At 43.7% G+C, this 140384-nt stretch overlaps 1 protein-coding gene across 1 annotated transcript; it reads left to right on the plus strand.

Annotated features, from left to right (window-relative positions):
- The first annotated feature begins 25178 nt into the window (after positions 1-25178).
- Positions 25179-118490, plus strand: LOC126262619 (ubiquitin-conjugating enzyme E2 R2). Its single transcript, XM_049959375.1, has 5 exons — positions 25179-25748; positions 105326-105412; positions 106136-106233; positions 106624-106758; positions 117205-118490. The coding sequence occupies exons 1-5, from the start codon at positions 25572-25574 to the stop codon at positions 117446-117448; spliced, it is 741 nt and encodes a 246-aa protein (XP_049815332.1). The 5' UTR covers positions 25179-25571; the 3' UTR covers positions 117449-118490.
- The last annotated feature ends 21894 nt before the right edge of the window (positions 118491-140384 follow it).

Genomic DNA, 140384 nt, shown 5'->3' on the forward strand with positions numbered 1-140384 from the left:
AACCAATATTGCACACCAGGTTTTTTTTAAAAAAAACCTTAGTTTTTCCCAACCATGAAGTTTTGACAAGAGAAATAACTGTAGATTTGATATACGACAAAACTGGAAATACAAAAAATATACCTCACTGTCTAATTATAGACTTGGATCGGTTGGTCATATGAATACTTACGATATTCGACATCAATTGCCATAGCAAACTCCAAATGTGAAAATCTGAATTTGGTTCGCTCTGGCACAAGACCCTCCAACTACAACTAAAAAAAAAAAATAAGTAAATAAATAAAAAAATAAAAAAAAAGTCTGCAACCATGAAACTTGCTGACGATGTTAATGGTCTTTGGCTACATGTTCATCCTTCAATGCAACACATTATTCCCAACGATGGCTGGCTTCATGGAGACATTGATTGTAGAAGTCTGGATTTTAGCTGTTCAGCAAATGCTTGACCTCGAAAATCATGTTGTCGTTATTATGGAAATACCTGCTGCACAACTGTTTCTTTATTCGAGAATTCACTGGATGCCACATCAGCATAAAATCTGAATAAGGCAAAATTTGATAGCCCAAACAACCAGCGTGTGTCACCATTCCCTGGACTGGGGCACTGTGGAGCAGAAACTTCTGAGACAGCTTTCTGCAGTGCTTCGTTTTAACAGCCTCCCATAACCGGTCTCAGTGGCACACTTATGCTTGGTTTGCCCTTAAAGGCACAATATCTTAGCACCACACCATCGCAGTCCCAAAAAACGTTCAGCTTCACGACTGTCAGATTGTCGCCTTTTTAGGTGGTCATGCATTCACATGTTTTCACTGCTTGCTTTGCACTTATGTGTTCTGCTCAATATGATAAACTCAGCACTCGTTCAAGTTGATTAGATGGCTAAAGAAGTCTACTGGATAGCATTGATGCAGCTGTAACATTTCTGCAGCTATCTAAGGTGAGTGGGCGTTTTGAAGGATTGTGAGACAGAGTAAGAACATTTCTGCCAGACTTCAACTGTGAAGTGTTAATGCCCACAGTCGAAAACAGTAGCCATCTGCAGAGCTGTGACAGCACTGTGGTAATGCCATAGAAACGTTTCCAAAATTGTGCTGCATTATTAGTTGAGATAGGCTCATGAAGCTGCCACACTCAGCCACTGCAACTGTCAGGAATCAGCTTATGCCAACTCAACTAGCAAAACCATAGGGCGGAGGTCTTTGCCATATTCGTGCTAGATATTGACATCTGCCGCAACTTTGATTTTCACTTTTTCCACAACTGCCTCAATTTGAGTACTCCGGTTTTCGAGCACCAGTGTCTGCATTTCTCTTGAAACACCGAGTTCTTCACTGAGAGATGCTCTGCCACTTCGCTCTTCGTCATGACAACTTCTCTGAGCACGCTAGCACTGTCTGAGCCATGTAACCATTGTGTCATGTGACGGATGGTGCATTGTTGCTGCATTGTTGCAGCGCTGTCCCCCATCAAACACAGAAAACGAATTACTGCGCAGCGACTCCAGATTGGTTGTATTTGGCAATTTGGGGAAAAAATATGTTTTGGGGGAGCTTTTGGGGAAATGGAAACCTTGGGAAATTTTTGAGGAAGAAAATTTCGGTACTGGAGAAATTGGGCAAGTATTTTATCTGCCTAGGCTTAATACTAGTGATATCTCTGTTATTTTAGTCCAAAGAACACGCACTTTGTTTTCCAGATATTCACTACACGTCACTCTCCCTTCAAAGCAAGCTTCTTTTGTGGGAGACGATAGCCTCACCACAGTAATACCTCTCGATGACATCACTATGACGTATACATGCCGAGTCTTGATCATTTGGGATTTCTATCGAGTTTCGTGGTCGTATCAAGTTCTGAGGCGAAGCCACTTTGGATTTCATTGTTTTAGTTAAAACTTGTATTTTAGGGGTTTCATATTATAACACATGTCCTATGACTATATGCTTTTTCAGATGTAGACGAGCTCTCGGATACGCGTCGGTATTGGTATAATTTGTTACAATTAAATGTAAGATAATGATAGATCGGCGGTTAAGAGCCTATAGGAGGTGTAAGCAAAATCACGTGTCGACTGGCGAAGTGAGATATAAGGTGGTGCATTAAAGATAAATCAATAGAACAATGAAAAAACATGAAGAAAGCAATTATGGAACCCACAGAGAGGCTTTTTTTATTTTTCTGATGAGGCTATTGCTTTTGCTTACACATTAAAAATCTTAAGTTGTGTACTATAATTTTGCGATATGTACGATAATTTTATGGAACTGAACACATAATTCCACCTCTTCAAGCTTCAGATACTGAAAATACATAACATAACTGTTAAAGGAGTAGGTAGATTTATGATATTTGGGGAAAAGTTGCCGAAATTGGGTAATTTTTTTGTCTATGGGGGGGATTTCGAAAACTAAATCTGGAAACACTGTTACTGCGCTATATTCCACTTTATCATTTTGATCTGCGTTCACTAGCGGGTTGTTATGATACTGCAACTTTGGAACTTCGATGTATATCATAAGTGCATGCGAGTGTCCGATGTAATTTTATTTATCTAGGTGATAATTAAAAATTTATGACGAACCCATGTACATACAAAAATAAACAGGCAATATCTGTTATGATTAGATGCCTGACAACAACTGAGCACAAAAAGGAAGAAAGAATACTAATCATGATCACAATAAAGCAATGTTATTATTCCTCTTTCTGGCCTCCTTTGCAACACTCAGTGGCATAATACTACACTGATACGCAAAATCTAAGGACAGAAGTAACTTCCACATGATGTGATACTGCAAAGTAAAGTAGCTCGATGAATTGGATCATGTATAGGAACAACCGTTACGTTATAGTACAGAAGGCTATTGAAATAAATACGCAGTGGGACAAACAGAAATGACACTTTTGTTCAAAGACAATAATTATATTGAGGTCACCACGATTTGAATGGTCCCATGGACATTACAAAAGGTGGGACATGTTTCTTAATAAGCTGTGCGATCATCACGGTGAGCGTTTCATGCTCTGCGATATGCTCTCTTGCTGGCCACAAGACGTTCCATTTCTCCACCATTGCGGTTGACAACTGCTGGATGGTCGCTGAAATACGTCTTTCCAACGCATATCACATGTGATCGATAAGTCGTGTAATTGGCAGGCCAGTCCATTGACCAAATACCTTCTCGATCCAAGAGCTTCTCCACGTGGGCTGTTCGATTTGGTCTTTCATTGCCATGCATAAAAATGAAGTCAGGGCCAAATGCACCCCTGAAACATGGGAAAAGAGTACAGTCTCACAAAAACATTGTCCTGTCAGTGTACAATATTCAAAGATTCTGAAGTCAGTATGTCCTTCCAGCACTATGCCTCTTCACACAATACATCCAGCATTGTCGGACATGATCAGTTTAGTGGGGCAGGTGTTACAATGTGGAGAGGTATAATGCTGCATGGGCATACTGACCTCCATATCTCTAAACATGGCACACTAATTAGTCTAATGGTCAATGTTACTGTGAACTATACTCCTTCCCCGTGTGCATTTTATCGCGAGTGCACTCGGTCATGACTTCATTTTTTTGGGCAAGAAAATTCGACTGCACATCCAGCAGCGCAGGTATGGAGCTCTTGGAAGGAAAGGATATTGGGCGAATTGATTGATCTGTCGTTCCCCTACTTAAATCCCAACGAACATAGGGGATGCGATGAGGAGATGTATTGCAACACGTACACTCCAATAACGGCCTCCCAAGACTTGTCAACCGCGCCGTAGTTAGTTCAGATTACTCGATAGTCGACATCTGCCGCTAACCGATACAGTGTTGCCACATTGGCTGCCGGCTACAACTCGGTTATAGGTGACACACGAACACGAAGCGTAACTTCACAGATGCTGTTGATATGTATCGCAGAGCAGTGTCGAAAGCGGCCGCCACGAGGAATGTCGGAAATGGGAGATGCTCCGTCAAAAGCTGATTTTAAGTGACAAATGACTGAAGTGTGGCAGGCGGCTCGTTTTGTAGCCCTGAATTTAAACTCATGTCCTAACCTAACCACAACTTCGTGATGTGCAATGTATCCAACATAACGGCGATCTGCAATCTGCGGTAGAACTAAAATCGCAATGGCTTTGTTCACAGCGATTAAAACTTACGTTGTTGTTGTTGTGGTCTTCAGTCCTGAGACTGGTTTGATGCAGCTCTCCATGCTACTCTATCCTGTGCAAGCTTCTTCATCTCCCAGTACCTACTGCAACCTACATCCTTCTGAATCTGCTTAGTGTATGCATCTCTTGGTCTCCCCCTACGATTTTTACCCTCCACGGTGCCCTCCAATACTAAATTGGTGATCCCTTGATGCCTCAGAACATGTCCTACCAACCGATCCCTTCTTCTGGTCAAGTTGTGCCACAAACTCCTCTTCTCCCCAATCCTATTCAGTACCTCCTCATTAGTTATGTGATCTACCCATCTAATCTTCAGCATTCTTCTGTAGCACCACATTTCGAAAGCTTCTATTCTCTTCTTGTCGAAACTATTTATCGTCCATGTTTCACTTCCATACATGGCTACACTCCATACAAATACTTTCAGAAAAGACTTCCTGACACTTAAATCTATACTCGATGTTAACAAATTTCTCTTCTTCAGAAACGCTTTCCTTGCCATTGCCAGTCTACATTTTATATCCTCTCTACTTAGACCATCATCAGTTATTTTGCTCCCCAAATGGCAAAACTCCTTTACTACTTTAAGTGTCTCATTTCCTAATCTAATACCCTCAACATCACCCGACTTAATTCGACTACATTCCATTATCCTCGTTTTGCTTTTGTTGATGTTCATCTTATATCCTCCCTTCAAGACACCATCCATTCCGTTCAACTGCTCTTCCAAGTCCTTTGATGTCTCTGACAGAATTACGATGTCATCGGCGAACCTCAAAGTTTTTATTTCTTCTCCATGGATTTTAATACCTACTCCGAATTTTTCTTTTGTTTCCTTTACTGCTTGCTCAATATAAAGATTGAATAACATCGGGGAGAGGCTACAACCCTGTCTTACTCCCTTCCCAACCACTGCTTCCCTTTCATGTCCCTCGACTCTTATAACTGCCATCTGGTTTCTGTACAAATTGTAAATAGCCTTTCGCTCCCTGTATTTTACCCCTGCCACCTTTAGAATTTGAAAGAGAGTATTCCAGTCAACATTGTCAAAAGCTTTCTCTAAGTCTACAAATGCTAGAAACGTAGGTTTGCCTTTCCTTAATCTTTCTTCTAAGATAAGTCGTAAGGTCAGTATTGCCTCACGTGTTCCAGTATTTCTACGGAATCCAAACTGATCTTCCCCGAGGTCGGCTTCTACTAGTTTTTCCATTCGTCTGTAAAGAATTCGTGTTAGTATTTTGCAGCTGTGGCTTATTAAACTGATTGTTCGGTAATTCTCACATCTGTCAACACCTGCTTTCTTTGGGATTGGAATTATTATATTCTTCTTGAAGTCTGAGGGTATTTCGCCTGTTTCATACATCTTGCTCACCAGATGGTAGAGTTTTGTCAGGCCTGGCTCTCCCAAGGCCGTCAGTAGTTCCAATGGAATGTTGTCTACTACGGGGGCCTTGTTTCGACTCAGGTCTTTCAGTGCTCTGTCAAACTCTTCACGCAGTACCGTATCTCCCATTTCATCTTCATCTACATCCTCTTCCATTTCCATAATATTGTCCTCAAGTACATCGCCCTTGTATAGACCCTCTATATATTCCTTCCACCTTTCTGCTTTCCGTTTTTTATTTAGAACTGGGTTTCCATCTGAGCTCTTGATGTTCATACAAGTGGTTCTCTTATCTCCAAAGGTCTCTTTAATTTTCCTGTAGGCAGTATCTATCTTACCCCTAGTGAGATAAGCCTCTACATCCTTACATTTGTCCTCTAGCCATCCCTGCTTAGCCATTTTGCACTTCCTGTCGATCTCATTTTTGAGACGTTTGTATTCCTTTTTGCCTGCTTCATTTACTGCATTTTTATATTTTCTCCTTTCATCAATTAAATTCAATATTTCTTCTGTTACCCAAGGATTTCTACTAGCCCTCGTCTTTTTACCTACTTGATCCTCTGCTGCCTTTACTACTTCATCCCTCAAAGCTACCCATTGTTCTTCTACTGTATTTCTTTCCCTCATTCCTGTCAATTGTTCCCTTATGCTCTCCCTGAAACTCTGTACAACCTCTGGTTCTTTCAGTTTATCCAGGTCCCATCTCCTTAAATTCCCACCTTTTTGCAGTTTCTTCAGTTTTAATCTACATGTCATAACCAACAGATTGTGGTCAGAGTCCACATCTGCCCCTGGAAATGTCTTACAATTTAAAACCTGGTTCCTAAATCTCTGTCTTACCATTATATAATCTATCTGATACCTTTTAGTATCTCCAGGGTTCTTCCATGTATACAACCTTCTATCATGATTCTTAAACCAAGTGTTAGCTATGATTAAGTTGTGCTCTGTGCAAAATTCTACCAGGCGGCTTCCTCTTTCATTTCTTAGCCCCAATCCATATTCACCTACTACGTTTCCTTTCTCCCTTTTCCTACACTCGAATTCCAGTCACCCATGACTATTAAATTTTCGTCTCCCTTCACTATCTGAATAATTTCTTTTATTTCATCATACATTTCTTCGATTTCTTCGTCAGCTGCAGAGCTAGTTGGCATGTAAACTTGTACTACTGTAGTAGGTGTGGGCTTCGTATCTATCTTGGCCACAATAATGCGTTCACTAAGCTGTTTGTAGTAGCTTACCCGCGTTCCTATTTTCCTATTCATTATTAAACCTACTCCTGCATTACCCCTATTTGACTTTGTGTTTATAACCCTGTAGTCACCTGACCAGAAGTCTTGTTCCTCCTGCCACCGAACTTCACTAATTCCCACTATATCTAACTTTAACCTATCCATTTCCCTTTTCAAATTTTCTAACCTACCTGCCCGATTAAGGGACCTGACATTCCACGCTCCGATCCGTAGAACGCCAGTTTTCTTTCTCCTGATAACGACAGCCTCTTGAGTAGTCCCCGCCCGGAGATCCGAATGGGGGACTATTTTACCTCCGGAATATTTTACCCAAGAGGACGCCATCATCATTTAATCATACAGTAAAGCTGCATGCCCTCGGGAAAAATTACGGCCGTAGTTTCCCCTTGCTTTCAGCCGTTCGCAGTACCAGCACAGCAAGGCCGTTTTGGTTATTGTTACAAGGCCAGATCAGTCAATCATCCAGACTGTTGCCCTTGCAACTACTGAAAAGGCTGCTGCCCCTCTTCAGGAACCACACGTTTGTCTGGCCTCTCAACAGATACCCCTCCGTTGTGGTTGTACGGCTATCTGTATCGCTGAGGCACGCAAGCCTCCACACCAACGGCAAGGTCCATGGTTCATGGGGGGGGGGGGGGGGGGAACGGGCAAAATCGATACAGAGAAAACTCAGTTTCAGCTCTAAAAGCAAACATTAATTTCTCGCCATCATTGGTTTCCTGAAAGTATTCCCACATTGGCTACACGAGTTGCCGCGTTGCCAACTAATGAGCAGTCTTCGTTGGCACTTGGTTGCAGATTATAAACGACACAGGCAGTTTCCAAAGGAAAAAAAGAACGCTAGATAGAAAAATAAGAGCAAATAAAAAGTCAATATGATTATGAAAATGACTTGGCAAAGAAGCAGAAAAAAATACGTTTAAACCCATTAATTGAATAAAGACAATAAACTCATTTGATTAAATATAGAGATAAAAAAATTTCACTACATTTGGTGACCCTACAACCTTCTACACATCAGGTATACACGCCAACCGTTGCGCTACCCTGCATGACTGTGTTTAATCGTCATATTTGTGACTGTGGTGACTCATTTGCAACGATGAATTGCAACCTTCAAAAATCCGGCTTCAAGCAATGTCGTGCGAAGCTTATCTGGTGTAAGCCGATCTCTGTGATTATGATAACTCTGTATGAGACGCTGAATCGTGTCTAGCGCGGCGGTATCCAGTAGTGTTTGGTTAGTGCTGCATATGAAACGTGTGTATTTCATCAGAATTTTTGCGTGTATGTGTGTGTTTTGTTTTTGATATCGTTACCATCAACAAAAGCAAACGAGGATAATGGAATGTAGTCGAATTAAGTCGGGTGATGCCGAGGAAATTAAATTAGGAAATGAGACACTTAAAGTAGTAAAGGAGTTTTGCTATTTAGGGAGCAAAATAACTGATGATGGTCGAAGTAGAGAGGATATAAAATGTAGACTGGCAATGGCAAGGAAAGCGTTTCTGAAGAAGAGAAATTTGTTAACATCGAGTATAGATTTAAGTGTCAGGAAGTCGTTTCTGAAAGTATTTGTATGGAGTGTAGCCATGTATGGAAGTGAAACATGGACGATAAATAGTTTCGACAAGAAGAGAATAGAAGCTTTCGAAATGTGGTGCTACAGAAGAATGCTGAAGATTAGATGGGTAGATCACATAACTAATGAGGAGGTATTCAATAGAACTGGGGAGAAGAGGAGTTTGTGGCACAACTTGACAAGAAGAAGGGACCGGTTGGTAGGACATGTTCTGATGCATCAAGGGATCGCAAATTTAGCATTGGAGGTCAGCGTGGAGGGTAAAAATCGTAGAGGGAGACCAAGAGATGAATACACTAAGCAGATTCAGAAGGACCTATGTTGCAAAAAGTACTGGGAGATGAAGAAGCTTGCACAGGATAGAGTAGCATGGAGAGCTGCATCAAACCAGTCTCAGGATTGAAGACCACAACAACAACAACACGTGTGACGAAATACGGAATAAAACTGCTAGACCCATGATTCAAGAGCCAAACACATCAAGAAAGAATGACACACGCGGAATTGGAAGTGAACTGACGAACTTCGTGGCAGTTTGGCAAAGGCAAACGGTTCAGGCGTGACGTTGGGCGCTCTTACTGGAGAAAACCAGCTCTTACGCGTGAAATGTCGACTGTCAAGTAATTTTAATCGGTCTATATTTGTGGACTGGAGTTCCTAATCGCAGTTCCATACAAATCTTGTGGCCAGCATGAGCGCATTTGGCAGGGCCGTCCGTGGTGATCACAAATCCTATTAAGAAGCATTTGTAGAGTCCAGGGTGACCATCATTAATCGTGGTGACTTCATTGTAATTGTTGCCTTTGAATAAAAATGACGTTCCTGTTCGTCTCAGGGCGTGTTTCTTTCAGCTACCTTCTGTTCTATACCATAGCAGTTCTTCCTTTGTATAGTCTAAGTTTCATCGAACTAAGTGACTTGGCAGCGACACAACACACGAAAGTTACTTTCATCCGTAAGTTTAGCACACCATTGTAATATCTTTCAAAAACGAACCGTTGTCTGACGGCAGACTGTGGTTCGCAGTTTCGCCGTAAGTCCTAGATATCTTCAGCTCTTGTCTCCAGCGAGTGTGTTCAAATGAAAACATGAAATTTGTTCGCGATAAAAGAAATAGATCTAAAATCATCTAGGGCTTATAAATCTTTTTATCGGTATTGGACATCAATCCTTGTATCTGCTTTCTGCTAATCTCGCAATTCTACCTCCTTTTAGGCAGAGCACCTTTTCTTTTTAAATGGAAGAAGACTCTTCTCCTTTAAATCCATTATAATTAGAGTTCTTTCACCTCTAGTAACGATATCTCAGCGTTAAAAATTCCAGTCCGCAACAGGGTTCGGAATCTACGTTAACTGGTGGCTTCTCTATAACGGACTGTTTAGTAAGCCACGACTTGACCACAGCAGGCAGGTTCAAATGGATGCAGTAGATGCTCAGAGATGATGGGGCTTACACAAAAGATAAACTAGCGCGGAGAACTGCATCAAACCAGTCTTCGGACTGAAGACCACAACACAGTCAGTTCAAAGGTAGTTAGGAGACAAGGGCATATCACTTCCGATAGGACCATGTCCAGTTCTATGGGGTGGTTCTTTGATGATGTTACGAATTTTGAGGGAAGATGGAGAAGAGTAAATGTATCTGTCTGAGGTAAGGGACCCTGGTCGGGAAACGAGCGAGTCGAAAATTATAAGCGAAAGTCGTTCTGATACTTCTGACAGTGGAATATTTCAACCGGTACTGTTGTTGCTAAGACTGGCTCTGAGCATTATGGGACTTAACTTCTGATGTTATCAGTCCCCTAGAACTTAGAACTATTTAAACCTAACAACCTAAGGACATGACACACATCCATGCCCGAGGCAGGATTCGAACCTGCGACCACAGCGGTCGCGCGGTTCCAGACTGTAGCGCCTAGAACCACGCGGCCACGCCGGCCGGCCAGGTGATTAACATTGCAGATAAAGCGCGAGATAAGCCACTCCGCGGGCCGCTGTGGCCGAGCGGTTCTAGGCACTTCAGTCTGGAACCGCGCTGCTGCTACGGTAACAGCTTTGAATCCTGCCTTGGGCATGGATGTGTGTGATTTCCTTAGGTCAGTTAAGTTTAAGTAGTTCTAAGTCTAGGGGACTGACGACCTCAGACGTTAAGTCCCATAGTGCTTAGAGCCACAAGCCACTGCAAATGTGAAATGCTGGTACGTTATAACCGGTGTAACCGCCAGAATTTTGAATGAAAGTATGCAAACGTGCATGCATTGTGTTGTACATGTGCCGGATGTCAATTTGTGGGATGGAGTTCCATGCCAGTCGCTCTTGGTCGGTTAATGCTGTTTGTGATGACACTGGAGTTCTCCGATGATATCCCATAAACAGATTGGATACAGATCTGGTGATCAATATATGCCGGACTGGATACAGATCTGGTGATGGAGCAGGTCAAGGCAAGATATCGACGCACTTTCGAGCAAGTTGTGTTACAACAGCGATATGTGGGCGACCGTTATTCTGTTGGAAAACACCCATTGGAATGTTGTTCATGAATAGCAGTACAATAGGTCGAATCACCATACTGACGTATAAGTATAAATTGACGGTCAGTGTGCGTGGGATAACCATAAGACGGCTTCTGCTGTCATACGAAATCGCACTCCAGACCATAACTCCAGGTGTAGGTACAGTGTTCTCACACGCAGAGAGCTTGGTCGCAGGCTCTCAACTGGCCTCCTTCTAATCAACAAACAGCCATCACTGCCACGGAGTGAGAACGAGCTTTCATCAGAAAACACAACAGACCCAGCTCTCCAACGATCTCGCACTTGACACCACTGAGGTCGCACGTGGCTGTTGTTTGTGGTTGGTGGAACGCACGCTTTGGGGCGCTTGGATCGTAGCTATCCTTGTACACTACTGGCCATTAAAATTTAGAGACCAAGAAGAAATGCAGATGATAAACGGGTATTCATTGGACAAATATATTACACTAGAACTGACATGAGATTATTTCACGCAATTTGAGTGCATAGATCCTGAGAAATCAGTACCCAGAACAACCACCTCTGGCCGTAATGGCGACCTTGATACGCCTGGGCATTAAGTCAAACAGAGCTTGGATGGCGTGCACAGTTACAGCTGCCCATGCAGCTTCAACACTATACCACAGTTCATCAAGAGTAGTAACTGGCGTATTGTGACGAGCCAGCTGCTCCGTCACCATTGACCAGACCTTTTCAGTTGGTGAGAGATCTGGAGAATGTGCTGGCCAGGTCAGCAGTCGAACATTTTCTGTATCCAAAAAGGCCTGTACAGGACCTGCAACATGTGGTCGCGCATTATCCTGCTGAAATGTAGGGTTTCGCAGGAATCGAATGAAGGGCAGAGCCACAGGTCGTAACACATCTGAAATGTAACGTCCGCTGTTCAAAGTGCCGTCAATGCGAACAAGAGGTGACCGAGACGTGTAACCAATAGCACCCCATTCCATCACCCCAGGCGATACGCCAGTATGGCGATGACGGATACACGCTTCCAATGTGCGTTCACCGCGATGTCGCCAAACACGGATGCGACCATCGTGATGCTGTAAACAGAACCTGGACTCATCCGAAAAAATGGCGTTTTGCCATTCGTGCACCAAGGTTCGTCGTTGAGTACACCATCGCAGGCGCTCCTGTCTGTGATGCAGCGTCAAGGGTAACCGCAGCCACGGTCCCCGAGCTGATAGTCCATGCTGTTGCAAACGTCGTCGAACTGTACGTGCAGATGGTTGTTGTCTTGGAAACGTCCCCATCTGTTGACTCAGGGATCGAGACGTGGCTGCACGATCCGTTACAGCCATGTGGATAAGGTGCCTGTCATCTCGACTGCTAGTGATACGAGGCCGTTGGGATCCAGTACGGCGTTCCGTATTACCCTCCTGAAACCACCGATTCCATATTCAGTCATTGGATCTCGACCAATGCGAGCAGCAATGTCGCGATACCATAAACCGCAATCGCGATACGCTACAATCCGACCTTTATCAAAGTCGGAAACGTGATGGTACGCATTTCGTCTCCTTACACGTGCCAACACAACAACGTTTCACCAGGTAACACCGGTCAACTGCTGTTTGTGTATGAGAAATCGGTTGGAAACTTTCCTCGTGCCAGCACGTTGTAGGTGTCGCCATCGGCGCCGACTTTGTGTGAGTGCTCTGAAAAGCTAATCATTAGCATATCACAGCATCCTCTTCCTGTCGGTTAAATTTCGCGTTTGTAGCACGTCATCTTCGTGGTGTAGCAATTTTAATGGCCAGTAGTGTAGTAACCGATTTGTAGCAATTCTTTGTGTCACTGTGATGCCAACTGCTGCTCCAGACTGTTGCTACAGACGCAGTACGATGCACCAGAGCCATACGCCGAATACGGCCGTCTTCCCTCTCGGTAGTGCCACGTGGGCGTCCGGAGCCCAGACTTCTTGCGACCGTACGTTCTCGTGAGCACCACTGACAGCAATCGTGAACAGTGGCTACATTCCTGCCAAGTCTTTTTGCAACATTGCAGATGGAACATCCAGCTTCTCGTAACCCTGTTTCATGACCTCGTTCAGACTCAGTGAGGTGTTGATAACGGCATTTTTATCGCCTCAAAGGCATTCTTGACTCCCAATGACTAACATCAACTCACCATGTTCAGTCTCAAAGATAACTAACAGTCACGACAGTTTATTTAAAGCAAACCTGCTTTGCATCATCAGAGCGTCGCTACTACAGCAACTCTTACGCGACTGGCAAAAAATTTTAATAGTCTTAAGTGATGCACTTTAGAGTAAAAGTAGCAAAAAAGGTGAGCAACTGACAGGAGTAACTATGACTCACATAACTATGACTCTCTTAAGGTGGCCAAGTGGCGGCGGTGCGGCTGCGTCCGAACTCGGCTTTTCGAAGCGCGGTTCTGCCGCAGTCGTGCTGCTGCTGCGAGGTGCCTTCCTTGGGTTGTAGCTACAGGGAGAGTGATGCGCAATACATGGGCCTAGCCCTCTTAGCCTCTCCTCTCCTGCGGTCTTCTCCCCTTCACGTGGGCCCGCTGATTTCGTAGAGTGGAAGACCGCACCAGGGGCTTGGGGGGGTTACCAGCCCCCTCTCGCATTATCCCTTTTAAGTTGGGGGCAGCATCAAAGAGAATACAAGAGGTGGCCCTTCTGCTGAAGGTGCCACCCCAGCTTCCCCAGCACCTAGCCGGCCAACCGGCCGTGCCGTAGATCCTGTAACATGTGCAGCTGTTTATGCCTGCAGTGAGTGCCACCGCAGCTTTACCACCAAAAACGGTCTCGGGTTCCACCGCCGCCGCCAACACCCAGCGGCCGCCAACGCGGAGATCGTCACGGAGAAGCATCGCGCGAGGTGGACGGAAGAAGAGGTCCTGTCGCTCGCCAAAGCAGAGGCCGAACTGTTTCTTGAGAGGGACGCTCGGTTCTTCTTCGTCAATCAAGAACTGACTAGGATGTTCCCCGACCGAATGCTTGAAGCAATCAAGTGCCAACGGCGGAAGGCTGCCCACAAGTAGCTTGTCCGCGATTTCATGCAGGCACTTGAGATCGGTCGGGGGGAAGAGCCGGCGTCCCGCCGGGGAGCAGGGAGGCCACTGCCTGGCGCGGGCGATGACGCTGCGCCACCCGACGACGCAGCCGAGGACTTCGCGGCCGACACCACCGGGCCGCCGCCGGAGGGGCCGACCGACGCCGCCATCTGGGAGCATCTTGCGGGGCTTCCCGCTTCCGCTCAGCGTTTCTCTGCCCTAGACCGGGTCATCGGTCTGGGGCCGGGTACGCCGCCCGAAGTCATCCTGGGCATGCTCCCGGATGCCCTTGCGTCGGTCGGGTCCAGAGGAGAGAGGACGAGCACCAGGACGCAGAGGCCGCGCCAACCATCGAAGCGGCCGCCTGCCGCTCCGCCGCAGCAGAAGCGCAAGCCGCTGGGAGTACGCGAGGATGCAGGATGCCTTCCGAAGGTCGCGTGCGCGGCCTCTTGGATGACACCCTGTTGCAGCCGCCACCCGACATCCCCGGTCTGCTGGACTTCTGGGCGGACCTCTTCACCAAGAAGCCCATCTCCACCGCGGGCTTCATCCGTGACCGCCTCCTCCCGCAATCGGAGCCTGTCGCTCTCGAGTTCCTATGGGGGCCGGTCACACATGAGGAGGTCGCTGCAGCCTTGCCGCCCAGGGGATCAGCAGCCGGGCCGGACGGCCTTACTCCAGCGGAGCTGCGGCGCCTGCCGCACGAAGTCCTGGTGAAATTAATGAATCTCTTCCTTCTGGCCCGTGCCCTTCCCGAGCGTCTGCTTCGCGCGCGCACGTACCTTCTCCCCAAAACGGCTGCACCAACATCCCCCGCTGACTTTCGGCCCATTACGGTCTGCTCGGTGCTGGCGCGGACCTTTCACAAGGTTCTCGCGTCGCGCCTGATGCGTATATGTGCTGTGGACGAACGTCAGCGGGCATTCATCCCCCGGGATGGGATGTTGGAGAACACCTTCATCCTGGACACTGCTCTCACCGACGCAGTCCGCTCCTGTCACTCTGTTTTTGTGGCGTCGATCGACGTTTCTAAAGCATTCGATTCGGTAGATCATGCTGCCCATGGCCCAGTGCTGAGGGCTCATGGCCTGCCGGATTGCTTTACTGAATACGTCGAGCGGTGCTACGAGGGTAGCACGACGGTGATAGCGGGCGGTGCCGGCGTGGGCGTGTCTGTGCAGCCGTCACGGGGCGTTCGACAGGGCGATCCCCTCTCCCCCCTCCTTTTCAACTTTGCGGTGGACTATGTTTTAGGCCAGCTGCCCTCCCACATCGGAGCTCGGATACTTGGTCGCAGAATCAACGCTGCGGCCTTTGCAGATGACGTCTTGCTGTTTGCGTCGACCCCGAGGGGCTTGCAGTCCCTCACTGATGCAGCCATCGCAGCCCTCGTACACCTGGGGCTGCAGATCAACGCCCGGAAATGTTTCACCCTCGCCTTGGTCGCGTCTGGACGCGAGAAGAAGGTGAAGGTGGACGGCGACGTCACCTTCAAGGCAGGCAACACCACCATGCCTGGCCTGCGTGTGGGTGAAACCTTCCGGTACCTGGGGCTGCAATTTTCCACCGCGGGTCGCTGCGTCTTCAACCCCCGACGCCACCTGGGGGTGCAACTCGACGTCATCTCCCGAGCTCCGCTGAAGCCGCAACAGCGCCTCCACGCTCTCACCAACGTGATTCTCCCTGGCCTGTACCATGGGCTGGCCCTCAGCCGCACCCGGGTGGGTGCCCTGAAAGCAGCGGACATCACCATCAGAGCCGCCGTCAGGAGATGGTTCCGCCTTCCGGCGGACACCCCCCTGGGCTACTTCCACGCTCCTGTTGCCCAGGGGGGCCTCGGCATTCCATCGTGCCGTTGGATGGGGCCAACCCTTCGCCGGTCCCGTCTCCTGGCGTTAAAGAAGATAGGGCCAGCCTTCGACGGTGCAGGCCTGGACGAGGTGCAGCGTGAGATCGAGGTGCTGGAGCGGCACCTGACGTGGGAGGGCCACCTCCTCAAGTCGTCAACGCAGGTTGGAGAAATGTGGGCAGCGCGCCTACACATTGCCATTGACGGTGCGGCTCTGTCATCTTCCGCCGCCGTCAAGGGCCTGCATCAATGGGTCGCCGACACCAGTCGCCTGCTATCTGGGCGGGACTACATCGACGCCCTCCGCGCCCGCATCAACGCCTTCCCGACGAAGGCACGGCGCAGTCGCGGGCGGGAGGCGGACACCAGATGTCGCGCGGGCTGCCAGGCCGTGGAGACCGCCAACCACGTACTACAGGTTTGCTTCAGGACGCACGGGTCCCGAGTCAAACGACATGACGCGATCGTGCGCTATGTCGCTCGTGCAGAGGGGCTTCAATGTTTCAGTGGAGCCCCACCTCCGTACACCTGAGGGCATCCGCAAGCCTGATGTGGTGGCGGTTAAAGACGGCATCGCCCGCGTGATCGACGCCCAGGTAGTCGGAGACCATCTCCGACTCGACTGGTGTCACTCCCAGAAGGCGGCCTATTATGACACGCCGTCCATCCGGCGTGCCATCTCCAACCTGCACCGTGACGTCGAGGAAGTGACTGTGTCCACCGCGACATTGAATTGGAGGGGCACATGGTCTCCAGCGTCGGCGAGGGACCTCGCCCAATTAGGCTTCCGACCCCGAGAACTGGCGGTACTCAGCACCCGAGTACTGCAGAGCTGCTGCACGAGTTACAGGATCTACGAGCGAATGACGGCGCCAAGGCTGATGCCACGAGCTGGCGTCGGCTAGGCTGCTGGATATCCTTCTGCCTTGACTCCTGGGGCCTGTCAACAGGAGGAATCACCGTCTTTGTTCCTTCTTCTCTGTCTTTTCATTTGTGTTTTCTTCCTTATACATAAGTTTATGGTGTTCGCCCTGTAAGTCCCCACTTCGGTGGTGGACACTGGCGAGGTACACACCGCCTCATGTACCATGTATCTCTATATACTTATGTATTTATATGTGTTATTCCGTTGGAATAAAGACGACTGTTAATAGCCAAATGCCTCGTCACCCGACCAAAAATTTCAGCAACGCGAGGAGCAACTGGAGGGACTAACTAAGACTGTAGCCATAAAGTTGCGTATCGCTTATGGCGAGCTGGCAACAGTAAGAATGAGAATGTGAAGGTCGCAAAAAAATATATATAAAAATATATAAAAAAAATGGAGCGACTGGCAGGAGTAACTATGACTTGTCACCCGACCAAAAATTTAAGCAAACGCGAGGAGGAATTGGAGGGAGTAACTAACACTCTAGGCATATAGTTGCATATCGCTTCTGGCGGACTGACAACAGTAAGAATGAGAACGTAAAGGTGGCCAAAAAGGGGCAGCAAATGCCAGTACGGGTACCGGGCCTTCCGCTGAAGGTCCCGGCCCAACAGTCCCGACTGCTACCCTACCAACCGTCCCTGAAGTAGAGGAGACCGTGGAGCCATGGTTCCACTGCAGCATCTGCAGCCGTGCTTTCCGCAGCAAGATCGGGCTCGGACAACACCGCCGCCGCGCCCATCCGGAAGCGGCGAATGCGGAAATTACAACCGATAGGAAGAGAGCTCGGTGGGCGGAAGAAGAGATGCGGGAGCTCGCCCTGGCGGAGGCTAGGCTTCTCTGTGCCAGTGACTCCAAATTCCTTTTCGCAAACCAGGAGCTTCTACCGCTGTTTCCGCACCGCACCCTGGATGCCGTCAAGTGTAGGAGGAGGACGGCGGCGCACAGGGCGATGGTGCGTGAGTACGTGGAGGAGCTGAAGCGGGAACATCAGGTGCAGCAGGTTCTGCGCCATCCACCCGTCACGGAGTCGCTGCCAGAGAGGCCACCCTCTCTGCCGGAGCTAGAGCGCCCGCCACCAACATCTGCTGTCGACGAAGCAATATGGAGGCACCTCGCCGGCCTGCCGCGGTCGGCCGCGCGTTTCTCGGCCCTGGACGACCTTGCGTGTCTGGGACCAGGTACGCCGTCGGCAGTGGTTGCGGCTGGGCTGCCCGAGGCCCTCCGAGCTGTCGGCTCGGAAGAAGCAGGAGTACGGACGAAGAAGAAGCCGCGCCCGCCATCCCAGCAGCAGCCTGATGGTGGCCCTCCGCTCTCCAAGCGGAAGCGCCGCCGGTGGGAGTATGCTAGAGTTCAGGACGCTTTCAGGAAGAACCGCGCACGCTGTGTGCGAGGCCTCCTGGATGGCACCCTGCTACAGCCGCCGTCGAACATCCCTGGGCTGGTGGACTTCTGGCGCAGCCTCTTTACGACGGAGCCACCCTCCACCGCTGGCTCCATCCACGACCGGCTTCTCCCGCGCTCGGAGTCTGTTGACTTTGAGCGCCTGTGGAGGCCGATCACTACTGAAGAGGTTGCGGCTGCCCTGCCGCCCAGAGGCTCCGTTGCCGGCCCTGACGGCCTCTCGCCGGTGCAGCTGCGCCGCCTTCCGGCGGAGGTCACCACTAAACTCTTGAACCTTTTCCTGCTGACCCGTAAGCTCCCTCCTTCCCTCCTCCGAGCCAGGACCTCCCTGCTCCCTAAGACAGCCGCCCCAGCATCCCCCGCTGACTTTCGGCCCATCACCGTCTGCTCGGTGTTAGCCAGAACCTTCCATAAGGTTCTGGCGACTCGCCTAATGCGGATGTGTGCTGTGGACGAACGTCAGCGGGCTTTCATCCCAAGGGATGGGATGCTGGAGAATACTTTCCTCCTCGACCGGGTGCTCGTCGGCGCCGTCCGCCGCTGTCGTTCTGTGTTCATGGCGTCTCTCGACGTGTCTAAGGCGTTCGATTCGTTGGACCATGCGGCCCTCCGCCCTGTGCTTAAAGCCCATGGTCTGCCGGACGAATTCATTGACTACGTCGAGGGCTGCTATGCGGACAGCACGACGGTAATTGCGGGGGGTGGCGACGAGTCTCCGGCCGTGCGGCCAGCAAGGGGTGTTCGGCAAGGAGATCCTCTGTCCCCTCTCCTCTTTAATTTCGCTGTTGACTATGTTCTAGAACAGCTGCCCTCTCACATTGGTGTCAAGGTGTTGGGCCGCCAGATCAACGCGGCGGCCTTCGCGGACGACATCCTGCTCTTCGCCTCCACGAGGGGGGGCCTGCAGTCCCTCATCAACGCAGCAGTGGCAGCCCTCGACCAACTTGGGCTGCGGGTTAACCCGCGGAAGTGTCTCACCCTCGCACTCGTGGCGTCCGGCCGCGAGAAGAAAGTGAAGGTGGATGCCAACGTCACCTTCACTGCCGGCGACACCACCGTGCCGGCGTTGGGAGTGGGTGAGACCTTCCGCTACCTGGGACTGCAGTTCTCCTCCTCAGGCCGGTGTCTCTTCCATCCGAGGCAACACATAGAGGAGCAGCTGTCGATCATCACGCGGGCGCCGCTGAAGCCGCAGCAGCGGCTTTTTGCACTTCGTGAGGTTCTTCTCCCGGGCCTGTACCATGGCCTAGCCCTGAGTCGCACCCGCATCGGCGCGCTCAAGGCCATGGACAACTGCGTTCGGGCCGCGGTGAGGAGGTGGTTCCGCCTCCCAGCTGATACCCCCTTGGGCTACTTTCACGCTCCGGTAGCCCATGGTGGCCTAGGGATTCCATCGGCCCGCTGGACGGGGCCAACCCTGAGGCGGGGCAGACTCCTCACCCTGTTGCAGCTCGAGACCTCTACCACCGACGCAGACCTGGGGGAGGCACGACACGAAGTGGCGGCGCTAGAGAGACACCTCACGTGGGAGGGCCATTTGCTGCAATCAGCTGCAAAAGTCGGCGAGATGTGGGCGGCGCGCCTGCATATCAGCTTCGACGGGGCAGCCCTTTTGTCGTCAGCCAGGACATCAGGCCAACACAGCTGGGTCGAGGACACCAGCCGCTTCCTGTCCGGCCGTGACTACGTGGCGTGCATCCGCACGCGCATTAACGCATTACCATCTAAAGCGCGCAGGAGTCGCGGCCGAGACAGGGAGAAGATGTGTCGCGCTAGGTGCAACGCCGTCGAGACCGCGAACCACGTCGTCCAGGGCTGCGGACTTACCAGCCGAGCCCGGGTGCGGCGTCACGACGCGGTAGTGAAATACGTCGCGCGCGGGCTGGCTCAACGAGGGTTCGACGTGTCTGTCGAGCCACACCTCCGAACGCCAGAGGGAGTCCGCAAGCCCGACGTCGTAGCGTCGAAGGACGGCGTGGCGCATATCATCGATGCGCAAATTGTCGGCGACCACCTCGACACTGACTGGTGTCATCGGCAGAAGGCGGCGAAATACGACGTCCCGTCTGTGCGGCGTGCCGTCGGCGCTCTCCGACCCGCGGCCAGCAGCATCCAGTTTGCAACAGTGACCCTAAATTGGAGAGGGACTTGGGCACCTACATCAGCCCGCCAGCTCCTACAACTTGGCTTCCGCAGGCGGGAGTTATGCACCATCAGCACGCGGGTGCTCTGTGGATCATCGTGGATCTTCGGCCTGTTCGAAAATATGACGCTGCACAGGCCGAAGTACAAGGAGGGCGTAGGATAGTTAGTTGGTTATGCTTAGGTTAGTTTGCCCCGACTCCCGGGGCTTCAATATCGGGAGCAATTCCGTCTTTATATTCTTGTAATTAATCCTTTGTACTTGTGAATAATATAGTGTTTTAGCGGTTACACCAACAACGGTAACCGGCGCCCTTGTGAGCTCCTCTCGGGGAGTATGGCGCACTAGCTTCTAAGAGTGTTTATTTACCTGTGTTATTCACATGTATTTTTGTGTGAATAAAGACGGCTGTAATAGCCAAATGCCTCGTTATCCGACCAAAAATTTCAGCTAATGCGAGGAGCAACTGGAGGGAGTAACTAAGACTGTAGACATAAAGTCGCCTATCGCTTCTGGTGGACAGGCAACAGTAAGAATACGAATGTAAAGGTGGCCAAAAGGGGGAGCAATTGGCAGGAGTAACTATGACTCTCATAAGGTTGCCAAATGCCATGTCATGCGACCAAAAATTTTAGTAAACGCGAGGAGCAACTAGAGGGAGTAACTTAGACACTAGGCATATAGTTGCGTCACTCGACCAAAAATTTCAGCAAACATGAGGAAGAAGTGGAGGAAGTAACTAAGACTGTAGGCACACAGTTGCGTATCGCTTATGGCGAACTAGCAACAGTAAGAATGAGAATGTAAAGGTAGGGAAAAAAAGGGAGCGACTGGCAGGAGTAACTATGACTCTCTTAAGATAGCCAAATGCCTCTTCACACGACCAAAAATTTCAGCAAACGCGAGTAGCAACTGTAGGAAGTAACTAAGGCTCTAGGCATATAGATGCGTATCGCTTCTGGCGGATTGGCAACCGTAAGAATGAGAATGTAAAGGCGGCCAAAAAGGGGTAGCAACTGGCAGGAAAACTATGACTCTCTTAAGGTAGATAAATGCCTTCTCACCCGACCAAAAATTTTAGCAAACTCGAAGAGCAACTGGAGGGACTAACTAAGACTTTAGGCATATAGTTGCGTGTCGCTTATGGCGGACTGGCAACAGTAAGAATGAGACTGTAAAGGTGGCCAAAAAGGGGGAGCAACTGCCAGGAGTAACTATGACTCTCTTAAGGTAGCCAAATGCATCGTAACCAGATATAAACTCAGGAAACACGAACATAGACTGGCGGGAGTCACTGTGATACTAGGCATATACACTCCTGGAAATTGAAATAAGAACACCGTGAATTCATTGTCTCAGGAAGGGGAAACTTTATTGACACATTCCTGGGGTCAGATACATCACATGATCACACTGACAGAACCACAGGCACATAGGCACAGGCAACAGAGCATGCACAATGTCGGCACTAGTACAGTGTATATCCACCTTTCGCAGCAATACAGGCTGCTATTCTCCCATGCAGACGATCGTAGAGATGCTGGATGTAGTCCTGTGGAACGGCTTGCCATGCCATTTCCACCTGGCGCCTCAGTTGGACCAGCGTTCGTGCTGGACGTGCAGACCGCGTGAGACGACGCTTCATCCAGTCCCAAACATGCTCAATGGGGGACAGATCCGGAGATCTTGCTGGCCAGGGTAGTTGACTTACACCTTCTAGAGCACGTTGGGTGGCACGGGATACATGCGGACGTGCATTGTCCTGTTGGAACAGCAAGTTCCCTTGCCGGTCTAGGAATGGTAGAACGATGGGTTCGATGACGGTTTGGATGTACCGTGCACTATTCAGTGTCCCCTCGACGATCACCAGTGGTGTACGGCCAGTGTAGGAGATCGCTCCCCACACCATGATGCCGGGTGTTGGCCCTGTGTGCCTCGGTCGTATGCAGTCCTGATTGTGGCGCTCACCTGCACGGCGCCAAACACGCATACGACCATCATTGGCACCAAGGCAGAAGCGACTCTCATCGCTGAAGACGACACGTCTCCATTCGTCCCTCCATTCACGCCTGTCGCGACACCACTGGAGGCGGGCTGCACGATGTTGGGGCGTGAGCGGAAGACGGCCTAACGGTGTGCGGGACCGTAGCCCAGCTTCATGGAGACGGTTGCGAATGGTCCTCGCCGATACCCCAGGAGCAACAGTGTCCCTAATTTGCTGGGAAGTGGCGGTGCGGTCCCCTACGGCACTGCGTAGGATCCTACGGTCTTGGCGTGCATCCGTGCGTCGCTGCGGTCCGGTTCCAGGTCGACGGGCATGTGCACCTTCCGCCGACCACTGGCGACAACATCGATGTACTGTGGAGACCTCACGCCCCACGTGTTGAACAATTCGGCGGTACGTCCACCCGGCCTCCCGCATGCCCACTATACGCCCTCGCTCAAAGTCCGTCAACTGCACATACGGTTCACTTCCACGCTGTCGCGGCATGCTACCAGTGTTAAAGACTGCGATGGAGCTCCGTATGCCACGGCAAACTGGCTGACACTGACGGCGGCGGTGCACAAATGCTGCGCAGCTAGCGCCATTCGACGGCCAACACCGCGGTTCCTGGTGTGTCCGCTGTGCCGTGCGTGTGATCATTGCTTGTACAGCCCTCTCGCAGTGTCCGGAGCAAGTATGGTGGGTCTGACACACCGGTGTCAATGTGTTCTTTTTTCCATTTCCAGGAGTGTAGTTGCGTATAGCTTCTGGGGGACTGGCAACAGTAAGAATGAGAATGTAAAAGTAGCATGTTTACTTGACATTTTTTCTTGGTTTGGTCCATACCACCAGCTCTGAAACACGCCTAACCTACAATCTTAGCAAGAACAGTACCAGTACTTGTGTTCCATTGTCAGAGGTAAGACGACGGTTAATATACGGGTCCTGCCATCTAGATTTAGGTTTTTTCCGTGATTTCTCTAAATCGTTTACCCCAAATGCCGAGTTGGTTCGTTTGAGTAGGTCACGGTCGGTTTCCTTCCCTGATCTCTAATGACCATTCAGTCGACGAACGTTAAACCCAAAAATTCATTTCCTTATGGGTGACATTAAATATAGTTATTGACAACTTACTGTCTTCCTTTCAGCATATATGTTATATGCCATTAGAGCGTTACTATGGTTAATTTTCAGTCTCACATGATCATGGGTATTTTCCATTCGTTGCTCTTATTGTTCTTCAGCAATCAGAGGAATTAAAACAGCCCATTCATGACCAAAAATGATTCAGGTACGGTCCGTTATTTGTGTTCCTTCTACATCCTACTGTAGTGGTTGGCAAAGGTCTTCGAAATTTGTAGAAGCGTTATTGAAATAGATGACTGATTTTTATGCTCGTGCCAAATAAAAACAAGAGGGTTGACTCTGTTAGATATGAAAAACGAAAACAGAAACTTGTAGGAAGCTAAGCGTTGTTGCATACTTAAGAAAATTTCTAGTGCACCCATAACCGAAAGTTTGTGACGAGAGTAAACTGCCAATAAAGTCTTTGGTAGTGAGGTATGGACCATACGAAAACCATAAAAATTGGGAAGAAGCGTGCTGAGAATAAGAAGAGGGGACAAGGAGACAGACAGATAACAGAAGGGAGGGGAACTGTAATTGTCTTGGTGACTTATAAAACTCTGTTGGGAATGGTCATACCAGTTACAGAGCTACCGCTCGCGACTGAGATTTTCGCGATTAAAAAAAAAAAAAAATATTCCGCTGCAGAGCTATCAAAACTAGTTTCACTTGTAATTTTCGACTCGGCCGTCTCTGGACCAGTGTCCCATATCTCAGTAGAGAATTACCGAATGAGGCAGTCTAGCTGGTAGGACACTGACCTCATATCCAGGAGGATGGAGCTGCTCTGTCCGGCCATCCTGATCCGGGTTTTCCTGAACCGCTAAGGCAAATGATGGGATGGTTCCTTACTCTAGGCCACTGCCAAACGCCTTTCCTATCCCCATAGGCTACCTGTTCAATCCTCTTAAAGAACGTTGTGTATGCTGCATGTTATATTTTGGCCTATTGATTGGCTTTGACAAATCTTATATCATTGTGAGATGCTCCTGGGGGATGAATAAAGAAAAATAAAATAAAATATTCATTTACTTAATACGGCCTGGATAAGGCTGGAGATAATACGATATTAGCTACTGCCCCGATTGAGCATTAAATGTGTATCTTGAAGATACGCGGGAAACCCTTCTTGCACATACCGTGGGTCGTAAAAATGTCGGATTTAAATCGGTAAATTTTTGAGAAATACAGAAGAAATTAGTGAAAAGCATAGGTTATTACATACTCAATTTGTTTAAATAATGTGGCTGAACTACTACACCAGTTACACTTATTGACACTGAAACGATATTAATTTTAAAAAAAGCTTTAAGAGCAGCTAATAATATTTTAGAGGAACCAATTGTCATTAGAATTTTGTTTGGCTTAACACCCAACAAACTTGTTTCAGAGCATTTGCCCACTTGCAAAATGATAGAGAATAAGCGACTAGTTCGCTGTTAGTTTCGTATTCCATAATTTATATCGTCTTCCGAAACGTATCCTTGCGTATCATGGCTTTTACGCTCCTTTTAGTACAGCGGCCTTCGCACGTTGTTTTCCTGCGAGCACGAAAGGTAATCTGCCGCGCCGTTAGCAATTCCCATATTAAAACTGGGCGATGAATGGAAAATGTGTGATTTTCATCTATAGTAATGGAAAAAAAGCATTGATTCCGCTGCTTGTGACGTTATCACAATCAACTCGAACGCAATGACAACTGTCGCGCTTTGTTTAGAGCTACAGCTGTTCGCAGAATGCCGCTTGTGTATCAATGCGCGTTGTGATCTTGACTGAAGCGGTATTTCTGTCAGGCGGCAGCACTATCGCTTAGCAGTGCCGCAGTAGCCGTTGTGGCTGGCGTTGGCAGGTTAGGGATTTTCTCTGAGCTCTTGCTCAGCTGCTATTGTTCGTGTGCGACAAAGTTATCTTTTCGGAGTTATTTTACGTGACGCGTTCGTGTGCTGACGCGTCGCGCCGAAAAGTAATTGGCGCAAGACGAGCTCCAAGTACTGAGGAGAGTTTGAGAAAGTTTCTGTGACTACGTAACAGAAAGCACGAGAGAACAAAAGCTGGCAGCCATTGCTGTGGGGATCTGCTCAGTCGCAGTGTAGAAACTGGAGTTTTGGGGACTGGCGAAATATCCCCCCTTTAAAATTTTGTGGTGAACATAATTCGTGACAAAATTGGACTGTGTTAAACAAATTTAAAATGGCGCAGCAACCCACAAGCAGTGCAGTTAGAGCCCTTGCGCTTGAATACAAGAGCTTACAGGAAGAACCAGTCGAAGGCTTCAGGGTGAAACTTGTTAGAGAAGAAAATATGTTCGAATGGGAAGTTGCGATATTTGGACCCCCAGAGACTCTTTATCAGGGTGGATACTTCAAGGTGAGTAGTGCTGCGATCATAACATTGAACTACAGTGTGTTTTTCAGATATTAGTCTGCAGTCAGCTTGTACATTTGTTTAGACATTTATTACTACGTGGTACAGAGAATAATATGGTTAAGGAAACCTGAATACGGAAGTTGTTCACAGTGGCTTCTAACAGCACCATTAATCGTATAAAATAGTGTTCTTATAATTTCGAAGGAAAAGAGTAAAGGATTCAATTATTTGTTGCTGAAAGGCTTACATTTTACCGAACGTTCTGTTGACTTAGGGGCGGTCACATGGTTTCTGACGTACATTGAAGTTTCATTATTATTTCAGAACAATGCACATCGGTTTTCTTTTGCATCGTATGCACTTCAGGGTAAGAAGAGAGTGCGTTTCTTATGTTACGCTGATGTGACTCGTTGCCAATAGATATTTGGTGTATCAAGTTAATATTTTGTTGAAACTCTACTTTTGAGACGCAGTGGAAATTCGTAACACGCGGTCATCGTAATTTAGGCTTTGCGTGCTTCCTGTAATTGACTGTAGTCGATTGCAGAATTCACTGCTGCAGAGGTCATGACCGATTATATTCTCACCCTTGTCCAATACGAGTTTGTCCCATCTGTAATGACTTCGGTGGACGTTTAATAATAACTATTTTTCCTTGGAAAAAGAACACGGCCGATTTCCTTCCTCGATCTGAACTTATGCTCCGTCGCTAATGACCACGACGTCGACCAAACGTTAAACCACAATCTTGTTTATTTAATGCCGTGTTATCAAGAACTAGTCAGTAAGATTTGATTAGGTTCGTGACCTTAATTTTCTTTAAAAAATTTTAATAGTTTAGGAACTATCACTTCTAATAAGCAAAGTATTGTTATGACAACCCAGCGGTCAATTGCACGGAGAACGCAGTGATACGTATATAATACGTCCACTTTCCCATAATGAACTGACGAATGTACAAGAAATACAAACAAGAGCAGAGGTAGAATATTTTGATAATTTCCCCTTTGTGTACATTTTCCAGTTCGCTAAATATATTTCTGCCCATTACATATTTATATTCCAAGGTACCTTACCAGAATCAGGAGCTCTTCGCTGATGAATTCTCACAGTGTAGTGCTTTAATCGACTGCTGACACTAATGAACTGTAGAATGTAGATCTCTCATTATGTTATATAAATTACGCTGTAAGGGAAGACGAGGGATTTGATACATCATAAACACCACTGAATGGTTCACCTGCAGCTTAAAATTACCGTTACAGTAGCATTTCATTTGGTGATCATCCGAGACAATAAAATAGTTTGAAGCATTCTGACAATCCTGCAGACTGCCATAAATAACTAATTTTACAGTACGAGGAAAAAAAAGTAAAGAGCGTTAAAAACCTCATAGGTATACAAAGGTAAAATAAATTGGCTTGGACTTGTATTTGCAATTCAGTGTGTAGTAACTTACAGAGGCTTGTGGACAACAACGAAGGATTTTTCAGTATGTGAAATATACAGTCAACTGATTGCATTGCAAGGGTATCTTTATTCGAAAGAAAGACGCGTAAATAACCTAACGTTAAAATTGTAAACACAAGTGATGAGCTAAAGAGCTCAAATCAAAAAGTAGAAAATATGGAATAAAGTCCTCCTTGGAAACAGTTCATCCATTTGTTGACTCACTTTAACTGATTCCTTCTGTGAAACCACTACTGGTCCCACCAAAAGTCCTGGATCCTTGGTAATGGTTTCTTTCTTAGGGTTGACTCACAGGAACAGTGAGTTAACAACAGTCATTGGACTAAAGTGGTATGTTAAGGCCAGCAGTGGCTAAACCAAATTGTTAGATTTAATTAATAGGCTGTGATGGGATCTCATTTAAACATGTCTAATGTCTGCCTTTATAACAACCCGTACCTGTTTAACAATATTATTGTTGGCAGGGAGGACTTTATTCTATATTGAATACTTTGACTTGAGCTCCCGAGCTCATTATGTATGTTTACAATTTTAGCATCAAGTAATTTATGTGACTTTCTTTCTTGAGAAGATACTCTTTATGGTACTGAAAATTTGTCAATGTTTTTACAGCAAACTTGTGCAACCAGTTGGCTGTGTATTTCATATATTGAAAACTGTTGCTGTTTGCCATTCTTGAAATTGTGTTTGTTGATATTTGTCATAAGTTGTTATTGTTTGAAGTTTGGGAATTAAACACTTGTTTAGATGTGACAGCCACCATGAAAGTAAACATCCACTGAGTGTGGCACACAGAAGAGAAATTGGAACAATCAAAATGACTTAACAGATACTGTTTTTTACACTACAACATTAAAACATACATATGATTCTGCAATGGTAGTACCAGTTTGTTGTGTATGCCACAGTATCATTGTTTATAAAAATGTGTTGTCATACCCTTATTTGTGTGTTTACAGAAACATGTTCATGCTCTTTATTTTTTACTTTGCATTGTAATTTATGAACAAATCCTACATGAAATTAGTTTTTTCATTTCATCCCTGTAAATTTTTCCTGCCTTTCTCAGAAATTGGTGACATTAAGAAATAACACACAGAATAGTGATAAGAGCACCAACCATTTCTGCACATCATCTTTACAGTTCCCCTGTGTAGTACTTTGCAAATTGTTTCCTGCCACATTCATTTTTGTTCTTGGATATTGTTTCAAAATGACATGTCTTGAATTGATACCTATATCTCTTCAGAAAGAAATCTGACACTAGTTGTTTGCGAGGAAGTTCATAATTCTCAGATTGTCGGGTTTTGTTTCAACGATAGTGACAGTGTAACTAAAATTTGTACACCTAAGAAAAAATTTAGTGTTGAAAAATGGGTTTACATGTTGTAACAATAAAATTACTGAGAACTGCACAATTAAAATTGAGATGTATGCTTCCTTTAAAAAGAACTTCAACTGAGTTGTTACTTCTTGCTTCTTAAATATTTTAGAGAAGTGAGTTTTCAGCTTGAAAGTAGCAAATATAGGAGTTAATTCCTTCCTAGCAACATTTGGTAAAGTCTGCTTACCACCATTCAACCCTGTTTCACCTGCCACAAATTGTGGAAAATTGTGTCCTTTGGAAATAGAGGTCCATTGGTCCAGTAAATAGAGGAAGCGTCACTCTAGAGGTTAAAATAAAGTAATTTAAAAAAATCTACGATAAGGATGGCAGTTCAGACTAGGTATTGCCACCTGTCTCTCCTTCTCACCCCTTACCATTTTCTGGAATTATTTGCCAAAAAACTAGTCTTCTTCACAATTTATTTCAATCAAACTTTTCTGCAGTAGCCTCCAGATGAGTTTCAGCTGTTTTGTAGAAAAGGTGAGGCTGCATGGTCTCTCTGTGATATGCTTAGAAGCTTCCTTCACCCCCCCCCTTTTTTGGTATATTATGTGATTCTCACTTTTGTTTTTAAGTAAACAACAACAACAACATTCTGCTTCACATTGTTATTTTATGATACGTTTAGTGGATTTCAACAGCTTTTTTTCAATGTTTAACTTTCAAGATAGAGAATGTTCGACAATTGTCGAGGGAGGTAGACAAGCTGCAGGAGTTGCAAAAAATAATGAATTTAGTAGGTGAGCTGTAAAGATTTTGGTATAATAGGCAGCATCATGCACGGACACACACAATTTGCGACTGGTATAGATCATTTCCACACACAAACTGCACTATGTACTGTGTTCACTGTTTATGTTGATAGTACTAGGATTAAATGAAGTGACTCAGTGATAATTGGCATTGGAGTCTTATTTTGGAGACGTGAGATGAATAATTTTTACTTTGGGTTGTTTTTTATTTGGATTTGATGTTTTCCTATGGCACTGAAGCAAATATTTTAAGAGTTTCATAAAGGAATCACACCTCTTCTCTTTTTGCAAATTTGCTGATGTACGGCCCCTAATGCCATTAGAGTAATACGTGAATGACTGTTACCATGTCTGTGTTTTTCCCGTGACTGTATTTTCACATCATAATGCCCTTCAGATATGCATGCATGTCTGAAGGAACAGACATTGTTCTGACGATTACAGCTGCCTCAGTAGGCTAAAATAACAATGAAATATTGGTTCTCTGTGTGTGAGAATGAAAAAATGTTCAAAAGTAAGTGTTGTGAACTTTGTGAAATGTGGAAGTTTCGTTAGGTCCTGGAGATGTTAAGTCGACTGCTCGCGATAAGCAGGAAATCCGCGTTTAGTCACAAGCCGCTGACTTCAATCCAAATTTGTAAAATTCTAATCCATTTAACATCAGTGTAAGCTATTACGCTCTTCCTTTTTAGAACTTGCTTATGTACGGATGCAAAAGATCTATTTGCAACATAAACTGAACACAAGGTAAGCTGCCATTATATAGATTAGCTGTTAGGCTTCCCAGTAAGATTCTATAATCTAAGAAAAAAAGGAAGGAAGGACTGTTTCTGTTCGTTTCATTCAGTTGATTGCGCCATTTAAAATCTATTACTTAGTGCAAGAAATGGACAATGCTAATGTAGTTTCTTTTTCGTTCACTTTGAAAGATTATTAATAGGCACTTTCTCGCCCACACAGTTGATCCCAGTTGATGGCCGTTGTGTGGGAAGGTATGGAACAACATATTTTTCAGAACCTGGATAACTGTTAGCCGCCCGCATCTCGTGGTCGTGCGGTAGCGTTCTCGCTTCCCACGCCCGGGTTCCCGGGTTCGATTCCCGGCGGGGTCAGGGATTTTCTCTGCCTCGTGATAGCTGGGTGTTGTGTGATGTCCTTAGGTTAGTTAGGTTTAAGTAGTTCTAAGTTCTAGGGGACTGATGACCATAGATGTTAAGTCCCATAGTGCTCAGAGCCATTTTAACTGTTAGCCTAACGTATGTAACATGAATGAAAAACAGATAATCGCTGAATTCGGAGGGTACAGTATCTTATATAGTTAAGATGATGCGTGAAGATAGAAAATCAACAGCCACTTGCTCACTCTTGAGATGAGTAAAAACATACACGAAAATAAATTTGCCGTGCGTATTTTTGGTTGCTGGGTGAAGCGACAAGTAAGTTACAGCCTTAAAGAGTACCTTGCGAATGCGGTAGTTGGTACGCGTATGTTATCGGCCTTGTCGAGACTGGCTCGGTGCTGTCTTGTGCCATCCGTGCAGCGGGCCGTCCCGTTAATACTAGTACATTGGCCGCGTGCCAGGTGACGGCGGTACGACCCGCCTGCGTGACTGATACAGAATAATATGATTCTTCGTTATAAATTTCCACATCGAAATTGGAGTAAGTCAAGCCTTCAGCTTACATACGAGCAACGCCCATTCTGTTATTTTTTCGACATTTACTTCCCTTTACGGTTTTTGAGACATATTTTCTTATTTCGTCGCCGGCCGAAGTGGCCGTGCGGTTAAAGGCGCTGCAGCCTGGAACTGCAGGACCGCTACGGTCGCAGGTTCGAATCCTGCCTCGGGCATGGATGTTTGTGATGTCATTAGGTTTGTTAGGTTTAACTAGTTCTAAGTTCTAGGGGACTAATGACCTCAGCAGTTGACTCCCATAGTGCTCAGAGCCATTTGAACCATTTCTTATTTCGTCAGTAATGCGCTACCTACTGCGTTTCCGTTTTTGTACAAGCCTAGTGCTCGCTTAATTAATTTTTTGCAATTTTTGTCAGTATTACTGTAGCAATTTTTTAAAAATCTTTTATAAACACTTTTGAAATAACATTACTTTTATTTAGAATCATATTTTATAATAATACGCGTCATGCAAATCAATTCTTTTTAGAAAATGCGGTAATCGTTGACCGCTTTACCGTAGGCCATAGTTACAGAAACACAAAAAAGAAAATTTTAAAGTCATAAAAGACAGAAAACTGCTACTAACCAACATAAAAACGCACATTCTTCATGACATCGAACTGTACAAAACGTTATGGAGCTATGCCATACCACAGAAGCTAAATATTCAAAATGAATTTTTTTTAAAGTAACGTAACAGTAACACATGAGTAGTTTCTATTGAAACAATATTTCTTAATGTGTCTTATTTTGGTCTTCCATTCTACCCTCTCAGGACTGATGTTTCCACAGGCGCATGGGAAAAAACACACGTTTTGTAGGTGTCATGTCTAATCAGTGGTAAGTTTACAACTGTACCTTAAGAAGTGCAGGTCCAGCAATAAGGTACTAAAAATGCTCTTGCCGTCACAGCCAAAACTTGCGATGTATATACTGATGGCAACCCAAGAAAATCGACGATTCTTCTACCTTTCTAGTATTCATTCTCAGCGACCTTTATAAAAATTCAGCAGGCTGGTCCAAGAAAATGGCCTCTTATGTTAAGAGGACGGCGAAGTTACCTGTCTTAAAATCCAATTTTGACTTTTCATTGGTTTTAATGAGTTCAGGTGGATACAAGGATAGATTTTTTGCAAGGTCGCTTGCCTATTTGAGTACGCGTTCAAAATGGAGTAAAATCTTTTATTCTCAGTGTTGCTTTCTCCATTCACAGCCTTCGAGAACCTAACATTCTAATCATCTATACTGCGTCTGACGCGATAATTGAGTCATACGCATAGTGGTAGGGAAATAGGTTTAGTTTAGCAGTGTGTATGGAATATGAAATGGCCTTCGTCTTATCCTTCTTGGAACTTTTGCATTAGCGTACACTGAAGTACTATCATTCGTTAGCCTTGCACTGAAAAGATGTTCACTTGGGAGGGTAGTGAGAATACATCGATTGAATTATGCTGCCGTATGACACCTATTCTCTCTTCATGCTGCTTGCCATAATGACTTTTACTATAGCAAACTGATAACCATGAAATCTCAATTTGCACATATTGCTGTTCGGTGTATTAGTTGTTACATAACTGACAAACTGCACAAATTGGCGTGAAGGGCAAAGGTCCCGAGTTCGAGTCTCGGTCCGGCAGGGGAAGTTTTATATCAGAGCACACTCCGCTGCAGAGTGAAAATCTCATTCTGAGAACTCTTTTCGGTTTCCCTGTTTTAGATGGTGCCTTCAGTGATATCAGACAGTTTTTTCAACGTTGGATTTTCATTTCTAGTGAACTTGACAATGATGAAACCTTACTCTCAAAGCTTCCTGAGTGATATCTTTTATTTGAGTGGCTGAGTACAGCATGTTTCAACATACACCTTCGATGACGATCAGAATTCCAGATTGTGAAAGGACTCCGTGATCTTCGAACACCTGGTTCTTGATTGCAACTCTGCTTTAATAACGTGATGATAAAACCGCCGTTCATTGCCTGTTACATTTCTCATCCACAGAGACGCGCCAATTTTGAAGTTTCAGGGCATTCTGTGGCAGACTTTACTAGAGGGGCGTTGTGCATCACGGAGAAGTTACCACCGAAATGTCGAGAGAGCATTTTCTGGGAAGAGCCGGACAACATATTACTTCCATATACATCTCTAGAAATAATCATAATGAGAAATTAGAGCGAATACAGATGTTTACCGACAGTCCTTTTCCCCACGCACCATTCACGAGTGAAGCAGGTAATGGAGGATCAGTTAGTGATACCAAAATTACCCGCCGCCACTCACCATTAGGTGGCTTACGGAGTATGATGTAGTTACTCAACACTAAGAAATCCTTGCCGCTCTCAAGGAATTTGGTATCCCAAAATGAGTACAACTTACTGACATTAATGTAGTCGTACGCCATAGTATTAATAGCTGGTTCTTACTACCTTGAGGATTTCCTATCTTTTGTGATATACTCCAGCCTCTCTCACATAATCAACGATTATCATCGAAACTGAATTTGCCACTCTGAAGCTCTCTGAAACTTGTAGACAAGGTAAAGTGAAGAGTACAGTCTTGATGCAGAGGAGATTTCCTCGAAAGTCGTCCACCTCCCACAAAAAAATCTTTCTTTTTCTTTCAGTGGTGAGAAATGTTTTCCTCTTCGCTGACCAGACTTCTAAAGTAAATGTAATAGGAACAACAAAACCCTTATTTGCAGTAAATGTTTGAATAGGATCACATCTTTTAAACGAACTTGGTAATTGTAAAGTGTTTATAGCCTTTCGTATGCGATAGAGGCCTATCTAGTTACCTCCATTTGGGACCATATAAAACTTAGGCCCTCACTTCTTAGGCAATACTGAGACTCTGTATGTTATCACCTCTCATTATACATGCTTAGACTTGCTGTCTTGCCGGTCAGAGTGGCCGGGCGGTTCTAGGCGCTTCACTCTTAGGTTTAAGTAGTTCTAAGTTCTAGGGGACTGATGACCTCAGATGTTAAGTCCAACAATGCTCGGAGCCATTTGAACCATTTTGAACTTGCTAGTCTTCTTGTAAACATTAATTCCTTACCCAAATGATACACTGACTTCCTTGTTGAATCATCTTGTAATTCTGCATAATATTCATAGATGAGGCGTCAGAATTTTTATCGATTTCCAATATACAAGAAGCGTCCTTTTCGCCTACAGTTGACAAATTTACAATCGAAGTTTCACTGACGTCTTTCGGGTTCCTGGAAGGACTTTCCTTTGACTCGTTTCCTGACCTGTGTGCTGTCTAATACATAGTTGTTGAAGCCATTGTACAATATGTTTTCGATGAGTATAAAAACTTCGTTCTGGCATAAACGTTGTACAGTTGTATAAAACCAAACCACTTTCCCATCTCAAATTGTTTGAACAAATCATCGCTACTCCTTTAGTCATTGTTCATGGTTCGCAGTCCTTACTTCCATCCGTCTCGATATAATGTTTATGAAGTCTGACAGGAACTCTGCACCGGGTCGACGTTCTCGGACAACTTAGCAATATGCTGTGCAAGCCACATCCGCGGAAGGGTTTCGTTTTTCTCATCGTGCCTTACCAAACACATTCTTGCTCTTCGTCGTTTCTTACATGTAGGTTAGTGCGGCCGTTCCACTTCGTGAAGAATAGCAACGCGTGTCAGCGTTTGAATGGCTGGCATAGCTTTTGTTTAGAGTTGCGTGCTACACGCGAATGAGACGACGGAAGATTAGGGCGTGTATTGTATTGTTCTGATGGTTCCTGAATATCATGTGCCACTAACTAGTTAGGTGATGAATTACGTACTAGGCACGACAAAGAGCTCTATGGTTTGTGCCTAGAGCCCTTTGAGAATGAAAACGTCAGTCTGTAGTGGAGTTAACGTAACGTTACGCTGGGTAACGGCTTTCGGTAATCAGAACTGTTCATGTGCACTGTGACATGTTGCTAAATTGCTCGCGTAAAATATACCCTTGGAAATAAGACATTTCATGACCCGTTTCGTGATGGACCGTCACTCTGTATAGTCCTGTTTTGTTGCCAATTTATGAATTCCTGGAATACAAGGCAGGGAGTAAACCAGAAGCAACACAAACTCTAGTCAAGTCTGCATAATAGTTGTAGACGCCGCGAAAAACAAAACTATTGCGGAAACAGTAGGATTAGAGTAAGTTAGGCCAGCCTGCACTGATTTCCACGATGTCCCTAAACGTTTCAGGCGAAAAAGGTCGTGATTTTTTTCGAAAAACGTAAGGCACTCCTTTCCTGGTCCACTTTCCTCGTTGAAAATAGGTGTTAATTTTGTTTGGTTAGTTGCTTTTTAACTTGAATTGAATAAGTCTTTTTCTTTCTTTGCTCAGTTCGTTGCGTGCCTTAAGCAATAGATGCACGCTATTCGCTCCACATAGCTGAAGGTATTGCATCAGACATACACTACGGAACATGTCGGGGACCACATCGTATGTGATATTAAAGGGAGTGAGTGATCTTTTCGAACTCCCGTAGCACCCCACTTCATTTTTCTTGGCTATTTGTTTTTTGGAGACCTACACTACAGCACAGAGCATAGAATGATCCTTTGCGAATCAGAAAGTTCGACCAACCCAAGAGTGGTTCCGCGCTGGAATAATGACAGTTGGTTTGTTTGGTAGACGGTTTAGCCTGTTTGTATTTTGTTTTCCAGCACATTTCTTTGTCGCTCAAGCAATATCTAAGGGTTTTTACCGTTTCTCCGTTAAGATTTAAAGTCTTAGAGAGCAAGGACAGAGATGCACTAGCTCAGTTGGAGACAGGAGAAAACAAAATGCGAAAAGGGAAATGAGAATACACGAATCACAAAAATCAAGATTTTACTTCCCACTCATTCAGCTTACATAATTATTCCCGTTCGGCATTTCAGAACATACATATATACGTACACAATATGTTTAATATTCTAATTTCACACTTGGTATCACGTCACGCAAGTCTTTCAGACCACTTCTAAAAGCGTGGAGCGAACAGTTATCCACAATATATCTTATTGTCTGTTGTTCAGCATCACGCAAACGGGTGGCACGTCACAACCTCCCTACTTTTTCAAGATGTGGCTATATTTCCCTCGTCCCGTTCGGATGCTGTTGTCTTGACTATTCGTAATGGGGAAGATCAAACTCTGTGCAGGCTTCGTAGTTTTGTTTTGAATTAGGTGAGTGTTCTGTGTGAATGTCCATTCTAGCGTTTTTTCCACTTCAGTGACATTGAAAACGTTTCTGATCTGAAGATCGATCCATGGTGGCATGCGTGACTTCTGAGATGCGGAGGAACAGTATTACTTCAAAGACCCCAGGTTAGACTCAATTATGTTCATTTTGACGAAGATGCTTTTAAACTTGTTTGAACTAATGCGGACCTTAATGTAGGCTGGGAAGTACTTCGTGAAAGCGCAGTTTACTCCGATCAAGAAACTACAAAGTAGTCCAGCCTCGATAAGTGATGTTTCTGATACATATCGACAAAATATGTCGATAGTTGCGGACTATTTATTTATATACGAATAAAATAACAATTAGCGCGTTATCTGGGCGTGAAACAGCTATCAGATTCTGCTGCTGGATTTTCGTCCACTTGCATTAGTGTGAGCGCTGTGTTAAATTTAGCTGTGTCTGCTGTTGGGATGTGAGAGCGAAGAAGAAATCAATAACAATTCTGTTTCTAGGCGTGCATTCCAGCTTTATTTGTGACTCTGCATAAATGTAATGACACCGTAAGAGTGCAGTGCCCCAAGCCATTGCAAGAAAGACGTGAAGATTATACAGGGTGAAAAGTATTTAAACCGACAAACTCTGGGAGGTTATAGGGGACATCAAAACAAATATTTTTCCCTAATGTCATTTTTTCCTCCGAGGATTATTTAAACCGTTGGAAGCCGTATTACGCTCTTCAGTTGTAGGCAACTGCTGTCCACCAGTGTAGTAGTGCATTGTCTCTGTTTACTAATGGAGCGATACACTTGGCGTGAGTACACTGATATGGTTGGTGAGTACTACAAAGCGCACCACAACGGACGAGCTGCACAGTGGGTTTATCAACAACAATATCCTAATCGCCGTATCCCGCATCATACGACCTTTGATGCTGTGTACCAACGCCTGCGTGAGACCAGGTCATTTAACAGATTACCTGGACAGGTATGCCGTCGCACGGTAAGAACGCTGCCGGCCGAAGTGGCCGTGCGGTTAAAGGCGCTGCAGTCTGGAACCGCAAGACCGCTACGGTCGCAGGTTCGAATCCTGCCTCGGGCATGGATGTTTGTGATGTCCTTAGGTTAGTTAGGTTTAACTAGTTCTAAGTTCTAGAGGACTAATGACCTCAGCAGTTGAATCCCATAGTGCTCAGAGCCATTTGAACCATTTGGTAAGAACGCTGCAATTTGAGGAAGCTGTCTTGCAGCATGTGGAGTCGGATTCTTCAACCAGCACTCTTGCAATTGCACGTAATATGGGGACGAATCAAACGAATGTAAGAACAGTCCTTCGAGAGCAATTGTTAGGTCCATTTCACTTACAGCGTGTTCACAGCTTGGAACCAGCTGATTATCCACCCAAAGCACAGTTTTCGCAGTTGTATCTGGAACAGTGTGAAATGCATCCTACATTTCCATCCTCTGTGTTTACCGATGAAGCAACGTTCGGGCGTGATGGGAGTCTTCAACATGCACAATTCATATGTGTGGAGTGAGGATAACCCACATGCCACAATTACTAGCGCTCATCAAGTGCGGTTCTTCGTTAATGTGTGGGTCGGTGTTGTTGGAGACTGTTTAATTGGTCCATATCTGCTATCTAGTTGTTGTCTCTTGGTCATAAAAAAATGGAAAAGTGTTAGTTGGTTTAATTAATCTGCCGCCAGAGAAATCTTCCTCTACCGGTTTAAATACTCCTCGTGGGAAAAAATGACATTCGGGAAAAATATTTGTTTTGATGTCCCCTACAACCTCCCAGAGTTGTCGGTTTAAATACTTTTCACCCTGTAATATAGGTTGCAGTTCGTATGCAGAGATGGTTTGAAGAGGCTTGTACAGGAAAGAATAACGTAGAGAGCTGCATGAAAGCAGTCTTCGGACTGAAGACCACCACCACCACCACCACCATAACAATAAATAGTATATGTAATAACACTGGGTCCCAAGACGAATGGGCAATATTGAGGGATATGAGAGAAACAATCATTAGAAGCGAAAATGTCCAGTAAACATGGGCTCCAAAATTTATACCTTAAGAACTATGAGCATTTGATCATCTTGGCTTCTGTGAAACATCTCTTCTTCTGAGCAAATGCTCATACCTCTTATGGAATACATTGTAGAGCCGGTTTTTACTTGACTTTTCTGTTTTGAATGGTCGTTTCTGTCATATCCCTGAATATTGACCATTTCCCATGGGACTCCATTTATAACTCGTTGAACATAATCGTTAAATATTGTCAATTTGCGGGATCCAATCGCTTAAACGCCTTCAGGTGTCAGTAGAGATTGTAAACGACTATGTCCCATGACCACCTACACTTCTGCAAACCACTTCGACCAGCAGTTGCAGATTTTAAACGGTGCAGTTGTTAACAGAGGGCATGTGGAGCTGAGTTGAAATCCCATCATAATTTAGGTTTGCTCAGAATGCAACAAACCATGTCTGTTTTATTGCAGTGCCAAAGCGGCTCTTTGGTCTGACAAGACCATTGCTCCAGAGTTTAACAGCCGATTGTTAAGTTTTGCCGAGGGCAGACTCGGCGGTAACGGTAGGCGTATGCCTATAAACCGTGTCGATCGCGATAATCGTTTCTTTCCCTCTTTCTGTATCTCATTTATGAAACAGCCTTTCAGCGTGTGGCAATGCATTTAAACTGAAAATTCCTCATATTTTTCCTCCTTTTCCTATGCAGCTGTTCCCAGGAGCAGCATTAGATTCATCTCACTGAATCGTCATTATGTTTCTTTACCGTGTAAAGCACAAAAGCTCGGGAGGCGACTGGAATACAAACCTTAATAAGAAGGCTGCCCGTCATATTAATCATACCGCTTGGTTGCTTGTAGGCGGATTCTTGGTGGCCTACGCAGACGCCTTACACACACATCTGCGTGCCTTATATAAAAAGGAACTATTTTTCTTGAAAAGAAAATAGTACACCCCTAGGTGTACATTTTAGAATAACACGAATTCTAGAATAATTGAGAGCGACGGCCTCATAAAAATGGTTGCTGTCGGTGTTCTGACTTTACTGCATTATGAAAGTGCAACTAAATTTGCAGCGGCGGCAGTGACAATTGATCTATGTCTTTTGAATAACTCCAGCCGTTAACTTCGGTTGACCGTTATGTTCCAAAGAACGTTGTCTATTCACATAGCAGCTGCTTTCTATATTTAAGGTACAGATGTCACAGCGTTCCAGTCCTATTCAAACTTGTCTGTCGTCCACGTCCCCGGCATTACAACGAAAACGGCAAATAGCAAATTTAGTTAAGTGACGTTGCCTCTGACACAAAGCGCTTTTTGTACAGCATCTATAATTTTACTGGTTTTCTGCATTAGTCGAGAAGTTAGGAATAAGTGATGTAGCAGGACCTGACGTAAGGGCAGTTATGAAAACTAAGATACGTACAGTGCGTGCCCCCCCCTCCCTCCCTCCCCCCCTCCCGGTCGTCGTCTTCGTTGTTGTGTTTTGGGTCTCGGACTAGTGCCAGATAGGGCAGAGTCCGTAAACTGTGATAGCCACAGCAGCTGACACACTCAAGAGCAATGAAATCTAGACAACCGTTGTTGTTCGTCAGGCCGATCCTTCGTCCTGTACACATCGTATCAAAGTAAGCATGTAGTATGTCCACATCACGTAAACTTAAAACGCTGGCACCATTTGTCCACTTGACTACATTGCCCTCGAATAGCCATTTTGTTAATCTAAAAGGACTACGAATTTCCCATCACCGACCTGATTTATGTTGACGGTGTTTGTAGAGCACAAGCAGGGCTTGAACATATGCAACTCTCAGCCGTTTTCGACAAAATGATGTTCGAAAATGTGGGGCGTGCGTATATACCAATGTCTCAAAAGTCATGGGATACCTCCTAATATGATGCCGGACCTCCTGTTGCCCGGAGTAGTGCAGCAACGCGACGTGGCGTGGACTTACGTCGTTAGAAGTCCCCAGCAGAAATATCTAGCTATGATGCCTCTATAGTCATCTGTAACTTCGAAAAAGTTGCCGTTTCAGGATTTTATCCACGAATTGACCTTTTAGTTATGTCCGATAAATGTTCGATTGGATTCATGTCTGGCGATCTGGTTGACCAAATCTTTCGCCCGAATTGCCCAGAATGTTCTTCAAACCAATCACGAACAATTGTTAAGTGACATGACGCATTGTCCTCCATAAAAATGAAGTCCATTAATGGCTGGAAATGGTCTCAAAGTAGCCGATTTATTTATTTAGCGTATATGGTTTTCTAGTACAAACGGTTTCATGTTTAAATACATACAGACATAAACATAAAATCAACATACATTATAACACATAATGTCTCGTCTTATGGACATTCAATGAAGTATAAAGTAGGCATACACAGGTTGTTACAATAAGGTATCTTGTCATAGATCAGATAAAATTATCATAGCCGATCATAAACAATGATCGATTCAGTTGGGCCAGAGGACCCAATCCGCAGCATTATGGAGTTACACCAGGTTGCACAGTGCCCTGTTGCAACCTGGAACCATGGCTTCGTGGGGTCTGCATCACACTCGAATACCACTATCAACTCTTACTAAATGAAATCGGGACTTGTCTGGCCAGGCCACGGTTTTCCAGTCTCTTAGGGTCCAATCAATATGGTCGCGAGCCCAGGAGAGGCGCTGTCATAGCCCATTAACATCATATTTCGCCGCACTGTCCTGACGGATATGTTTGTCGTACGTCCCACATTGAGTTCTGCGTTTATTTCACTCATTGTAGCATGTCTGCTATTACTAACAACTCTACGCAAACGCCGCTGCTCTCGATCGTTAAGTGAAGGCCGTCGGCCAGCACTTTGTTCATGGTGTGAGTTAATGCCTGAAATTTTGTAATATCGGCACACTTTTGACTCTATCTATCCTGGAATATTTAATTCCCAAACGATTTCCGAAGTGGAATGTCCCATGCATCTAACTCCAACTACCATTAGCCGGCCGGTGTGGCCGTGCGGTTCTAGGCGCTTCAGCCTGGAACCGCGTGACCGCTACGGTCGCAGGTTCGAATCCTGCCTCGGGCATGGATGTGTGTGATGTCCTTAGGTTAGTTAGGTTTAAGTAGTTCTAAATTCTAGGGGACTGATGACCACAGATGTTAAGTCCCATAGTGCTCAGAGCCATTTGAGCCATCCAACTACCATTCCGTGTTCAGAGTCTGTTAATTCTCGTCGTGCGGGAAATTTTTTCACATGAATCACCTGAATACAAATGACAACTCTGCCAGTGCACTGCCCTTTCATGCCTTACGTACGCGATTTTACAGCCGTCTGTATATGTGCTTATATCTATCCCACGACTTCGGTCACCTCAGTGTGTAATTCATGTGAGCGCTTGCTTTTGAGGAGTCCGCCGCCGAGCGAGTAAGCGCGTGGTTTCATAAGCTTTCTGGTTCGAAACACGCTGTCAGTATTTGCTTTGTTTCCATTCCCAGCCAAAAATGCAGAGAGAAATTTTTGTAAGTCGATTGGAAATAAGGCAAAGCGCAAGAACTTTCGATCAAATAAGTACAGTCATTTTATTTGTATTATTGTATCTACATTTGTAACAACTATAATGTGTAACCTACGGAGCACAGCACAAATCTGGATGTTACTGTTCGTTGAAAGACGAAAAATAATTCTTCGTGCGACATGTGTGAAATGTAATGATCGCCGAAGTTTTGCGTGGTTCTTTCATTGTGTGTATTGTTTAACACATATGATTTGCATTCATAAACGGTTCTCGATCATAACACAATTTCGTGGTGTGTTGTTAGAATTACGTGAAAATAAAAAGTACCGGCGGCGAGATTCGATCCAGACAACTCGCACTTCTGAAACAAAACGCTTACTTGCTCGGCTGTGGACTCCTTGAATATTACAGACCATACGAAACATACGCTTACAAGCACACCTACAACTTTCAAGAGTATGTTTTCCCGCAAACTATTGAGAGTTGGCGTATTCCTGTTTACGTATGATGAAGTGCTAGTCGTGCCCTACACACGCTGTCAGTATGAATTAAATCGGTGAGGGTTCAAATGGCTCGGAGCACTATGGGACTTAACATCTGAGGCCACCAGTCCCCTATAACTTAGAACTACTTAAACCTAACTAACCTACGGACATCACACTCATTCATGCCCGAGGCAGGATTCGAACCTCCGACCGTAGCGGTCGCGCGGTTCCAGACTGAAGCGCCTGGAACCGCTCGGTCACACGGCCGGCCTAAATCGGTGAGGGGGAAGTTCGTATGGTCCCATTGCGAGCGTGGTAAAATGGCCGCCGACAATTGAATGCTTATTAATGGATAGCTTACTTTACATCCAAGTAGCTGATGTTCAAAAGGAAAATGATCAGCAGTAATAATATTGGCGATAAAAGAAAGCTTCCAGTTAAATTGGAAGGGGTTTTGGTATTTAGCTTTTGAATATTTGTACGCATCAGGTGTTTTCTTTTGTGTATAACAAAGAAACAGTAATAAACATATTTTCCTCTGATGTGACTCTCACCATATTTTAGCTGTGCTCAGGGTTGTTTCTGCATTTATTTAACTTTCTTTTGAATTTAGCTGTCACTTTGGTCTTCACGACCACCAACACTTCATTATTAGTAGTATTCAGAAACTTATATATGGTAGTCAGTTGTAATTTTTGAAGTTCCCTGTACCCTGTAACTCTCAAGTCAGGATATTGGATTTTGGTACCCTTCCACAATTTTCAAAACTGTGGCACCAGCAGATGAGTATGTGTAAGGCGAGGGTAGACAGGATAAGTTAAATGCGCATGCGACTAGGAAAATGTGCATGCGAATAGATTGATGTCCAGTTGTTGATCGCATTTATTGGCGATAGTTTCGAACTCCTTAGTTCTAAAGCGTGATAGCCGAGCTGTATCATCATATCCCGATGAGAACGAGAACGCTGTTACTATTTTCAATTTAATCGGATAACTCTGCATAATAACGTCTTCCACGTTATTGCCAGAGCTGAAGGTATGTACAGTTTCCTGCGCAGAACTCAATTCTGCCTCTGTAGAAGAACCATCTAATTAATACTTCTGTTAAATTTGACTACATCGCACTTCTAGTTACGCAAAATAGATACCGACGCCCTGGTAGCTGTGTTCTTTGACTGAGTAAGGCACTCGGTACAGTTCCGCACGCCACTTATTGAACAAAGTACGAGCGTACGGAACATCAGACACTGTATGTTTGGATTGGAGAGTTTCTAACAAACAGAACGCAAGAAGTCATTCTCAGGGGAGAATCTTTAGATGTATGAGTGATAAGGCGTATCCGAAGGGAGTGTTAATGGTCCATTACTTACCGCGATATGTATAAATGATACAGTAGACAAAATGTCAGAAGTTAACCCCTTTCTGTAGTGGATTTTTAAGCATTCCTTCTGCTTTTAGTTTCTCCAATTTTATGACTTTGTTCCCATTGCTGCTGGTTTTCAATTTCGGTTTTTTTCTGTTTCCTAAGTCACGGGCTGGGCGCTAATGACCATAGAAGTTTTGCGCCCTAAAACCAAAAAAAAAGTCAGAAGTTCCATGAGGCTTTTCGCGGGTGATGGTGTTACATACAGAGAAGTCGCAAAATTTTTTTTAACAAAATGCAGGAAGACCTGCAGAGGATCGACACTTCGTGCAGGGAATGGTAATTGACCCTCAACATAAACAAATGTAATGTATTGCGAATACATAGCCATTTATTGTATGCTCACACAATTGCAGAAGTCACTGGAAGCAGTTACTTTCATAAAATAGAAGCACGCGAAATGGGTGATTTAAAGTGGAGCAAACATATAAAACGAATCGCAGGAAAGGGAAATGGCAGATGGAGATTCATTGGACGAATCCTCAGGAAATGTATTCCGTCCAGAACGGAGGTAAATAACAAAACCCTCGTTCGACGAATTCTTAAATAATGCTCGTCAGTGTGGAATCCGTGCCAGATATGATTGTTGGAGGAAATAGAAAGGATCCAAAGAAGAGCAGTGCATTCTGTTACAGATAACATTTAGTAAGCGCGAAAGCGTCATGGAGACGAGCAACCAACTCCAGTGGCAGACGCTGCAAGAGAGGTGTTCTGGATCACGGTGAGGTTTACTTTAAAAGTTCTAGAGCGTCCGTTCTCAGAAGAGACAACAATACATTGCTTACTCCTACGTATACCTCGCGAAAGACTATGAAGATAAAATCAGCAAGATTCGAGCCCACGCGGAGCCTTACCGTCAATTGCTCTTCCCGCGAAACATTCGCGACTGTAACAGGAAAGGAGAGAATTATAGTGGTATACACAGTGCCTCCCGCCACACATCGCAAAGAGGCTTGCGTAGAACAGATGTAGTAATCTTATTTCCAATAACCAGTACTTGCCCTTGTGCAGTTCTCGAATGATTGACAGTTATCAGAACAGGAGTCGTGTTTCAAATCTGTTGACGAAATCGCCAAAAAAAATTGATCAACAACCATAAAGTTGTCCTAGTGCCCATATGGGCATAGGGGCGCGGTTCGTATCCCGCGTTATGAAAGAACCAGTTATGGCATCTATTGGTGAAGAACATGTAGCTTGTGAGCCTCCTGCCAGAGGGGTCGGTGTGTATGTTAGAATAAAAGGGACGCATGCAAATACAGCTGCTGTTTCAGCTTTACTCATTGCCCATACGAGACACAGTGGGTTAATCAGAGGAAGTAATCGGGTCAGCTACCAGAAGACGAACATGCACGAAACAATGGGCTTTGTATGTGCGTCGCAGACTGCTTCCCGTTACGGAGCAAACGGTGGAACGGTACAGCGGCCGCCTTCTCGCCTCCCACACCACCCGCTACTGGCAGAGGACGCGTGCCCCGCTGCACTGCTGTGTTAGTCACTCTGGCCCCAGCCACGTGATCAATACGACGGCGCTCCACGGCCAGCAGCCCACCCTCGCTTTCATCAACCTCATCCATCTCGCGCATTACTCCCTGGTTTGCTCTGCGTCGGGGACTCAAAAGCTGCCCGAAGCGGGTGCAGCAAAATTAACTCTACCGAGTAGAGATCTTCCCGATGTCGTTACACGTACTTCGCAGGAATTAACGAAGACCGTGTATGAAGTATCTAGAAGGAAAGTTTCAGCCTGCGACGAAATGATGCCTGGCATTTAACTAATGTTTACATATACGTGTGTCCCTGTACATTGCGTTATAGTAGCTCCGGAATCTGCCCGCCGTGGTACTGGTACGTGGAGTGGTATGGGAACAATTGGTAGAGGAGGAGAACATCGGAAAACTCAACCGCTGCATGGCAAAGGAAAAAAAACCTTTTTGCTAGCTTGCTTTCTGTTAGTATTGGATACAGGAGATAAATAACTTTTGGTAATACTATTAGATATTTGATCGATCTCACTCCTTTGCGATTGCGGAATATACGATTGGTTCGGGAGGTGGTGTGCTAGTAACTAAGTGAAAATAATTTAAGAAAACTTTGTCAGCAGACATTGTACTTCACGCGAACAAAGGAACAGATAAGATAGTGGTGGGAGTCTTACACTGACAGCTTTGAGATTTGTCGTATTTTCCCGTTGCGTTACACTTTTGAATGCCAATACCTTTCACATACGTTATCGCTGCTCCATACTTCCCTAACTGACCGAGTCGGAACAGTGCGCTAGTCTCCGTTTGCCCTTCGATCTGAAGTGGGAAAAAATAGTAATTTTATTGATGTCACCCTTTTCCAGGTCGAGTGGCGACACGGGATAACTGAAGTGACAGATTTCGTGTTTTCATAGGTGGAAGAGTTCCCGTGATTCCGTTTCATCTGTTTTGGAGACGCCGTTGTGAAACCAGTTAGTTTCTTCGTCCGATTTAATGGAATATTAAGGTATGAGCTATGAGCTATCCGCTATACGTGCCCTTGACATATTCATGACTTTTATTGTCTGCCGAACTTGGTAGCATGTCATAGGCAGCTGTGATACAAAAACGCGTGAAAAACGAATACTATCGAACTACGCATAGTTATTCGTCAGAATAAACATAGATCATACTTTTGAATACATTATGGGCACAGCAGTGATCAATGTCTTATAAATAATTACTATTAAAAACAGTCTTGATCACGATTTATTTAACAAGGTGACCGGTTTCAACCACTACTGTGGTCATCTTCAGACCATTGAGTAGGAACCTCTTTCTGTTGAAGAACAGAAAGAACAGAAAGAGGTTCCTACTCAATGGTCTGAAGATGACCACAGTAGTGGTTGAAACCGGTCACCTTGTTAAATAAATCGTGATCAAGACTGTTTTTAATAGTAATTATTAATAGATCATACTGGTTAGCAATGTCTGTTGTAGTCTTCAGTTCGAAGACTGGTTTGGTGCAGTTCTCACGCTTGTCTAGTCTATACAGGTGGCTTCATCTCCGAATAACTACTGTAACCTATAGTCATTTGAACATGCTTACTGTACCCATCTTTCGGTCTCCTTTTAAAATTCCCGCCCCCCCCCCCCTCACCCTCATCTCACTGTTCCCACAAATACTAAATTGATAGTTGGTTGACGCCTAGAATTTCCTATTGACAGTCCTTCTTTTAGTCAAGTTACGCCGCAGATTTCTTTTCTCTCCAATTTTGTTCAGCAACTCATTCCCATCTAATCCTTAGCATTTCTCTATAGCACCACATTTCAGAAGCTGCTATCATTTCGTATATGAACTGCTTGTCGTCGGTGTTTCACTTTTGTGCAGGGCTACACTCTAGCAAAATACCTTAAGAAATGACTTCTTAACTCTTACATTTCTCTTCTTTTCTTGCCATTGCCAGTCTACCTTTTATATCCTCCCTACCTTGGCAGTCATCAGTTATTTTACAGCTCAAATAGCAAAACTCATCTACTTTCAGTGTCTCGTTTCCTAATCTTAAGTCCCTGGGCATTGCCTCATTTAATCCAACTAAATTTCATTATCACTATTGGCTTTTGTTAATGCTTTATCATATGTCCTCCTTCCAAGAACTGCACATTCCATTCAGTTACTCTTGCAAGACATTTTCTGTCTCTAAGAGAATCACTATATCATCAACTAACTCCAAATTTATTATTTCTTTGTCTTAAACTTTAAGTCGTAGTCCAGATTCATATTTGGTTTCCTTTACTTGTTGCTCAGTGTACAGATTATTCAAGATGTGGATAGGCTACAACTTTCTCCCGATCCCTTCTCAATAACTGCTTTCCTCTCATTTCCTTCGACTCTTACAAAAGCGGTTCGGTTTCTGTACAGGCAATATGTATGCTGAGAAAAAACTGCAGCCCAATTTGCGTAGACGTATTAATCTTCATTAAATGTGAGTAAAGCCAAGACTATTGGCAAAATATTTACTGTAGTCTAATATCGGAGACATGTGGGCAGTTCTGGTACGCAGATTTGTTCATAAGGAGATAAAAGATTTTGCTTGTAACCATTGAAGTCGGACCTTATCACAACCGAGCTGAGATGTACCAGTGACGCACAGACTTCTCGAAAATAATCTCGGTAGTAGACTGACTGTCGTCCGGTTACACATCTTGCCAACTTGCCTTTCACCAACATTCAACCGAGCGAGGTGGCGCAGTGGTTAGACACTGGACTCGCATTCGGAAGGACGACGGTTCAATCCCGCGTCCGGCCATCCTGATTTAGGTTTTCCGTGATTTCCCTAAATCAGTCCAGGCAAATGCCGGGATGGTTCCTCTCAAAGGGCACGGCCGACTTCCTTCCCCATCCTTCCCTAATCCGATGAGACCGATGACCAAGCTGTCTGGTCTTCCCCAAACCAACCAACCAACCAACATTCAGTGCCAAAATTTGTCTCTTGCCAACAGCTTTGTGTTAGCTCGGAACTAAAGTAGCTGGGATAAACCTTGCTTTTTCTCAGAATTTTTGTTTCCATTGGTATTGAGTATGACACACAGTTTGGAAATACTTCGTCCATGCGGAAATCCCGAAGCAAAGTCACATCACGGTGCGAATTTTGTATCAAACTGCAAACGACACGCAAGCGGGTGGCGATCTGTAAACAAATAAAAGTAGTTTGAAAAGTTATCATTTGTATTTTGATGAGAGAGTGGGGGAGGAGGGAGAAGATTGAGTCGGTTGATTGTGGCTGAAACTGTGTGACCTTGTAAATGAGAAAGCTCTGTTTTTAAGCATAGGTTCAAATTGCTTGGAAGCTTATAGCCTTTTGTCAGCGAACTCGTGTAGCTTATTTTAGTGTAAACGAATTTGAAGGTTCCTCATTTTTACAATACGCTCTTTCTCCATCCGACGTAGGCTGCCCAATGCAAGTGAAGAAAAAAAAAATTGAACAAATCGCGCGTAGCCCATCGATGTACAAGCTTTCAAATACTAAAAAAATTTTTTTTAGCAGCAAAACACATTTGCATCGCGACCTTATCGTCAACGGGGATGAGTCGTCTGCGTCTTAAATCATCTTTAAGTGGACCAAAAAAAAATGCAAATCAGGAGTGTATCCTGGGTACCTCCACATAGAAGTGCATATTTTGAAGAGTTTAATTAAAGATGCGGACGGCGATATGTGGACGCGAATTATCGTGCAAGGAAAGAGCGCCGTTTGGTGTTGCCTTTGTTTCACATTCGTTGCAAGCATATCACTGTAACATTGACAGTTTACTGTTGGCACCTTCTGCATTTAATGCCACAAATTAGCCATGTCCCCCCCCCTCCCCGCGGCCCAAAAAAAAAGAGCTATTTGAACTGGAGATGCTGGGTGTTGCTGTTTGCTTTCCATATTTCTGGTCTGTGCGCTCCGATCAAATTGATGAACCCGTGTTCCATTTCCAGTGGTGATTCGTGTCAGAAACATTTCACCCCCATTAGCATGACTGTCCAGTAGCTGTTACATATCCTGACACGATTAAACTTATCCTCATTAATTTGTTTTGGGACCCATCCTGCACAGATTTCACGAAAGGGAAAAGTATTTTAATGATGATGATGCCGTAAACCATGACTTACGTGCATTTGGTTTGCCACTTCATCAACATTTACTCGTCCATCGTTCAAAATAAGGACGAAGACTTTCCAAGGTTTGCATCAATATTGCATGTGACAGGGCATCTTGTTTTTTTCTCATCCTTCACGCTTGTTCGGTTGCTTTTGTATTGTTAAAAACACTTCGGAGTCGTAAAACATAGCCTTGTATTGTGCCGTAAGGCTTTTGTGGGTTTCATGTCCTGGTACTCGTTTGGACCACAAAAACAGGTTACAGAACGCTGTTCTTCCATTTGTACAAACGGAGAGTGGCGTAGCCTTGTTTACTTCGCAACAGTGCAAAGCGAACTGATGCGACAACGCTGAAACTTGCCACAAACGCAGAAATGGTGCCATCTAACAGCTGGCGAGCGCGCTATGCTGTGCAAACAACCCAAAGACAATTAGAGCGAATACACACACACACACACACACACACACACACACACACACACACACACACACACACACACACTTTAACTTACATCTAGTTTCAAACAACGTAGGAGTTTAGCTTCAACTGACAGCGTCTGCCCTTCTAGCACCAACGTCGATAATCAGCATTTTTAAAAACAAATTTGATGTACACATGAAATTTATCATGATTTTTAGAAAGTCCGTTGCGCCAATGCGTAGTCATTGTGACACACTTCTTTATTCCTTGAACAGCAGAAGTCTTGTGACTGACACGTTTTCCATTTCTCTGTTCAACTAACTTCACTATTTCCACATCTTGACCGTTCGAGGAATATCCTTATTTGCCTCTGTTGCAGTTGAGATGAACTTGTCAAAAAATCCCCGTTGGAATGACATCTCTATTATTCATTATTTTCGTTTGACGTTTGGAAGGTGTTTACTTGGTTAACAGTCGGATTGTATTCCACTTCTTTTCCGAGTTTCAGGTAGACGGAATAATTTTTCATGCGATACTGATTGCCTGATTACTTAATCGCAGATCTTTTATTAGATCAAAAAAGGAATACATTCTACGGTGTGGAATGACATTAATTTTGTACACTACGGTGCTAAATGTTCTTCCCCAGCCTCCACCTAGATGACTCAACTCCAGGGAGTTTCCTTCGCGTCTTTAGTGATGAATAAACTCTCAACCAGAGCGTTTGAGATCTGTAGTGGAATGTGACGTTTCACAGACTAATTCCTGTGGCTCTCTGCCTTCAAGACATTGTTTGGAACGGGAAATCTGAAGGGTAATTGATCACTTGAAAAGAGTTGGTGCTAAGTCACAAGTTAACCTCAAGAAATGATCATACACTCATGTTCAGAAAAAGTAAACACCTTGAACGACTAGAGATAGGGCTTTCATATTAACAGGACATGTACGTTAGTATGTTCTGCTGAAATGTTTAGCTTTCGAACCATGTCGGCCGGCGGTTTCAAGATCAACGCGTATATCGCGGCGCATCGCCGCCTACCGTATAACGTACTTGTGGCTCTGCTTGTCGCTGTAAACCGAAGGTAATGGATCAGTGGTACTTGAGCAGATGTGCAGCATGCCTCACAGACGTAAGCGCGAACCGTATCGTCAAATCAGTTTGAAAGAGTGCGCACTATTGGCTTGAAAGAAAGCCATGCATCCATCAGGGAAATTGCTGCTCGTGTGGGACGAACTGTTCGGCAGTGCAACTACTCTGTGCAGAATGGTTTACGGAAGACCGTAGCACCCAGACCCCCCCCCCCCCCCCCCCCCGGAGAAGATCGACACCTAATCCCAATGGCATTGCAGCAACAAGCAAGAGGGCAATGGTGTATAGAATGTCACTGGGAATGGGAATATCAGATAGTGTTTTCGGACGAATCGAAGTTCTGTTCGTTTGAAAGTGATGGCCGCATTTTGGTTCGCCGCAGACATCACAGTGACTGCATTCGCACAAGACATGTAGCGCCATCTCGAGGTCTTATGGTGTGGGGGCGCCGTTGGGTACAACCACAAATCACAGTTGGTGCGTGTCCAGGTCACTGTGACCATTGTGATCTGCGTGAGTGATGTCTTGTGACCTGTAACCATGCCTTTTCTGTACAATGCCCAAGAAACCATTTTTCAGCAAGACAATGCACCACCACGTTTTGTTGCACAAATACGTGCCTTCTTGGTGTCCCATTAAGTTAGCCTTTTGCCCCGGGCGGCCAGATCACCAGATCTTCGCCAATCGAAAATGTGTGGGATATCGTGAAACGATTGTTGCAGCGCTGTGACCCAATGCCAACCACCACAGATGAACTTTGGAACCAGGTGAATGCAGCATGGATGGCTGTACCACAGGACAACATTCTCATCCTATACGTGTCGATGCCATCACGCATATAACAAGTAATCAGAGCTTATGGCTGATCCTGTGCCTACTAGGCAAGAGGACACATGCTAATCATTTCTGCAGGGCATACTGATGTATATGTCCTGTGAATACGAACGTCCTATCTCCAGTCGTTGAACGTGCTTTGTTTTTTTTCTGAACAAGTGTATCTGAAAGATCAGTCAATTGAGTATGATTCATGTTTCTATTGGTGGGACGTCCACAACTGTTGTAGATATTATCCATGATTGATAACATCCGCTACAGTTTATTTTTCAAAAATGTAAAGCACAAGCAAGTTTCAGGACAACAGTCCCATCTTCAGGTGCAGGGAATGTCCATACGAGTCAGCTTACAGACGTTAATATAATGATTCTTTGGTACATGGCGTGTATGCAGAAAATACGTCTCACATATTCTTCGGCCGGACAGAAAATCTCTAGAAGTGCCGGGAAATGGTCCAAGTTCAAGGGTGTCACTAACTTGCTACGACTTCAGTGTATACACGCCCAGTTAGTGCAGTACCAACCACACCACAATGTGTGATTATTGAGAACTGATTGTTGAGAACTACTTAATACTTAAGTCAGCAACAGCTTTGCAATATTTGCACACATTTAAATACATGGAGTTACTGAAAACTGAATTGGTGTTGATCATTCATGAAGAGTCACTGTGAGATACAGCGTGACAGTTATTGAACTATATGAAATAAAATCGACGTAACTTCTGCACGGTTTGCGTTAGAACGTTCAAACTGCACGGTTGGCCGCGGGGCATGATAGGAATTAGTATTCACTGCATGGTTTGGTTTCGCGACGAAGCCCCCTTTCATTTGGATTGGTTTGTGAATAAGAAAATTGGCGCTTTTGTGGGACTGAGAACCCGCGTTTCGGCGTGCAACGACTTGTGCAGAATGGTGACTGCGTGGTGTGCAATGTACAGTCACGGAATAATCGGTGCGATACTCCTTGATGGCGCGGTGACTACCGAACGGTACGTGAATGTTTTGGAAGATGATTTCATCCCCATTATCCAATGTGACCCTGATTTCGACAAGATATGGTTCATGCAAGACGGAGCTCGACCCCATCGAAGAAGGAGATTGATGTCCCGGAGGAGCACTTTGGGGACCGCATTTTGGCTCTGGGGTACCCAGAGCCACTGGCATGGGCCTCGATTGGCAGCCATATTCTCCGGATCTGAACACATGTGACTCCTTTGTGTGGGGCTATGTTAAAGACAAGGCGTACAGCAATAACCCCAAAACCATTGCTGAGCTGAAAACAGCCATTCAGGAGCTCATCGACAGCATTGATGTTCACACACTTCAGCGGATCATGCAGACTTTCGCCATTCGTCCGCGCCACATCATCGCCAATGTCAGGCACATCGAACAGGTCATAACCTAAATCCGATTCTCTGTAGCAATGTTCACATGCTGAATAAGGTGTGTACATGCCCTAGTTTGTAACTAATTTATGTTCTTACCCTACAAAGTTCAATAATTGTCACCCTGTATGGTAAAGACATAAGATTTATATTATCTTCCTTGTTATGTATATTTTGTAGTTTGTTCGTTCTAGTGTACAAAGTTTAATAATAATAATAATAATAATAATAATAATAATAATAATAATAATAATAATAATAATAATAACAATAATCATACCAATTATACTATCAACTACAGGAGTCATACCACACAATATCCACCAGTACATCAATGCAATACAGCTACATCCAACCATATATATACAACTACAGAAATCCGTAATTATTGATACATGTTAAATTACCCGAAAGTTCCTAAATGCAATATAACACATACCGTACAGTTAATAGGAAGTGACGCTTGATCAAGGTCCGCGTCACTTTCCATTCTTAACCAGACTTAACGTCTGAGAAAGAAAGAATAATAATAATAATAATAATAATAATAATAATAATAATCAGACATAACGTCTGAGACAGGGAAGAGAAATAATAATAATAATAAACCGTGGAAGCCCGGGAAAAGAATAGGCCTCCGGTATGTTCTGGCAGTCGTAAAAGGCGGCGAAAAGAACAAACCACTAATAGGGCTAGCCCCCTTTTAGTGTGATTAGTTGGTTCAGGACAGAACTAATGAAGCCTCGGACAAGCGCTGTCATGGTCGGGGGGGACGCTTGAACTCTATGCCCGTCCACAATGGTAACGACACTGCTAGCCACACAGCAAATGATTTAAATCCAAATAGAGGTGTTTTGCAGGATATGCTTCCTGCAACCACTCTAGAAGGAAAACAAAGGCAGAGGATGAGATGGTCAGATGAAGTTAACCGACACCTCATGTTCTGTTATTACCAAGCAACAAACTTAGGAACCAACACAACTGGATACAGATCACAAGTATACACAACATTTATTACCAGATACCCAGGATTAAAATTTTTAACAGAACAAAAACTAGCTGATCAGATCCGTGTAATAATCAAAAATAACAGGATACCCCAGTCAGAAAACATCAAACAACAAGTACACCAAATACTGGAACAAAATAATGTGCAATCAGAAGAAGAAGAAGAAGAAGAAAATACAGTAATGGACTGAAACATCCCAGAGCAAACAAACAAAGAACAACACGCATCAATTAAACAATAAGAGGAAAACGAAATCCTAAGACAGCCACCAGAACAAGCACAAATAGAACACGAAGTGACACACATGCTAGATATAGAAGAAAAATTTCAGGTGACATATGTAGAATACAAAGACACAAATACAGACATTAGACCATTCTTGCATAGACCGCCAAATAACAACAATAAAAACTATCAACACTATCATACACAACAAAATAAATAAAATTACAACTATGGAAGAGTTACAACTACTGGTTTATATAGGAGCACTCACTACATTAAATATGCACACTAGGCAGAGATCAGAACAAACCAACACACAGAAGAACCCCACAAAACCAGCATGGCAACACAGGCTACAGACCAGAATAGAAAAACTGAGAAAAGACATCGGACAGCTAACACAATTTATAAGAAATGAAATGTCAGACAAAAAACGTAAAAGGTTAGGTAAAATCTCACAACAAGAAGCGATAGAGCAATTAGATGAAAAGAAGCAGAAATTACAAGCATTGGCCAAACGACATAACAGGCATGCACGGTGGATACAAGCAGAAACAGATGCATACAAGATGATACCACAAATGCCTGAAGTGATAATTTTGCAACATGAAATACCAAGCAATTAATTCTGTTCACAATTGGAAAGCCCCTGGAAAAGATAAAATAGTAAATTTCTGGCTAAAGAAGTTCACCTCAACACATTCACATTTAACTAAATTATTTAACAGTTACGTTGCAGACCCATACACATTTCCTGATACACTTACACATGGAATAACTTATCTGAAACCTAAAGATCAAGCAGACACAGCAAACCCAGCTAAATATCGCCCCATAACATGCCTACCAACAATATACAAAATATTAACTCCAGTCATTACACGGAAATTGACACATACAACACGGAACAAAATTACAAATGAAGAACAAAAAGGCTGTTGCAAAGGAGCACGAGGATGTAAAGAGCAACTGATAATAGATGCAGAGGTGACACATCAAGCTAAAACTAAACAAAGGTCGCTACACTACCCCCCTGCGGGTTCGGGGGTTAGAATAGGCCCGCGGTATTCCTGCCTGTCGTAAGAGGCGATTAAAAGGAGTCTCAAATGTTTCGGTCTTAAGTGATGGTCCCCTCTCGGGTTTGACCTCCATCTTTCTAAATTATTCCGGAGAGCGAGTCAATTGGGGAAGGGTGCCTTACATGGTGCACTGTATCCGTCGTGCATTGAGACCTTTAGCAGGCTTTTTGGTCGTTGCAATGGTGTCCCGCTCGTTTTCCATCTCTTGGGTGAGGATACGTCCCTGGGTGCGATTACCACGCTGCACTCAGCAGTGTTCCTTTTACCTTGGACATTTTTGCACCTAAGATCCAGCACGGTAGCCAGTCCGTTGTGGTGGGGCCGCCATGTACCCTCTTGGTTGTAGCCCCCTGACAACACAGGGATCGCTCTACCGATGCCTGCGCCGTAAACTCCCCACGTATGCCAAGGAGTAGATGCCCATCTACCTGGGGCTTTAGGACTCCCGGCAATGGCCATCCTGCCAGGTGGCTATTGCTGCGGCTGGGTGGCGCCCGTGGGGAGGGCCCTTGGTCGGAGTAGGTGGCATCAGGGCGGATGACCCGCAATGAAGCGTGGTACATCATCTCTCGCTGGCGGCCAGCCACCAGCAGTCTCCAAGCGTTCGAGGGCTCATTTTAAAGCTAACGTTTATGACCCCAAATCGTTCCCATCCCTGGCCACTCCATGGGAGGAACGAAAGGCAATGAATGACAGTGACGTGTATTCGCCCAGGTATTTAGTCTGTACCAGAGCTGATGGTGACTCGTTTCTATCCGTGAAGCCTCAGTTCTTTGTAGAGCATTTAGAGGACAAGTTTGGGGAGGTGGAGGGCTTGTCCAAAATGCGCTCTGGGTCAGTTTTGATAAAAACGGCATCCTCTGCCCAGTCACGCAGGTTACTTGCTTGTGACAAGTTGTGGGATGTTCACGTTACCATCACCCCACATAAGAGTTTAAATATGGTCCAGGGTGTTATTTTCCATAGGGCCCTCCCTTTGCAGTCTGATGACGAGCTGCGCGCCTATTTAGAGCGCCGAGGTGTACATTTCGTCCGGCGTGTTCATCGGGGTCCGAGGGACAATCAGGTAGCTACCGGTGCCTTCATCTTGGCCTTCGAAGGTGATACCTTACCAGATAAGGACAAGGTGATGGTCTACCGGTGTGACGTCAAACCCTATATCCCTCCCCCTATGCGGTGCTTTAAGTGCTGGAAGTTCGGTCACATGTCTTCTCGCTGTACTTCTAGCCTCACATGGCGAGATTGTGGACGCCCATCTCATCCCGATACTCCATGTGCTCCGCCTCCCGTCTGTGTCAACTGTGGAGAGCCTCATTCCCCTTGCTCGCCGGCCTGCAGTATCTTACAGAAAGAACGCAAAATCATGGAATATAAGACCCTGGACCGACTGACTTACACTGAGGCCAAGCGGAAATTTGAACGGCTACATCCCGTGCGCATGATGTCATCTTATGCCTCCACTGTCACTCCTGCTCCAGCTCCTTCAGCTGCAAGATATACAGTCAGAGGACCTCACCTGCCCCCTTGACGATGGGGGCCCCTTCTCTCGCTGTTGCTCCCACACCATCTACCTCGGGAGCAGCACCCACTAAACCACCGGGGACACCAGTCCCCACTTCTAAGCCGGAGAAGCGTAAGTCTTCTTCGGCTTCTCTCGCTCGGAAGGGATCCCTTGGGTCACTCCCTTCCCAGGTTCCTACCAGCGGCACAGCAGACACCAACCAGTGGCTGAAGAAGCCACAGGTCGCTGGTCGACGGGCTTCGCGATCCTCTTCGGTCCCAGAGACTGACTCCAATAAGCCCTCTCAACAACGGCAACCAAAGGAACAGCGAGAGAAAACGGCTTTGAAGACCCGTAAGTCCAAGACACCTGCGGTGGCACCTACTCCACCGCTACCTAAAAGCTCTGCGTCTGAGGAGATCCTTGGGTCCGCTGAGGACCTCGATCTCGCCGATCCCTCAGACGCAATGGATAGCACTTGCACGGGTGCTCCATCGGAGGCAGCAGGTGACCCAGCGGCGTAATCTGCCTTCCCAGTCCCGTCACGCCTTTCTCCGCAATGGACAATACCATCCTCCAGTGGAACTGCAGCGGTTTCTTCCACCATGTAGCTGAGCTCCGCCAACTTATCAGCCTTCACCCTTTCTTCTGCATTGCTCTTCAGGAAACTTGGTTTCCAGCAATGCGAACCCCCGCCCTCCGTGGCTATCGGGGTTATTATAAGAACCGGGCAGCATATGAAAGGGTGTCTGGTGGCGTCTGCCTCTATGCCCTTCACACTCTGCACAGCAAGTCTGTCCCTCTCCATACACCTTTAGAGGCTGTCGCTGTTCGGGTGTGGACGCCACAGGCTGTTACCGTCTGCAGTCTTTACCTTCCACCGGATGGTGATGTTTCGCAGCATGTCCTGGCTGCGCTGATAGCCCAATTGCCGCCACCTTTCTTGCTATTGGGCGACTTCAACGCCCATAACCCTCTGTGGGGTGGGTCAGTGGCAACAGGTCGAGGCGCCACCGTTGAGCATTTATTGTCGCAGCTCGATCTCTCGATTTTAAATGATGGTGCCTTCACACACTTCAGTGTGGCGCATGGCACATACGCCGCCATTGACCTTTCAATCTGTAGCCCTAGCCTCTTACCGTCTGTCCAATGGAGTGTGCATGACGACCTGTGTGGTAGTGGCCACTTTCCGATCTTTCTGTCACTACCACGGCGTCACTCTTTTGGGCGCCCTAGTAGATGGGCTATGAATAAGGCTGACTGGGACTTGTTCTCCTCCACTGCCGCTATTGAGCCTCTCTCTAATGATGACATTGATGCGGTGGTTCAATCGGTCACCACCGGCATCGTTACTGCCGCCGAATCTGCCATTCCCCGTTCCTCTGGGTCCCCTCGGCGGCGGACTGTGCCTTGGTGGTCGCCTGAGATCGCTGCAGCGATTAAAGATCGCCGGCGGGCGCTACAGCGTCACAAGCGACATATCTGCATTGAACACCTCATCACCTTCAAACGGCTGCGTGCGCGGGCCCGCCGCCTTATCCGCCAAAGCAAGCAGGAGTGCTGGGAGCGGTATGTGTTCACCATTGGCTTCCATGTCTCTCCATCGCAGGGCTGGGGCAAGATCCGACGCCTCTATGGCTATCGGACCCCTGTCAGCGTCCCTGCGCTCTCACTGAATGGAGCAGTTTGTACAGACTCCGGCGAAATTGCCAACAGCTTGGCAGAGCATTTTGCTCTTAGTTCCGCTTCTTCCAATTACCCACTTGCCTTCCGCTCCATTAAAGAGCGGATGGAACGTCGGAGCCTTTCGTTTCGCACCCACCACCCTGAATCTTACAATGCTCCATTCAGTGAGTGGGAATTTCGCAGTGCCCTAGCCGCTTGCCCTGCTACCGCTCCTGGGCCAGATGGCATCCACTGTCAGATGCTGAAACACCTTTCAGTGGACTGCCAGCGGCGCCTCCTCGATCTTTACAACCGTCTTTGGGTCGAGGGGGAGTTTCCGTCGCAATGGCGGGAAAGCATTGTCATCCCCGTTTTGAAACCTGGAAAGAACCCTCTGGAGGTGGACAGCTACCGTCCCATTAGCCTCACCAACGTTCTTTGCAAGTTGCTTGAACGGATGGTGAGCCGGTGCTTGAATTGCGCACTGGAGTCTCGGGGCCTTCTGGCTCCGTCTCAGGGTGGGTTCCGTAAAGGCCGCTCCGCCACCGACAATCTGGTGAGCCTGGAGTCGGCCATCCGTACTGCCTTTGCCCGCCGTCAGCACCTGGTCGCTGTCTTTTTCGACATGCGGAAGGCGTACGATACGACATGGCGTCATCACATCCTTTCTACGCTTCATGGATGGGGTCTTCGGGGTCCTCTGCCGATTTTTATCCGCAATTTTCTGTCGTATCGTACCTTCCGCGTGCAAGTCGCGGCCTCGTATAGTTCCTCCCACGTCCAGGAGAACGGTGTGCCACAGGGTTCTGTTTTAAGTGTCTGCCTGTTTTTAATAGCCATTAACGGGCTCGCTGCGGCCGTGGGAAATTCTGTCTCCGCTTCCCTGTATGCTGACGACTTCTGCCTTTACTACAGCACTACTGGCATTGCAGCTGTTGAACGTCAGCTACAGGGCGCTATCCGCAAGGCGCAGTCTTGGGCTGTAGCTCATGGGTTCCAGTTTTCGGCAGCCATGACCTGCGTTATGCATTTCTGCCGGCGACGTACTGTCCACCCGGAGCCGCAGCTTTCTCTTAACGGCGAACTTCTTTCAGTGGTGGAATCACACAGGTTTTTGGGGGTGGCTTTCGATGCCCGGTTGACTTGGCTGCCTCATATCCGGCAGCTCAAACAGGCGTGTTGGCGGCATCTCAATGCTCTGCGATGTTTGAGCCACACCCGCTGGGGCGCCGACCGATCTACCCTGTTCCGGCTCTACCAGGCGTTAATCCAGTCTCGTCTGGATTGTGGGAGCCTGGCTTATGGCTCAGCTTCCCCATCTGCGTTGCGGGTGCTGGACCCAATCCTCCATAGCGGGATACGCCTTGCCACTGGTGCTTTCCGCACCAGCCCTGTGGACAGCATACTAGTGGAGGCAGGTGTCCCTCCACTGCGGTTACGACGCCAACAATACTGGCTGCTTATGCTGCCCATGTTTTTAGCTTGCACGGGCATCCAAATTACCGTCTCCTGTTCCCGCAGTCAGTCGTCCATCTGCCAGACCGTCGACCCCGGTCGGGTTGTCCGATCGCCGTACGCGTCAAGGAGCTTCTCTCCGGGCTTGGTTTTTTCCCTGTTCCACCTCCTTTCCGGGCACCTCTGCGTACACCCCCGTGGTGTGTTCCTCGCCCTTGCCTTCGGTTCGACTTGGCACAGGGCTCGAAGGACTCAGTCCCTCCAGAGGCCTTCCGCCGCCGCTTTTATTCCATCCTGGCCACGTATCAGGGCTCTGGAATTGCTTACACTGACGGTTCGATGGTTGCTGGTCGTGTCAGGTACGCGCTAACTCTAGGGGACCATTCCGAACAACGTTCCTTGCCGGATGGCTGCAGCGTTTACACTGCTGAGCTGGTCGCCATCTTTCGTGCCCTAGAGTATATTCGCTCCTGCTCAGATGAGTCATTCGTTATCTGTAGCGATTCCCTGAGCGGTTTACGAGCTCTCGACCAGTGTTTTCCTCGTTCTCGTCTGGTGATGGCTATCCATGAGTCCCTGCATACTCTTGCGCGTTGCGGCCGCTCTGTGGTCTTTGTGTGGACCCCCGGTCACGTCGGTATCCCGGGCAATGAATGTGTTGACCGCCTGGCCAAACAGGCCACCAGTGAACCCACCCTGGACATTGGCCTCCGGAGACTGATTTGCGGGCAGTCTTCCGCCGCGAAGTTCTCTCGCTTTGGGACACTGAATGGCGCAATCTGCCCACGCCAAACAAACTCCGTTCTCTCAAGGCGACGACGCGTGTGTGGCAGTCATCCATGCGAGCCACTCGCAGAGATTCAGTTGTTCTTTGTCGGCTCCGCATTGGCCACACCCGACTGTCTCACAGTTATTTATTGCGTCGTGAGGACCCGCCTCTCTGTCGCTGTGGGGCGGTTTTGACGGTGGTGCACATTTTATTAACTTGTCCGCTTTTAACTGTGCTCAGGCAGACATTTGCGCTGCCTGATACGCTCCCTGCCCTTTTACTTGATGACTCTGCCATGATGTACTTAGTTTTGCGTTTTATTCGGGCAGGGGGTTTTTATAGTTTAATCTGAGTGTTTGTTTTTTAGTGTTGATTCTGGGTTTTAGCCTCTGATTTTAAACTGAGTTTTTAATGTGTTCTTGGTGGTTGGCTTTTCCTTTTTTTTTTTCTCTCTCTATGGTCGGCCAACCACCGTCACACTCTGTGTGTTTTAATTTGTTTTGTCTGATCTCTGTCGGAGTCTTTCTCGTCCTGTGTCGTCTGACGTCTTTCCTTTCTCTTTGGGCGGTTTTAATTTTTTTGGAAAAAGGGACCGATGACCAACGCAGTCTGGTCCCTTTAATCCCACAAACGAACCAACGCTACACTACGCATACATAGATTAACAAAAAGCTTTTGATAGTGTACCCCACTCATGGTTACTACAAATATTGGAAATATACAAAGTAGATCCTAAATTGATACAGTTCCTAAACATAGTAATGAAAAATTGGAAAACCACACTTAATATCCAAACAAATTCAAATAATATCACATCACAGCCAACACAGATTAAGCGTGGAATATACCAAGGAGACTCATTAAGTCCTTTCTGGTTCTGCCTTGCTCTGAACCCACTATCCTACATGCTAAATAATACAAATTATGGATACAATATTACTGGAACATACCCACACAAAATCACACATTTGCTATAGATGGATGATCTAAAACAACTGGCAGCAACAAATCAACAACTCGACCAATTACTAAAGATAACAGAAGTATTCAGCAATGATATAAATACGGCTTTTGGAACAGACAAATGTAAGAAAAATAGCATAGTCAAGGGAAAACACACTAAACAAGAAGATTACATATTGGATAACAACAGCGACTGTATAGAAGCGATGGAAAAAACAGATGCCTATAAATATCTAGGATACAGACAAAAAATGGGAATAGATAATACAAATAGTAAAGAAGAACTAAAATACTTACGCTATACCAATATTGACCTACACATTTGGAATAGTGAAATGGAGTAACACAGACCTAGAAGCACTCAATACACTTACACGATCACAATAAAAAAATGGCTCAGATGGCTCTGAGCACTATGGGACTTAACATCTGTGGTCATCAGTCCCCTAGAACTTAGAACTACTTAAACCTAACTAACCTAAGGACATCACACACATCCATGCCCGAGGCAGGATTCGAACCTGCGACCGTAGCAGTCCCGCGGTTCCGGACTGCGCGCCTAGAATCACTAGACCAACCACGGCCGGCACACGTTCACAATACCACATATATAGAATACATCACTTACATTCAGCAACAGAAAGATTCACATTAAGCAGAAAGGAAGGGGGAAGAGGATTTATCGACATAAAAACCTACATTATGGACAGGTAGAAAATTTAAGAAAATTCTTTCTAGAACGAGCAGAAACTAGCAAAATACACAAAGCAATCACCCATATAAATACATCGGCTACACCACTGCAATTTCATAACCACTTCTACAACCCTTTTGATCACATAACATCAACAGATACGAAGAAAGTAAATTGGAAAAAGAAAACACTACATGGCAAGCACCCGTATCATCTAACACAGCCACACATCGATCAAGACGCATCCAACACATGGCTAAGAAAAGGCAATATATACAGTGAGACGGAAGGATTCATGATTGCAATACAGGATCAAACAATAAACACCAGATATTACAGCAAGCATATTATTAAAGATCCCAATACCACAACAGATAAATGCAGACTTTGCAAACAACAAATAGAAACAGTAGATCACATCACAAGCGGATGTACAATACTAGCAAATACAGAATACCCCAGAAGACATGACTATGTAGCAAAAATAATACATCAACAGCTTGCCTTACAACATAAACTTATAAAACATGTTCCCACATACAAGTATGCACCACAAAATGTACTGGAGAACGATGAATACAAATTATACTGGAACAGAACCATTATAACAGATAAAACACCACCACATAACAAACCTGACATCATACTCACCAATAAAAAGAATAAATTAACGCAACTAATCGAAATATCCATACCCAATACAACAAATATACAAAAGAAAACAGGAGAAAAAATTGAAAAATACATCCAACTGGCTGAGGAAGTCAAGGACATGTGGCATCAGGATAAAGTTGACATTATACCAATTATACTATCAACTACAGGAGTCATACCACACAATATCCACCAGTACATCAATGCAATACAGCTACATCCAAACTTATATATACAACTACAGAAATCCGTAATTATTGATACATGTTCAATTACCCGAAAGTTCCTAAATACAATGTAACATATACCGTACAGTTAAAGGGAAGTCACGCTTGATCAAGGTCCGCTTCAATTTCCATTTTTGACCAGACATAACGTCTGAGAAAAGAAAGTAATAATAATAATAATAATAATAATAATAATAATAATAATAATAATATCTCCCAATTACCTCTAAGACTGCGTGATGTCTCGGCAGATCTCACTGAAGTAGTGGCTTTTTGTAGTTGGCAGATGGTTATTTTATCAATGCGAGTCGTTTTCAGACGGCGATTGACGTCTCTTGGCATTGCCCTCAATGTGCTTAGAACAACTGGGACCACTTTCAGTGGTTTACATTAAAGTATCTACACTTATTTTTCTGCGATATATTGTCATTTCTAGAGTATTATGTTCTAGCATTTGATCTGTTGGAAGCCCCACGGCAGTGTGGCATGTTAGTTTTCAACTAATTATTCTCATGTCGTCTCATCAGTTCTTTGCATCTGGCAGATGGTAATTTTGGTGTGAGTCTCAGTGGCTAATTTGTGCCACAGCATTGTTCCTCTGCTTTTAATGAGACTGATCGATCTTTTTGCCATCTAAAGATGTGCTCAGTTGTTTTCTCAACTGCACTTTGGCTCTTCTGCTGATTTCTGGTTTATGTTCTTGGTGGCATCATTAGAACTGTTGGTTTTTTCCCATGTAGAAAATATCAGTGCTTTAGTTTCCTTCGTTTTCGATCTTTTCCAAAAGCTGTCCATGGAATGCTTCATTGCGGAGCTAAGCCTGGCATTGCAGTCCAGCTTTCCGTTATTGGTTCTTGGTTCGTTGTACTTAAGAAGCCTTATATTGTTGACTTCAAACACAGCCGATTTTTGGCTATTTTTCGTGTAGTCTGCCAATGCATGCATCACTTCGTCCACTACCTATCTTTCTTGCAAGCGTCCTCTAGCACCTGTTTGGCTGACTTGACCGTAGACGTCAGTGTGTGGATGAAGTGCGTATTACTTTTTTCAGTATCTTCAGGTGTTATCTACACTTGTTTATGCTGCTCAAGTCTTGTCAGTCCTTTGTATACTCTGCAATTTTGTTGTAGTTTCCGTTTTCCAGAGATGTTTCCAAAACTAGAGTGTTGTTTCTCTGGTTTGTCTTTCTTTGTACTTGGTCATAGATTCAGACTAGTAAAACTGCCTCTGATTGGACTGGAAAATTGGATTTTTACCTGTAGAGGATAATCCTGACTTTGTCTTTAGAATTTGCCAATTGTAGTTATTTGTTGCTTCGCAATTTCAAAAGTTTCAGCCACTACTGAACCCAATACTCTTAGGTCTTCTGGTTGTTCATTTTGTGCTCTTTCGTGTTCTTAAAGCTGCTTATATCAGATCAGCTTTTGATTTCCAGTTCCAGTCGAAATTTCCACTTCGGTTTCCTAGTCGATTTTCTAGCAGCCTCTAACTGCACTTACCCCAGTTCTTCAGTTCCTGCTGTTTAACGGCTATCAGCTTCATTTCTCGGTTGTTATTACTTGGATTGCTGTCATTTCTTGGTTGTTGTTACTTGGATTGCTGTAATGGCAGCATTAGCAGCCTCCATTAGTGGAGCCATTTGTGTTTTGAGGTTAGTTTTCAAAGCTGGGAGCCGCTTCCTTTCCGCCTTAGATGACACACGGGGCCACAGTTTTGTGTAATCTCTTGATGGCTTTGTCAGTGTGTCAGGCATTCTGTCATTGACCTACTTTCATCCTCAACCCTTTTTATTTCTCGTAGTTCACTGACTCCAGATATTGTAAATTCTGTTGGTTATTATTACGGGCGCTCCACTACTCAGATTTGAGGAAATTTGAAATAATGGTGCTGTTGGAACAGAAGTTTTTCAGCTGAAGCCCCTTCAAATTTACGTTCTGTTAACAGTATGCGTGAGTCTAATGTCCCCCCTTGTTTCATCGTGGTGAAAAAAGAGTAAACGGAACTCATTTGTTCTATTTCGGAAATAAATAAAATTTTATACTAGCTCATTGATTTTTGTGTGCAACGAAGTTCATGTCAGTCACTTAGCATAACGTCTGTTAGACACTGTATATTTCTTCACGGCTTTGCTGTACGGTTAATGTGCCTCTCGGAATATTGCTTTCAGTGATAAATCTCAAAACGAGGACGTAAAGCGTTGCTTTGGAAAAGGTTGTGTTAGCTTAGTTTCATCTCACAATCCAATGTGCTGGTACTGCACTCAAACCAAGACATCGGTTACCGCTGAAGATGAGTTATCGATGCTAGTTCACCGGCTCACGTAGCAGTACGCAACCGGAGCAGGTGACTTGGCCCAACGCCTAATGACAATACAAGCGGCGCTCAGTCTCACGGCTTTGCCGGAAGAAGTTGCGTAAGTGTGCACATTGTTGTCGCGTTAGCAGAGTGAAAACCAATTCTGCCCCATTTTCACTTCACTGTCGAAGGCTGCACAAGCGGGTCCAGTGGCCGAAGGTCAAGAACGCTACGTTGATCTGCATTTTCTTTTCCTGTTGTTTGTTCAGTTTGGCGGGCTTCTACGCTTACAACATTTTGCATTGAGGCGCTGATATGCATATTCCTTCTTGGTGCGCGGAAGATCGACAATTTAAATTCCCGTGCAGTCATCCAGATTGAAGTTTTTCTGTGAGTTCCCGAAAACCGCTTAGTGCGAATGTCGGGTGGCTGCTTCATTTCCTTCCCCATGCCTCAGTCGGAGTATGTGCTCGGTCACTAATGACCTCGTCGTCGACGGGACGTAAAACCCTAATCTATCTTCCTTTAAAAGTGTGCACATACTGAAAGCGACGAGTACAAACGCCTTTCTAAAATTGCTGGCCTCTTTGTCTGATCAGAAATCATTCGTGCCATCAGAAAACACAGTCTAAAGCAGGCGAAGATCCCACTCCTGCGACTAACTCTCACTCGCAGTCCTTAGAGTTAACAGAAAAGTACCAGAATTGGCGCTACAGCTTCTTTTTCTTTTGTACGTAACGCTATTAGTTATTTAATTTCAGTGGCAGTTCAGTAATCCTACTAATAGTGTTGCCGTCGCATAGCATAACAGTGGCTACATAATCTTCAGTTTTTGCAGTTGATAGCAATGGTCCTTTGCCTTAATTTTAGAAGCAACGTCAGAGTCCATATTGAAAGGGTGCCATTGAAGGTGGTACCGGTGCGCTCTTCGCTTTCACCAACCAGTAAACCACCTCACGTACTTTTCTTCCAAGTAAATGTCAACTCAAAAGTGCTATGCGACTTGAGGTTTCTGAGTACTCGAGTTGTAAAACTTTAAAACATCGATAATTTCTAGGAAAATCTTAAGATAGCTCGGGAATGAACCGCTGGCTTTCGGATTTGTTGCTGGATACGTGGAGCCATCCGAGCACACTTCTTCTAAGAAGGAGTAGAACTGTATCGGAGAGTATCGGTATGGACGGTGATTGGGGGCCAGCAACCGCAGTACTTTTCGGTCTCTTATTACATTTCTCAGTGATTGCTAGCATTAAGGCTACGAACTACTTATCAGAAACTGGTATATGGTGCCAGTGTAAACGTTACTCTGATCTACGGAGATGATGGAATTCGGGCTTCGTATGCGGTTATGAAATGTACAGACTATGCAGTTCATGGGCATGAATTTGACTTTTGTATATTGTCGCTTAGTTTTAATGCCGGAATGATCCAAGATAATTTCAGGTATCTGAATGAATGTGGTAACGGTAGTCACATTGATTGACACGCAGCAAGCACTTGGCACTTTGTTCTTTTCCTCTTTCCCCACGAGACTTACTCACTAGAAGCTGCTGTACCGTGATCATCTGCAAGCCCCTGGTTCTTGCGATGATACGTTTAACGTCTGAGTTTACAGTATGGAGATATTCACTTCCTTACCATTATTTTCACTCTTAACTGAAATAATGTATTTTGTGCCACCGACACTGCTAGCTAAAGCATCTGAAGATTAAGCTTTTTATTGTATACAACAACCGGAAACTCAAAACTCCCAATAGATTGGCCTCTAGTACAAGAATGATGAGTAAATAAAGAACTAGTCAGTTGTGGATACGGGGTGGAAAGTAAAATCTATTGTGGGAATAGCCTTTCTCTGTGAGACACTCGTTTTATTAACTACTCTAAACTGTTTCATTCAGAAAGAAGTACTAGAATTACGTAACAAAGCTTTGTGAGAATATCGAACCAGAGAGGGGGTGAGCACGCTCATTTGGCCCAGACCTTCAGATACAGTTGATGGACGAACTCTTGGCTCCCGACTCCATATTTTGTAACCGCCGTTGGCCCTCAGAAACCGCATTGTGTACCAGAAATAAGATTTGTGACGTGTGCCGGGTTCATCTTACGCAGTTGTCCTTGAGATGCGGTTGAGAAAATCCTTTCCACAAACTCAATACCGAAATACGAAGACCTTAGTGGGAACCTCTGGCTTGACAGCTAAGTTTACTTTGCTCGGAAAGCGCGGTAACTGCTAAAGATAGGAATGCGAAAAGCGACTACGTACATTACGGCTTGACCTCACGGAATTGCAATCACTTGGATCTACATCATATAGAGGCCACATCAGCATTGAAGGAAACCGCACTCAGCTAGTCTCCCATGCCCTTGTGTCTTAATTTTACGTAGACCCCAGCTATATCTTACAGCTTGCCTGTAGAGATCCATTTTGTGTGCTGGGAACAACACATGGAGTAATGATAGCACTGAGTGATTACGTGATAATTTATAAAACTTTGCTTCTGATGACAATATTTGCGCGTTTTGTTTCGTGATCCACGAACGCAGTAGTCGGTTTGGCTTGCGGCCAAAGGCTACGCCATCGCTTGGTTGATCTCGTTCGCCGAAGGCCGTTCTGGAACGGAACACGTGTAGAAGCAACAGTCGCCTCACGCAGCAAGCACGTGTTAGAATCACATTTATTTATGCTTTGTGTTTTTGGGTGGCCTAAGGACTAAATCATTTGAACTCATAGTTGAATTTTGACTTAATATAAAAGACAGGATGGTGAACTTAATATCTCGAAGCCTTTGTCTTGGAAGCTGTCACGCGCGAGTGGAGAAAGAAATTGAGCGATGGCTAATAATCAATTCAGACTTGGTCCTAAACTCAAGGGAGTCTACTTTGGTTGCTTCACCTTTGCCGATGACATGGATGTCGTAAGGAACATAGCGTCAAAAATTAAAAACTCGATCGTCGAAATGACGTGGCTGAGATAGTGAGTCTACCGATTTCTTTAGAAATATATGGAAATACTCAGTGGCGGCCCATAAAGGATGAACACTGACTCCGGAAGAATCAGTCGGGTCCAGAATTCAAATTTTTCGGCGAGATAGTCGAAGTGAATAGTCTAGAACAAGAAGCAGTTAATGTTAGGATCTAAAAATTAGATCGCGCTTATCAAACTATGAAAAAAAATGTAAGAATGTATTTAACACTGCGACAAAAATTAAGATTATCAAATCGGAAATACGTGTATCAGACAGTTTGATATTGGGCACAAAGGGACCAGTGAGTCAACTGCTAAAAATGGAACGCAGTATTGAGTAATAGATAGGTTGAAGAAGAAATGTGATTCAGGTCTAATGAATGTTACAGAAGATAGAGGCGATAACGTCACGTAGAAAAGTAACGCTGTTGTTCTGTAGGCATATACACAAAGTGGACTAGGACCAGAGGATCTGGAGCTTTTTAACTGAGAACTAACACCAAATCGATGTGATTTCAAGATTACATCACAGAAGTTCAACAAAATGGAATCTCAGAAACCAATTGAGAACAGGTTATACATGCAAATGGTACACGATGATCAGGGATTAAGAGTGAAACAAGAACGCAGGAGAGGGAGAGGGCCTCTGTCTGAGAAAAGACAGGAGTTCATGAGATAGTAACAAGATGTCGAAGCAGAATTTAGTATGACACTCGTTCACTTGCCCTTTGTGACCCGGCATACTAATTTATCACCGGGATAATTTTGTTAATTGTATCTAAGAATGTATTTGTTAATTTCGTAGACAGTACTAACATCATAACATAACTTCTCGTCCCATGTTCTGGGGCAGCTTGACCTACAACAATAAGATAGGTGTTTTTCACGATGACTGTTCTGGTTAGCCAAAGTTTACTAGTGTTCCAAAGTAAAAGTGTTTTCGAAATACTATATATCATATTTGGATTTTATTGGGATCGTATTTGCCGCATCCCCACTGATGTCTGTACAGTTCGAAAAGTTGGCCAAGTGTGTTTGAACTCTATCGTTGTGGAATTGTTTCATTTGTTCCCTCAACCATTTCATAACCACCTGTTGGATCACATCATCGTTTACAAAAATGCTTCCACCCGGGCATCGTTTCAACTTCGGAAATGGAAGTGTCAATCGCTCGTTGGCTTTGAACTGAACAATGACTGTTTACCTTTACCGCCAGGCGAGCAACCAGCTGTCAACCACAGTTGGCGGCCGGGCGTTGTACTGTAGGGAAACGTCGCAACATGTCCCTTTTGGCTTCAGTTATTTGTTAATTCGCGGTGACTGCTTTTCTTCCGATATTCATCCTTCTGTAGTATTGTCATTCTCAAATTCTGCACTCTTCTTCGCTTCTCTGTCGATGATTTGTAGAGGGATACAGTTGTCCTGAAAACGATGGCAAGTTCTGTTTCCCTTTTGAATGTTAAACTGTTGTAAATCTCTAAATATCTTTACTGTATTGTCGTTTCTTCCAAATTTTGTTGTACCTTTTGGAACCAGCGTAACTTTTTCCTTTTTTCCACAAGAAGCTGCACTATTTGGTGAGGTGAGTCAATCTTTCCTTATCTACGTCTGAAGACAATTGCCGTGTCCCTAACTATATCGTCGATCCTTTCCATCCTTATGTGCAGTTCTTGGTTAGATCACTTTCTGTATGACCAGAGGTCCGAGTATCATTCTGAGAATCCGTGGTTCCACAAGTTCTCGACTCCTAAGTAATCGTGTTCTTACAAGGATCAAACTTTCTGCAGTGTACAAGGCAATCAGTTCTGATCACTACCTGGTGATGTCTCACTTTTGAACCGGTCGAAAGATTTATGTTGTAGAGATGTTCATAGTGAGTGCACTTACTCACAGGTGTGTGGTAAGCTATCATCAATTTACAGTCTGTGCATCTTTTTGGAACATAGTCATTTTGAACTTACTTCCCGTTCAGATTAGTGTCATAACTTGTCTAGTGAACTGTACCACATACACGATTGATGAACTGCCAACTGCTAAGTAATGCTTCATTTAATTTGTAATAGAACTGTTTTTACTTTGCGAATAACCATCGTATTTCATAAGAATATATGGTCTTAGAAGCTTCGATTTCTCGCTTACAGCTCGGCAAAGAAGAACGTGTTAGCGAGATGTCATTATTACCATTGCTTTTATTTCGTCATCGGCGCCGTTACGAATTTTTTTTTACGACAGCATGTTGCGTTCAGCAGATGCGATTGCATTCCGTATAAAAGTTATAAATACCACCTTCGTCAGTCATTGTCTACCTTCAAAATGGCTTTAGTAGTTACTTAATGCGGTTACAATTTCTTTTCCGTATAGGAACATTAATATTCATTTGCTGTAGTTAGTTAACGCTACAGATTTTTATTTGTTGGGAAATAATTGACAGTAGGAAAAATGATTTATTTGTACAGTTTTGGCGTAGCTTTTTATAAATGAGTGGTAGGAGAAACTGACATTTTCCGTCATATATCGTATAAAAAAAAGCAGCGCAAGATGTTCTGGTGCACACAGTGTAATCCGGCAGGCGTAAAATACGGTGTGGTCGCTCCTCCACGTAATGAGACACATCTGCAGGATGCGCGCGCTGGACCTCCGCAGTGTGCGTGACTGTGACGTCATGACTTGGTGGCCGTCTGCAAGGTGACGGCTCGCTTATTCTGGATGTTGGCCGCCTCGACCGGGCTATATTTACTCGACCACCGCGGGCCGGAAGGGAAGAGTCCACTGCGAACAGAAAATGGGGAACAGGTCAACAGACTCGGGGGACGTGTGCTCGAATGACGACTTGTCGTCTCGGTGAGTGAATTTAATGTGACGCAGTATTTGCGCACCGTGGTTGCGACAGTTCAGCGTAGATTAGGGCGCTGCCGCATGGCGCAGCTCGCGCGGCCGTCGTGTTATCATGTGCTTATCTCGCAGATATAACTGCCGTTGCGCTTCTAACATACAGTGATTGTATAACACCAACTCTCGATGATTAAGCCACGCTATAATCATAGAAACATTTTAAATTGTACGCTTTTGATTGGACTGACATGCCTTGAGGTCACATTTCGTCGACGATTTTTAAATACAAATTGTACAAGGTGACTCTAATTAACGTTTAAAAATCTCCGAAGCGACTTAGAGGACTCTGACACAAATAATTTAATGTAAGACACATGGGGTCGCAAATATCGGGAAATACCCGAAAAGTGGATAAGAAATGTTGAACATGCGACGTCACGTCCAAAATACAAAATATAGAGACTATATTGGGGAGCGTGTGTGGAGGGGTGATTGAGCGAGTTTTGGGGTATTTCCCTACATTTGTGGCCCCATGAGTCTCATATTAAATTACTTGTTTGTGCGTCATCTACAGGCACGTCGCTAGGGGGTTTTAAAACTTCAATAAGAATCACCCTCTATAGGCTATGTACCGACTGACTGTAGTAATCTCGTGAAGGTACATTTTGTGCTGTTTCCAGATCACACTCTCAGTATTGTTTGCCCGAAAGTTTGTAAAACGAACATTTCAGTCAGTGTTAGGTCCCCAATGACTAAGATATCGACGCGACGTTTCTCTTAAGTGTTCCTTTTGAATTCGATATCTGCGGCGTACAGAACACTGACCCAGAAACTTGAGTCACAAATGAATTTATAGCGTTTTCAGGATCTGCCTTCTATTCAGGAGAAGTAATGCAATTATACATTTTTCTACTAATCGTGTGCGACGCATGGAAGTGAAAATGCGCAAAACACAAAAGCATATAAATTAGCATGTTCATGTTTGACTGTTAACAAATTCCTCTCACTTTTGTGTTCATGGGCAAAGTTATTTGTACTGGCCAAAATATAGATCAGACACAAATCTGATGAGATAATTTAAGGGAAGTTACTAGACTATAATTTCTATGGTTTGCTCAGTGGGTGCCCGTAGGTTCGGTGGCACCATTCAAAGACCCTGAAGAACTGATCAGTTTGTAGTTCCTGTTGGCTCATGGCCCATAGTGCCGGTGTGTGTCAAACCCCCCAAGCGGTCGGTCAGTGCCAAACTGTGGCCTCCGCTGAGCCGAAGGTCTCTCTCCCGGACTTTCCGGTTGGATTGCTCACTGGAACACTTATGCTCTGATCACGCTGCATACGATTAAACGATGAAGATGCATAAGAACAGGAAAAAGAACGTACTGCGCATTGCTGTTCCCATGATGTAGAAACTTGAGCTCATTTTACGTGCTAATCATTTTCCTTCAGAATATTATGGCCCATGTAAACTGCTTGTTCTGATGAACAAAGTGTCTCTAGGCATGTGGTGCACGGGCAGTGGGAAAGTTGCCACTTGCAAAAGGCAATTATGAATTAATCAACAAATCAGGACCATGTACTTAGAAAGCAGCCACCGTGGGAAGCGACTCACCAGAGATGCTAATCATCATTAAGCGAAATAGTTTCTGTTGTGAATAAATGGTTCAAATGGCTCTGAGCACTATGGGTCTTAACATCTGAGGTCATCAGTCCCCTAGAACTTAGAACTACTTAAACCTAACTAACCTAAGGACTTCACACATACCCATGCCCGAGGCAGGATTCGAACCTGCGACCGTAGCGGCAGCGCGGTTCCGGACTGAAGCGCCTAGAGCCGCTCGGCCACAGCGGCCGGCTGCTGTGAATAAAACCAGTCGGAATATTATGCCCACTGACATCTGAACTTGCCTTCAGGGCAGAAGAAAGTCGCATGGATTCCAGTATGCGCGGGATTTCGAAGGAAGCCATTGTAACAGTTTTTGGAAAAAGTTAATAGAAATCGCGATGATGTGTAAAAAAAGCATTGTTTTCGCACAACTAGTACGCTAACAGCGCAGTGAAAATAATTATCTCTTGTTGTCCATATATTAATAGACAGACCGCTGTTCTCCCATATTGGGTGCAAAATGACGGCTGAAATGCGAGCCGCAGCGGTAAGTCAAGTCTTGTACATAAACTGATTTGAATGAGTGACTCAGGGGAGATAGTGCTGCTGATAATCATAATGGGTCTTACTTAATGATAACAATGCGTGCTACATTTTTACGTGCACTTCCGAACATCGGCCTTACGAGTCCCATAAGCGTGAGATTAAATGTTCAAATCTGTGTTAACTTCTAAGGGACCAAACTGATGTCATCAGTCCCTAGACTTACACATTAACTTAAACTAACTAAACGCACACGCACACACATGGCCGAGGGGAGGACGCGAACCTCCGGCGGGAGGGGCCGCGCAGTCCGTGGCATGGCGCCTCTAACCGCGAGGCCACTCCTCGCGGCAGCGTGACATTAAGTGAAGTTTATTCAAGGCGTAATTCTGTACAGCTGAAGTTCAAAGAAAACAGTCTATATCGTGTGATTAAATTGTCCTCCGTATTTTTTACTGCAGCCTTGTGTCTGTAGACCAAAGTAGTGAGACATTAGACTGCTCTCAACTTCATTTTTCCGTATTTCCTGTATATGGGAGAAACAATTCAAGATTCAGCCGCCTGCAACACCAATCATTTTTTTCGAAATACTTGCAATACATGTACTTAGAACAAGTAGTCTATACACGAAAGCCATCCTCCACAAAGACTTTTACAATTAATAGGTAGCTGGAGAGATATATATATATACCGGGTGGTCAAAAAGTCAGTATAAATTTGAAAACTTAATAAACCACGGAATAATGTAGATAGAGGGGTAAAAATTGACACACATGCTTGGAATGACATGCGGTTTTATTAGAACTGAAAAAAACAAAGTTCACGAAAGTCCGACAGATGGCGCTGGACAGCAAAACGTCAGTGACTGCGCATGACAATCGTGTATAAAAGGAGCTGTAATGAGAGAGAGAATCAGATGCGCCAGCAGTCGCAGCATATTGACGTTACCTGAAAAGGCGCTTTTAGAGAAGCTGTATTATCAGAATGGGGAATGTGCTAGTTCAGCGTTACGATCCTATCGCCATAGGAAGCGGATTCGAACGTGTAAAGGTCCGTCGACAAATGCAGCTGTGGCGAGAATGATTTCGAAGTTCGAAGCCACGGCTTGTTTAGACGATAGACACCGTAGTGGCCGACCGAGCACAAGGCGTAATGCTGCTGAGACAGTTCAGGAAGAAATGGAGACTGTAGCGGGTTCGCCTATGCACGAGGAAGTGAGCGCTCGTGCAGTCGCACGTCATTCCATACACTACTGTTTGGTTGGCACTTAGGCGTACCCTCCGATGGTATCCGTACAAAATCCATCGGCATCATGAACTGTTACCTGGCGATTTAGGGGAGCGGAGGGCATTTGCGGTGTGGGCATTTTAAAAGATGGCGGAAGATGTCGATTGGTTGAGTAACGTGATGTGGACCGACGAAGCTCATTTCACGCTCCGAGGATCTGTCAACGCCCACACATGCAGAATTTGGGCTACGGAAAATCCTAGAACTGCAGTGGAAACTCCATTGCACAACGAGAAAGTCACGTATGGGTTGGATTTACCACATCTACCGTTATCGGGCCTTTTTTTTCTTCGAGGAAATGCGTGATTCTGGATTTGTAACTGCTACCGTGACGGGTGAGAGGTACGCCGATATGTTACAGAATAGCATCATCCAGAGCCTGGCTGATAAACACCTGCTGGAACGTACGATGTTTATGCAGGATGGCGCTTCACCCTATATTGCTAGACGCGTGAAAGATCTCTTGAGCGCGCCGTTTGGTGACGATCGTGTGCTCAGCCGCCACTTCCGTCATGCTTGGCCTCCCAGGTCCCCAGACCTCAGTCCGTGCGATTATTGGCTTTGGGGTTACCTGAAGTCGCAAGTGTGTCGTGATCGACCGACATCTCTAGGGATGCTGAAAGACAACATCCGATGTCAATGTCTCACCATAACTCCGGACATGCTTTACAGTGCTGTTCACGACATTATTCCTCGACTACAGCTATTGTTGGTGGACATATTGAGCATTTCCTGTAAAGAACATCATCTTTGCTTTGTCTTACTTTGTTATGCTAATTATTGCTATTCTGATCATATGAAGCGCCATATGTCGGACATTTTTGAACCTTTGTATTTTTTTTTTTTTTTGGTTTTTATAAAACCACATGTCATTCCAAGCATGTGTGTCAATTTGTACCTGTCTATCTACATTATTCCGTGATTTATTCAGTTTTCAAATTTATACTGACTTTTTGACCACCCGAGAGAGAGAGAGAGAAAGAACAGACGGGAATAGAAAAAATTATTCGAATGTCAAGATGATTTAACACAGTATGTGTCGTATAAAGCGCGTAATTAGTTTAGTTAAACGTAAGAGATAAGGAACAATATTTTTGGCACTCGAAATGAAGTATCGTTCATTACCTAAATTTCCTTATTGAGATACTGCAACATCTACAAATTTTGAAGTGAACTGGATTTCCAGTCCCCTTTATAAGGGCGCACGAGAGCTCAGAAACCGTTAAATAGTAACAAGGTTATCGATGTTTTAAGGGAAACGTTTCCGAAAACTTCCCGGAAAAATGTTGTATTTGATGACAGATTTGCAGCACAGCCTCTAGTGTTACTTCATTGCGGTGCCCCTGCTGTTGCGAAATTTATGAAATTTTTGGAATATTTTTGCCGAAAGTTTCATTGCGAAAATTAACACCCGTTAAAATTTGCCCACGGGATGATACTTAACCTCGAGCGTAAGTACACACACACAAAACGATAGTGGCCGAACCCATCCACAGTGTACGACATGCCTTGTACTCTCAGTATGTTACTTCCGCGCTCCTGCTGTCTCCATGGCTCCACTAGTTTTTACGCCGGTGTACTGCTTTTATTGCTGTAGCACGACAAAGTAAAAAAGCAAATGTGGGGGAAACTGCATCTAAAGAGACAAAAAAGGTTTCATCTGTAATAACGACTTCGTCGATGGCACGTAAAATTCTGACCTTCTTGTCTCCTTCTTGGAAGAGCGTCTTTAGCAAGATAAGGCTATGCGCAGTGCGCTATCTGCAGAGTTACGGAACTCTGGCCCGCATCTTCCGTTTCCTATAAAACACGGATGCGTCAAGCCTATATCGTGTTTGTGTTGTTGAAACAGTTGATCAGGAATGTAGTATCTATCGAGAGCTGTCTAAAGCTGTTTACGTAGATACTTCATTTTATTTAAAAATCATTTCTTTGTAATTTTTGTAAGTAAAGTTGCTAGCATTGGAACAAAATGTACCTCCCACCGTTGCGTACTGTAGCTTATTCAAAACCTTCTTTTTATATATCAAACTATTTGCGCAGTATTAACGGTGTCCTCATGACATGGGACAGACACATGACTGTTTTGTCTTTCATTACGGCACTACACGTCGAAGTAACACACACGATAATTGTCGTGTTATAAGTTCCTAAAGATACATAGTATTTGTTAGTGAGGAACATACACTCCTGGAAATGGAAAAAAGAACACATTGACACCGGTGTGTCAGACCCACCATACTTGCTCCGGACACTGCGAGAGGGCTGTACAAGCAATGATCACACGCACGGCACAGCGGACACACCAGGAACCGCGGTGTTGGCCGTCGAATGGCGCTAGCTGCGCAGCATTTGTGCACCGCCGCCGTCAGTGTCAGCCAGTTTGCCGTGGCATACGGAGCTCCATCGCAGTCTTTAACACTGGTAGCATGCCGCGACAGCGTGGACGTGAACCGTATGTGCAGTTGACGGACTTTGAGCGAGGGCGTATAGTGGGCATGCGGGAGGCCGGGTGGACGTACCGCCGAATTGCTCAACACGTGGGGCGTGAGGTCTCCACAGTACATCGATGTTGTCGCCAGTGGTCGGCGGAAGGTGCACGTGCCCGTCGACCTGGGACCGGACCGCAGCGACGCACGGATGCACGCCAAGACCGTAGGATCCTACCCAGTGCCGTAGGGGACCGCACCGCCACTTCCCAGCAAATTAGGGACACTGTTGCTCCTGGGGTATCGGCGAGGACCATTCGCAACCGTCTCCATGAAGCTGGGCTACGGTCCCGCACACCGTTAGGCCGTCTTCCGCTCACGCCCCAACATCGTGCAGCCCGCCTCCAGTGGTGTCGCGACAGGCGTGAATGGAGGGACGAATGGAGACGTGTCGTCTTCAGCGATGAGAGTCGCTTCTGCCTTGGTGCCAATGATGGTCGTATGCGTGTTTGGCGCCGTGCAGGTGAGCGCCACAATCAGGACTGCATACGACCGAGGCACACAGGGCCAACACCCGGCATCATGGTGTGGGGAGCGATCTCCTACACTGGCCGTACACCACTGGTGATCGTCGAGGGGACACTGAATAGTGCACGGTACATCCAAACCGTCATCGAACCCATCGTTCTACCATTCCTAGACCGGCAAGGGAACTTGCTGTTCCAACAGGACAATGCACGTCCGCATGTATCCCGTGCCACCCAACGTGCTCTAGAAGGTGTAAGTCAACTACCCTGGCCAGCAAGATCTCCGGATCTGTCCCCCATTGAGCATGTTTGGGACTGGATGAAGCGTCGTCTCACGCGGTCTGCACGTCCAGCACGAACGCTGGTCCAACTGAGGCGCCAAGTGGAAATGGCATGGCAAGCCGTTCCACAGGACTACATCCAGCATCTCTACGATCGTCTCCATGGGAGAATAGCAGCCTGCATTGCTGCGAAAGGTGGATATACACTGTACTAGTGCCGACATTGTGCATGCTCTGTTGCCTGTGTGTATGTGCCTGTGGTTCTGTCAGTGTGATCATGTGATGTATCTGACGCCAGGAATGTGTCAATAAAGTTTCCCCTTCCTGGGATAATGAATTCAATGTGTTCTTATTTCAATTTCCAGGAGTGTATTTCGGCCCAGCAAGCTGAGTGGGAAAACGCCGTGTGTAGCCTTGATGGTGATGGATGATGTGAAAATTCTAACAGCAGTAAAATATACTCACAGAAGGAAACCGAAAATGTGCTACGCATTACTTTAATCTAATTTTCACGTTTTACAGTCTGTTCCTCACTTAACGTGTTCGTGTAGAAAGTATGCTGCCAGTTTAAAAATAAGTGCTGGGTAGGGATTCCAGTGGGCCCACTTAGGAATACCCACCAGGCATTCAGTTTGTCTACCAGGAGGTTAAAACTAAAATGTTATTTTCTGACAGTAATGTGAGAGTAGTGGGTTAAAAAATGCCTTACTTTACGCACATACACAGATGGTAGTAGTATCTTGTACGCAAGGCATGAAAGGGCAGTGCATTGGCGGAGCAGTCATTTGTACTCCGGTGATTCATGTGGAATTGAGACTCTGAACGCGGAATGATAGTTGGAACTATACGCATGGGACATTGTATTTTGGAAGTTGTTAGGAAACTGGAAATTTCTGGGAAGTTCCTATGGGACCAAACTGGCGAGGTAATCGGTCACTAGGCTTCACTCTACTTAATCTAACTTAAACTAACTTACGCCAAGGACAACACGCACACTCATGCTCGACGGGGGATCCGCGCGAACCTTGCAAGGCGCCCCAGACCACGCGGCTACCCCGCGTGGCAAATCGTTAGGGTATTCAATATTTCTAGATCCACACAGTGTCAAGAGTGTACCGAGAATACCAGTTTTAGGCTTTGCTTCTCACCACGGACAATGCAGTGGCCTTAACGACCGAGAGCGGCGGCGCTTGCGGAGAGTTGTCAGTGCTAACAGACAAACAACACTGCTTAAAGCAGCCACGGAAGTCGATGCTTGCAGCGCCCCACTCGGGCTCGTTACCATATTGTTTGGACCCTACACGACTGGAAAACCGTGGTCTGGCAAGATGAGTCCCGACTGCAGGTGGTAAGAGCTAATGGTAGAGTTAGTGCGGCGCAGACATCACGAAGCCATTGTCCCAAGTTGTCATCAAGGCACTGGTTTCGTTTGGGTACTTACAGAACATTTCCAGCCATTCACGGTCTCAAACAATAATGGAATTTTTATGGACGAGAATGCATCATCTTACTGGGCCACAGTTGTTCGCGTATGGTGTGAAGAACATTCTGGACGATTCGAGCGAATGGTTTGGCCACCTAGACTGCCGGAGATGAATTCTACGAACATTTATAGTATGTAATCGAGAGTTCAGTTCGCGTACAAAATCCTGCACGGGCGACACTTTCGTAGTTATGGACAGATGTAGAGGCAGCATGGCTCATGTATCTGCAGGGGACTTCAAACGACTTGTTGAGTCCATGTCACGTCGAGTTGCTGCACTACGCCGGGCAAAAGCGGTCCGACACGATGTTGGGAGGTATCAGATGAGTTTTGTCACCTCCGTGTAGTTAGTGAGAGTTACTGTGTTGACTCAGAGTTGTCAATAGCTACCAGGCACACTCAGTTGAAATGTCATTGTTTTCGTTAGTTGTACTCAGCAGCAGGACTATAAAATAAAGTCGAGGCAAATACGTCGTATATCTTTAGTGAGTACGTCTGTCGTGTAATGGGGAGTTCCGCTGGAACCTGTGTCGGTCGCATGAGCTGGCGCTTTTCCCAGCAGCGGGCGCAATTTGCCACTTCCGCGAATGAGCGCGGGCCGCGCTAGGTGGGTTGCACGCGCGCTGGCCGCCTGCCACGACGCAAAGCGACGCGGGGAACAAAGGCAGCGCGCCGCGACGTGTCTCGCCTCGGCGCAGCCGGTGCGCAGTTAGCGCCGCGGGTGAACGCTCCCGACAGCCAGCGCCTGCCTAGCGCCAGCGACCAGCCTGCCCGCCTGACTCACGCGGCACAACGACCGCCGCGCTGCGCCCAGTTCACAGCGCGGGCACGTGGCGCCGCAAGCTCCGGGGGGCAGCGCTACTACACTACTGGCCATTAAAATTGTTACACCACGAAGATGACGTCGTGCTACAGACGCGAAATTTAACCGACAGGAAGAAGATACTGTGATATGCAAATGATTAGCTTTTCAGAGCATTCACACGAGGTGGCGACACCTACAACGTGCTGACATGAGGAACGTTTCCAACCGATTTCTCATACACAAACAGCAGTGACCGGCGTTGCCTGGTGAAAAGTTGTTGTGATGCCTCGTGTAAGGAGGAGAAATGCGTATCATCACGTTTCCGACTTTGATAAAAGTCGGATTGTAGCCTATCGCGATTGCGGTTTATCGTATCGCGACACTGCTGCTCGCGTTGGTCGAGATCCAATGACTGTTAGCAGAATATGGAATCGGTGGGTTCAGGAGGGTAATACGGAACGTCGTGCTGGATCCCAACGCCCTCGTATCACTAGCAGTCGAGATGACAGGCATCTTATCCGCATGGCTGTAATGGATCGTGCAGCCACGTCTCGATCCCGGAGTAAACAGATGGGGACGTTTGCAAGACAACAACCATCTGCACGAACAGTTCGACGACGTTTGCAGCAGCATGGACTATCAGCTCGGAGACAATGGCTGCGGTTCCCCTTGATGCTCCATCACATACAGGAGCGCCTGCGATGGTGTACTCAACGACGAATCTTGGTGCACGAATGGCAAAACGTAATTTTTTCGGATGAATCGAGGTTCTGTTAACAGCATCATGATGGTCGCATCCGTGTTTGGCGACATGGCGGTGAACGCATATTGGAAGCGTGTATTCGTCATCGCCATACTGGCGTATCACCCGTCGTGATGGTATGGGGTGCCATTGGGTACACGTCTCGGTCACCTCTTGTTCGCATTGACGGCAATTTGAACAGTGGACGTTACATTTCAGATGTGTTACGGCCCGTGACTCTACCCTTCATTCGATCCCTGCGAAACCCTACATTTCAGCAGGTTAATGCAAGACCGCATGTTGCAGGTCCTGTACGGGCCTTTCTGGATACAGAAAATGTTAGACTGCTGCCCTGGCCAGCACATTCTCCAGATCTCTCACCAATGGAAACCGTCTGGTCGATGGTGGCCGAGCAACTGGCTCGTCACAATACGCCAGTCTAATGAACTGTGGTATCGTGTTGAAACTGCATGGGCAGCTGTACCTGTACACGCCATCCAAGCTCTGTTTGACTCAATGCCCAGGCGAATCAAGGCCGTTATTACGGCCAGAGTTGGTTGTTCTGGGTACTGATTTCTCAGGATCTATGCACCCAAATTGCGTGAAAATGTAATCACATGTCAGTTCTAGTATAATATATTTGTCCAATGAATACCCATTTATCATCTGCATTTGTTCTTGGTGTAACAATTTTAATGGCCAGTAGTGTAACTAATATCCCGTTTGATTCTTGTTTTGGGAATCGTCTGCCATTTAACATCACTGTAAGTCACCTCTAGAAATATAGATTCTTTAACAAATCCACAAAGACATACTTACTACGATCACCGTTGTAGACTTCAAAAAGACATGTGAATTAATAGACAGACGGGCGCACGTACACCGTTCAAAGTGTTAACTCAAGTTAGGTTGAAAGTGCTCAGACAGACATGTCAAAAATGCGTAGGCGAAATGACAGTTTTTTTTGTATTGAAACAGGGCTGGCAAGGGCGCGGACTACTCATTTCAAATGTTCTTGTGGAAAAAAATAATCATGATTGGGAGAGGGGAAGAAATCAAGTTAACTAAAAAAAAAAGCTAAAGCTATCAACAACACGAACGTTGATATGAACGCCAGAGTGATTTACTAGGCACGGTGGTCCTCTGTGGTGGTGGTGGTATGCCCTTGTCTTCCTAGGACCGTGAACAGAGTTCATTAAACAGATACACGATGATCTACGGTTTCACTTGGACCTCGAACCTCCGTCGATGCAACCCTTCATTTTTCATAATTGGTGAAACACTTGCTTAGTGACGGATAAAAAATTTGAGAACTGACTGGTGATAGAGCTCCATTCTCATAATTAACTGCCGAGTCACGTCATCGACGTACTACCTCAAAATTCGTTTGTAGTGTGTGGCTATCGCAGATGACCTAGAAGTTCTCTCTGGCAATAGGAAAAAACTGTACTCCAAATCTTGATTCATTAAACTCTTACGTACCCTGACGAACAGCCTATCCTAACTCAATTAGGCAAAATATCTCTGAAACCTAAATTCATATGCCTATTATTAAACCATGAGCATTAAATGTCAGATATTACACAGAGCCGAATTGCCAAGAACAAAACCTTGAACAGATGCAACAGAAAAATGTCTCCTCCATATCGCGTAACGCAAGCTAATACACAAAATAGTAATCAAACCTCAGCTTTTATATATAACGGAAATCTTCAGAATTAGTCAGATCACTTGTGCAATACAGAAAATGCAAGAAAGGAAATAAGGAAAATTTTTAGCGTTGTCTACATAGATCGAATTTGGATGAAATGGATATCTCAGGAGTTAAATAAGCACACAGAAAAAGTTTGACACTGAGGAAGAAGATTAATATTTAACGGTGACATTCTCGAAATGAACGATGAAACGTTGATCAAAAGAATTTTCATTATTGTTATCTCAGTGAAAGTTCACAACAGTGTTTGATACTGTAAGAGATCTTGATATAAATTGTAGCACAGTGTGAGATAGCGTTCTCTTATGAACGTAGATAGACATCAGTTTGCTGACAAACCGAGAACTGGTTGCAACAGGACCAGGTGAGAAGATAGAGAGAGAAACTTCAGCGAGAAGATGAAGAGATACCGGGAGAAAGAGACTCGTCAGCTGATGAAATGCTCAGTCGCGCTCCTCAGTTAGGTAAGCGATGGGGAAAAAGAAGTATAATTCAGTTTCAATATTACAAGCAACCTCAGTTTTAACAATTATTATTCATTGTGGCGCACGAATTCTGCGACTCCGTTAGCCTCACAAGTTAACTGCGCATCGCCGCTTGCACCATTCCGCTGGGTGAATAACTGTCTTCAGCGAGTTATTGTTCAGATTTATGTTGCTGTGCACCTGCTAATTCAGGAATCCCCAAGGTACACACACGTCCTCCAATTAGGAAACTACAGCCATGGGCGTTCGGGAAAGTACGTGATGTAGCGCGAACTTACTGAAACCACTTTCCCCGACGAGATATTATACGGCGGCTCAGTTCCGTAATGAGGAAGTTGTGTAACATCTTCCGTGTATGACAGGAATTTACAACTCTACCATCCTCTGCAAAAATACATGGACCTGTTTCCTCAATAGCCGGCCGGAGTGGCCGAGCGGTTAAAGGCGCTACAGTCTGGAACCGCACGACCGCTACGGTCGCAGGTTCGAATCCTGCCTCGGGCATGGATGTGTGTGATGTCCTTAGGTTAGTTAGGTTTAAGTAGTTCTAAGTTCTAGGGGACTTTTGACCACAGCAGTTGAGTCCCATAGTGCTCAGAGCCATTTGAACCATTTTTTTTGTTTCCTCAACGTATGTTGTATCGTCCCGGACAGTGACTTTTGCGGGAACTGGGATTTAAATTCGACAGTTGACGAACATGTTTTTTATCTGTTCATCGTACGCAATAAGTGAAAAATCATCTTCCTTACTATGAGAATATTGGCTTTGCATTGTACATTGCAGTAACACTCATATAATGTAATTGGTTGGATTGTTCCACACATTACTATGTTGCTGCACCCCAACGGTTTTGTCAGGTTAAAAGTTCAAATATTTTAAAAGGTTCAGCGAATACTGGATCATTAGTGTGTTCATCACTGTATCGATTTTATATTTATTGTGGATCCTTGTGATTTTTTCTTTGAGTGGAAGTAATTTCCCGAAAGTTCCTAAGCTACAACAATATCTTATTGCGGCTACGACGCAACCATGACGCACTGTATTAAAACAGCGACGGATCGTTGCGGCTTCACAGGAGACCCCTGATCAGAAGGTTTTCACTACGAACTTAGCCTGTGTGCAGCCCATTGCTCCATCGCTGAGTGTGCACGCTGGGTTCATTCGGCGTCAGTTCTTGGGGCAAAACCTGCGCTTCGTACATATCACAGTGATGAAAATATGAAGCGGCGCCGTTGTTAGGATTACGTGTTCTCTACACTGCTCTTAAGGGGCTCCGGAGAGGCTCAAAATCATGAAAAGTTCAATTTTTACTTTTTTGCGTTTTCTGAATCTGCAGACTATTACCTTTTAATAGATATATAATTTATTCAATTCCGAAGACAACTATTTTTAAATTTTTTTTGAAATGTGTTCTACATGGGCGTGACCCACTGTGGCGCTGTTAAACTGCTGTCAAATGGTATTATTATTATTAACGTCCGTGTTCATCAGGTACATTTTAGTGATGTGAGATAAAGTGTGTGTTGTGGCTAACCTGTGATGGTTCAATATATATCGCTCGTGTGATTGTCGATTTTTTCATATTTATTTACTCTGTCGTTATCTCGAAAATATTCGTAATTAATTCTGTTTCTTGAGTCTCTGTTTTGTTGAAGTATAATAATGAGTAAAAGTAAAGTTATTAGAAATCCTCTCAAGGCTTTTAAGAAAAGGAGAAATGTTGGAAAGCCAAAGGTATGTGTTTTTACTGTAAACAATAAAGACGATGAAAATCCCCAACATAGCTTGTGTCCCAAAGAAGACAGTTGGTGTAAATATAACAAAGGATTGCTAACTGGTGAAGTGTACACTCATAAGCATAGTCTGCCTCATGCAATAATGGAGGTGATAAAACCTATTTTCAGAGACATAGCAGCACCTGAACTGTTAAAAAAGTGTATTCACGGAAAAACTCAAAACCCCAATGAAAGTGTAAATAGTGTTATATGGTCGAGAATCCCCAAGACTGTATTTGTTGGAATAGAAACACTTCACTTTGGTGTGTATGATGCTGTTGCGACTTTCAATGATGGCAACATTGTAAGGTGCAAGGTATTTAGAAATATGGGAATGAAGATAGGTTCTAACATGGTACGAGCGATGCTTGCTTTAGACAAGGAACGCCTTCGGGCAGCAGACAGGGCTGTAAACAGTCTAGAAATACAAGCAAGAGTAAACAGGAGGAGGAACAAGAGGAAGCTGGAGGAGGAGTTTGCAGAGGATGAAGATAATCCATCTTATGGACATGGAATGCACTAAAAAGTTAATCCAATCTTTGTCGCTCGATTCCCAAAACTTTTATTTTCTCATACTAATTACATGTTTTCTAAGGATCTTCCAAACATATTTGTTTCAAACTTTCAGTAAATGTTACATAGTACCTTCTGCATAATTTAACACAGCCTTTTTCCAAAAAAACTGTATATTTTCGAATATATAAATAAAAAATTGCAAAAAAATGTTGTGAATTTTCATTACAATTGAAAAAATCATCTTTAATAACTGAACTAAAATTTTGTAAAATCCCTGTGTTAAGTTGTAGCCCATATTCCAATAAATAATCTGTAAAAAGTTTAACTTCCTACCTCAAATACTTTGTGAGGAAAGATGTAATTTATAAGCGTTATTTTAACATTGCAAGTATAGGGCGTTCCGGAGCCCCTTAATAACCTGTGTGAGTTAACCTTTTATAAGGAGGGAGGCAAGCACACATGACAGGCGAGGACAAACTTAACGTAACATAATTTACTACTCTATTTCTCTATAGCTCCTTTTAATGGTTTATCCCAGCTCTTGTTAAGCATTTTAGATCTCTTGTATTCCCAAAATCTCATAGCAGCACCCATGAAACACTAGGTCACTTGTCACCCTAGTACAGCCTCAGAGCACAGCTGAATACGCAGAATTCCGTGTTCCACGCTCTTTACTATGGTTTAATGGGGTTTGAGGCATCAAGGGATCACAAATTTAGCATTGGAGGGCAGCGTGGAGGGTAAAAATCGTAGAGGGAGACCAAGAGATGAATACATTAAGCAGATTCAGAAGGATGTAGGTTGCAGTAAGTACTGGGAGATGAAGAAGCTTGCACGGGATAGAGTAGCATGGAGAACTGCAGCAAACCAGTCTCAGGACTGAATACAACAACAGCAACAAGTTACAAATTGCCCTCCCCCCATATAAAAAACACCTTCATTTCTTAAAATATAGTCTAGCAGTTAGGAGTTACTGACCACCCGCAAGTTCAGTCTCTCGTTAGCCCAAAGCCTTTATTCTCCTTTTCCGTCTCTGTTTTTTGTACATCCTTCTTCCATCATTTCCTGCCTGTTCTAATTTTCTTTATGTGTGACATTGAAATTACTGTGTTGTAAAGCAAAAGTATGAGGTTTTTTTCCCTAGCCCCTGAAAAGTCACTCTTCCTCGTAAAACATTAGGTGTCTGACCTTTAACGTCTTAATGATGTTCGGCTAATCAGTCGAACAAAAAATAACAAAAATCGTTCATTCGTAGACTTAGTTACTTGGATGAAGACTCAACCGACCTTAGTCTGGTAAACACACATAGCTTGTTTATAGTATTTAATGGTTACATTAAACACTACAGTGGACATACATTTAACAAGGGGACACTACGAAAAGACCACCACATATGTACGTGTAAATGCGTTCTTGCGTTACTACTGCAAAAATAGTTCAAAACAACTGATATCAGTATCGATCACCACTCTTAATTGCTGACAGTGCCCTTGACATTTAGTATAATAAAACCGTATACAAATTTCAGGAAGTTTCTAGAAACGAATGCAACTTCTTAAACATTCTGTAAGTAACTAAACGTCCAATATCCAGTTTTCCATAGACGTCGTCCATTTGCATTTTGAGTTCATCGTAGGGCGAAAGTAAAAGACGCAAATAATTTACCCAACGCTGGATAGAACGAGGATAAAGAAGAAAATGTATTTCAGTCTTAGCACTGAAGATTATATTTGGGATCGACTTGATAGACTTATTTCCAACGTTCAACTTCGTTTGTAATGACATAATTCATTAGATCTTAGTGATGTGTAGGATGGCTCCAGTTGAAATAAATGACGCTTGGTGTAGAAATTTTATCGCCAATATAGTTTGGTGCCCTGAATGCTTTCCAAAGAGATTGTTACCGGAGTGGCAGTGAAGGAGATACTGAACTAAAATTAGGAATGGACGTCCGCGCGCTGTCGTTGTTCGCGATAATAGCGGAGATGTTGGCAAATGCATCTCCGTGTCTAGTTGGAGGCAGCCAATGGAGGAAGTGGCAGCCAGGGAGCAACTTTTGCATAGCTGCATTACTGTGCAGCTAATATACGAATTAATCGCATTTTGTGGGCAGCCTTTCCATCACATTCTGATGTTTGTCGCATATGACGTTTCTGTTTGTATCTTTTATGTTGAAAGGTGATTACTGATTTTGTGTGGAATACCAATCTTGGGCAGCCATTGCTTGTTTTTCTGCCTCTGCCTCTGCCTCTTGCAGGGGTCTGCACTTTTACACTGTCTGTGTTGAAATATTGTTAATCAATTGGTCTCGAAGGCAGAATCTACGTTGTCGCGACAAACTGATCTATGATGTTGCTTGGGATCTGTGTTCGCTTGGAATCTAATAGTTTTAATTCTGTAATTTTCCTATTTACTTGCGTCCAGAGTTGCAGTATATGTATATAGCAGAAACACAACGATGCGACAAAAGCAGAAAATAAAAACTGTTTTAAATTAGCTATTGCATGTCTGTTTGCATTTGTCCCAGAATAGACGAAGTGTTTTTGTTAGAAAATTCCATTTGATCGCCCTCCAGTGCATAGTATGATTGTTACGTTATACAGATACTTAGTATTTCTCCCGCGATCGAAACGAAAGCATCGTAGTGTCATTGGCTATAGGAATCAGGTGTTCTGCCATCATAACTTCCCATGACCACACGCGCTGTTAGCAGCAAACTGACGCACCTGGTAGCGGGGTGTTTTGGGGAGGGGGGACATGTTAAACGAAAAGAGGAAGAACGTACATGAAGATCGAAACGAGATTACCTTTCATTAAACCAAATATGCGAAACACTTGTTTTATTGATTTGATAATTTTAGCGACTGTCGTTGCCGGTATACTGAGGAAGTATGACGACACAAATTGATGTTGGCAGTTTCATCAGTTAAGGTGTGGCGAAAGCGCTTCTCACGCCTGGCTTCTCGCGTCGTAAAGCTGCTCTCGACGATAGCAGGATTGGGAAGCCCGGAGGCAGGCAGGCAGCGCTCTTAACGGGAAAGTTTTCCACGCTAGGAAGGAGCCGGGAGCTGTGAGCTGAGCTGTGAAGCCTCGCTGGGCTCTGCCGGCGTCAATGCCAGCCAGCCAGCCAGCCAAGGCCGCCCACTCGCTCGCTGTCCGGTCGATTCAAGGCGAGCGCTGAGCTCTGACTCTCTAGGTCGCCCGCCACTGCTCTGCGCTGTCTTGTACAGGAAGTTAGATTCTCTGCCCAGATTGCCCCTTAGTTTACGGTACTGTGCGTGTCCCCGTTCAGAAGTCAGACGATGACAAGGACCAGCCTAACATGGGTTATGATCTCGTAAGTGGGAGATTTAATGCTTTTTCTTGGAGGCGTTTCTAGCGCCATAAATGAACCCACCACTTGAACCTTCAGTCTTCCACCAACTCCAACATCCTGCGGATGATCAGATATCCACACTGGATGCAGCGTTTTGGTAAGCTTTCTACTGGCTAAAAAGACCGCCTTTTGATTTATTGCCACAGCTATCTATCATATACCCTTCACTCTCCAATCCCATTACCCAGAATTCCTGCATTTGCTTATTCAGTCTGTTATCCTTCGCTAGATCTTTAGTAACACGAGGAGCTCTAGACCACAAGCCTGAGAACCACCACACTAGCAATATGTTAACAATGCTGCAGTGTGTCTCTGCATACTGCGGTACAAATTCACCTACTAAAACATAGCTAACAAGGTGCTAAACGAAACGTATAGGCTTATTACAGGTTGTCTGAAACCTAAGCCACTTGTAAAATGTTACTAGGTCACATCTATAGCTCCAACAGATACTCGTGAAATAGCTGTCACTGCGGGTAGAAGAAATCGGGCCAGTCAGGAAAACCGTCCATTACTAGGGTACTTTCGAACAGCCCAAAGGTTGAGGTTGTGGAAGCAGCTTCCTCAAGCCTTGCAGTCTTGCAACCAACAGTGTTTACAGCAAGGAAATAATTCTGGATTTCTCGAATTGAGAATAACTCTACCTGGCCTGTGCCTTCGTAACCCTCCTAATGTGCGCGAACAAAATTATTTCGTGTGGTCACTCAGCCATCTTCATTTTGGAGTTGAAGGATTCAGAAGTAATCTTCTTAAATGGCTGTTCTCTGTGTATAGCATCAGTTGTGACTGCGGAGACACTGTGACCGAGCGGTTCTAGGCGCTTCAATCTGGAACCGCGCTGCTGCTACGGTCACAGGTTCGAATCCTGCCTCGGGCATGGATGTGTGTGATGCCCTTAGGTTAGTTAGCTTTAAGTGGTTCTAAGTCTAGGCGACTGATGACCCCAGATGTTTAGTCCCACAGTGCTTAGAGCCATTGACTGTGGAGAAGCACAGGCGCTATTGAAGTCGCAAGATTTTGGTCAACAGTAGCGACGCTAGATAATTCGTTCTTTCATTTGCTTTTTATGGTACTTAAAATGTTTTTGACTCAAACAAATCAATAAGTCTCTCTTGTCCCTTAGTTGCAGTTATTGCGATAAGCACATGGCAAGGCTCTGTTTGTGTTACGACACTGGGGAAAAAGTAGTCTACGAAGGAGATTGCTTCTAAAACATTCGTGCAACCCGTCCTGGAATAGTGTTTTAGTGTAGGGGTCCCAATACCAAATAGGACTAAAATGGCGTACCGAACACACAGTAAGGCAGCACGAATGCTCAACAGGATTGTTTGACACTTGGAAGAGTGTTATGCAGAGTGTTATGCAGATGCTGAAAAACATGAACTTATAGATGTTTTAAGATAGACGCAATCTATATCGCGAAAATCTATTTACAAAGTTTCAAGGACCACTCTTAATTGGGACACCAGGAGTATTCTAAAACCCCATACGTATTGCTCCTCCAGGAACCGCGGAAACAAGATTAATTATAGAGCGCACAGAAGCGTTTAGGCAGGATTTGTAACAGCTCTCCGTACTCGAATGGAGTGCAATGAAACCCTTATATGTCGTGCAGTGGAAAGTACCCTCAGGCGTACAATTCACATTGATCTGCAGAGTATGGATGTAGTGTAGACATTCGTTCCACATGTATGTGGTGTTGAATGGACAGTCTGTGCGTACCAAGCAGGGACGAAGTAATCTCATCAGGCATTGGGAAACTTGAGTTGTCTACTGTTTAAGATTGGGAACAAAGGAAAACTGGTTAAAACAGTTATGGAATCTGACGATCTGTCACCACATGTAAAAATATTCTGAGTCATTTGTTAAACAAGCGTATTTTGTTTCAAATAAGAGAGTGATAAATGGCTTTGTTCTTTTTACAGTAATTGAGTATCTCAAACAGGCGAAGCATTCATGTGTTTACGGTCTGTCACGGATGCCGTGAGATTCAAGGACATTTATCAGCAGTCACTAGACGTATTGGGCTAACCACAGTGAGTGTTCCAGTCCCTGAAGTGAAGTGTTGCATACGATTAAAGTTTGGTGATACCACTGTCCGCAGCATTCGAATGACCACCTCATCTTGTAGCATACCACCTACCATTTGAGATATGTGGAGAACCATTGTCATCTATGAAAAGGAAAGAATCGCAAATGGTCTAAACAAAAAATAAAGGAGTCATGTATCTGAAAGTTTTGTTCAGTACCATAGTACTTAACTAGACATGCTCCTATTTAATTTGATGTTCAGTTCCTCCCCGCAAACATATAACTGGATTATCCTGTCGCTTATATGAAGACGTAGAGTTAAATATTCTAGGTTGTGAAAGTGTAATTTGAATTTCTCACATCTACAAGTGTGATGAAAGCCACGGCAGAAAAATACCATCTGTTGCCAAACTGGAATCGAACCTCTAGATTTTGGAACTGAAATCTGACGCACCTGTTAGCACAATGCCACCCTTATACTCTGGAACTGAAGATCGGCGTATTTCATTCGTATACACTTGAGACTCAACAGTTCAGAATATTTCGCCAACGTTGCTTCGCGTATCACGTTCTCTAGGCGAAAACTCGTCGATTGCCACTCAACACTAACCCGCGCCGCCTCAGAACAAAACACGACTCTCTTAGAAACTCTTTTGTGTGATGTAAAATTATGGTCCCGTGCTGCTCAAGGACTTAACTTTCATAGGGGCCACTTCACGAATAATTCGGTTTGATTGTCTATGCCCCTTTGCTGTTTGCAAAGTTCCTTGCGGTCTGAATTCTGCTGCTATGTTGAGACAGGTTGTGAGCATGTAGTAACTAGAGTTAATAGCGAATCCACACCGTGATTTTACTCTTCGTAAACACACACAGTATGCGACATAACGCTCCGTGGCTGACCTTATATTCTACCAATGACATATTGTGGGGCAAATTCCATTAAACACCGCTTTAGAGATGATCTACATGTTTCCTTCGCGAAGCGAACACTCGTTGCGAAAACAGACGGCTCCTATTACTCTGATACCTGAGCAGTGCTCCATTTCTTGTGTGTCCAGTTGACGTGCCGTGATAAGTGCTCTTTCCGTTATCATACTAATGTAAAACACTTTCACTGGTCCACATTCAACATTCTTCGCTGCGAAATGTGTGGGATAACTTGACAGAACCCTACTGCCCCACCCCTGTTAATTCTGTTAGTTGGATAAGTCGTACTGTAGCACTTCATGTGCATATATGAGAGATCTTTGTAAATATAAATAAACATTATAAAAGCTTCGTTTCTAATGTGAATACTCAACTGTCAGGAATAGTAGTTAGATTTTCCAGTTTTTAGGCTGCAGGGTAGTGGTGGTGAAAACATGGCCAGTCTGTTCAAAACACGCGACCTCAATAGATTTATCCCTATTGTACAGTGCTTTTTTTTTGTCTACTCACTTGTTCTTGCAAAGATTGTACTTCATAATGTAAAAAGCTAATGCTAAATTTTTCTTCGAGCAGGTGCCACAATCCTACAATATTTCTAATAAATGTATTTTCTCGTCTGTAATTACTGCTTGTTTACCGCTATTTGCAAATTTCGTCTGTCGCGCAACCGTCAAGTGGTAGTTGGCGTGCATGATGACAGGCCACAAGCTATCCAACCGTCAGCATATGACGGACAAACATAAAACTTACGACAAGTAGTCTTGCGTAAAATCGGTATGAAAACAATGTAAAAGCAGTAAAACGAGAACACTGACCACAGTTGACTCACATTTGTACCGTTTTCCACTTGACAACTTGTACGTTTATTTGCCTGCCACCTGCTGGTGTGGCCGTGGCGCTCTAGCGGTGGGGCACTTGACTCCGGCCGTTGATGTCCCGGGTTCAACTTTGGATAGGGGCGGCACTTTTCCTCGTGACAGTTTCTCTAGTATGCCCTCAGGTCCACTCATCCAGCTATCAGACGAGTACCAGGGATCTTTCCCAGGGGCGAAAGGCGGTCGTGGCGATGAGCCCGCCACGCGCTCTTAGTGCCGCAGCGAAGAAAGGGTACACTCTACCTGCGGTCAGGCCAGCAGTCGATCACAGGCTTGCGCCACAGACTTTACTTTACATACACCGGTAACAGGACGGCGACGGCGTGGTGGCCTGTCCTCATACAGAAGTACCACACAACCAGGGCAACATAGCCAAAGTATGCAAACAGTGGAAAATGTTTCTCTCTCTCTCTCTCTCTCTCTCTCTCTGTGTGTGTGTGTGTGTGTGTGTGTGTGTGTGTGTGTGTGTGTGTGTGTGTGTGTGTGTGTGTGTGTGTGTGTGTGTGTAGGGGGGGGGGGGTGGTTCGCATAGCAGTTAAGTCGTCGCGGGATGTGCTGCCTTTGTCCAGGAACTGATGCTTCGGGCAGTACGTGTGTCATGTTGGTCATTGCGGAGCGTGCTCTTTGGTAGAATACGTGACTTGAGTTGCGCGATGGCCGTAGTGTGAAACGAGAGAGAAGCTTACGGCCCAGTGAGCAGCGAAGCAGAGGGGCAGAGGAAAGTGGCGGATGCGCTCTAGCTTTCTCTCATCAGCCGTGGGCGCCCATGCCGTACCCGCAAACACAGGGATAGACTGCTTGCTGCAGCGCGCGATACGTCTGTAAATATGATTCTGAATCTGCTTAACACAGTCGTCTGCTTGCAGCTGGGCGAAGACCGATGCGGTTCGAAGGCACAGTGTTTAGCCGCACTTCACTTTGCGTAGTTCTCTCTCCAGTTTGTAGGGTTATACAGATATCGTCGTCTCCTTATCTGCTGTCGTAACCACGAACCTTGAAGCTGCGTCACATGTTTAATATCGCCTTATCGATCGGTGCACGGTATGAAGAACCGGTGCCGCACGAGATATTTATGGTTAGGCTGACAAGATATCAAAGAGAAAAAACCGGGACACTTGTGTTTATACCTAACTTCATTACTACATTTACTCCTACCTTCCTTGTCAGTTACCGTCATATTTTGAAAGCGGCAATAGTTCTACATCGATGCGGCAGTTAAAAACACCGTAGCAAGAAAGTATCTTTGTCAGTTGGAAAGGGAAATGTACCTACATTACACATGAATAAAATTATTTCCTTCAGAAATAAAAAAGGCTGATACATACTTTTTTATTTTAATTCCTTGGATGTATTTTCTGCAGTGTTTTTTCACTCACTAGGTACTTAGGTACAATTTAACTGTAAACCGTAACAATTATGTAGGCCTAATATTGCTAATCAGTAATCAGTTACAAATTGTACATTTCATACTAAAATTTAAAGTTTCGTTTGACAGTAGCCCTCTAGGACAAGCGCCCATACATGCCAAACAGTATCCAATGAGCACTGCGAACACACGCCACAGCTCACAAAATTAAACTTCCAGATAGCTGAAGTGCCGTTAGGAGAAATGTTAAGTGAAACTGATTTATAGCTTCTTTGGTTTTTTACTTGTCTTGATGGCTGTAAAGTGGAAGGTCGTCAAGTTAGAGGCGGGGGTGGGAATACCTGTTTTTCTTTTCAACGCCTCTCTTACTCTAGGGTGCATGACCAGCAAACCAAATTCGGTAGGCCTATATACTGTGAAAATATGTTTCTATAACGTTCTACTTCTAGGAAACTTGCTTTTCACACATACTTAATTAATCGAGAAATACGATTGCACGCATTTTGTTTCTCGATTAAAAACCGGGACAATTTTGTGTCCGGAATGATTGGTCGGAATAGAATATTTTATCAGCCAGCAAGTCCCTTACTGTATTCATAGCCTCATTGCAGTTGACACTACTGCTGTCGGACCAACGACGTAATTTCGGGAGAGAAAGCAAGCGTGGCACACAGAAAGGGATGTGGTACACTGCTGGCGCGCACTCTGCTATGTGAACTTCTTGCACTTCGATCCGGGGCTGCTGGCGAAATGTGAGGTCCTCCACACAATGTTTTGTTTGTACAATCCTTAGTTGAACCCAACAAGGCTTCCCGGCCATGTGACTGTGCTACCGGCGCGAACATACATGTGATACCTCACCGCAGAACAAACTGGTGCCCTCTTTCTGTGTCGTGGTTAAAGTCGTCTTAAGAAAACATTTATTCCGAAAATTCAGTTTACTTTCTTTGGTTGTTACTTTCACCACGAGCGACTTCCAACCGATACCAGGCAGTTGAGAACAGGCTGAATTGTCCTCTGTGTGTAGTATACCCGCATTTATTACACTAGGTTTGTTCAAAAAAATCCGGAACATTTGTAATTTCGCGCTAATGATATGTTGGAGCGAGATGAGATTGGCATCCTTGCAAACGCCTGTGTCTAATGTGTAACTACGGAAAGTTCTACTCTAGGTCTGTTAGTTAATGTACAATGCTGTATTGAGCAGAACGTTGCCACACACAGCTTGCGAATATCGAGATTATTAGTTAAAGAAGCAACGCGTCTGCATTAAATTTTGCGTGAAACGCAAGAAAATCGTGAAAACCGTTACAGACACAGCAAACAATGCAGGAAGCATACGATGAGGAGTGCTTAAGCCGTACTCGTTGTTACGTATGGTTCACACGGTTTAAAAACGGCCGGCCGGAAGTTAAAGGTGACCCTCATTTAGGACGCCCTTCGACGTCTGCCGACGACGCTTGTGTTAGGAATGTCAACGAAATTATGCGTGCCAATCGATGACTGACTGTCAGAGATTGCAGAAAAATATAACATTTAAGTTGGATTATGTCATGATATTCTGACACAGTGCACTATGTCATCAAAAGTATCCGGACACCTGGCTGAAAATGACTTAAGTTTGTGGCGCCCTCTATAGGTAATTCTGGAATTCAGTATGGTGTTGGCCCACCCGTAACCTTCATAACAGCTTCCACTCTCGCAGGCATACGTTCAATCAGGTGCTGGAAGGTTTCTTCACGGACTGCTGCACTGAGGAGAGGTATCAATGTCGGTCGTAGAGGCCTGGCGCGAAGTCGGCGTTCCAAAACATCCCAAAGTTGTTATATAGGATTTAGGTCAGGACTCTGTGCAGGCCAGTCCATTACAGGGTTATTACTGTCGTGTAACCACTCCGCCACAGGCCGTACATTATGAACAGGTGCTCGATCGTGTTGCTCTTCAACAGTGGGAAGCAAGAAGGTGCTTAAACCATCAACGTAGGTCGGTGCTGTGATAGTGCCACGCAAAACAAGGGGTGCAAACCCGTTTCATGAAAAACACGACCACACGACGACACCACCGCCTCTGAATTTTACTATTGGCACTTAACACGCTGGCAGATAACGTTCACTAGGCATTCGGTATACCCACACCCTGCCGTCGGATAGCCACATTGTGTACCGTGATTCGTCTCTCCACACAACGTTTTTCCACTGTTCAATCGTTCAATGTTTACGCTCCGTACACCAAGCGAGGCGTCGTTTGCCATTTGCTGCGTGATGTGTGGCTTATGAGCAGCCGCTCGACCATAAAATCAACGTTTTCTCACCTCCGGCCTAGCTGTCATAGTACTTGCAATATATCCTGATGCAGTTTGGAATCCTGTGTGATGGTGTTTATAGATGTCTGCATATTAGACATTATGACCCTCTTCAACTGTCGGCAGTCTGTCAGTCAACAGATGAGGTCGGCCTGTAAGCTTTTATGCTGTACGTGTCCCTTCACGTTTCCACTTCACTACAGTGGACCTAGGGATGTTTGTGTGGAAATCTCAGGTACAGACGTATGACAAGTGACACCGAATCACCTGACCACGTTCGAAGTCCGCGAGTTCCGCGGAGCCCCCCCCCCCCCCCCCCCTTCTGCTCTTTCACGATGTCTAATGGCTACCGAGGTCGCTGGTATGGGAGTACCTGGCAGAACCTGTCAGTAGGTGGCAGCACATAAGCACCTGATATGAAAAACGTAATTTTTTGGGGGTGTCCGGATACTTTGGATCACGTAGTGTATCTTGGAATGCTTCGTGTTGTCGCCAAGTTCGTCCAACGACGTCAAAGCCATGTTGATAGTTTTGACTTTGAAGGATTAGTTCATCACGAATTCGCGCCACAGGGACAAACTGTTAATCGATGGTACTATCGGAACGTGTTGCGACACCTGCTAGAAAACGTGAAATGGAAACGGCCTGAAATCTGGCGAGATAGTTCATGGCTCTTGCTTCAAGATAACACACCAGCACATTCATCCTTGCTGGTGCGTGACTGTTGCATAAAAAACGAAATCGCTGTGCTGCCTCATCCTCCGTACTCTCAAGACCTGAACCCTGCGGACTTGTTTCATTTCAAAAGTTGAAAACACCATTGAAAGGACGAAGATATGAAAGGATAGACGAGATAAAGAAAATTCACAGACGGCTCTTTATGCGATCTAGCAAGAGGCGTAACAAGACTGCTTCCAGGAGTGGAAACGACGTTGGGAACGGTGTATCAATTGTGGAGGAGAGTAGTTCGAAGGAGACCATGCACAATAAGTAAAGCGTATGCGAAGAATAATTTTGTGGGCAGAGTTCCGGAATTTTTTGAACGTACCTCGTACGTTCCATAGATCATGTGAACGATACTTCTATCGAAATGTGGAACGAGTCAGTTTACAAGGTTTGTCTACATGATAAGTGTTGCAATTGAACACATTTTTAAACTTACTCATGCAACTACACTTTTTTTTCTTACAGGCTACCATCTTTTAAATAGAAATTCGTCCATGGAACGAGAGTTGTGCGGGATGATTTTAGTTTAGTTTTAAAACAGGTCTTGTTACCTTTCAGGTTCGTTATGGCAGGTTGCAAAGCAAGATAGGTTGAAAATGGAATGGTCCGTGACGCACAACTACGCTTGCAGTGATCTGTTTCAACATCTACATTCATAACCATCAAACCATTGTGAAATACATAGCAGAGATCTCGGTATAATCATCTGTGTTTCTGTAATAGACTGCAAGGTATTAAACTTTAGTTTCAGATGCGTTCGCGATTTGACAGCACGCATGAAACAGACTTGTGATAGGTTTAAAGTAAAACTGTAGTCACACTGAATGTGCATTTGAAGACGATATGCCCTTGTCTCTCTCTGACCTTTCAACTAGCGTATATTGCCAGTTACAGGGAAACAAACATTTTTACTTGGACTCTGAACCACTGTGCAGCTCGGCATTTTTCATATTAATGAGTCATTGCCAAATGTGAGAAAAGTGGGGGGAAGAGAGAGACACCTTTCACATCAACTAAAAGAAATGCGCCAATGCGAGACTTAGGTGGCGAGACTTTCCGGATTCAATGGCACAACGGACCTTGGTTGGATAAGCTGAAGCAAAAACTTCCCCACGAAGACGTCGAAATTCCTCCAGATCATAGTTTCATCTGCGATCGATGTACAAGAAATATGCTGTCATCGGATTGGTGAACCATAGACTCAGGTGTGACATTTCAAACAATAATTTAAATAAGTTACAGCGAGAGTGGAAAGTCATGAAAAAGAACAGGCCCACCTTCATCTAAAATTATGGGGAGGAATAGAGACGCTGACGCTGATTCGAAAAGTATCGCTGCTGTTGCAACTACGTAATCTCGCGCGTCACTCAAGAAGCCTCAGAAGAGACGGGCAAGGTTATCCGAGGAAACAGTAGCAAGGCAACTTGTACCGTAACGATCGACAAGACCTTAAGAACCCTTGTTATTGGTAGTTTTTGTTTGCGCGTTTATTTCTGAGCGTTTGTCACTTGGCGGGGGGACTGCCCGTCTGTCAGATTTGAACGTGAGCCTGCCGAAAGCAGCTCGGGGTCCGCTTCGCTCCGCACTCCGGTCGATAACACGTGGACGGCGCGGGCAGTGCACCCAGGTCACCACGGGCCGCAGTATCCTCCGCTGCTGTTTGTCTGCCTGCTCGAGAGATTCATTGGCAGAAGCGCTCAAAATAAGTGCAGCGGGAAGCTTTTATTATACTGGCGACTTGGCTGGAAGAACTCGGAAATGCTCAGGAAAATTGAATTTACTGGAAATTTGGGAGAAAACTCAGGGATTCTGAAAAGACTATACGGTGAATAGAACTATAAGTTGTCGGAAGGGAATGCACAGAAAAATAAATTTTAATAGTATGGTTTATGTTTTTACACGTAGCAGTTTCCAAATTTGTCATCTAAATACGAGAGAACAAAGTAACATGAAAACCTCTCGTAAACAGGAAGTATTGCTAGAAAATTATAAGCTATGTTCAGCGTAGGATACTTTCCCAAATGGTTAGGCTTGCCTTCTGACCGTCTGTAGGGAACATGCCAGCCAGGTAAAGACATCTATTCACAGCCTGGCTGTACGTTTATCTGCAACAAATCCGCCACGGTTTTGTGTCTAGAGGTACGACGAGCAAACAATAGGAAGTTGAATAAGCGAAGACAGAAAGGGAACACAGTAGTCGTCGTCGTCGTCCCCCCCCCCCCCCCACACACACACACACGAATAAAATAAGGACCGACTACCCGAATATAGACAGAAATGGCTGGCAGGAGTAGCGTTCCTGTCATGTACATGCACATGTACGGTCTATAGTTCTGTTTTCACAATAAATTGCAATGCTGAGTGAAATACTGATATTGATGAATGCACACTTCAATTTTATATCGTAAGTTTTAATGGTGTCAAAAGTTTGAAAATTTGTTGTTATTTAAGTTCTTGGATCTGTTCCAGAACATTTGTAATTTACTTCTCAAATTCGTGGACGGATAGTTTACAGATACTGACTGTACCGGGTGTTTCAAAATAAATATCGTGTTTTAAGGCTTTGTAATATATGTTATGTTTAACTTACAATTACAAATAATACATTAAATGAAAGAACAACTCTGTTTTTCTTAAAAGTGTTCATTATGAGCACCGCTCGCCACGCAACACAAACAGTCGATAGACGAGTTCTTCCCAAATCTTGATCACTATTTCTGGCGTAGCTGTTGTAACAATTGCTTCAGTCCTGTTTCTTAACTCGGGTAGGTCAGCTGGTTGCGGAGGCACATCATCATCCTGTATGAACCACTAAAGGTAAAAAATCGCATGGCGTCTGATTGACTGAAAATGGAGGCCATGCGAAACAGCTCTGTCATCAGACTCCTTGCAGCCAATCCACCGGTCGGATGCAACGTCGTTTAACCCATCGCGTATTGAGTTTTGCCGTGAGGCAGTGCACCATCTTTCTGCCAAATAGTGCTGTGGTTCAGCTTCTTCCAGTTGAAGAAAGAGCCATAGTTCTGGCGCATAAAGACAAGAACACCAGTTACAGTTGCTTTATCGAAAAAAAAAGGCACCTAAACTTTCCGCCGGAATATATCACTAAGATCAATCTGTTTAGGGAGAGTCTTTGAAGTTGTACCATCTCGTGGGGATTTGCTGACCCTACATGTCAATTCATCTCTGAAGACGACACGATCCAAAAAAATCTTTAGCGGCATGCAGCAACATTTCTTTTGCAAAGTTGGCACGGAAAACGTAGTCTGCTTTAGAACTTGTAGCAAATGCATACAACAACGTCGTAAGCGAATCCTTACGTCTCCATACAGACGCTGTTGGAATTGCTAATTCACGACTAGCCTTCCGGAACTTGATTCCTTGGGGCCACGCATGAAAGACTCCGCTGCAGAGTGAAAATCTCATTCTGGAGACTCTAATGTCGTTCAGCACCTTCATCAGTCACTCATGGTCGTCTCGGACTCTTCCATCTGCAAAGACTAATATGAACTCGTAAGTTAATTTCATTTGTATCACCACAAAACATCTTAATTCTACACTAGATATTGTTGACACATTGTGTCCACTGGATGTACCACTACTTTCTTCCACACGATATAGTACTACTTCACTCGGCACAATAGGTCATGACAGTAAAAACTAGCATTAGCGACTACATTTTGTTAATTCATCTAAATATAAATTGGTCTTCTATCAAAAGGGTTTTACTTTCAGTTGCGTGCGAGTGCCGTCGATATGAGTAATCAAAATGAATTTTAGGTGTCAACATAGTTTATCTTTCTAATTGAAATCGATGGGAGTTCTTAAATGAAAATTTCGTGATTCAATAGGAATTACACCTTAAGAAATCGTACTATAACAAGAACTGTATAAGTAGTGAAAGCCAAATAATTTCTTTGTTAGTCATTTTTTCACACAGCAAATAATTCAGCCTTAGATAAGATTTTTACAATAGCGCATGTAACGAAATAAAGCTTACGCAAATAAGGAACTGTGAATTTATAATTCTTTTGGAACGATTAACATTGAAGTAGAATTGACCAGAGGATATGACGAGAAGTACGGCTACGATTCAATTGCTAGTGGCTTAAGCGGGACAGTATACTGATAATTGATTACGTAAGCAAGGCTTCATCGGTGTCCCATTCTGAGAACCGTGGCAAAGCGCATTGCGGTGGTCAGGCGCTACGATCACTCCCTCCCCCTCTTCTGTCGTCGCCAACGTGTTTTACATGTATCTTCTCCGCTTCCAACCCAGCTAACTTAGAGTAGATTAGCAACTTTAACAACGAAACTTGCGAAAAATTCACATCCGTGAAAAGTTCAAACGAGTCTGGCCGGGTAGAATAGCCAAAATTCATGCTAATGACGTTTGTCCGCCGAAATATGGGCCCTCTTTGACGATACAACCCTGCTAGACTCGGGCGAGTCTTTCAAGGCAGGAATAGCTTAATTTTCACGTTCATTTCTGTAGCAGCTAGAACCAGGCAAGCGTCTACATCGATTTTTTGTGAATATTGCACCAAATGCGATAGCGGAGGGGGAGAGACAACGAAATGCGAGAAACAGATTGAAAACTTTGAAATACGCAGAGCAAAATCTTGAAAATGAAACGAAATGAGTCAGAAACAGCGAGTCAGTAGTCTTGTGGGGAAATTTTTCTGATGTGAGAGGAGGAAGCCAACGTGCAGAAGTTAGTGTGTAAATATTCTTTACAAGTACAATCCTTTAGAGATAACTCGCTTCAGTTGCATGAAATTGTTTGACACAAAATTAAAGCAAACAAAAAGAAGCTACGGTTGCATACCAAAACTTGATCTAGTCCTAACAGTTAGAGTATGATTACAGAGTGCTGCTATTATGTTTCCGAGCAGTTTTGGGAACAGAAGGCATATGCTTAACAGTGTTGCTAATCGTATTTTGTTCCTAATGTCGTTGCACGGCAACCAGTAAAATTCTGAAATGGTTCACACGCGTTGCATTTCACGCATTAGTCTCCAGTTTTCAGCATTGTTTTCCATCAATAGCGGCTGATTACTCGGTGTAGAAGCTGCGACATGGTATTTAACGTTGGCGCGGGTTGGACCATGAGAGTATAATGGAGATTGGGTTCAGTTAGGTTGCCTGTGGCAAGTATTCCTTAGCGAGTAATAGGCCTACTGATGATAGGAAATAGAAAAAAAAAAAACATTCATTTTCCTTTCTTAATTGTATTCTAAACGATTCCGCTAATCGTCTGATCCGATAAACAGGAACTTTACGGTGTCCATTGTAGATGCGCTTAGGCTTTGGCTGCTGATGAGCTTTATAAATTCCTATGAAATCGCACACGTAAAATTATCTGCGTGCAAGTTACCCTGGCGGTGTCTCACAACCACAACGGTCCAATTGGGCCGTTCGACGTGGGCAGTTAGCTACGTGTAAGCAAATGAAGGTACTACAGTTCGACTAAAATTACCTCTTAGTTGACGCTGGAGCTGGTTGGTTGCCTAGTCAGAGCGCTCAGTCACGCCCGAACCGTTCGCCGTAGCCAGACTGCCACAACAATCGTTCAGGTCACTTCCACTGACTGCCTTGTCCGGCTTTCTTTCTTGATTTGTTCGTATCCTGCATTCTGGGTCTGGTCCTTTCATTTCGTATTTCATCTCACACACACACACACACACACACACACACACACACGCAACCGGATATTTCCTCACAAGACGCGATTCAGCGTCAGATGTACTGTTACAATAACCACACAGATCGGCTTACACTGGACTGAAAAGCTTCCCACAACATTGCGTGAAGCCGAATTTTTGAAGGCTGCAATCAATTCATCGTTGTGACTGGATGACCACTGCTACATTTATAATTACTGAACCGTGTTGTGGCATAACGTAATGGTTAGCATATAAACCTGACTTGAAGGAGGTCCGAGGCTCGAGTCTCGTTAAATGTAGCGGAACTTTTTTTATTTCTAAGTAAAATCAAAAGTGTTCGTTGTTATTCTGTTAATTGGCTTAAATGTAATTTTCCTGATAGTTTTTTGCGTCAGTTTCATCGTCGTGTTGACTTTCCTTTTGCTCTTATTTTTCTTACTATTACTTTTTCGTTTCGAATCTGCCAGTATTGCCTATAATTTGCAAAGTGCCAACGAGGATTTATTATTAAGACAAGAGTTAGAATTCAGAGCTACAACACACGTCGTCTGCTGCAGTTTAATCACTGGTCACTTAAACCAGCTGTTGGCAGAGCATCTCGCATTTGCGACTTACCTCGCGGCGGCCACTTCTATCATTGCTCCGCGTTACGCATTAGAACCCTAACAACCTTCAAGTGGCCCGCTGTGTTCGTGTAAACTATAAGCGGTAGCCGGTAGCCGATGTGGCAACACTGTAGCGGCAAGTGACAGACGTAAACTATGAAGTAATTTTAATCGGTCGGTAGGTGTAGTGGTACAAGTCTCATGGGGTTATTTGCTTCCAAATGAGGAAATCAAAGTTCACCCCGTCGTGATACTTGTGGCCGTGACCAGCTTTTGAAGTGCGCACAGTCCTTAATAAGGAAACTAGGAAGGAAAGATGGAAGAATGGATCAAGGACTAACCTTGTGGTCGCGTCGTTTCCGTGTAACTGCACGATGTAGAGAACAAGGAAGTGAGAAAACGCAAATGAGAAGGAGAGAAGCAAGCAATTTTAATAGAGTTACTTAAGTGTCCTCAGAACAGAAATGCAGCATATGCTGTAGTGGGTTAATGCTTTTTGGTGGCATCTGTAGACTGCATTCAAACATGTTATTATTCTTGCAAAGCTATTCTCAACACTTCTAGAGTCCAGGAAGGAGGACTGTGAGCACCCGCAAATGCTCGGACTGTGAACACCCACAAATGCTTGGTAGTGTGCCAGGTATGCTCATGGAATTCTGATTGTGAGGTAGCTGCCCACTCAGAAGTGCTGAATTGTGTGCTCTTGGAGATTTTTATCATTGGAAAAAAAAAGCCCCATGTGGTTGATAATTGTCATATATTATCTAATAATTATGTAGGCCTACTGATAACACTTAAAGATTGTTTGTTAAGCATCAATGATGTCAGTTCATTTAGGTAATATGTTGTCTGACTGCTCCTGAAAAGTGCTGTCCCAAAATTTCAGTAATAAATCTCTCTGTGATGCGCAACATCTCTCTTGTAACGTCTGCCAATGGAGTTTGTTTAGCATCTCCATAACACACTCTCACCAGCTAAACGATCCTGTGATGAAACGTGCTGCTCTTTGTTGATTATTCTCCATCTCCTCTATCAGTCCTACCTGATAGGGATCCCAGATAGATGAACAATACTCAAGAATTGGGCAAACAAGCACCTCATAAAAAGCAATTCTTTCATGGATGAGTTACATTTCCTTAAGATTCTTCCTATGAATCTGAGTCTTATGACTGCTTTTCCCCACTATATGTTTTATATGGTCATTTCATTAAGGTCGCTCTGGATAGTTACGCCTAGATATTTTATGCAGACGTTGTCTCCAGCTGTTTGTCATCAATAGTGTAGCTGTACAGTAATAGATTTCTTTTCCTATGAATGCGCAATATGTTACATTTACTTACGTTCAGGGTCAACTGCCACAGTCTGCACCATTTATCAGTTCTGTGCAGGTCGTTGTGCAAATTCTTACTATCTTCTGGCTTTGCTACTTTGGTATAATCAACTGCATCATCAGCGAATAGGCTTAAAGAGCATCCAACTCTGTAAGCTTGTATTTTTTTCATTAGACGGCAATGCAGGACAGTGTCAAATGCCAACAACTAGTGAGATGTATGATCCTCTTTGAGAATAGAAAACTATTGTTCAAATTTGTCATTTTGCTCATTATCACTACCATTAGGAGGATTGTTTCAAGCAGAACTTTTCTGTAATATAAAGCTACATAAGTGTAAGCATTTAGACTAATTTGTAAGACTGAGAAGTTAGCTGTTTTGACAGAAAGATATTTGTATTTTCCGAAGGTCTTAGTATCAAATAAAAAGGTCTATGACCAAAGCAGGTTTTCTGAGGACTTTGTGTATGTGATAACTTTATAATACATGAGATTTGAAAGAAAAGTTGAGTCACTGAAGAGCGATAAATATTTGCTCTTTGTAAAGATAACTGTAGTAAAATATGTACAGCTATGGGTCATTTTACTCCATTGTTTGATGTAAAATTTTCCTCTGTTGCAGGCACACATGAAGTTTCCACCTGACTATCCATACTCACCACCCAGCATTCGCTTTCTTACAAAAGTATGGCATCCGAATGTGTATGAGGTGAGTAAATGATCTAGTATTCTGTATTATCCATAAAGCTACAGAGTGTAAATATTTTCTAAGATTGTTGGTGTTTTGGAAAACACTGCTAAGAGAACTAATGAAAAGTAGGGGATACATATAAGGAGATACTGCAGGATAGAAGGTAACCACAGGTGGATTTGAAATGTTCAATTCATTTTGAGCCACCACTTATTTTCAACTGATGTGCAACTTTAATGATGGTACATGTGCATATAATAAACGTTAAGAAAAAATTCTTCGAGGTGATACATTTCTGCATAAAATACCCCCCCCCCCTTTCGCACACACACCTTATCAATACGTGCTAATCTATTGATCACAGAATAACTAAATAAAGGAGGAAGTATAGTAAACTTTCTCACAGATTAAATCTGCGTGTCTAACTGAGAATTTAACTATGACCCCTCCTTTTCTAAGAAACGCTGTAACTGAGCTTCCCAGGCATTCAGTTTTTTCCTAAATTCCTAAAGACAAATGGTTTACTTTAAAAGTACAGCATTGATTTAGTTCCTCATCTGAGCTTGTGCTCGGTCTACAACAGCCTTGCCAACAAATAGTCAGACCCTTCCCCGTTTTTCTTCTTTTATTCAGTATCCATGCTCTGAGAAGTCGTACACTTCTGCCTATGTTATTTGTAATGTTCAAAGTAATTACTGTCTGTATGTCTTTCATGCAAACATGGTTTTTCTCATGTTGCAGAATGGTGATCTGTGTATTTCAATCTTGCATCCTCCAGTCCATGATCCTCAGAGTGGAGAACTTCCTTGTGAGATGTGGAACCCCACACAGAATGTCAGGTAACCCATCTATTTCATGTAAAATTTGTTTACATTTTTACACATACTATGTAATTTATTTTAGTAGTTGTGTATTACCCTACTTCAGAGTGCCACATAAAAGTGAGTAGTTACACTATTTTGGAGAAAAGAGGATAATCTCCTGTTTGCAATAACGGGGAACCATGGAATGAATCAGAAATGGGGAAGGGGAAATATATTTCGAACATTGATAACAGCTTTAAAATCTCCAAAGCTAAGGTATTCAGTGTCTTTCACAGTTTCTTAATTCGTTCTCTGGTCTTCATTTGCTTCTGTTACAGCAATTATTAAACTTTTCATATTAAATGATAACTAGTTTTACTTTAACTATATAATGGTTTAAATACTGAACAATAATTCTGTTAACAGGACCATCCTGCTGTCGGTAATTTCTCTACTGAATGAGCCCAACACATTCAGTCCTGCCAATGTTGATGCGTCAGTAATGTTCAGGCGCTGGAGAGATTCAAAAGGCAAAGACAAGGAGTACGAAAATATCATCAGGTATGTCTATAAATTTATTTTTATTCATGAATTAGTTTTCTGATCCGAATAGTACCTTCAGGTTCTCTAACAACCAACCCGAAATCCTTAGAGACTACCTTAATACAGAGATCACTTTAATACATAAAACTGAAATTTGCATTCAAAAGGAGTTACAAATAATCCTAAACACAATAGTGTTGTTGGTGTTCAGTTGAAACTTCGGGGCTGAGAGGCCGTGGTTGATGTATAAAATTTCCACCTGACGTTTCGTCTCCATCTGCGGGAGACATCTTCTGAGGTCGTCCGGCTACTGCCACTGATTCTCTCATTTATAGAGCACATAGGAGGGCACCACCATTCATCACGTGATGCTGACGGTATGCCTATCTTTGGAAGGCATCATCATTCTCGATTAAGAGTAATCGATTGTCATTCTGCTGGCACAATGTCGACATCCATATCTTGTCCAACTTTAAAACTTCCTCTTTTCTATTAAAATTGTTATGGTGTTTGTGTATTTCTATTGCTTCTCTATACATGCGCGCATGATAATGGGATGTTCGTGCTAGAACACTTGTCTCATTAAATTTTATTTCGTAATTCCCATCCCGAAAGACATGCTCAGCTACGGCCGATTTTTCGATGTGTCCTAAGTGACAGTTTCTTTTATGTTCGGCTAAGCGGGTGTTTATACTTCTTTTCGTTGTTGCAATATATACTTGTCCACAACTGCATGTTGCTCTGGACTTCTGTGTTCATGTACCTTCGGGAATCCATAAAAACTGGGTGGAGAAGCTTCCGTTTTGCAGAGTTGTTTTTTATCTTTTGAAGAAAGCGAAGATTGTTTCACCAGTTGATGGGTATTTCTCAAAATTTTGGTTGTAGGATCCTTCTGAAGCTTTTTGTATGTAGTGGGATCCAAAAGGTCACTAATCTTCTTGTGATAATCTTCGGTGTTCAGCAAAACCGTAGCATTTCCTTTATCAGCTGCAAGTACAATAATGCTCTTATCCACATTGATCTCCCTCAGTGCCCTCTTTTCTGCTTCAGACAAATTGCTGGTAGGTGGTTTCGCTTGGTGTAAAATTCTGGCTCTTTCAGTCCCGATTTCATCTGCGGAATGTGATGATAAACGGATTTCTACCTCCACATTCGCTATAATGTGGTCCGTAGGAACCTTTAGTGGTGTGACTGCAAAGTTGCCTCCTTTCGATAAAACTGAATGTTCCTCTTTTGTTAATTCTCTCCCAGACATGTTAATCACAGTTCAAGAGTTGCCAGCAACTGATGTTACACCTCTGCCTTTCTGTAGGCCATCGAATTTCCTCTTCTGCCTATTAGTTGCCATTTCTGCACTGAGCTCCATGGTCCTGAATGTTAGACAGTCCACCTTATTCCAGTCATAACACTTCATTATATATATATAAATGGAGATATAATAGCTTAATGCTAGTTTCCGCTAGTTCTCACTGCGTCTAGTGAATTTGTTCCCATAGCATCGCTAGTTCCATGCAGTTGTAAATACGGTGCGCTTGCGCCGAGTGAAAAATTCTCCTCGCCTTCAGAAACTTCGGCACTGTCGCGGTGTCCTGGCAGCGTAGCAGGAAAAAGGAAAGTAAGCCTACACAATTGTTGTGCTTTCTTCTTGCGCAGTCCCTCCAGTATTTCTGCTATATATTTCATATATAGCAGATATTTTTACGACTGACATAGAGGCTTCATTTAAACACTGCCTGACGACAACTTATTTCCACTGTTGCCAATTTATTTATGGAGATCTTCGAACAGCGAGCACTGCAGACTGCCAGTAAAGAGCCTGCTAAATGGTACCGCTATGTTGATGACACTTGTTTCACCACATACTCTACAACCAGGTTCAGTAGAGGTCTCCAATGCTTTGGGTGCATGTGGTTTTCTATGAACGATTCAGATATCCACACTGAAACTGAAATTTTGTTTTGTATAAGGCCTGCAACCCTCCAAAAGTGGGGAGTTGCATGACCACCTTCAGTAGAAACTTGTGCACTACATCCACTCCTAATTGCTTTCAAACATAAATTTGTTCAGTGTCACAAGCAAGCCTTCAGCTTCTGTACTTGTAATGACAGTTTTGCGAAAGAGAAAGTCCTCCACAATGGAATTAACATCTGAGAACCATACAAAAAAAGGTGAAACTTTAATATTGTCTGTAGCCTCATCGAGCTACAACTCATATTGATTTTTGTTTTGATGGCACTAAACAGCGAGGTCATCAGCATCCGAATTTGTTTTACTTTTTCAAGTAACAGCATTGGTATAATGTGTCATATGTTTGAATTCTGTGTCTCTGCTCTCATGTGCCAGTGTCAAACAATGCCCTCAGTTTTCCCCAGCGAGGTGTTGTTCATAATATTCGTATAATCAGTAGCAACCGGTAGGAGTAGTTGCACTCCAATGATACAGAGCTTTTTGCACTTAGTAGCTCTATGTGCAACGTTATATGATGATTGCAAAGCACTTTTTGCTTACAAAAGTTTCTTTTTTGTGCTTCTAATTCAGTAGGCTTTCTAGTAAAGAAGTGGAAACGTTTATCAACCTAGATGGAATGAATGGCTTCGGAATGACATTTTAACTTGCTTTGAAGCATACATGCTGCTGCCAAAACTTCAGACTCGGCATGCACTGTAGTCTCTTCTATCAGTATTGTCACGTGTTGAGGTAAAGCCAGCATGCAAGGAACTGTCACATTATGTATAATACTTTCACTTCTTCAAACCCCCCTGCCATTTATGGTGCATCCTCTTCATTTTCAATCCTATATCCTTGTTCAGGTTGTAAAAACCTGCACCTCTTTAGTGACCACAATAACTTCTTTTAGGAATTAAGTTAATGGCCACAGTATTATACCACAGAGTAGCAACAGTGTTAGGTGGGAGAGAAACATCAACTTTCCCCACAATGTTTTCTTCTTGTGTGTTTGGAAATGGGAAGGCTTTCTCTCAAGCCAAGAGTGTAAATTCTCACTGCTGCCACATTTCCATCACAACTGCTGTATAAGGACCATCATAATGAGACAATTATTATCAAACAACTGTCTACCACTGACGTGGTTTATGTGGCCACACTGTGCTTGATTTGCACAGCTGACACCAACGTAGGTTGCTCATTTTCAAGGAGAATAAAATAGTATTCAGTGGAGAAATGCTTTAAATGTCAGAGCTGAATTACTCACTGATGAGCCAAAACACTATGACAACCTGTGTAATAGCTTGTTCATCTGTCTTTGAAACAAAATAAATCACTGATTCTGCTTATCAGGGATCTGAAAGTTTGTTGATACATTTGTGGAGGCATGTGGCATTAGATGTTTACATGAAGGTCATGTAATTTGTGTAAACGGGCGGCTGGTTTTCATACATGGTGATGGTGCCCAATAGCAACCTAGATGGGTTTGATAGGATTTATATCGGGCAAATTTGGTCACTTACACATCAACGAGTTCACTATAAATCTCTTCTAACCACTGTAGCATTGTTCTGGCTCTGAGAGATGGATGATTATACTGCTGAAAGATGACAGTGCTGTCTAGGAAGACATCGTGTATGAAGGGATGTGGATGTTTCACAGCTATCGGCATGTCTTCAATTACTGTCACAGGTTCCATACACATGCTGGAGTGTGTCTCCCATAGGATAATACTGCTCCCACCTGCACTGCACATTTCAAGCTGCCATTGAACTCGACAGTTGAGTTTGTGGAGATGACCATCGATCTAGTACAGCAAAAATATGACTGACCTGAGGAGCGGACAAATTTCCATTGATCAACAGTAGATGGTCCCGTGCCCACTGTAATTGTAATTATGATGTCGTTGGGTCAAGATGTAAACACGAAGGGATGGTCAACTGTGGCGTTGTAAGTTCAACAATGTACAACAAGCGGTGTGCTCCGAAACACTTGAGCGTGCACCAGCATTGTGTTCTTTCCTACTTTACGGAGCAGACAAGCCTCCAAACTTCATATCCCCATAAAGAGTCATTGATGTCCAACCATTTAGTGCCTAGTGGGAGTTTCACTATCCTCCTACCTCTCTTTGAGACTCAAGACAGTGGCACATGAATGTTCGACAAGCTTTGGTGTTTTCAAGACACTCGTTCACAGGCTCTGAGTAACAATAACCTGCACTTTGTCAAAGTCACTTATGCCATTGGATTTCCCCATTTGCAGCCCATATATTTGCTAGGGTGATTCCTAGTCTGTCTCTGCTCTGATTACATACTGTCGTTAGTGCGTCACGTGCTTGCAGCGCTGCCAGGAAGCCTCAAACATCGTGGTGTACAGTGTTCATAATGTTCTGGCTTATCTGTTTTTTTCATAAACAATTCAGTGTCTATACACAATTCAGTAAAGACTGTAACTCGTATGTCACTGAAAGATCGTTAAATCTAAACAGCTGGTGATTAGAGGCCAAAGGCTTTGCTAACACACCCTGGGGACGGGATGACACTTGATTAGCTTTTGATAGCACGTCACAGACATTGTACGTCACATACTTCAGCTGAGAAGCCACCACATACGGTGCAACATGTAGAAATGCAAATGGCATTTCTATTACATGCTGTTGTTGTTGTTGTTTTGAGCATGTGTTGAGGTTTGGGTACCTGTATTAGGTCCTTGTTTTAAGGTGTCAGAATTCTTTGTTGTTGCCACTTCATTGTCACCACCACCACCACCACCACCACCACCACCACCACCACCGCCACGACCAATAACAACAACCTATGTATTTGATGTTATTGGATTTATTATTTTTCATGGGATGAGGTCAACAAAGATATTAGTTCTGCTTTCAGAAGGATTTTTTTCTTTGAAAATCTAATTGTGTATTGATGTTACAATAGTATCTACATTACTAAATGGTCACCCAATCCCAGCTGCAGGTTACCTGTCTAACAGCTGCCAGTTTTTTAGTATTTCAGTTAATTATTGACAGTCATAGTATGAGGCCAATTGATTTCGGTGACGTGGATGGGTCCATTATTGTTTACAAATTTGCCGATAACAATTTCTTTACGGTTTAATACACTCGAGGGCCTTCTCCCGATTGTCTTTCATTGATTTATTTGTAAATTTGACTGCTATTTTTTTTTGTGCACTCAACTTATCTTGTTTATGTCTTTTTTTTCACGTTTTTATGCTTTTGTTTTTCGCCAAACCACTCTGATCGACTTTTACTGCTGTCTCCTACATTTATTTTCCAAGCAGTAGTTTACATTTTCTCCTCTGACTTCCCCATTGCCCCTAGAATTTTCTCTTTTTGTTACTTTCCCTAATGCTTTTCTTCTTTTCCAGTCCAGTTTTCTGGTGAGAAATTGTTACCCACTCATTATCTCTTGTTAACCGTTGTCTGTTCTCACTTTTTTAATACAAATTTTTCTGATTTTTCTGAAGTTTTCCTTGCTTTTCTTCTGTTTTTCTGTCCTTTCCCATGCTCTGCTTCCCTTTTTTTGCCACTTCTGCCATTTCTAACACTCCGAATCATCCTTTCTTGCCATGATGATCTCATCACACATTACATCCCATGTTTTTGAAAACACTCTTTTGCACTGCAAAAACTAAGGCCGCACATTCTGTTTCTGGGAACCTACTTTTCCCTTGGAGTTATTCCCAAAGGCCTGATATTGAAAGTCCCTGTTCCAGGATGTAATCCTGCTCAACACCAGGATCTTTTACAGTTTCAAATACAGCAATCCCATGCACCTACCCTGGTAATCTGTCACCTGTATGCCTCATCTGCCAGTTTACACTCCACCAGTCTTCTCTCCTTGTACAAAATCCTGCAGTTATCTGCCCCCTCATATTTTCTTTGGTATCATTCACTAAGCCAACTACAAACTGCAACAACATGTTAGACTTCACCTAAAAAGGCTGTCCCACATTCTCCTAAACTACCTCGACTATGGTGTTACCCTTCCTGTGTCTCTCTGCAGCTTCCTAAATAGCCACACCATCAACCACCACTCCTCTCTAACAAACAGAGCTTGGCCAACCTCCTTAACATCCCACAGCCTTCACCACTACCTGCCAGACCAGTAATAACTCAATCACAAGAACCAGTTACAACACTACAATGTTCTCAGCCTCTTGTTTGCAGCTCTTTCCCTACCTGAATTACATGTTATTCAAGGGTCTCGCTTTCAGCTCTACACCTGCATTTAACTGTGCTGCTTTGGTGAAGGACCTACTTTTCTTCACACACAATATCATCTGGAAATATCACTTGCAATCCAATCCCAAAACCTTTACAACAGGAAACCTGACATTGAACCCTGCCTTGAACAGTTCAGACCAGGATCCCAACCTGATCCACCACCACTACTTCAGAATCATCCCTTACAAGCCTTTCAAGAATTCCACACATCCAGCATTGCTTCAGAAGCTTTCCTCAGGTCCCTACAACATGACCTAACTTGTCCTCTGTAGAACTCCAGGCTCTGAATTCCCTAAAAGCTGATAACTTCATCATCATCCTCCCAGCAGACAGAGGATCTACCACTGTCATACTTGACCAACAGGAGTGTATTAGTGAAGGTTTACGCCAGCTGTCTAACACCTCTGCATGCATCATCTGCCATTGAGATCCCATTCCTGTGATTCAAACTGACCTGCAGTCCATCCTTAAAAACTCAGTCCCCTCACAAGGACTGCCATCTCAATCTATACAACTTCTTACCCACCCAAACCACCTTTTACCTTCTTCTTAAGATCCACAAAATCAATCATCCTGGTCATCCTATAATTGCTGGCTTCAAAGCCCCCACCGAACATATATCTGCTGTAGTTGATAAACACCTGCACCCCATAGTACAGATTGTCTGAATTCCGTGCCCATCCCACTTCCACAACACACCTTGCTTGTCACTATTGATGCTTCTACTGTCTATACCAACATCCCCCATGTGAATGGTCTGTCTGGTGCTGAACGTTTACTCATTCAGCTCCTACCTGATGGCAGACATTTGACATGCTTCCTGCTTACCTTAATCAACTTTATACTTACCAACAACTATTTCACCTTTGAGGGGGAGACATACAAACAGATCAGGAGTATGGCTGTGAGAACCAGGATGGCTCCTTCGTATGCCAGCCTTCTCGTGGGTTACTTGGAGGGGGCTGTCCTGGGATCCATAAGCCTTCAGCATCTGGTTTGGTTTACATCATTGATGACTTCTTTGATATATGGACTCACAGTGAGGATGACGTATTAAAATTCCCGGAATCTCTAAATACCTTCTCAAAGTTATTTCACATGGTTCTGTTTCAAATTCCATGCCACTTTCTTGCTGCTGATCTCATCCTCACTGAAGGCCAGCTATACATTTCTGTCCACATTAAATCTACAATCAAACAACAGTACCTACATTTTGACAGTTGCCATCCCTTTCATATCAATCATTGCCTCCCAGGCAGCCTTGGCATTTCTGACAAACATTTGTTCAAGTGCAGACCCTTTACAGCAATACACCACCGTTGTCGTCTCAGCCTTGATTGGACGTAACTACCCCATCAGCCTAGTTCAAAATCAGATTTCCCGGACCATCATATCCAATCCTAGTACTGCTGATCTCTCAAAAAAACAACTTCGGAGCTGTGGTATAGTTAATGTCATGATACCTTTGTTGGTTGGAGTGATGGTGAGGAACAGCTTGGTGACTACCTAAGACATCCAAATAGTCTCCATGCTGACATAAAATTTACTATGGAGATGGAAAAGGACTAACAGCTACCTCTTCTAAATATGCTGGATACGAGGTGTTGTGAAAACCTGGGAAACAGTGTGCATCACACACACACACACACACACACACACACACACACACACACACACACACACACACATTCATGGACTAATACCTGCACTAAAAAGTGCAGGAACAGGATTGATCAATATGTTTGTAATGCAAGCAAGATGAGTATGTGAGCCGCAGCACTGCAGACACACCTGGAAAGCATTCTATAAATTGACAGAGGATTAAAGTGTTTTTAGATTGGCAAGGTACAAAAGAAACAGACATGTAATGTTGGGAATACACCGCATACCATGTATGCATGTAGTGTGTTGGAATAACTGGATCATCAATCAACACCAGGATCATCGAACATAAGCAGCATTGCCGGTTGGCACAGTTGCAGAAATTAGTGATGTGTGAGCCTGACCACACAATAAAATTCGGTGACATTTAAGGTCTTGCTGTGAAGAAGAGCTACCACCCTACTTCTTGAGGGAAGCTATAGAAATCCTCAGATGTGACAATAGGTTCAACAAGAAAGAGGAAAGCCTCAAGGTCAATGAACCCTAGATTCCCGCGCTGCAGTGAAAGACCTTTGCAGGTAGCAAGAGGAGAACCACAGCAGTAATGACCACGGAAAAGCCCCAGATATTGACACACCAAGTACACACTCATATGATCTGCAGCTGCAAGCTTGACACAAGTGAGCTACCAGCAGGGGAGAGTGAAGCTTTGACAATGACAACCCCTCGTTCTGGCAAAAGTCAGAAAAATCGTCAGACTAACTTTGGCCTAAGAACCAGAAATAGAATCAAATGGCCAATTTGTCAACAAGTGGCCACGAAAGCCTTAACAATTTTGTAAAGGTATTTTAGTTTGCTAGGGAGAAATTGAGATCTGCTGTATCCACTAGTGCTAATGATTTACTGTTTCACTGAACATGGCAAATAATATTTACTGCGTTTTTCTGAATGCTGCCTAAACTGTAAATACTACACATCATGGGACTGCATTAGTGTCGGATGAGCTAATAGTTATGATTTATTTATGTAACTGTGATATGTTACTGTCAAAATTTATTAATATTATTATACTGTCATTGCCTGTAATACTTTCTTATTCTTTCATGTGGATGCTTTTAATCTTCATTCCATTCCACTGAGATCTATCTAGTGTTCTGTATCTTTTTTTCACATAGACAGAGTTCTTTTTAGTTTTTCCTCCCAGTAGGAAGTGATTTTAAATGGTTTTTGTTTATCGGTCCACACTGCTACCTAATGTTTTGCCAGATTTTACTGTTGGCCACCTTTCAATTTATTATTAACTTCCTCTATTTCTGTAACGGAATTTGTGGATATCTGTATTCTAATATGTAAATTGTAGGATCTGAAGTTTCTTGGAAAAGTTTAAAGGTTGTTGGAAGGTATTTCACTCTGCAGTCTTAACATCCACGTGGAGAAGAAAGCTTGAAAAACTAATTAGAATCATTATCAGAAAGAACATTGAATCTTCAGTTAAAATACACAGGGTAAGCTTAATAATACCAGAGAAATGAAGAGCATTCTGCCTATATAAATATTGTAAAACATACAGAAAAGAGGTGGCAAACAGCTGGGACAGAGGCAGCAGATGCACAGGATTGGAATGTGGTACCTGCTGAGCTGTGTCTGGTCACAAGTGGGATGAGGCGTGCGATGCTCAGTGGAGGAGTAGATTGAGAGGGGTGAGTGGTGCAATAAGGTTGTGGCAGGGGTGGGAAAATTTGTGATTTGGTTGGTCCTCATTTCTGGGCACAGTAATTAGTCTTCAGCACTGCTGAAGGAAAAAAATTACATTATTCAAGTGCTTGCTCAGTCAGTGGGTCACTCCTGTTTAGATATTTCATGGGGGTCACTCCTCTGTAGATATTTCATGGGGGTAATCAAAGGTTCAGGGCATATGCAAATGTCGTATGTGGAACCTAATTTTGGTCTATTAAAATAGACAGAACTGCAGCTGGGAATAAGATACGAATAGGTGTTTACTGATGTAGCTGGATGATATACAGTAGTGACTGTATCATTACTTACTGAAATTAGCAACTTATAAGTTCAGTAAATAGCTGTCAATACAGTTGCTTTTTTTCACCCCTTGTGATCGAAAAATAAATTCAGCTTAACTTTACAATGAGGGCAAGTTGTTCTCTACAGTCCTCATTTAAGAGATAAAGGTTACTGTGTTACTATAAGCCACCCTAACCTCCCCAAATTCCAAGAATTCACAGACATTGGGAGTAAATCACTGTTCATAATGACACTGATTGAAGAAATAGTTGTATGGTATAGTTTCTGCTATTAGTAGTTTCCTGACTGCCATGTAGGTGATTGCTACTACATACCTCCTCCCTGTGACTGACTCTTTTTCAACTCCTAAATTTTTCTCACATTGTACTTACTGGAGAAACGATGTTGTTATGAAGTAATAAATAAATTGGGGTTCTGAGGAGTTAAAATTATGTACTATTCCTTCTACACTAAACTAATATTGATACCTTGTGTTTTATGTGATGTGTGGTGGGATGCAATGTAAGCAGTGATCAGGCAGTAGAGATTTTGTACATATCAGCCTCAAAAACGAAAAACAAATACTTAATCTCTTGTGCCATGGAATAATACATAAATCTGTTTTAAATTTGTAAATATCTGTTAACTTCCAGGAAACAAGTGTTGGCTGCCCGACTTGAAGCAGAGAAAGATGGGGTTGTAGTGCCTACGACATTAGAGGACTATTGTATCAAGACACAGGTGTCGAAGCCAGCCACCGAACCTGTGCTCGATATGACAGACTTTTATGATGATGACTACGATCTTGACGACGACGATGATGACGACGATGATGAAGAGGATGGTGATGCGGACGGTGATGGTGATGCAGATGACAGTGGAAATGGCGAGTCGTGATGACATTCGTCTTGGCGTGTGTTTGCTGTTGACATTTGTATCCAGTCAATGGAAATTGCTGGTGTCACGAAACGGCATGGCAGGGGAGAGTGCTTGGAGGGGGTTGACAGGTCACAATTTCATGTCCATGATTGTATCTCTGTAATGCATAATGCTAGTAGTAGTATTTGTGCTTACTGTTTGAGAAGTCCTTAAGAAAAAGATCAAAGAAAATGGAAAGAAACAGTTGTATGTCATTACCCATGTTAGTCTGTAGTTAAAATGCTAAAAGCAAGCAGAAATCAGAGGTGTGTAGTATAAATGTGAACTGCATTGCACTTCACATTGCAAGCACATGTGCATTACAGGGTAATCTACTACACTTCGGGAGAATTTGTGCATTGTTGGAAACAAAATCCATGTGATGCAGTATGTTATGCCTATCACAGAACTATTATCCTTGTTCATAACTTCAGGAAGGAAGGTTGCTCTGTTTTTAACACTGGTCTTTAGTTTCATTAGCGTTTTATAAGATGCAAATTTAAAAATCTCCATAAATTTTCTGTGGACAGTTCGACAAAACACAAACTTCAGTTTGGCTTTGTACATTTATCTTTCATCTGTCCTATTTCAACAAAGGTGACGATGTTCTAAACATAGGTTTGTACGTACTGAACACAAACTGGAATACAACCTGCCTACTGCACATAGCTCCACATTTGTAGTATGCTCCTGGTGTATTTAATGATGTACCTTTCACTGTGCACCTCAAAACCCTCTCTTGGAAAAGTGTGGTGCTCCCGGTGAACAAGTGCCCAACCTACAGTGCCGTGTTATCATTAACTGTATGTTAGGTAGTTGGATCTCTTCAGCTCAAGATGATCTACTCCTGCCTTCAGGACTTGTGTGTGTTAATGCTGGTGATTAATTCGTCCTTTGGTTGTAACTGTATAAATGAGTAGAGATAAATTTTTGGTGGTTCACATTATACACTTGTGGAGTCGTATAGGTTTGCTGTATTGTGATCTTGTTCTACTTTATTAATAAATTAAATTAAAATTTAGTTGTTCCTGTTATTTCTATTTAGATGCCAAAATGCTACCAATAAAAGGTCATTAAAAGAATTGGATATATGTATGCATTAAAACACATGTACTGCAAGACAAAAGCTATATGGTGTAGTTTACATGGAAATGTACAGTCTTGAGTACAGTGCAGTTCTTTCTGTGTGGCATTTTGGCATGTTATATTCATCAATAAACTTAAAGTGATTATATCATCTTACGAGACTTTGTGTTTATCCCTTATAAATATTGTGTGTGTGTGTGTGTGTGTGTGTGTGTGGGGGGGGGGGGGGGGGGTAGTTTTAGAGAGAGAGAGAGAGAGAGAGAGAGAGAGAGAACTCCCATTAATTTAATATTATATTGCACCATATATCTTTAATATTAATTATCAGAGATTACTCTTCTTTGCAAAACTGTTGTGTGTAGCTAGTGTCTTTTTCTTTATTTTTGTTGTTACTGCTACTCTTGTTATAGAAACACCTTAATCTCTCTTAGTTAATTTGATTTGTGCTGTATGATTCGTGAATTTCATAACAAAAGCTTGTAAATACTGCTGAAAGTGATGTTGGAAAAATGAAGTATGAAATTTTAATCAGAACTACTCATGTGTGACTTTCGTGAGTGTAATGTGATCTTTCCTCTTCATAATACTTTTTTTTATGAAAGTCTAAAACTTAAATTGAAAATGAGAGCTGAATAAAAGACTTGTTATCTAGAACGTCTATGATCCTTAACAAGTATCAGCATGTGCAATTTGTTAGAAGTCAGTATCATTTTATTAACATTATTCTTAATGTCATGTAGGGGGGCATTGTTTTAACAGTGCTGACAGATGCTCACTTTCTGTTAGGGCAAGTGTTGAAAAACTTTGACTCCTTAGTGGTTTTTTTTTGTAGTTGTGTTTGTTGAACATGGTTCATGTGTGAATTTTCAGTTCTCATTGTGAGCTTGAAATTTCATTCATTGTGGGTGTTTCATTCTTGGTTTGTTACATGTGCTGTGCTTTTGGGACAAGTTTTAAAATATATAATATTTGCTTTGGGAAACAGAAACAGGACTTCTGCTGCATTGCCGATGCTGGTGTTGCACGATTTAGGTGACAGCACATGAGAATAGATGTCCATTTACTGATACGCTTCTGCTGGTTCAGTGAGATTGGTGGACGTATAGTGCATTGAAATGAGAATGCTGAGATAAGCTTACCTCAGCTTGATAGAATAATGAAGGAAAAAAGGGAGTACTAAATATCCAACTTTAATGTGGAAAAATCCACCAGTTACTTAACAAATGAAAGTAACAGGCATACGAGTGCTGCACTTAACTTGTGTACATGGTTGAAGTCTTTCCAAAGGAGAGTGAGAATCGGAAGAAAACTGTGTGTTTAAAAGTGGGCATATTGGGGGGATGATGCAAAGAGAGAAGATAGGGGAAGCGAAGGCAAGAAGGAAGGGAATAGGTCAGTGAAAGAGACGTGAATAAAGACTACAGACTGCATGATTGGAATTGCAAGTTAAAGTGGATTGGGTCTGTATTACAGTGTCATAGATAATCACAAATCTATTATAAAAGCTTAAAAGCTAGGACCACACTCTGACTTTTAATAAGATATGAGAAATTGCCTTGTACACTGCAAAACCCCTGTTAAAAAAGAACTTTGATAAAGTTGTTTTACCCTACAATACAAGCCTTTGCTGTGCGAAAGATTGAGATTGCCCTCTCTCCCCCTCTCAAACTATGTCATAGACATCAGTTAATAATCTGGTAGGGCTACTGTAGGGGCAGAATTCGTCGCAGTCTTACTGTAGACACAGTTTTGTTGTTACAGAGAAGTAATTACTAAAGGAAGGAATGAGGGAGGGGGGGGGGGGGAGGCTGAAGGTATGATGTGAGTACTGTAAGCAGTTTTCGAGGAAGGTTTTACAAGAAAATAGTATATACGACTCTTTAACAGTGAATGCTAGTTCCCTGGATTTAAAATGTAGAAATGCTTTGTAGTGTCTTAATTATCATATCTCCATAGGAGAATGATTCAGAAGCAACAGGCAATAGAGCTGTTCCGTGGCATGGGGAGATGATAACTTGGAATGCACATTAAAAATATGTAAACAATAAATTAAAGAATTAATAATAAAAGCTACACACATAGAAACAAATAACATCACACAAAAAAATTTCTCAACTGCTGTGAGGAACTCTTGCGCAGAATAGGAGTGTGCTACAAGGAAACATTTCTGGGGTTTGTCACAGAATTTTGCCATTTCTGCTGAAAGCATGTTAAAAACGAGGCCTGCTGAATCGTGCATACCTTGCTGTACAGTGCCTAAGGAAGTGTTACCCCATTCTATAAGGTTACAGGATACTACAACTTTAGATGCTGTGGTTTGGGGAAGCTGATAATACCATGTAATTTTATTAGAGTATAGTTGTAAACTGTCTGCAGTTTACTTTTACTGGCCGCAATAACTTGACTGAAGGATTTGGTCTGGTTGTGTACAAATTACATGAAATGTTTGCCAGGCTGCCATACTAGTAATATGGGGTTTTTACAGACTATAAAAGCATACTGAAACATGACCCACTGTTTTAATATTCTTGTGGAAACATCTGAAATTAAATGGCATGTGTACAATGTAGGAAAATGTAGAGTGCGACTTACATGTAAAGAAGACATGTCTAGTTGCAGAGAGGCACAATAAAAGACACTCTGTGTGTGTGTGTGTGTGTGTGTGTGTGTGTGTGTGTGTGTGTGTGTTTACTCATGAAGGCTGTGGCCGAAAGCTACATGTGAGTGCCTTTTATTGTGCCTGTCTGCAACTTGATGTGCCTTCTTTATGGTAAGTAACTATTTATCTTTTCCTACATTGTTGATATTCATACCTGGAGTTTCCATTGTTTGATACATGGAATGTCTGAAATATTACCATTGTGAAGGGAAACAGGTCAAAAGTTTATTCTGCATATGGAACGTTCTGTGACTGTTCTTAATTCATATACTTAATCAGCCATGCGCAGGTACACAATTACAAATAATAGGAGACAGTTTACAAAAAAAAAAAAATTATTAACACTGTAATTAGCTGCTGGTTTTGTAGCATACTTTAATTGGAAATGTTCTGTCAGTGAATTCTTGTAAGCCATGGATATTATTAACATTGTCATTGGCTTTTAATTGACAAACTGCAGTTACTCGTTGTAAGAAATAATAATTGTGCCCCAGTTTCAAGTTTTCAGTGAAATGGAACAAAATTTTGATTATGAAAGTGATATAAAAGTCCTAAAGTGTAATGCCATCCATGGAACCATTAGAGGTACGCTACAAGCCACAAAAGAGACATAGATGAAGTTCTACAAAATCCATTCAGTACCTCCTGTGCCCTATGGATCTGGAACTTGGGTTCACATATCAAAGGATATGAGCAGAAGCCAGGCTGCAGAAATGATATTTGTCCATTGTGTTGTACGGTGCATCAGAGATCATCACTTCAGAAATGAGACTTTAGGAATGTATCACAAGTTGATTCAGTGCACGAGAAAATAAATCTAAATAGAATGAGGGGGTGGGATCAGGTAGATAGAATGCCTGAAAATAGGCTTCCAAAACAAATTCTTGACTATACACATAGAGGGACAAGACAGAGAGAGACCACAGAACTGACAGCTGCACTTAACTGACCTGAACAGTTGAAATCACCTAATCCATGTAAAGGAGCACGAAGAGAAAGAGGAGGAAGTTAATACTACAAGCACACAAAGTACAGATAGTGATCTTTCTATTGAGTTTCATGTAAGTAATATTTTTTAAATTTGTTAATGTAGTGGAAATGGGGCATTCATCCTATGTTTCTGGGCAGTTTGTGAAGCCACTTGTAGAAAGGGAAGTGATACAAACAATCTAAAACTTGCAGAACCTTGTTAATAATATTACAAAAACAATATTCCAGTGCATAAATTTTGATTACTGTTTGATGCAGAAGAATGATGGGTACTGGGTAACACTGTTGGATTTGAACCTGCAAAAGTGTCTTTTTATCCTAAAATAGAACATACAGATATTGTTGTGGTCATAAGTTCAAAGACTGGTTTGATATAGCACTGCATGCTACTCTATCCTGTGCAAGCCTCATCATCTCCTAATAACTACTGCAACATAAACTGACTACTGACTGACTGCATTCATCTCTTGCTCTCACTGTACAGTACACCCCACATCCTCCCCAAAAACACACACACACACACACACACACACACACACACAATAAATTGGTGATCCCTTGACGTAACAATGTTTCATATCAACCAATCTCTTCTTTTAGTCAAATTGTTCTAAAATTTCTTTTCTCATCAGTTCTATTAAGTACCACCTCATTAGTTACACAATCTACCAATTTCATCTTCAGCATTCTTCCGTAGCACCATATTTCAAAAGCTTCTAGCCCCTTCTTGTTTGAACTTTTTTTCATCCATGTTATACTCCCATACAAGGTTACACTCAAGACAAATACCTTCATAAATGACTTCTTAGCACTTTGTTCTTCAGAAACACCTTTTTTTTCGTTGCTAGTCTCCATTAACCCTTCTACTTTGGCTATCATCAATTATTTTACTGCCCAAACAGCAAAACTTTTGTCTACTGCTTTCAGTGACGTGTTACGTAATCTAATTCCCTCGGCATTGCCTGATTTAATCAGACTACATTCCATTACCCTTGTTTTGCTTCTGTGATGTTTATCTTGTATCCTTCTTTAAAGTCACTGTCCATTCCATTCAACTGCTATTCAAAGTCCTTAGCTGTCTGCACAGGATGACAATGTCATTGGCAAACTGGAAAGTTTTTGTTTCTTCTCCGTGAACTATAGTGTGTTCTCCAAATTTTGTCGTTGATTTCCTTTACTTTTGCTTGTTGTACAGATCGAATAAAATGGGGGATAGGCCACAACCCTGTCCTATTCCCTTCTCAACCACTGCTTCCCTTTCATGTCCCTCGACTCATAACTGCTGTCTGGTTTCTGTGCAAGTTGTATATAGCCTTTCACTCCCTGAATTTTACCCTAGCTACCTTCAGAATTTCAAAGAGTATTTTCTAGTTGAGGTTATCAAAAGCTTTCTTCAAATCTACGAAAGCTATAAAATTTTTCTTTAAGTGACATATTAAACTGATAGTTCGTTAATATTCACATGTCAGCACCTGCTTTCTTTGCAGCTGGAATTATTAAATTCTAGAAGCTTGCGAGTGTTTTGCCTGTCATACGTCTTGCATACAAGGTGAAATGTTCTATCATGGTGGGCTCTCCCAAGGCCATCAGTAGTTCTGAGGGAATGCCACCTACTCTGGGGCTCTTGTTTTTACTTAGGTCTTTCAGTGCTTTGTCAAATTCTTCTCATAGTATTGTATCTCCTATCTCACCTTGATCTACGTCATCGTCCCTTCCTATAACATTGACTTCGATTTTATTTCTCTTGTGCAGCGCTTTTATATACTCCTTCCACCTTTCCCTTCTTTACTTATAATGAAATGATTTAATGTCACATCGAAAACGATCCAGAAATTTTTCACACATATAGAATACACTGAAAGAAATGCACTGTCAAAATTTATTTGCTAAGGCACACTGCAAATACTTTTGAAAAGCAATTAAAGTTGTCCATTTTGATGCATGAAGAATTGCTTATAGCAGCAGTTTGAACAGTGCTCAAATCGGCAAATAAGCAGACGTTGCCATGACAGGAGGACATAGTGCCTCCTAATGCAAAGTACAAAGCAACTCGCATGAATTTTAAGCACTTACACCATACCAGAAGTGGCTCATTTCATTAATTTTTTTAATAATCTGCAGGTCATATTGACATGTAAAGTGTTGCAGATGTAATTTTTACACATCTGATCAGCAGAGGAAATAAAATCAAGACAGTGTATGATGTTACATTACAGATGACTTCCATCAATCAAGACTTTAATGTGTTTACATTAAATATGTTTATAACAATTCCTGTAGCACATTTCTTATGATAATTTTTGAGTAACGTATCTTTTGTTAACAGTGAAACTACTACAGTTTTTTTATCGGGTCCCCAACCTCAGTGTGTTTTGAGAATGAAAAGACAGCCCAAGTAGGCTGTATTATTTTTATTCTCCATTCACTAGGATAGTTTCAACTCTTGGTCATTTTCAAGCACATTTTTAAAGCTTAAGATACGTGGTTGAAAATGGCCCGGGGTTGAAATTGGCAAATTGTGCACTCAATATAAAGAATACATCCTACCTGGACCATGTTTTCTTTCCCAAAATGCAATAGTTCCTTTTTTATTCTGTGTAGTCATCACAAAAATATGAAGCTTATGTGGGATGATGAAAACAAACATTTTCCTTACACCAGGCACATCTGATAAGAGAAATTAATGCATTCAGGAGCTTCACGGTATTAACTAGTTTTATTCAGACAAAATTGGATTGTAATAAGAAGTGGTTGTAACTGTTGTTCTGTATATTGTGTTGCGTACTAGGTGTAGTTGATCAAATTTGTGAAATGTGGTGATGCAAACTGATGGTGCAAAAATGACAGAAGTTTAACAGTACTGTTCTGCTGATAAATCTGAAATGGCAAAGATCTATCAGAAATTGTGTTGTCCAACAGTTACCTGAAAAAAATGTCTTAAACTGTTGAAAAATTTTTCTTATTGAAAGGCTGAATCACACTGTTGTATCCTGTTGGAATCCGAATTATACTAACAGTATTTTCACCGTTGTCCTGAAGACAGAGAAGTCGTTACGTCCAGGCCAGGAGTTCAACAAAAGCAAAGAATTATTCTCTGCAATGGTAAGATGATGATTTGGATGCAACACTCAAAATTATTCTCTCCCATTTTATTCAGATTGTGCTGTGTCAGTTACAAGACTTTTGTAAGTAACTGGTATTTTCCTTTCTTCTTCTTCTTCCTTTTTTTTTTTTAAATCTGATTTGCCACAATGTTCCTGGCAACAGAGATACAGTTGCAAAAAACAGAAATATGCTGATAATTATCTCTGGCACATTGTTGTATATGAATGTGTCATAGCATTTCTCGATTGCACAAGCTACCCCCCTCTCCCTCCCTCTCTCTCTCTCTCTCTCTCTCTCTCTCTCTCTCTCTCTCTCTCTCTCTCTCCCCTCTCTCCCCCCCCCCCCCCCCCCGCGCCCCCTCTCCCCCTCTCGCACTTGAAACAACAAAGTGCAGTTTGCATGAAACCAGACAGGCTGGCTTTAGATGCAGCATTTATAGGATAACAAGAAGCTTCAGCTCAGCATGAATTCCTCTACAGTGTTACTATTAATGATGCTCCTCTATGCATTTACTTCGGATAAACTTCCTAATTTTGCAACTTCCTCTTCCTCTTATAATTTGCTGGATGCCAGAAATGATCATATCACTTGAAATTCAGGGCACCCGGTATTGTAGATTTCCCTTGGTAATGGTGCATTGACTCTCATTAGCAACTCTAAATTTTTCGAATACTTTTTCTTTCACATTTTTTGAGTATCATTTTGGCACATCTATGGTACTTTGTGTAACTTTGTCTTCCATTTACTCAATTCATGTTCAGATTTTATGAAACCGGCTTTGTACATAGCTTAAGCTTAAGCTTCTCTATCCCCTTCATTTAACCAAAAAATTTACAGTGTTTTTCTTTGTTACTGAAAGCTATTACTGTACATGTTTTTTGGGCTTGGAATGTACTCTATTTTTGTTTGGACTTTCACACAATAATCACTGTCTGAGCCACAATTCACAGAATTGGCAGAGTAACTTCTAGCTTCTTCTAATGTTACCACAATTTATAATCAAATGTTGACATCACTGGAATGAATGTCCAAGAAATTAACTAATAGATAATGTATGTAGGTCTTAAAGAGATGTAGGTGATTCTGATTGCATACCATTTTTTTCATATTTTATCTTCACAAGATTGAAAATATTGATTGGCTTCCACAGTACTCTGGAACCTGCATATATACAGATGTTATTAGGAAGCACGTGCCAGAAAGGTTTCTCTGTGTTGTAAACAAAGGCTGATAAAACAGAGGCAACTGCTAATTATTATGGGTATTAAATGAGATGCAAGTTTGAGCAAATAATATTTGTGAACAATTGTCAGAGAAACTATCAACAGCAACTGAAATACACTTCACAAATTATGCTTGGTCTCTACAGTGTTATCTGTTTACTGATGTGTTGTCAATCAAGGACATGGGCCATCCATGTTGCAGAGCTACCATTTGTTTTCTACTGTATTCCTTCCCCGTTTCAGTCAATTATGGCATAATGCTTGCTTTGAAACTGTCAACAACCTCCGGTTCTTTCAACATACCCAGGTCTCATCTCCTTGATTTCCTTCCTTTTTGCAAATTCATCAGTTACAATCTACAGTTCATAACAAATAAATGAGTGCATAAGAAACTATCAGCCTCGATTGCGGTAATGAAACCAACCTTTACCTAGGTTTCAGCCCAAATAATTGAACTTTCTTCAGAAGATATACCTGAATCACGTGAGCTCCCAAAACCCACCGCATGGTGTCCATGGAGATGAGGCACACGCCAGAGCTTAAGTTAAGTGTTGGTGTTGACTTAGTATGTATGTACCGCATTTTTAAAATGTGACTATGCCTATTCAGGCTGTGTTAGTTTTATTTCTAGACTATGCCCTCTTAGAGAAATTATAGATTCAGGTATCTCTTCTGAAGAAGGCTCAATTATTTGAGCTGAAACCTAAGGAAAGGTTGGTTTCGTTACCGCAATTGAGGCTGATAGTTTCTTATATATTACGTTATCACAGTTGCTGACTGGGCTGCAGTGTTGAAAGTACAAAAATAAATTGAGACCAGACTTCACATCCTCCACTGAAAAAGTCTTAACAGTTTAAAATATGGTTTTGAAATCTGTCTTACCATTTTGTAATCAGTCTCTGTTGATCCATTGTGGATAGAGGTCAGTGGCCAGTCAAATATTTACCAAGGAAGATCGCCAGCCATATATTTTGAGAAGTTATTTTATTTGGACAGCCAGTTTTGGCATCTGTCTTTAGGCCCCTATGCACTCAAAGTTTAGACAATCAGATATATTAATACTTACATACATGGAGCCATCAATATCTGGATTCTATGAATTCGTTTCAAGAGTGTGCACTTAAAGGAATGACTCCTTACCCTCTCCCTTAAAACCCATATCCTTTAGTCATTCCCTCTCCTTCCCTCTTTCCTGATGAAGTAACCATGCGTTGCGAAAGCTTGAATTTTGTGTTTGTTATTGTTTCCATCAACGCTTTCGTTTGGTAAGTTACATCATCTTTGTTTTAAGGATGTTGCAGGTAGGTTGTGCTGAGAAATAATTGTTAGTAAAAAAAATTCAGTATATTGTGCCATTCCTGAGTTAATTAGCATTAAAGTTAGACAATTAGGCCACTGTGTGCACAAATTCAAATGGCTTGCCAGATGGTGTTGCCAAATGTGTTTTTCATTTGGTTTCCTAAAACTACTAACACTAATAGTATATGGTGAGCCACTTGAATTTGCATACGCTACAGCTTGATTGGCTAACTTCAATGATGGTTAACTCAGAAGCAGGGCAATGTAAAGAATTTCTTTAAGTTACTTCTTAGCACAACCTATCCTGTAACGCAATTTTGTCATATGATGACATGATGGAGACCATGGCTGTTATTTGAAGACAAATGTTGATGGTGTTGAGACAGCAACCAGCCACAAATTTACTTTCAGTTCCTTTGTTCAAAGGGTACAGTTATCGGTTTCGAATCGTGATTCATCTTCAGATGGTTTACACGTTTTTCTTTTGTTATGTGGTGTGTTTTTTACAGATTAATTGTCCTAAAATATAAATAATACATAATTATAAGCATGCCATACACAGATGGTTGCATTACAGATTTTCATTGCATGTGACTTATGTGAAATGTCAGTTTGGAGTGTTTCTTTTCATAGCATTCGTCCAACAAATGTACATCCAGCTATCTTATGAACCCTGTTAGAGATTATCATTTATGTTATAACCTTTAATCACCAATAATTTCGTGGATCTTCAAACACATTCACTTAGAAACAATAGCTGGTTACATGATAACTCAGTATCTCTCATTCGACTGCCGTGTTGTGACATGCGACCGGCGCCGTTCGTAGCTAGGTGGCGCTCCCACGCTCTGCCGAGTTGCGGAGCGCCTCTATCGCCGTTTCTGCGTACTGTCGTGGCGGCACTGTTAAATGTCGTGGCACTGTCACAACACTTTTCCCCCCTTGAAAAAAAAAAAAAAAAAAAAAAACCCTCACTTCCTTGGAGTCGTGGACAGTGCAGAGACATCCATGGCCTCTTGTGAGGCCTCGAGAAGATCCCGCGGAGAGAGATGAGAGTATGGTCGAAAATGTCCAGGAGGGAAGCTCGTGCGTGGAACGTGCCTCCTAGACGAGATGATGGGTGAAAACTCCGGAGCAGCATCCATAGGTGTCGTGGACCTGGGGGTGTGCTCCAGCGAGACGGGTCCCGGAGAAGGCGGCGTCGCAACTGGGGCCGGTTCCGGCGTACTCTGAAGCGGTAGCGACGTCGGCTGCATCAACACGTACGGTAGATTGGCAGCAGCGACAGGATGGGCTTCTCGGGCTGGTGGAGGCGAAGGAAGGGGCGGTGGCACCGGCGTGGCCACCACTCGTGGGCGCCTCTGGTCATAATGGCAAACAACCATGCCATCGTCCGTACGTATTTCACAAAGCCGGCGGCCGCGAAGAGCCTTGACCACCCCTGGAATCCATTTAGGGCGAGATCCATACTCTCGTGCCCACACGTTGACACCCACCGAGTATTTTCCCGCACTAGGGGACACAGCACAAGGCCTGACAGGGTGAAGCAGGTGCAGCAGAGTGCGCGGTTGGCGGCCATGCAAGAGTTCAGCAGGGCTGCGATCACCCAGAGGCGTGAAGCAATAAGAACTCAGAAATTGCAGCAGAGCATCATCTGTGGAAAAGTCACTAAGGAATTTTTTCATCTGGCTTTTGAAAGTGCGGACAAGGCGCTCGACCTCTCCATTCGATTGCGGATGGAAGGACGGTGCTGTAACATGATGAATCCCTTATCCAGTACAAAAATCACGGAAGGCCTGCGAAGAGAACTGAGGGCCATTGTCCGTGACAATCATGGATGGAAGACCTTCTAGCGCAAAGATTTTGGACAAAGCTAGCATCGTTGCCGCAGTGGTGGGCGACGGACAGCAAACAACAAACGGAAACTTCGAGAAGGCGTCAATCAACAGTAGCCAATAAGTACCGAGGAAGGGGCCAGCAAAGTCAGCTTGCACCCGTTCCCATGGCTGCGCCGGATCAGGCCACAGAGAGGGCATTGTACGAGGTGCAGCCAGTTGTTGAGCACACTGACCACACGCAGCAACCATGTGGGGGCCAATAAACGTGCCTGCGGGCCAGGGACTTAGTCCGAGAAATCCCCCAATGGCCTTCATGCAACAGTTTGAGAACATCTTTGCGAAGAGAGGCTGGCACCACGACCCGTGGAGATGCGCCATCCGTGGCCAGAAGAACAACACCATCACGAACAGACAGACACAAAGACGCAAGGCATGGTAGTTGCGAAGGGGATCCGATGCCCGGCCCTTGGTCCTGTCCGGCCAACCCCGTTGAACAAAACCAATCACCTGACGCAGGACCGGGTCCCGCGCAGTAGCTGACGCGACCTGCGAACCTGTAAGTGGAAAACGCTCAACCGCACGACGTTCTTCCTCATCAATGTGGAAACAGAGTAGTTCATCACGATCGAAAACCGGGTCGGGGCCCATCGGCAATCGCGACAATGCGTCAGCGTTGGCGTGCTGGGCCGTGGGGCGATAGTGAATCTCATAGTGAAAACGAGACAAGTATAAGGCCCAACGTTGCAGGCGGTGAGCTGCCTTATCCGGAAGCGACTCCGAAGGGCTGAACAGAGACACCAGCGGCTTGTGGTCGGTGATGAGGTGAAACTTTAGAACCATACAAAAAAAATGCTGAACTTTTTTAGAGCATAAATGATGGCGAGCGCCTCCTTTTTGATTTGAGAGTAAAGCCGTTGCGCATCGTTGAGGGTCTTAGAAGCATAGGCGATGGGTTGTTCTGACCCATCCTCATACCGATGGGCGAGAACAGCCCCTAGGCCATACTGTGACGCATCAGTCGCCAGAACCAGGTGCTGACCCAGACGGAATGTGGCAAGACAAGGCGCCGACTGTAAATGAGCCTTCAGGCGGACAAAAGCCTGCTCACACTCGTCGGACCAACTTTCTGTTTTTGCGTAACAGCCTATGCAGAGGATGAGCTACTGCCGCCGCGGATGGAATGAATTTGTGATAATAAGCAATCTTGCCTGGAAATGCCTGAAGTTCTTTGACCGTAGACGGCCGGGGTAGAGCATTAATGGCCGCAACGTGCTGACACAGAGGACGTATACCCTCACGGGACAAGTGGAAACCAAGATACACAATGGAGGGTTGGAAGAACTGTGACTTGTCCAGATGGCACTTCAACCCAGCTGAATGCAAAACCCGAAACAGTGAACGCAAATTGCGAAGGTGCTCCTCAGTGGAGGCCCCCATGACAACAATGTCATCCAGATAGTTGATGCAGCCGGGAACGGAAGCCGTGAGCTGTTCCAAAAACCGCTGAAAAATGGCCGGTGCACTAGCGACGCCAAATGGTAACCGCTGGTACTGATACAACCCCCAAGGAGTGTTGATGACGAGAAATTCCTTGGAAGAAGCATCCAACGGCAACTGATGGTACGCCTCCGATAAGTCAAGTTTGGAAAAGAACTGGCCCCCAGCGAGCTTGGTAAATAACTCCTCAGGACGGGGAAGAGGATAAGTGTCAATGAGGCTCTGAGCATTGACAGTGGCTTTAAAATCACCACACAATCGCAGACTCCCATTTGGTTTAGAAACCACCACGATTGGCGATGCCCATTCGCTGGAGGTAACAGGAAGGAGAATCCCTGAAGCTGTTAACCTGTCTATCTCAGCCTTGACAGGTGCACGCAACGCCCCCGGAATAGGGCGTGCCCGGAAAAACTTAGGGCGAGCTGTAGGTTTAAGAGTAATGTGGGCTTCAAAATCCTTGGCACGACCCAGACCAGCAGAGAACACGGACGAAAATTCAGAACACAAGCCATCCAGCTGTTGATACGGAATATCCTCAGATATGAGGTGCACATCATCATCAATGGAGAACCCGAACAACTGGAAAGCATCATAACCGAACAGGTTTTCAGTGCCTGCATGATCCACCACATAAAACGTGAGGGGCCTAACAACAGACTTGTAGGCAGTGGAAGCATCAAACTGGCCAATGATAGGAATTTTCTGTTTATTATAAGTTCTCAGATTTCGCGTAACTGGAGACAAGGGAGGGGAGCCCAACTCCAAATACGTGTGAGAATTAATGAGAGTTACTGCAGAGCCAGTGTCCAATTGCATGCGAATGTCTTTATCCAGAACACTAACACTAACAGTAACAAACAACTTATTTGTTTGAGAAAGCACACAGTTAACATCCATGTCCGATGCCTCGTCCTTGTCGACAGGAACTTTAGGGGACTGACACACAGAAGCAATGTGGCCATTTTTCCTACATGAATTACTCGTGGCCCAACGTTTTGGACACGCGGCCCTGTCATGCTGTACGAAACAACGTGGACAAGAAGGAAGTGCGGAACGAACCTGCTTCTGTGGTTGCTGTTTTCGCTGCGAGCGTTGCGGCCCAACGTGACGTTGTTTACGCGAGTGAACCGCCGCCACATCTTTGTTCTCCTGTGAATCAGGCAAATTGTCCGTGTCGAAAGTTGACTGTACAGCACCTACATCACACCACGCGTCTATTTGCGCGCCAGCAGCGTGAGACACTTCAAAGGATTGAGCGATGCTTAGAACTTCCGACAACGATGGGTTTGGCAGTTGTAGGGCACGTTGCTGAACTTCTTTATCAGGAGCAAGCCGTAGAATAGCATCCCTAACCATTGAATCAGCATAAGACTCACGATGAGTGTCCGTGACAAACTGACATTTCCTACTCAGACCGTGTAGTTCCGCTGCCCAAGCCCGATAAGATTGGTGGGGCTGTTTACGTCACCGGTAGAATGCCACGCGGGCAGCAACGACATGAGTGTTTTTGCGGTAATAGTTAGACAATAAGTCACACATTTCTTGGAAGGACAGGGAGGCAGGTTCCCGCAGAGGGGCTAACTGAGATAGCAGCTGATAGATCTGTGGGGAAATCCAAGATAGAAATAACGACTTACACGTAGGAGCGTCGACAACGCCGAAAGCCAAGAAGTGTTGCCGCAAACGCTTCTCATAATCCTCCCAGTCTTCAGCGGCCTCGCCATAAGGAGGGAATGGAGGTGGAGAAGAGGAAGACAGATGATGAGTAAGCGACGTCGACAACGCCTGAATAGCAGCCGTCAGCTGTGTTTGTTGTTCAATGAGCACTTGCATAAGCTGTTCCATGTCTGCCCCGTCACGAACACACAAATCCACAACGCAGTGAAAATATCTGACCTCGTCGCCAAAAAGTGTTATAACCTTTAATCACCAATAATTGTGTGGATATTCAAACACACTCACTTAGAAACAATAGCTGGTTACATGATAACAACTCTGTATCTCTCATTCGTCTACCGTGCCGTGACATGCGGCCGGCGCCGTTCGTAGCTAGGTGGCGCTCCCGCGCCTAGCCGAGTTGCGGAGCACCTCTATCGCTGTTTGCGCGTACTGTCGTGGCGGCACTGTTAAATGTCGTGGCACTGTCACAACAATTTACTAAATGGTTTTCTAGAAATTTCTGTTCTTTAATTTTCCCAAAACTTCTTTATGTGATTGAACAATTATCTTTCTGGATTAGAAATTTTTTTAAGAAAATAAGAACATGCAAACATGAAATTCCAAACTTAGTAATTTTGTAAATGAAATAGTATAATTAACTTGTTACTTGCAGGGTATTCACTTATTCTAAATAGTTCTAGACAATGAGTAATTACTGTGAAAGGAATAAACATAAATGTAAATACACGGTAACATAGTAAGACACAGTGTATTAAGTAATACACTAAATACTGAAATATTGTGTATCATGATGATTAGGAAATCATACTGTAATAGATAAGTCTGTTACATTACAATAGTTACTACAAGATTTTCGTGCTTAGAGCAAAACTGTTAGTATCTCACAGCCTAGAACTGTGTACCATGTCACTTACACGTTCTCACAGCATTTCTACTTCTGTGCTTTTAAAACTAACATTACTGAAAATATGCAGTGTATCCTTACCTAGGCATAACCTACATGCAAGGGACATTCATGAAGTCCTGAGGTGTCTTCGTAAAGTCTCATATCCTTACATATCTTCAAAGAACTAACCTGCATGTTCTTTGTGCCACCACACCCATTCTGAGCTTTTGATGAAGGCTTCATGGTGGCTTGCATTGGCAGATCCATTGTGTATGTACCATACTAAAGACAGTTGCTGTCCTCCAGATGGAAACTGATTGACTTTTGAGAACAGGAAGAAATTGCCCAGAACCAGAAATGGTGCAAATAAGCAAGTTTAGCAGAATGGACTATTGCATTGTTGTGGGTACTGTGCAGACTGTATTTTGGGTATTCTTTCTTGATTCTTGTAAAGTATGAGCAGTAAGCAAAATCCAGGAATCAAACTTGAAGTTAGGTCAATCTCCAGCCACAACAGTGACAGAAATGTGGAAAGTTCCTGGGGTGAAAATTGACCATTCTTTTCCCTACAACTGCACTTTTTCCATACGCATAGTGTGTGTCCATTTTTGGAAGATCCAGCTGCATAACTGTTGCTTACTTTCTGGCTTACATTGATTCATGCATATTTCACCACCAGTTAAAAAACTGAATACTGCTTCTGACCACCAAAAATGAAAATTTGTAATATTTGTTGCCAGAGACAAATCTCCAGAGGTTTTTTGGTCGCTCTCAGGAGTTAGGTGTCCAATAAATGCAGATCTCATTAACAGGAAGAGTCTTGTGCACCATGTGCTGATGTTCCAGTCTCAAAAGTGCTAACGTTTTGTGAGTAATTTTAGTGGGCTCAACAGCCATCATCCAGACTGATTCATTTCCTCTAGTAGTTGCTCTTAGCACTCATCTCAATAGGCTTTTGCCTTGAAAGAGAGTTTCTTTTGTGTTGGAACTTGGAAATCACCAAAAGTGCAGAAAATGTTCCCAACACTGATTCTCATGTATTCTACCTAATAATAATAAAAATCACTGCATGGAAATACTCATTTGCTGTCTCAGTTTAAGTGGACTGAATAGTTAAATGAAGAATAAGTGGCCTAGTCAGTTATCTAAAAAGAGTGAAACATGGACAGCTTACTAACAATGGGTGTCATCTACCAACCATATTTATTGGAAATGGAAGCAATGGACAGTAATCTAGGAAGCTTTAAAATTTTCATATTAATCCTTATACTTATTTTAAAGTGAACATTTAGAAACTGGGTCTAATTTGGAATAGGGCCTTCAGTTTGGCTAAACTGTTCTCCACTGTAAGCATTTTACCTTTAACTCCACATTATCTGTAGACTTCTATTCTGGATCCAGTCATTTCGCCATTCTCTGCAGTAGCCATTGTCCTGTGTGTGTGATACTGCAATGAAGTTAGCAGTTTGGCATCTGTATTGTTAAAAGAAGTTGGGGAGAATTTCTGGCATCTGAAGTTTATCTGTCTGTCAGATGCATTCAGAAGGTTTCTACTGTGAAACATCGATTCTGAAAGGTGAACATATTATGCTGAGTTCAAGCACACATTACTGTCAGGAAGGTTTTTAAAAAGCCTCTGGATCTTGTCAGGTGATAACTGTGAACCTGCATCAACAATATTATGCATTTATATAGAAATATGGGGCGGCGGCGGGCTGACCCGGTAACTGGCGTGGGTGGAACGGCAGGCACCATTAAGAAAGTGGGCAGAAGGCGGTCGTGGTGCAACCACAGTGCGACAGACGCGGAAATCGGCGCGCTTGAGGTGACCAGCGTCACCGAGACACTATGTATATTAGAATGTGCTACCCGTGTATAGAAATGTTCGATTCACAGTTCTGGAACTTGAACTTTGTCAGCACATCAAGTCATTCTGAAGGTAACAATGTACATAAAGAATAAACCACAATGTCTTTAACTGGAAGGTCGTTCACATTGCCGGCAGGCAGGGTGCACTGTCCATGTTGTGCCTTTTGTTGTGCTGCCATGCTAGGTGGTGGCATGTGGAACCGGGTAAGGTTAGGTGGCCGCCGGTGTGGCTGGACGAAAATAACTGTTCACTTTTAAGCAGATTCGAAGGAGGTACACTTGTCCACTCGTGTTCACAAGTGGCATAGTTAATGGGGCCCATTACCCTTGCACCAAAAGACACTGGTAGAGCCGTTGTGGTGGAACAATCTGGGCTGGCACACGAAATTCGTAAATGACGAAAACAAGCCCAAAATAACTCGCGATGAGATGATGATGGTGTCGGTGTCACCACTGTGGTTACGACGTAGAATCGGTTGGAGATAACACACGCTAAGTATCGAATGTGCATTTATTGATCACTGGTACATAAGAAATTTGGTTGTAGTACAAGTTACGAGCTGAAAGTGAAGACTAGAACAAAAGCGGTCCAAAGAAGCCAAAGTGATAGATAGGGCACTCTGCGCGAGAGATGCCACACACTGATACTTGTTCACTGATTGAATGTAAATTGTATGCTGAAGATTGGAATAAAAAATTTACCTCAATGTGTACAGTAGTGTCATTGTCTACACATCATTCTGTAAGAAATATCTTCTGTTGAAGAAATGGAAATGAAAGTTGCTTGGTACAGTGCCAGAAGTATACTAATTGTAAAAGTCCTCTTATTTGAGAGAAGCAGAATAATCCATTGTTCAATAAACTGCACAGGATAAAAAGTCTCCATGTAAGACTAGAATACCTTTATGGGAATTTCTAAAATTCCTATTGCACTTTCTACAAGGTCTACCAATGCTGTAGTGCATATGTGGTCTACACTTGTCAGAAGTAATTAAATAAAAGTAGAAAATTTAACAAGGGCTTTCTGTCAACCCGAAAAGGATAGTGCATCTTACTGGAAAATTTCATATGTCCCCAATGATAAAACAGTGGAGAAAATTCTCATCTTTGTTGTGGTGTAAGTCAAGAAATGTCGCAAAACTGTGTCAGTTGTGTTGGTGTGTTGAACAAATTACAGCACTTAGTTACGTAGCTGTGGGTAAAAGTTTAGCATCAATTGATGGGGCATGTTGAGAGTGTGAAGTAAAAGCTGTTCAGTTGCCTTCCAGACATTGTTCACCATTTTTTTTCAATTTATGGCCAACCTGTATGGACCCGACTGTGTTTCATCCTGATGCTGGTCATTCTCTCTCTCATAATATCCAGTCTGTATGCCCCACATAAGTGCTTGTGGACCTCTTTGATACTTAGTACAGAGCAACTGAAAACATTTTTGATATATTTTCCTCATGGATCCATAAACATTTTGCAAAATTTGTTGTTCAAATTCACTTAAGTTATCTTCTGCTATTCTTCACATTTGTGACTTTCATGTATCAACTGGCCTCACAAGGAAATACTACAGTTACAGTGTGATTGCTCTACAGTTAATGATTTCATAACGCATATATTTTCTCCAGATCAGTAAAATTCAAAACAAAATTTGTCTCTCTACCTACTCTTTATGTTTGTTAGTGTTCAACCTTCCCCATCATTTTTTTTTATTACAGAGCTTATTCCACCACATATTGTTGAAGAGTGTTGCTTAATTCTTAATAAGAGATTTAGAAATTCGGTATGTGGGTTCCATTTTGGATCCAAACAAAGGCAGGGAGACAAATATTGACTCTCGAAGCGCCCTGTCTTTTCAGGCAAGTCTAATGTGGCTAACACGTACCACATCCTCCAGCAGTTGCCTATGATCAGTTGAGTGGACATCAGCCTCCTCTCCGACCATGGCACTCAACTCACCATGGCAATGTGTTCTCACTTTCTTAGTGGCATTTGACATGTATGAAATTTAGGAGATAACTCAACATCAACAAGTTCCAAAAAACTTGGTCCATTGCCACATCCAGTGGTGGTCACTGAAGCATGCTGGAAGCTCTTCATAACAGAGGAATGGTAAAACTGATCAGTCTCTGAATGGTTAACATTTAGCACTACCAAGAGGAATTACGTAGATTGTGGGATGCAAATAGCAAAATATGTTGCAAGTATGAAGACAGTAAAAGTAAAAGAAAATGTCAAATAGGAAAAAAGGAACTGTTAATGAGGAAATGCAAGTTCAGGTCAATGATAATAGGAACTTAATAGAATAAGCCGAAATAAACAAAACTACTTGGAAATAACTTCGAATGACTGTGAGGAGGTACAAAAGCACAGTAAGAGTGTAATAGAAACTAAACACAAAGTAGACAAAACATTTCATAAGTTTACATGGCAGGTGGCACAGCAACTAACGACTGAAATAAAATTTTACGAGGCTGCCAAGATTTATTTAGATGTCTGTATAGTTCAAGAGATAAATCCGACCCTGACAGATTAATGATGAAAGTGACATTCCAAAGTAGTGTCAGAAGTTTATGGGCAGGAAAGGTGAACAGAAATGAGGATGTTTCAACATACTAATGTCGGAGAGAAAACCATACAGAAGGAACTTGCAAAATTATTCATGGAATATTTGCACAGTAAGATAGTTCTACAAAATAGGAACAATATTGTGAGGGTATTACTCAGCAACAAAGGAGACATACAAAAAAGCTAAAGACCAGCCAGTCTCCTCTGTTTAACATACAATATATTTACTAAATTTACACTAACTGTGTAGAAAAGCATAAGGTTTTAACCAAATAAGTGAACAAGCTGGTTTTAGAATGTACAGAATCAAGGACAATGTGCAATTAATAAATGAAATTATTGAACACAACAATAGTTGGAAACTCAGAACTGAAAGAGGAGTCAGACGAGATTACTCTTACACCCTTAGAGCGGTGGTCATCAAACTGTGGCCCAGATCATGTTTTCATGCGGCCCGGGACCCTCCCCGGCTTCGCACGGGTAGCATTAGTTATCTACTTGTCTGGTGTAGCGGTTTTTTGTTTAGGGAAACTGTGTAGAATTGTGATTAAATTCGGGGAAGTAATTAAGTAACTGAAAACCATCAACCACTTTCATTTAATGCACCACTTGCCGGTGTTTCGCAGTGCTAAAGGCGTGAGCAGCCTGCTAGCCAACAATGTGAGCCGTGCATCAAACACGCCGCATGCCCACGGCCGCTCGTAGAGGAGATGTGTTTCACATTAGTAAAGATGAAAGAATGGTGATAGCTCCTCAGGTACGCAATTTAGAGCCCACGTTTACTGGACACTTTTTCTTGTTTTTGTCCACACTACCACCACTGAAAGTTACCAGCCCTACACTCTTCGCAACACAAGAACCGGTACATGTATTCAACTGTCAGAGGTATCAGAATGGTTTTCATTTATAACTTTCGACCCATTCGTTTCTGGTACAGGGATCCTTACTTCAAATTAATACATTTATCATTCTCCATCATCCTAGAAAGTCTGTAACATCATCATGGAATCACTCCGTGTACACGTACATTTACAGACGTCCTTGCCTATAACTTTGATGCTCTGTAGTCTCATTGGATGACATTTCCAGACATGGGTTCCTATTCAAAATACGATGTACTCACTCCCCTCTACAAGTCCTAGAAGCCTGTAACAGGAATTCCCGACCACCTTGTGGAGATGGTCATATGTGGTACATATTTGTTAAAAGAAATAAAACCCTACACTTCTCCTCCTGCACCCTCGGATCAATTTCAACCACACTAATACACACATTATTTTCAATCTGTAGAGAAATATTGTGGGGTAAGCAAAGGCAACATCTTATTGGGGTGGGGGGTGGTAATGTGGAGGGAGAAGGGGGAGGAGGTCATGGACACATACAGGGGGAGTGCGAAGTGGACAGAAAAAGGGGTGCAGAGATAGTGAGTGAGGGGAAAGTTGAGATGGATGACAGAGTGAGGGGAGGGAGAGACAGAATAACATAAGATTGTAACAAATACATGCCTAGTCAATGCCAGATACCTCATCTAGTACGAAATAAAATTAAGGCTGTTGTAGTTCAGTCAAGTGAGTTGAAGAAAAATGATTTTCAAAACATGTAGAAAACAGGTGTGATCATGTCTCACGTTACATAATACATTTAAGTATAAGTCCATTTTCTGTTGCTAACCATCTGTTCACAAAGACAACGCAGCAACATTCCATCGGGCAATTACAGTGTTACAATTTACGGGTCATTGAGGGTGGCAACAATCTGTAATAGAGAACATTCTACACCTAGTGGTCCGAATGGTATTGACTTTAACGATAAGTGCTAGAAAGTTAGTGGTGAACCTCTCACTTCTTTACTATAACTAGTCTATTGGAGGTTCATAAACACCATTTACGTGGTTTGCCAGTTAATAAAAAGACCTGGAAATGTGCGGCCGGAGGTGCCTAATCATATTGTTAGTTTTGGCCTTTGAGCAAAAAAGTTTGATGACCACTGCCTTAGAGGAAGTCATCAGATTCCTAGAATCAATTAAAGAATGAGGAATAGTGTTAAAGAAACATAAGAGAGCCTTCTTTATTTACCTGATATTGTAGTATTTGTCTCTAGTACAGTTAAATTTTATTGGCAAATGGATGAAAGCAGCAGAGTAAGTGTAAAAGTAGGCCTGATCAGTCAATTTTAATTAGACTGAAATACTGTGTATCAATACATAAAAAATAAAATTGTACAA

The sequence above is a fragment of the Schistocerca nitens genome, chromosome 6, assembly GCF_023898315.1.
Source record: "Schistocerca nitens isolate TAMUIC-IGC-003100 chromosome 6, iqSchNite1.1, whole genome shotgun sequence".
NCBI classification, from domain to species: Eukaryota; Metazoa; Arthropoda; class Insecta; order Orthoptera; family Acrididae; genus Schistocerca; species Schistocerca nitens.

What these genes read in the sequence shown, in the direction of transcription:
- LOC126262619 (XM_049959375.1), top strand. Translation starts at nt 25,572, where the DNA reads ATGGCGCAGCAACCCACAAGCAGTGCAGTTAGAGCCCTTGCGCTTGAA. An exon ending in GGCATCCGAATGTGTATGAG is followed by an intron (nt 105,413 to 106,135) that starts GTGAGTAAATGA and finishes CTCATGTTGCAG; the next exon opens with AATGGTGATCTGTGTATTTC. An exon ending in AACCCCACACAGAATGTCAG is followed by an intron (nt 106,234 to 106,623) that starts GTAACCCATCTA and finishes TTCTGTTAACAG; the next exon opens with GACCATCCTGCTGTCGGTAA.